Source organism: Zingiber officinale, chromosome 1B (genome assembly GCF_018446385.1).
Source record: "Zingiber officinale cultivar Zhangliang chromosome 1B, Zo_v1.1, whole genome shotgun sequence".
NCBI lineage: Eukaryota > Viridiplantae > Streptophyta > Magnoliopsida > Zingiberales > Zingiberaceae > Zingiber > Zingiber officinale.
The window spans coordinates 157,708,456-157,831,203 of NC_055986.1; the positions used below are offsets into that span (position 1 = coordinate 157,708,456).

Here is a 122,748-nt window from a genome sequence, read left to right on the forward strand (position 1 = left end):
ACAAGACCGATGGAAGCTCCAGAAGGCAAGACGTGAAGGATGGGGAGGCATCCGAGGGACGCAAGGCTGATGGAGGAGGCTAGAAGGCTAGGTCTAGGTTGGTCGGGCGAGGACAAGTGCTGAGTGAATGTACTCGGGGTTAAATCCTAGGATTAGGGATTTACTATAGCGTTACTGTAGCATTACTGTAGTAGTATTGTAGCAGTCGACTGGTGTTTTCATTAGTCGACTGGTGCGGTCGACTGGGCAGTCGATTGAGAGCTAATAGAATGTTTTTGTTCGTTCGGTTAGTATGGAGCAATCGACTGATGGAAGTATCAGTCAACTGTTATCGAGCCGTTGGATTGTAACGGTCTAATGTCTGTAGAGGTCAGTCGACTGATGATTTTGGTAGTTGACTAGCAGGCGAGGTTTTCCAACTCGTGGCCCATATAACCAAGCATTTGAAACTTGGTTAAGGTTGACAAAATAGAGGTGGTTAACCCCTATTAGTAGTCTTCTAAAGCCTCCAAGCTCTTCTTGTGATCTAAGAGTGTTTGGATCAAGGTTGTGATGAGGTTTCTCCACCGGGAAGGAGGTTTGAGCTAGCCGGAGGTTTTCGGAGAGTTATCTACCAACGGATTAGGATTGTCCACCTTACGGACAACCGTGGAGTAGGAGTCCTAATCTCCGAACCACGTAAACGCCTTGTGTTTTGGTTTGTTTTGGTTTATCGTCTTTCCTTATTGTTTATAGGGTTTATCTTTCTTCTTGTTAGTTTATATTTTTATTTTCCGCTGCGTACTAACAAGTGTATGAAGTGACGATTTGGGTGAGACGTTATTCACCCCCCCCTCTAGCGGACGTCAAGGTCCCAACAAGTGGTATCAGAGTTAGGTGAGCTCTTGTTGGACTAATCGCCAAGAGAGCGGCTAGAGGAAGAAGATGGAGTCGGAGGAACCTCTCGGATGGAACATCCAAATCCCACCTCCATACGAGCGCGAGGACTTCGACTATTGAAGGAAGTGCATGGAGATGTGGTTCCAAATGAATTAGAACTAATGGATTGCGTTGGAGGAATCGTTTAAAGCTCCAACGGACAAGAAGGGAAAGTATCTCCGACCTCGATATTGGACCGAGGAGCAAAGGGAGCAATCAGAGACAAATAAGGAGGTAGCTAGAATTTTAATTAATTTATTACCTCCTAATGCGATATTGAATGTAGGTGAATACGAGAACGCAAGTGACCTTTGGAAAAAGGTAATTGCACTTCATGAGAGTCCTATATAAATCCAAGAAGAAAAGGAGCCCAAGGAGAATGACTCATTGGTCCAAGAAGAGAAGAACCAATCGGATGTTGACACGGGTTCAACATCCGAGGAGGAGAAGGAAGATGAGGATGTATCATCCACATCATCAAGGGAGGAAGAAGTGGAACCGCCCACATCTTCAAGTGAAGAGGAAGAAGAGCAATCCAAGGAAGAGGAGATCTTGGAAGCTCAACCCTCTACCTCAACTACCAAGAAGAGCACAAAGGACCACATCAAATGCTTTTGAGTGTGGTCAGATGGGGCACTACAAGAGTAGGTGTCCAATGCTCCAAAAGGTAAGGGAGGTAAAGTCTAAACTCAACAAGGTTGTTTTAACTAATGTGAGTTGTAGGAAGGAGAAGAAGCACATTAAGTGTTTCACGTGTGGTGAGTGGGGACACTACCACACAAAGTGCCCAAGGAAATGAGAGCTCAAGAAATTGGCGCACTTGAAGAAGTGGGAGAAGAAGAGAGCTTCAATGGTAAGGGAGGTAAACCCTAACATGAATTTGAGTTCAAATTTAAATTCTTCCATGCATTCTAGAAATAATTTTTATTATTTACCCAAGCATAATCATAGATTTAGATATAATGATAGGAATAGGGTTAATGTAGGAGATAACCCTAGGAGACCTATTCATGCTAAATCTAGTAAGAGTAGATCTAATAAGACCCAAACCACTTTGCCAAAGGGAAGGAAAGTAGGCAAAAACATAAGCATTAATCCCAAGAAAGGGAGACATATGCCTAGGAAGGTGGGTAGGTCTAGGGATATCCAAGGTGGATATGTTGACTCTAGGATTAGAACCCTAGAGTTGGAAAATCAAGCTTTGAAGGCAAAACTTGAGGAAATAGAGAAAATCCTAGAGAGGTTCATTATTGAACCTAAAGGACTTTACATGTATTTGGGAGGTTAAAGACCCAAAAATGTCAAATTAGGTCCCTCCAAGACCAAAAGGAGGTCAAGTGTTAAGGTAGTACATGACATTGGTAAGGGAGGTGTGACCGAGGATAAGGGAGAGTCATCCAAGATCAATAAGAAGGAATATGCTAGGGTGACATATAATTATGTCAAGGATGAGGTGTCCAAGGTGAAGGACAAGAAGAAACTAACCAAAGACAAGGTGTCTAAGATTAAGAATGTGAGTTTTATATATTTCCCCCCCAAAAAAAAAGAATGTGAGTTTTATAGGTCAAGTGTCACCCGAAGTGCACTGAGTGGCCTATCCATAGTAAATGCGTCACCTAGGGAGGTGGATAAGATTAAGAACTCAAGGGGGAGCTCAAAAATTATTTGGGACATATGATAAATGATCTCAAGTTAACCAATATGTGCCAAAGGGATTAGAGATGAATTTAAGTCTCTATTGTAGTTGGTTGGCACAATTGAGTTAAGTTTCATGCATAAAAATATGACATGGGGGTCATATTGCATGAAAATTAGTTTTTGATGTATATATGTCATATAAACCCATGCTAGGGAAGTATTGTGGTTTAGTATAGGCAGATTCATCAAGAGGAAGGCAAAACTAGGACTTTAGGTCAAGGGTTCAATTGAACAATTTAGATAGTTTTAAATTTTGTGTCATTCTTGGGATCTGTGATAAATATATTTTTATATATATTTTTCCCAAGTAGATAAGGTTAAAATAGACTTCTCCATAAAATTTAGAAATATTTGGAGGTTTGTAGAATTTCTGGTGTATTTCTGAAATTGGTCAGAAAAGGTTGATTTTTTCAAAAATAGAGTACCGGTCGACTGGTACAGTTACCAGTCGACTGGTAACAGTATTTTTGAGCACAGAATGTCTTTGTAAACTTATTTTGATAATGGAAGTTGACTGAGACTTATAGCAGTCAACTGATACGGTCTGAAAATATTTTTCAACATTAGAAAATAACCATAAGAGTGGTGAACATGTATGTAATCTTATGGGGGATTAATATATGATGTTTATGGTCATTATAGGTCAAAAGGTCTAATAATTGAGATATTGTTGGAACTCTTTTTGATGTATGGAGAAAGGAGAGAAATTTAGGTTTAAGTTGGAAACCTACACACCTTTGCAAGAAATCCTAACTCAAGGGGGAGCTTACGTGAAGGGGGAGCGATTGTTCATTTATTAGCAAAGGGCGAGAAGTTTATCTTTGCAAGAAATCCTAGCTCAAGTGTGACTTGGCAATGGATGAAGTCCAGGAAGCGCGACCTCTTGGCAAAAGAAGACCCGACAATAATGACAAGGCCGATGGAAGCTCCAGAAGACAAGACGTGAAGGATGGGGAGGCATCCGAGGGACGCAAGGATGATGGAGGAGGTTAGAAGGCTAGGTCTAGGTTGGTCAAGCAAGGACGAGTGCTGAGTGAATGTACTCGGGGTTAAATCCTAGGATTAAGGGTTACTGTAGTGTTACAGTAGCAGTACTGTAGTGGTACTGTAGCAGTACTGTAGTGGTACTGTAGCAGTACTGTAGCAGTCGACTGGTGTTTTCATCAATCGACTGGTGCGGTCGACCGGACAATCAACTAGGAGCGAACAGAATTCTTCTGTTCGTTCGATTAGTATGGAGTAGTCGATTGATGGAAGTATCAGTCGACTGGTATTGAGCCGTTGGGTTGTAATGGTCGAATCTCCACAGAGGACAGTCGATTGGCAGGCGGGGTTTTCCAACTCATGATCTATATAACTAAGCATTGGAAGTTTGGTTAAGGTTGACAAAATAGAGGTGGTTAACCTCTATTAGTAGTCTTCCAAAGCCTCCAAGCTCTTCTTGTGATCTAAGAGTGTTTAGATCAAGGTTATGGTGAGGTTTCTCCACCGAGAAGGAGGTTTAAGCTAGCCGGAGGTTTCCAGGGAGTCATCTACCGACGGATTGGGATCGTCCACCTTACGGATAGCCGTGGAGGAGAAGCCCTAATCTCTGAACCACATAAACGCCTTGTGTTACGATTTATTTTGATTTATTATCTTTCCTTATTATTTATAGGGTTTAGCTTTCTTTTTGTTAGTTTGTATTTTTATTTTCTGCTGCATACTAATAAGTGTACGAAGTGACGATTTGGGTGAGACGCTATTCACACTCACCCCCTCTAGCGGACGTCAAGGTCCCAACATTAGTAACCTCCCAGATTGCAAATCAAGTAAACGTAGAGTCTTCTCTTACTTTACATTTATACATTTATTTTTATTTATTTAACATGTATTTATCCTTGCTAAGTTCAATAGTAAGAGAAAGTGTTAAATCTTTATTGCAGGGTTATTCATCTCCTCTAGCCGGTCTTATCGAGACTAACACTTTTAACATAGGAGTGTTGTCAGGAGCACAATTTTGCATTTTATACCGAATGAGCATCTTTTCTACATAGCCTTTTTATGATAGTCCAAGTGTGCACCTTAAATTATCATGAATAATCTGTATACCTAAGATAAAGGATGTATTACCAAAATTCTTTATTTCAAATTCACCTAATAGAAAATGATTTGGTTTCTAACAATAGACTCTTCTCATTAATTGTCAGCAAAATATCATCCATATACAAAATAAGTATAATAAATTTGCTCCCACTAAACTTGATATATAAACATTAATCAATTGGATTCTCTTCAAAACCATATGAAGAAACCACATGATTAAAATTCTAGTATTATTGATGAGATGTCTATTTTAAATCATAAATTGACTTCCTTAGTTTACATATTAGGTGTTTTGAATCTTCCGACTTAAAGTTTTTCGAATGCACCATGCATATAGTTTTCTTAACCTTTCCATTGAGAAATATAGTTTTAACGCTCATTTAGTGTAGCTCTAGATCATAATAAGTTACAAGTGTCATGATTACCCTAAGGGAGTCTTTCATTAAAGCCAGCAAGAAAGACTCCATATAATCAATGTCCTCCTTCTAAGTGAATCCCTTGGGACTAGGCGAGCCTTATACTTTTCAACATTGTCATGTGAATCTCTTTTGATTTTACATATCTATTTACAACCAACAAGACTCACACCTTGAAGCAATTCAACAAGTTGTCAAATGTCATTGTTCACCATATATTTCATCTCTTCCCTCATGGCTTCAATCTATTTTTCTGGATGAGGATATTGTTTGATTTCTTAGAAGAATGTGGGATCATCTTCAAACTTAATGTCAAATTCATACTTTTGGATATACACATAATCATATGACATAGTAGATCTTCTTTTCCTTATAGATCTCCTTAGTGACACTTGATCTTAAGGAGGTTGGAAGTCATGCTCATCCAAAGGAGGGAATACATCTATTTGAGATAATGTACCTACCAATTGTATTCGAGGTGAAATAGAAATATCATGGTCAACTACCCCTTCCGAGGTTGAAGCTTCAGTTGTATGTGGAATACTCACTATTCCAACATCAATAATTACCATATTAAGATTACCAATATTCTCCTCAAGTGATATTTCTCTAACTTTGTCACTCCCACCATCCTTAATAGATTTAACATTACTTGTCTTGAAAAAGATTTTACTTAAGGTGTTGACAAGCTTGAAGCATCTTGAGTTTTCAGAGTATCCTACAAAATGATAGCTAACAATTCTTGATTACAATTTCCTTTTATTAGGCCTATAAGACCTAGCATCAGCTAAACAACCTCATATATGTAAATGTCTAATACTGGACATCCTATCTATCCATAACTTGTATGAGATTTTAGTTATCGCCTTACTAGGAACTCTGCTCAGTAAGTAAATCGTAATCTTAAGTGTCTCACCCTACAAAGACTCTAATAGAGAAGAAAATGCAATCATACTCCTCACTATATCCTTTAGGGTATGATTTCATCGCTCCTTTATATCATTCTGTTAGGGGTCCCAAACATAATGTATTGCGCAATAATTTTGCTCTCTGTAAGGTATTCTACATGGCCTAAGATGTTGTTCACTTAATCCATCATATCTATCATATTATTCATCATCACGATCTGATTTGATGGTATTAATTTTTTTACCAAGTTGATTTTTAACTTCAACTTTGAAGATTTTGAACATATCCAAGGATTGCGACTTCTTGTAAATTAAGTACAAGTATCTATATTGAGAATAGTCATCTATAAAGTCAATAAAATATGTTTAACTATTCTAAAATTCTTTAGGAAATAGAACACATATATCTGTATGTATTAGCTCTAAGATCTCATTACTCTGTCTTGAACAATTATTACATTTGTTAGTTGTTTTTCCCTCGATACACTCAATATAGATTTCAAAATTTGACATATCGTGGGAATTGAGAATTCTTAGTGATATTAATCTTTCTAAGCGTTATTTAAAGATATACCCTAAATGCTTACACCACAACATGGATGAATTTTCACTCATCAAACCATGTTTCACACCTATACTATGTGTTACAACATTATCCATATGGATTTCCGCGCCTGATTTGTATAGTTTGCCGATCAAAGAACTAGTACCCCACAAAATATAATTTTGATGGATTTTTCATATCCAAATGAACAAGTATATCTAGATTTGTCAAAACATAAAATAAAAATTAAGTTTTGTCTAAATGACGACATTATAAATGGATTTTGCAAATTCAAAAGTATATTGTTTCCTAAATAAACTCTAAAGACACTTATTGTCTCTACTTTCGCCTTCTTACTAGTTTCCAAATAGATGAATCTTTCAGTATCAATTGACATTCGATTCTGAGGCAACTTTGTTTAGTTAACTCATGTGAGTAATTGCACCTTTATCTATCCACTAAGTATTATTATGTACAGTAGCTAGATTGACTTTTGAACTGATAAAATTGAGAAGTATATCTTTCTTAACAAGCCAATTGGCGTAACTGGGGCAATCCTTTTTCAAATGACCTTTCTTTTTACAAAGTAACAAGTTAAGTCGGGATCTTGTTATTTTTGGACCTCATACCCTGAAGCCTCGGTCAATACAAGTTGTTTACCTTTATTCCTATCGTTTTTATTCTTCTTATTCGAATACTGAGATAAGGATACAAAGTGAGCACTCTGAGATGTGTCATGTCTCAATCTCTGTTCTTTCTGCACACACTGAGTTATGAGCTCGTTTAGTATCCACTTTTCCTTTTGAGTGTTGTAAATTATCTTAAAGGGAGTGAATTGTGTAGGCAGAGAGATTGGATGAGATTCACAAGTACACTTTCAGACATTTTTAACTTTAGTGTCCTAAGCCTTGTAACATAGTTCTACATCTCCATGATTTACTCTCTTATGCTACCCTTCTCATTCTACCCATAGACACCAACTTCGTAAGAAGTGTGGTAGTCTTAACTTTTTCATTTGAGGTGAATTGGTCCGCTAATTCCTTAATGAAGGTCTTAACATCCTTATTCTTAGTTATCAAACCCCTAATAGATTCCAAAATAGACATTTTCATGATTATAAGACTTATGCATTTCAATCACTCCCACTTGTCAAATATTACTTTTTGATCCATAGTGGAATCTGTAAATACCCTAAGGTTTTGATGTGATCAACCAAATCAGGTTAGATTCTGCGTATTTGATGTCTTGCATCTAAGTGTGCAATGACTTAGAATTGTAAAAAGTTGAGCGGAAGACACAGTGGACAAAAATGATGGCACAGGAATCTAGTCGACAGACTCGGTGCATTCGAGGGATGAGAAACTATGAAAGAGTACACCGATGGAGCGAGAAGGACGTGTTGGTGCAGCAGGGCTAACAAGAAAGGGGTGAATTGCCTGTAAAATAAAAGTTAACCTTTCTCAATCTCTCAACTTAGATTAGTAACACAATTATAACAAAAGAAATTGAACAACTAAAAATAGAAGAGGCCAAGAAATTAACTTGGTTACGACCTAGATGCTTGTTAATCCAACGTAGTGAAGATTACTAGTAGATCTCCTTCATTTCAAATGGAGAAATTTCTTACAGACGTTGACAACTCAAAAAATAGACTAGAAAATATTACAAGAGTTATAGTTACAGTTGTTTTTTATTTCCTAGCTCCATGAGACTTTTTATAGCTCTTGGAAAATCGTATCCGATAGTGGAAGGTGCCTTCAAGAAGGTTCAAGGTGCCATCAATCGGTTAAGTTTTATCCATGTGAATATAAAATTTTATCTTCGCTAACAGCTGTCGGAAGGCACCTTCAAGGGCTGGAAAGTGCCTTCATACTGTTCATCGAAGGCGCCTTCCAAGCCTTTGAAGGCGCCTTCAGTACTGTTCACAAAAGGCGCCTTCAAAGCCTTTGAGGTGCCTTCAGCACTGTTCATCCAGAAATGGTTAACTTCCCTTGTTAACCATTTTTTGCTCCGTTCGCTTGGGTGATGCTCCGGCCATCCGGAATTAAGCTTGCACGAATCCAACTCCGGCCTTCTCCTCGAGCATACTTCCTCCCCGACTTCTCGTCCCTCAGACATCGTGCACGTCCTTCTCGTCCACCGATGCACTCTTCCACAGCATCTCGTTCTTCGGATGCACCGAGCTCATTGACTCCCTTCCCATACCATCCTTCTCACTAGCTGCATCTTCCGCTCGACTTCTTGTGTTCCTAAGCTTCTGCACACTTAGACATAAGGATTAAACACAACAGAACCTAATTGAACTTGGTTGACCACATCAAAACTACCCCGGGATACTTGCAATCTCCCCCTTTTAAATGTGCATCAATCCAAGTTCAAGTAAGATAAAAATTACAATAAAATAAAAGTGATAACAAATTGTTTGTAAAATAAATAAGTAAAAATTCTAAATCCTACCTCCTCCTGAACTTGTACATATTTCTCCCCCTTTGATCACATCAAAAAAAATTGGGACAAATAAAATAAACTTTTTCGAAAATTCAAAATATTTCTCTAGGGGTACTTAATAAAAATTATCAGTAAGCTAAAATGGTTTAGAAATAATTAGTAGAAATATTTTCATAAAAAATATTTTTCAACTCTTGAAAATTCTTCTAATTTTTTTTAAAAAAATTAAATTTTCATAAAATAATTTGTAATACTTCCAGTAAAATTCAAAAAATGTCAAAGAATTTTATAATGATAGTGAATCATCATGTTCTATTATAGAAAAAATAAAAAAAAATTAAAAATAAGTGTTGGTGCAATATCCCTGGGTCAAGGTTGACCAAGTTGACTAGGCTTGAGTTGGCTCAAGCTTGAGTTTTGATGTTTGGATTTCAATGTTTGACAATACATGGAGATTGTAGATGCAATTGTCCATTTAGGGAGATTGCTGGTGCAATTCCTCTCTTGTCAAGGTTGACTAATTAGTAAGTGAAGAAGAGTCAAGTAGGTCAAAGGGTTGATCGGATACTTGATGGGAAAGTCCTAACTGGAGGCTAGGCAGATGGGAAAATCCTGGTGAGTGAAACCAGGTGAAAACCCTAGTGAGTGCAGCTAGGTGAAAGTCCTAGTGAGTGAAATCAGGCAGACGAAAGTCCTAGTGAGTGAAGCTAGACAGATGTAAAAACCGGGTGAGTGAAGCCAGGCATGTGGAAATCCAAGTGGGTCAAGGTTGACCGGACACCTGGGGTTTGGAAGTCCAAGTAGGTTAAAGGATTGACCGGATGCTTGGCAAGAGGAAATCCAGATGGGTCAAGGGTGACCGGACATCTGGTGGAAGGAAGTCCAAGTGGGTCAAGGAGGACCGGACACTTGGCACGAGATGGTAAGTCCAAGTGGGTCGAGGCTGACCGGACACTTAGCGCGAGGAGAAAAAGTTCAGATGGGTCAAAAGTTGACCGAACACTTAGCGGTCGTAAGTCCAATAGGGAGTTGGCATGGAACTAGGAAGTTCGGACGTAGTAAACTTCCAAAGACCATAACTTTTGACTTAGATATCGGAATGAGGTGATCTCGGATGCGAAACGAAACTCATTTCAAGCTCTACACAATTTTTTGCTTGCCAATCGATTGGGGGGTTCAATCGATCATCCAATCGATTGGTTGGCGTGATTTTGTGCAGAAATTGTCTGGATCGATTAGGTAATCGATCAAAAATCAATTGGTCAATCGATTTCTGAGTGAACAGTAAGCTTCTGAATCGATCAGTTGATCGATTGAAACCTCCAATCGATCAGGCGATCGATTGGAGCACTGGAAATCGTGCGATAAGCCTTGAATCGATCGGGCAATCGATTCAGGCGATTTCCAGAGAGCACAGAGGCGCTCTAAATTGATCAACCGATAGATTCAAAGTCTCCCCAATCGATTGAGAGAAATTTAATTAATTGGGATTCGACCGTTGTGCAGGTTATAGCCGTTGGCGAGAGATTCCCTCGGCACTTCTTCGATTTTCTTCTCCACACGACTTCAGCGAGCTCCGTAGCGATTTCTCCACTCTCACAGACAGATCTTGAAGGCTTTTGGAGACAAGTGTAGATACACTTCCAAAGTTCAAGAGGCAACAACAAGCAACAAGTAAGCAAGAAGAAGGAGTTTTTATTTGCATCTTTTGTGTTTTCTTCTTGAGTGAGTTGTATTTGTTGTGTGGGTTTGTACAAGGGTTCTCCGCCTTCGGTAGTCACTGTAAAGGAGTATTTTTATTAGTGGAGAGTGCTCGTGTGTGTGGATCCTTGGATTAGTCACCTCTTCTTGAAGTGGATACCATATAAATCCTTATGTTAGCGTTGTATTTTTGTTTCTTGTTCTTTCCGCTGCATATCATCACCAAGAAGCAAGCAAGCAATGATGAGCGCGACGAGCTATTACCCCCCCCCCCCCCCCCCCCCCCCCCCTCTAGCACATTTTGACCCTAACAATAAGTTTGTGAAATATTTTTAATTTTTAAAATATCGTTAAAAAACTAAATGGAAGATAATTTTGAGAATATTTCATTTTGTATAGATAAAATTTTGAGCAAAAAATTTTACCATAAAGGTAATAAAAATGATTGATTTTATTGACAAGAATAAATCATGTAAATTAAATTTCTAGCATGCATTACTCTATCTAATAAGATAAAGATAATTTATGCATGCAAATAATTTTTTTTAATTATCTAAACAATATTTAGGAACTCAAAATAAGTTGTGTCCTATTGGGTTAACCAAATATTTGGAAGGTACATAATTTTTAAAAATTTTCCTAATTTGTCCCTGGTGATTTCTAATGTACCAGTTGATTTTACCATAATTCATAAATCTTGGTTTTTGGGAGGTACATAATTTTTAAAAAATTTCCTAATTTGTCCCTGGGATTTCTAATGTACTAGTTGATTTTACCATAATTTATAAATCTTGGTTTTTGATAGTAATTAGAACATGTATGGTTATTTTTCAACTTTTCAATTTCTATTCTCAATTTTTCATTTTCTATTTTTAAATTATCATATATTTCTAAGGGGTATGAATTGGCTAAGGTCATTTTTATCTTAGCATTTTCTTTTCCTAATTTGCACATATTTTTAGAAAGTATTTTGATAAATTCGTAAGATTGCTTGGGAGATAGTGCGCGTACCTCACTTACTTTATGTTCTGATACTCTCCCTTCATCACAGCTTTCCTTTGATGATCCTCCCCCTTCATCAATACTCATCTCTGAGTTGCTTTCATCTTTTCTTTGATGATTTTCCATTAGGGCTATGTCGTTGATCTCCTCGATCTCGGATTCCTCTAATGACGAAGTGTCCATCGAAGGGTCGGATTCTTCTTTTCTTGACGCTTCGTGGTATTTCAAAAACTTTTCCCAAAGTTCTTTTGCACATGTATAGTCACCCATTCTTTCGAGTTCCTACACAGGTAGAACATTAAGTAGATGAAATTCAGCTTTACCATTAGCCATGAATTCATTTCTTTGTTGTTTGCTCCATCGATATTCCTCGAGTTCTTTTCCATTTGTTGTTTTGGGTACTTCGAAACCATTTTTGATACTTAACATGATGTCGAAATTCGTCTTGAAGAAGACCTCGATTTTACATTTCCAAAACTTGAACTCCCCTCAAATGTTGGCAGATAGATGCTTGGTCTAGCCATTGTCTCATTGCTTCAGTTGGCGGTTAGTCCTTCTGAGGCGTTCTGGCTCTGATACCAATTGTTGGTGCAGTATGGTCGGCAAAAGGAAGGTGAATTGCTTATAAAATAAAAATTAACCTTTCCCAGTCTCTCAACTCGGATTAATAGCACAATTATAACAAAAGAAATTAAACAACTTAAAATAGAAGAGACCAAGAAATTAACTTGGTTACAACCTAGATGGTTGTTAATCCAAGGCAGTGAAGGGCATTAGTAGATCTCCTTCATTTCAGGCGAAGAAGCCTCTTACAGATATTGACAGCTCAGAAAATAGACTAGGAAAGATTACAAGAGTTGTAGTTACAGTTGTGTTTTATTTCCTATCTCCAGGGACATTTTTATAGCTCATCGAAAATCTTATTCGAGGGTAGAAGGTGCCTTCAAGAGGGTTCAAGGCACCTTCAATCTGTTAAGTTTTATCTGTGCGAAGATAAACTTTATCTTCGTTAATGGCTATCGGAAGGCACCTTCAAGGGCTGGAAGGTGTCTTCATACTATTCATCAAATACGCCTTCAGTACTGTTCATAGAAGGCACCTTCAAAGCCTTTGAGGGCGCCTTCAGCACTGTTCATCCGGAAATGGTTAACTTCCCTTGTTAACCATTTTTTTCTCTATTCACTTGGGTGATGCTCCAGCCATCTGGAATTGTGTTCACCCGAACCCAACTCCAACCTTCTCCTCGAGCAGACTTCCTCCCCGGCTTCTCGTCCCTCGGACGTCATGCACATCCTTCTCGTCCACTAGCCCATCAACTCCCTTCCCATTCTCTCATTCTCACTAGTTGCGTCTTCCGCTCGACTTCTTGTGTTCCAAAGCTCCTGCACACTTAGATATAAGGATTAAATACAAAAGGACCTAACTGAACTTGGTTGACCACATCAAAACTACCCCGGGGTACTTATAGGACACGCGCAGCACTTCCGAGGGATGACAAACCGGAGTGGAAGACTACTCAAGGAGAAGACCGGAGTTAGGTTCGAGTGAGCTCAACTCTGGAAGGTCGGAGTATCACCCAAGTGATCGGAGAAGAAGCTAGCGATTGGAGAAGGCATCAAACAATCAGCACCTGGTTGACTAGTCTAGGCACCTGGAGCATCTAGTATGGGCGCTCAGATGATCCGCGTACGGACCATCTAGTCCGAGCGCCCGGACTACCAAGGTGCCGAACAGGTGCCTCATCACAGTGGATCACTTTTCAGATCCACATCAACAACGGTCCTGGCGCCCTGACATGAAAAAAATTCTATCTTCCAGCCGTTGTGTGGAGAGAGATTTTACCTCACTAGAGGTGCCCGGATCACCATCCAAATGCCCATAGCCCGCCACGTTAGTAACGGATAAACTTACCCTTTGCACTATAAATAGAGCTCTGGTTCACTTAATTTAGATAGAACACTTTCTGTACTTCAAATTTCTTACTCTATCTTTTATAGTTGTACTTTTAACGCTTGTATGAGGCTTCTCTGCCTTCGAGAATTTGCTCGTAGAAGGAGATAATAGTGAGCTTAAATTGTCTTGGAGTAGTAATCTTCTGATCGCAAATCAAATAAACCGTGTTGTCTCTTACCTTCCTTTTATTTCGTTTTAATTTATTTAAGTGTTTGTCTAATTCCTATCAAAAGAATGAGAAGGGCATTTTTATAATTTTAGATAATTCACCCCCTCTTGTCAGCCACACAGGATCAACAAGTGGTATGAGAATAATGACGCTTCAGAAGAACTAACCGTCGATCGAAGCATACAAGAAATGGTTAGACCAAGCATCTACCCGCCTAAGCTCGAGAGGGGAGTTCGCGACATGGAAAAAGAAAATAAAGGTATTTTTAAAAATATTTTTTGATTTAGTATTAATAATAAAATATAGTTTTGTAGCACATAAAGATCAGCAAGGAGCTGATAAAAAAGAATACCTATGAACAAAAAAGGAGCAAGTCAACTTCGTATCAAACAGCAGAGCAGAATTCCATATGCTAAGCATTCTACAATCACAAGAAGTCAACTAGATTGAAACCTACGAGTCAGCCAAAGATCTCTAGGAGAAATTCCTAGAGTTGCACGAAAGGACCTCGGAGGCCAAACACGCAAAGCGAGATCTGCTCCGGAACCAACTTAGCAATCTCAAAATGAAAGAAGGTGAAACAGTCACACATCTACACTCAAGGATCAAGGAGCTAATCATCAGACTCACGAATCTCAGAGAAATGACAATAAACTGAGATTTATTAAGGTACACTTTAAATGTATTTCCGAGAACATTCGAGTGGACATCAATAGTTGACTCTTTTTACATCTCTAAGGACCTCGAGGTGAGTATATTAAAAAATCTATTTTCTATTTTTGAACTTTATAAATCGAGATATGCATGCTTAAAAAATAAAGAAGAAAATACACCTCAAAATCTAGCATTGAAAGCCAATCAGAAAGGTGAACTAGATTCAAACACATATCACTCGACGAAGATGAAGCTGCATTTATAGTAAGAAAGTTTAGTAAATCCTTAAGTTTAACAAGTTGCAGGCTAAGAAAATTTTTTGAAGCAAACAAAAGGTGTGGTGCTATAATTGTTAACAAAAAGGGCACATCAAGGACAACTGCCCAAAATTGAAGGAGAAAGACAAGAACAAAAGACTAACCCGAACAAAACACAAGAATTTGAAAGCGGAGTGGGACGAATCTGTTGGGATATGCTTGATGCGATGAGTGCTAAAACACATTTCGTAAACATACGCAGTGGAAAATAAAATAATAATAATTTCTAAATTATTACATCACACGCACCACACATATACAAGGATACAATATGCCAAACATGATCGCATAATTAAATTTTTACGGAAAGTAAATTTAGGCTAGGTGTACCTTGCGGATGATCCACGCCAAGCTCCTCAACACAACTCCTTGAGTACAAGCCTCTCCTTCGGAAGTTACTAGCCAAGAGCAAAGAAGAGAGATCAAGAGGAAGAGAAGCACATAAGGAAGAGATTTTTTTTCCTTGTGGTGGTCATAGCAACAAGGGGAAGGGCTTCCCCTTGTTGGCGGCGGCAAAGAGAGAGGGGAGAGGGAGAGGAGAAGAGAATTGGGTTAAGGTTTTCCAAAAATCTTACAAGCCAATTAATGATCTCATGTGTATAATCTTCTCTCAACCATATCAATATATAACCCCCATTAATGAGTTGGATTAGAAAGTCCAAATCCAACCCATTATCCCTTAACCAAAAATTAGTCCATTAACCCCTTGGTTTGGTTCACAACTAAAAAAATTTGGTTCATGACTAATTCATGATTAAACTAAATATGATCCAACTCTTCCATAAAAAGTGTGACCCATCCATGCTTCTATTGTGATAAATATTTCCATATTTGTCTTATATGGTCCAACCAAATATTTATCTCTTGATCTAAGAATCCTATTCTTTAACTTGTTTTACGTCTTTTAGAGACTCGTTAGTACGTGTGACCCAATAGGTTCTCGGTTTATCTTGGTCATCCATAATTAAGTACTTAATTATAGAACAATCATGAGTGACACCTAGTAGTACATCATAATCCCCAATTAGCCGAAAAATTATAGTTGATCTTATAATTCATTCTAAACTCTTCAGCAGCTACAGTGAGTCATGTGCCTCATTCCTTTCACTCGTCTTATACTCACTTAGTTCAGGATATGGTCTATATGTCTTATCCCCACTAGGTTGACTACGTCTCACCTAGGCCAAGTAATACTTCCTCATTCTACAGATTCAAATTACTCATACATATGTACAAGAGTCTCGCACTCTTAACATGTGATGCTTTGACAAAAAACTTTGAGTAATAATTCTAATGAGTGGTCATAGGGTATACGTCTCCTTGCAATGATAGGTGAATCCTCTGTGGGCTATCCAAACACCTCCGGGCACTTCAACTTATACTCAATCATCTCGGGTCTACAACTTAATGAGATGCTTACTTAAGATGTCAAAGTATAAATCTCCATGACCAAGATGACTTGTATACCTCAAGTCGAAGGAAACTTGTACTATGCTACAATAAGAACTTCTCAGACATATCTATATATCAGTAGAGAACCATATGAAGTCTTACAACGAGTCACTCCAATGAACTAGTTTCTATAACCAGTATCCACGTTTAACTCTCGACATCCCAATGTCTCCAGCGAGTGAGAAAATAGCTACTTGTCGGAACCAAGGAGTATAACTCGTGCTAGTCTTACAAAATTGATGATGTCTGAATGCATCAATTCGACGACTAGGAAAATTTTAATATATTCATAATTACACATGTAGAGATAATCACTAGTTGTGATCCAATCACAAATTCTCTCATGCTATGAATTATATTACGGAGATTCAGTAAATGAGTTTAAGACAATCAAACATATAATATGCACTCAAATAGTGAATCTATACTTATCAAATAAATAGGAAAAAAAACATAAGGCGATTACCTTAGGACATCCCTTAAATTCTAACAAAATCGTCATCATCAGAGTCAGAAATTGAAGCCTACGTCGGACTTGTACTTATGGCAAACCACCAAAAAGGAAATGACGAAGCAAGCTCATCCAAGATGAGTATCGAGAGCATCGACGAAGCAGGAACTACTTCAAAAGAAAGCAACGATGAATGGGGAGCATCGAACAATAAAACTGACATGGTAAGTAAGGTATGTACTATACCACCTGATCAGTTGTATAATTTGTCAAACTACTCTCTAGAAGTTCTTGTAAAATAGAAACAAAAAATCCACAACTAGAAAAGGAGAAATTAGAATTAAAAATTATTTTAGCAAAATCATGTCCGCTAGAAAAATTGGATAAATTCAAAAATGAAATAAAAAGTTAAAAGAACAAATAGAATTATTTAAAAAGAATGATGCAGACTTAAACGCAAGTTCTTTTCAAAATTTAAAATTTAGAAATCATTGTAGGCTTAATTGATATTTTAAATATCATAAGGGTTAAATTATAAAATATCATAAAAATTTATTTCTAGAAAATATCTTATTAATCCAATAGATAGGAACCTATATTGGTTCCAAAATCATGTCTAGTTTAAATTCCTTTTTTTAATTTGATATTCTAGATTGGAATTGTTTTATTCAGAAAAATATTTTTTGCAAACTTATGTTAGTATTTTTTGTTCAAAATTTTTACAGTCATAAGACAGCAAATCCTTTGTTGGAATAAATAATTTTAAAATTTTCTGACCACTAATTAATTTTCTATGAATTTTTTTATAAAAATGTTAATTTTTAATTAAAATTTTTCAAAAAGTTAATCTTCAAAAATTTAATTTTTTTTACTGATAAACTTTCTGTTTTACATATCTATAAAAAGTTAAAAGAATTTTTAAGCTCAAAATCTATTTTTTAATTATTTTCCTTTGAAAATATATCTTTTTGTATAAATAATTAATTTTCACTAATATTAATGTCATTGTTGTTTGAAAACTTTATCTCGATATTGGATAAGTATGTTAAATAGTGACAAAAATTTTAGAATTTTTTAAATATTAAAAATAATTTTAAAATCATTTCTTCAAAAATTAGTTTTTAAATCATAAAAATTTAGATTTTCAAAAACTAATTTCCACAATTTTTTAAAATTTATCCACTATTAATGTAACCTTTATAAAATTTTTCCAATTTTTCAATGATTATCCCTATTTTTAATATAATCAAAATGGAAGAAATAAAATTAAGTCTAGGCGAGGAATAATTTTTTCCAATTTATTGAATTGCATTGCATATTTATTAATTGCATTTGCATACTTATTGATTTTACTATTTTGGTTTAACCCTGACTTAACTTAGATTGATCCACATCAAAAATAAAGAAATTGTAAGTATCCCAGAGTTTTGATGTGATTAACGAAGTCAAGTTAGACTCTGTGCATTTAATGTCTTACGTATGAGTGTGCAGAGATTTAGGAGTGCAAAAAGTCGAGCAGAAGACTCAATGGACGAGAATGATGGCACAGGAATTGAGTCAATGGCTCAGTGAATCTGAGAGACGAGAAGCTACGGAAGAGTACACTGGTGAAGCGAGAAGGACGCGTGTGACACTTCCAAGGGACGAAAAACTGGAGCGGAAGACTGCTTGAGGAGAAGATCAGAATTGGGCTCGGGTGAACTCAACTCTGGAAGGTCAAAGCATCACCCAAGCGACCGGAGAAAAAGTCAGCGACTAGAGAAGTCGCCAAATAGTCAGCACCTAGCTGATTGGTCTGGGTGTCCAGACCATCCGAGCGGCCAGACCGTCTAGGTGCCGAGACCACCAAGGCACCGAACAGGTGCCTCATCACAGTGGATCACTTTTTGGATCCACATCAGCAACGGTCCAGGCGCCCAAACATGAAAAAATTCTATCTTCCAGCCGTTGCAAAGTCGTTGCATGGAGATAGAGTTTGCCTCACTGGAGGTGCCAAGAGCTCGCCACGTCAGTAACAAACTTGACCAGAGTACTACAAATAGAGCTCTGTTTCACTTAGTTTACATACAACACTTTTTGTACTTCGAATTTCTTACTCTATCTTTCATAGTTGTACTTTCAACACGTGTACGAGACTTCTCCGCCTCCGAGAATTCGCTCATAGAAGGAGATAGTAGTGAGCTTGAATTTTCTTGGAGTAGCAATCTTCTGATTACAAACCAAGTAAACCTGGTTGTCTTGTACCTTCCTTTTATTTTGTTTTAATTTATTTAAGTGTTTATCTAATTCCAATTGAAAGAACGAGAAGGACATTTTTATAATTTTAGGCAATTCACCCCCTCTTGTCGGCTGCATGGAACCAACAGAATCACTAGTCAAAGGTACAAGACGATCATGTCTAAATATAAAGTCTAGATCCATACAACTTAATAAATCCTTAATATGGTCTTTTCAATCCAAAGTTTGTGCTAGTAAGCACAGAAATGTTATTCAAATTGACAGATATTGCGAGTGTTACATAAACAAAATCAAAGAACACAACTCAATTTAACTACACAAAGCATGTATCTTTTAGTTGTATAGTAACATAAATGCAACAATCAAACATGTAATTTTATGGGCATCCAATGAAATACCTAGTGCAATATTACATTAAGTTTTAAAATTAAAATACAATTTGCTAGCAGTACTATCTAAATAACTCATAATTACCTTCATCTGCCACACAACCTACTTCCTTTGGGTTGAAACACCATGCACATGATTCCCTTATGTATGAGTTTCCTTAGCTAGTCTATATTTTCTAGCATCAGTTACAACACTTCTAATCAGCCACACTTCTATACGCATGACATAGAAGCGAAACTTGATTTGTGAGTTTTCTTAAACATACATCCGGCATAAAGAATGACTTTTCTTTAGTCCAACCATCTTTAGTATAAATATGCATCCATCTACACAAATACCTCAAGTCTCCCTTTTGATGATAATATTGGTTCTACACAAATACCTCAAGCCTCTCTAATACAAGAAAAAAAAACTATTGAAAACACAGTTAATCAGCTATCAATCGATTGATATTAGTTATCAATCAACTAATATTGTTCACGGTCGATTCCCACATTCATCAAGTCTTGGATACATCAGCTAATTGCTAATGAACAATAGTCAACTGGTCAACAATAGTCAAACTCATCACTTGAGTCAGAAAGCTTCTAAGCTCGAGCTCACCCACACTAGTTGACTGAACCTTATGATAGTTTGACTAATGGAATTAATCAAACTGCACAATCAAACTAGAAACGTTCTTTGGATGAATTGATGAACACCATTCGATTAAACCATATGGAAGTTCAATTGACTCCAGTCAAGTTAGATGTGTTCTATAAGCAATCTTATGAATGGTAGTTGACTGGTCCTTATGATAGTTAATTGATAACATCGATCGAACTATTCAGTCAAGCTGAAACCATTTTGTATGTAACCTCATGAGCATGAGTTGACTGATAGGGTCGATCGAATTGTCCAGTTGGACTAAAAGCATTCTGTGAGCGAATTCCAGCCTTGTAGTCAACTAGGAGTCCTTACTAGTCGACTGTTAGTCACAAGATTCATTTTCTTTACTTGAACAAACATCATTTTACTCGCGAGTGGAGGTGGAAAAATCATATTCAACCATTGTTCTTCGTGTTCTTCATGAAATAAGATGAAAAACTTGAAATGTAGGTGAAAACCTAGCCTATCCAATGCTATATTTGATGAATATACATCAATTCGCTCATCCAAATAGAATCGAATGTAAAATCAATATATATATGATATGTTAATCCTAAATTCTGATACCAATTGAAAGCAATAGTGATACATCAACACGAAACCATATAATGCATCGTAGAATCTAGTTATCATCATCTCTAAGGCAACATTAGAAAACCGAACGCAATGACAAGCGAAGGATGACCTAAATCCATCGCATGAGCTATTATTCCTTGTCACCGGATGAATTCTTGTGAGCACAACGCATGACCTTCTACAGGAATCGAGCAACAACTAGAGTTCCTTGTCTCAATGGGAAAGAGAAGAGAGGAAGAAGAAGCTTAATGATTTCAGCAAGATGTAAGATGCTTAAATTGAAATCAGTCTTCTCCTTTTATATCCAAGGCTCATCCTGCAATTGTCGTCTACTGAAAGATCTCATAACCAATTAACAACTCATTAATGTTAGCAAATCAGATTATTGGATCTATATAGTCAATCCACATCTAATAATCTAAACTCTCCTTCATGCTTAAAGCATTAAAACACCTAATTGAGATTTATTTTTTACTAGCAAAATAAGTGTGTATGTTGAAATTTCATATTAGCTCATCAAATGGAGGACTTAATCCTTCACTCCACCATCAAGTATTCCCTCCCTTGTCCCTCCTTGCTCATTTGAGTTCACAATGTGTTGTCATTATCGTACCTCCAATTAATCTCAAACAAGGCTATGTGGAGGATGAGTAAATTGGAAACCACATAGAATTGGGAGATTGCACATGGAATTTTGAGTGTCGGCTTACATCATGTGATGGACATGGAAAAATGAGATGTTGTCAATGAGATTGCACCTTCCATTAATGATAAACCCAATTAGTTCTGGGGTGATCGGTTTGGTCTTAATGAATTTTTTCACTGACCATCAGGGTAAATCGAAAAGTACTCACAATGAACAGCCCAGAAGTATAGCATCTTTTGATTGCATTCCCCATTTGCACCTTCCATTAATGACTCTATTTGAAATTGTCCATGTAACATCACTCATTCAGTCATAAGTATCAATCCACTATTCCATGATCAATCAATTTCTTAATAAATTTATGAATATAACCATTTTATGCATTTGCTCCGGGACCTAAGTTAACTATCTAATTAACTCAACTATCAATATAATTAATCATATTTTACATGAAGAAGAGTGTCACTCAATCTAACTTGGATTGTGTTGTTTTAATAGAGTCAATTCTCAATGGATATAAAATACTTAGGTGTCGTTTGGTTCTCTCCTAGGAATCGGAATGGGAATGAGTATCATAGTATTATAGAATGGGAATGGGTATGCATTTGGGTATCATTCTTAAAAATAATATTTTGTTAGTTGAATATTTTCAATCAAAATGAATCTAAATTTCCTTTTTTACCCTTAGAGGAAAATAAGAGAAAAAAATTAGATAGAAGAAAAAGTTGAATGTGAGAGAAACATATGATGAGAGAGAAAGTGTGATGAGAAAAAATGAAGAGAGGGAAAGTGTGATGAGAGAAAATGAGAGAGAACGTGATAGGAGAGATTGAAAAGAGAAAAAGTATGATGAGAGAGAAAGTGTGTTGAGAGAGAAAGAGTGATGGGAAAGAAATGAAGAGAGAGAGAGAGAAAGTGTGATGAGAGAAAATGAGAGATTGAGGAGAGAAAGTATAATGAGAAAATGTGATGAGAGAGAAAGTGTGATGAGAAAAAATAAAGAGAGAGGAAAGTGTGATGAGAGAAAATGAGGAGAGAGAGTATGATGAGAGAAAATATAGAGAGTATGTGGAACCGCCACATCAGCGGCCCCCCTAGAGCCGGTCCCACGGATATGGAGGGAGGTAAATGCAGGTACACAGGTGGAAAGTGCATGACGGAGATATTAACCCCAGGCAGTGACACCCCGGGGATCGACCCCTGGACCTTTCGAAAAAAAAAAATATATATATATATATATAGAGAGAGAGAGAGAGAGAGAGTATGATAAGAGAGATTGAGGAGAGAGAAAGTATGATTAAAAAATGAGGAGAGAATGAAGAGAGAGAAAAAGATGAGAGAGAATATAGAGAGAATGATAACGAATGTGTGATGAGAGAGAATGAGGAGAGAGAAATTATATAGAGAGAAAAATGTGATGATGGAATGAGGAGAGAGAAAATATGATGAGAGAGAAGGTATGATGAAAAAAATAAGGAGAGAACGAAGAGAAAGAAAATGATGAAAGAGTGTATGTGATGAGAGAGAATACAGAGAGAAAATGGTAGAGAATGTGTTATGAGAGAGAATGAAGAGAGAGAAAGTATATTGAGAGAGAAAATGTGATGATAGAATGAGGAGAGAGAAAGTATGATGAGAGTGAAATGAAAGAAAAATTGAACAAATATACTAAGAGTATTTTCATCCAAAACTTAATTCTCATTCTCATTCCATCAAAACCCAAGGGAGAGGGTGGATTTCATCCATACCCAAATTTTTTAGTTTCATTCCAAAATCTTAATTCCATTCCCATCAACCAAACACAAGATTTGGGAATCAATCCATTCCCTCATTTCCAAACCTCTAAACCAAACGTCACCTTAGATGTCTAACCTCTCTTGTGCAAAGGACCATTATACTAAGATAAAATATTTTCTATAATTTACTTGTCTATATCTAATTAGGGGGCTAATGATATACTGAATCGCTATCACCTTTTGCTCCAAACTAACTTGGATTGTCTACACAATTCAAAAAGTTTGATAGGTGTTCGTGTGGATCAATAGTTTGAAGCCATAGAATTAAGCAGTCATGCAAGCAGAACAAAATGAGAGGAGATGGTCTATCATCATCTTAAGCCAATATTGGTTATATATGTCTTGATGTTATGTCATTCAACTTGGTTGTGTACCAATGAACACAAGAGTAGAACTAGGTGAGAAGTCTCTAGACTCTACAACCTCGATAATAATAATAACCCCTTGCTTAAGGCAAAAAGGCCCCTTACAAGATTCATGGATATAATCCAATGTAAGGATTTTACAATGAAACATACAAATGAATAATTTAACAATTCAGGAATGATCATGATATACGACAATGAAGATATATCAACACAAAGCATACACATCATAGCCACACAATCACCACAAAATCATCATAAAAATCCAAAACCTTTGGACAGTGAAATCATAGCAAGACTCCACGATAACTAAACTAAAACAGGAGAACAGTAGGAATTTTAGAGTTTCCCCCAAAGCTATGGACGTCCAAGCTCAATGAATATTCATTCCCAAAAGGTGGGATTTCGGAAAATACTGATCACCAACCAACATTCAAATCTGCACTCCCCTCTCGTATCTCACAGCCTTCTCCTTGAAAGGAGGACGGACCTGCAGACCCCTTAATTGACTAGATTTTCAGTGGCGCACTGTAAGGCACAAAGAAGACAGAGCAAGCACGAAGGAGAGAAGAAAACTAAAGATACATGCACCTCAGCCAGGGTGGAAGAGGATTAAGCAAAAGCGGATGGAGAATTGGAGATAGCATCTATCTATTATAATTTAATCAAAGAATGCCCTGATCTGTACGTTTATAAGCATGGGAATAGGAATAGGAATAGGAATAGGCATCAACTCTCAACCTGTACTCTCTTGTGCGGCAGTTAATGAGGCCCAGAGCATGTGGTAGAGGGCAGTGCTAGCTGATGCAAGAAATGCCATGTCGAGCCATGGGCAAGGATGATGCAGAGACATTTTGTTGGCCCATATCTAGCCTTTCTTCCTCACAGAGTAAGAGCACCATGTGGCGTTTTGGGAGAATGCGGAATCCCACCCAACAAGCGTGAACAGTGATCAGTGGAGAAGTACACTGCAGCGCACATCAGCAAGTGTTCAATAATATAACTGGAAGCAGGCGAATCATGGAGTAGTTGGGAGAAAGCATCCTCTATAGGAATAGAAAACCACTAAGCAGAGCAGAGAGAAGAGCGCTAGCACCATCCTCCCACAAAATTAAAGGAATATTACAAGATCAGCTAGAACTGCAATAACAGATAGGCAAACGCGAGGACGATGACCCTGTGGTGTTTCTCCTCGTTCAGCCGCAGGTAGCAATGCAACAGTTCCTCGAGGCGAGGCCAATCGCGGAGTCCGTGCGCCGCCACCATCTCCTCCATCGACGTGCGGAAGTCACGATAGGGGTCCCGCGAGGCGATGGCGATGGTCATGCAGCCGTCGCAAAAGGAGCAGCCCCGCGAGTAGTCGCCGTTGGCAGCTTTCAGCTTGGCCTCCTCCATTATGGAGTTCGTGGTGAGCGGGGAGAAGAAGAAGCGTTTGGAACTTACCTTTCCTAGCGAGAAGCTTTCGATGTCGTCGACGGCTCTGATGGTCCTCGAGGAGGAGGAGGAAGAGGAGGAGGAGGAGGAGGGCATGGTCAGATAACTTTGGTCGACGAGGGAAGGGTTGGATGAGGTAGTGGGAGAGTCGTTGCCGTGGAGGTGGAAGAAGGTAGGAGCTGTGGGCTTATCGTCGGTGATGGCTCCATGGAGGAACTTGAGCGAAGACTTCAACCTTTCCATGAGCTGGAGTCACCCCAGGATGCACAGAAGAGGGCACAGGCAGGTGGGTCTGGGGGCAGGTGGAAACAGTGCAAATATATTCAATCATGGAAACAGTGTAAATGTATTTGACAAATCAAGTTTAAATGGTTAGAATAATGGGGTAAAATGAGAATAAAATTTTATTTCATAGGAATCTCATTCTTTTGATAGATTCAAGTCTTCTATGAGAATATCATAGCAAGAAAAAAAAATGATGAACCATAAAATTTTTTATTTAAAAAAATTTCTATAAATATGTTATTGTAACAGTTCAATGATATTAAAAATTAAAATTTATCATCCCAGTAATTTTATTTAGTCGGTCTTACAGATAAATTGAAAAATTATAATTGACTAATACAAGGAAATTCTTTTTCTTAATTTTATTAAAATTTAAACCCTAATTCTATTATAATAATAATAATAATAATAATAATTCTGTCTCGGGTTAATCAAGACAATCATATCCCGAGATAATCAGAAATAGGAACAAAAGAAGAAGCACACGAGGTGCATTTTATTTTTGCCTACTAAACAATTCGTTTTTTTTTTCTTTTGTTGGAAGGGTTTAATAGGTTCAATCCTATGCTTCCGGGACTAATAGGACGAGGCAGAGCAAATGGCAAATGCTGCTCTGACAGATGACAGCAGATGCAGATCTTTCTCTCAGGCCTATTCACTCATACCCTCCCTTCCCATATCACTCTGGATCTCCTCATTAATACAAAATTGTTACTGAATCATGATAAGGGTCAACACATGTTAAGGATGCCATGAGCGATGACTTGCCACTGCCATATACCATGTCGCACACTGTTTGCCTGCAGGGATTGATTGTGTGCAGGATCATGATTAAAGATTGTCTTGATTACAGAAGCACACCAGCTGCCCTGAACCAACAAAGATCTTTTGGCACGCATTGCCCTTGGATAGCTGCAAAACCATCTGTGCTTGTTTGATTTAATGACAAGCGAGATAGATATGTACGAACTTTTTTTTCCCCATAAAAGTTACAACAACAGATACAATTTCAAAAAAAAATCAAAATCAAAATCTTTTGACTCTAGATTTTCTATATGTTCAAATTGGGACAGACAGGATCCTTGTGTTGGGAGACACAAGCCATTGGCCATCAGTGGTAACAGCCAAAGAGGAAGTATATTAATGGCATATTGGTAGATCTTGAAAAAGGTAAAAGTTTAAAAGATTGAAAATTGCCATCGCATATGAATCACAAAGAATTCAAACAATTCTATATATAAGATGCTGACAAAATTGTAAAATAATAATAAACCGAGGAAGCCGAATAAAGTTGTAAATCTGGACCTGAATCGAGGTTCGAAGTCATGATCTTCAAGTTGACAATCAACTATGATACGATGTATGATAGAGGGATCGGATAATTGACATGGTCGGAAGATAAGCTCATGTAATGGTCAGAAGTCAAGTCCACGTGGAGGTCAGAAGTCCAGCTTACGTGGCGGTCAAAGGTCCAGCCTACGGGGTGGTCAAAAGTCAAGATTACATGACGATCAAGGTCGAGCCTATGTGGTATTCAGGGTTTATGCCTACATGGCAAGTAGGAACTCAGAAGGTAGGACATACAGTTCAGGATAGACAGACTAAGGCTTACAGGTCAGGACTTACAGGATAAGACATGCAGAACAGTATATACAAACCAGGACATATAGTTCAGGATAGGCGGACTAAGGCTTACAGGTCAGGACCTACAAGATAAGACATGCAGAACAGGATATACAGACCAGGATATACAGTATAGGATAGGCGGACTAAGGCTTACAGGTCATGACCTACATGATAAGACATATAGAACAGGATATACAGACCAGAACATACAGTTCAGGATAGGCGGACTAAGGCTTATAGGTCAGGACCTACAGGATAAGACATGCAGAATAGGATATACAGACCAGGACGTACAGTTCAGGATAGACGGACTAGGGCTTACAGGTCGGGACTTACAAGATAAAATACGGAGCAGGGTCGTGCATACAGGACGAGACTTAAGGAACGGCAAGCAAGAGTCTCGATTGGCAGGGCGGTAAGCCTAGGTCTGTATTTACTGGGATTTACCGAATGACAAATGCAGGGCTGGACATACAGATCTGGATTTACGGGACGACAAACACAGGCCAGGGAATGCAGGTCTGTGCCCACAGGTCAAGGTGTCTAAGAACGGGGACATAGTCCAGGGTTAACGATCCTAGGTGGGCATGCACTATACGACAATCAAACCAGAGAATCGTAACAACCTGTCATAGAGTAATCACCACATGTCAGGGAATACGCTAACGGTTTAGGGCTCACTATCCACCGATCTCTCTTCCGGCCCATAGGAAGATGTCACATGTTATTCACCGCCAGGCAAATCCTGACACCCGACATTCCCTGACACTTGTCAGACTCCAGAAGTACTCACTGCCATATAAAAAGGGAGGCTTTTCCCTTACGCAGGTACGCTCACTCATCCTTTCATATTCGTCCTTTACTTTTCGTCATTTCATTTCATTGTACTTTTGGGGGGAAAAAGTACCTGACTTGAGCATCTGAGGGTCTGCTCCGGGGACTTTTTCCCTGGTTCTTGGCCTCTAATGTGAGGGTGGCTTGTCTGAGTGTGTGCAGAGCCCTCACCTCATCGTCTCAGTCATCACCCCCGTCATTCACCCGTGGAAACCTTTTTGGTAGGTACCAGGTCAACAAGGCATCTCCACGACTTTCCGTCAATACCGAGGACAGCACAGTCAACCTCTATCCGACTCAGCTTCTTGCTGGGATCAAACTAAATATATAAAAAAAAAGTGATTGGAGTTTGATCTTCCACCGGAATTAGGACGAGGACTCTCGTATTTCATTTCTAGATAGAATGGAAAGGAGAATGAAGATAAGGATCACAATCCGTTTTAGAATTCGAATCCGTTATCATTCAAATCTGTTATCAGTCCATTAATACTAATAATAATAACATTAATTAATTTTTACAAATATAATATTTATATTCTATAAACTAGATTCATATTTAACACCTCCATTAATTAAACACTATAAAAAATTATTGTTTCGGGACGAATTTTGGGATGAATTTATAAAATATTTTCGTTGCAAAAATTTTTAGGACGAAATCTGCGACAAAAAAATTTTCGTCCTAAAATTCTCGTTGCCAACTTGGCGACAAATTTGGGGATAAAATTAGCGACGAATAATAATTTTGTCGCCAAATTCGTCGCCAAGTTTGTAACAAAAATAATATTCGTCGCAAATTGCTACAAAATTGGAGACAAATTTAGCGATGAAATTGACATCGAATTAAAATTTTGTCGCCAAATTTATTGCAAACTCTACAACAAAAATAATATTCGTCGCAAAATTGTCATTGACAATTTGCAACGGAAACAACCCCTGCGACGAATAATATTTTTATTGCAGAATTTACAACGAATTTGATGATAAAAAAATATTTAAAAATTTGTGGTCTGCAACAAATTAATTTTCATTTCAAATTTGCAGTAAATTTGGCGACAAAAATAATGACAAAAAAAATTATGATATGCAATAAATTAATTTTCATCCCAAATTTTGTTCCAAAATCTGAAACGAATTCACCAATTCGTCCCAAATTCTGGGACGAATATGTGAATTTGTCCCAAAATTGGAACGAATTTTGAGACGAAAAATAATTTGTCGCAAAATTATCGATACACAGTAAATTATGATAATTTAGCGATAATTTTTTTTTATCACCAAATTCATCCCTAAATCCCAAAAATTCCACCAGAATCAATTTGTTTCTAGAATTTTCAATCCAATACATATAAACTTGTGTACAACAAAATTAAATATCATATCATAAATATTCAACACATCCTAATTAAATTAACACATCCTATTTAGCATATATACACATCTATTAATATTTGAAATCAATTTTACAATAATACAACTTCAAAGTTCTCAAAAAGTTATACAAAAACTTTCTTCTTCAAGAGGAGAGCAGATCTCCTGGTCCGCAAATTGCGGACCAGGGGATGGTCCACTACATGTGGACCTTTGATTTGAATGAACCCCACTTATTTAAAGATGAGGTCCAGATCAGTGTACCATCCCCTGGTCCGCAATTTGCGAACCAGGAGATCCCTGCTGCTTCAAGAGTCCAAGAACTTATACAAGTCCAATGGTTCAAAAAGTAATACAAATCTAACACCTCCTAAAAGTTATACAAGTTTTTTCAAAATAAACAATACATACATGAACTCATATTCTTTTTCTACAAACTCTCTTCTCTATCAAATCTTCTTTTCCTGCATAAAAACATACAAACAAAACAGATCATTTCTAACAAGAAAAATAATTAGTTAAATTATAAAGTTAGAGTGATATTAGAGGTTGACAATTAGCTTGAATATTAATATGTATGTCTTGCTACTTACAAATAATGTAACACGATGAATTTGAATGCATTTGTCACTAATTTATTATTTTTTCTGCCCTTATGGTTCATATGCAAAAATGAAACATTAATTGTTTTAATTGATAACTACTGTATTAAGAATTAAAGGAATCATTTTTTTTCTCAGGTAATGTTTTTAGTAGGCTTTGAACCCAGGAGTGTTTTCAAATAATAATTCTGCTCTGCAATCCTTGCCAAGCACCACTATGCTTGTAAGTCCTACAATTCAACACCTTCCTTTGCACCTTCCTCTCCACTAGCTACAAGTATCCTAAATATGTTATAACATATTTCACCACATTCAATTGTAACTACAAGTATTCTCAATATGATACAACATATTTTACCACATCAAATTATAACTACAAGTATCCTAAATATGATACAACCTATTTCACTACATCAAATTGTAACTATAAGTATCCTAAATTGAATACAACCTATTTCACTACATCAAACTGTAGCTACAAAAATCCTATTAGGTTTCAATCTGATATGGAGAGAATGGGGTACCTTCTTAAAATTCTTATCGCATGAAAAGGTCTCAAATGATGAAAACACAAAATAGTCAAGATCAATTAGTTGATACTAGACTTGCATTTAGTGCTCATGGTTACTTTGCTGCTAGTAAAACTCTAATCATAATTCAGCATTCTAGCTAATAATGTAGTAGTTGCAAATTTCAACAAGTTTGTAAAAAGAATGATACCCTTATTTAACTCTTCCATTAACTCTTTAAAAGCAACTAATAGAAAAAATAAATAAATAAAATTACAAGTACAACATGTTCAACTAAGGGTGTGTTATTTAATACTTACTTTTTCTCCGACATAGATTTTTGGCTCACTGACCCTGCTAAAAATAAAACAACAATATTAATTAAAATAAAAAATTGAAAGGTCCACAATCCATGGATTAATGGTTAAAACACTAATTATAAGATAAATAACATTTATACGTAAATAAAATCCTGATGAACCATCACCACCAACATCATGGTCGCCATTGCTATTATCACCGTCATCAGGAGAAATCTGACTTAGAGCGGTAGCTGAAGATGTCGCATGATCAAGTTTTGTTGTCGGTGCAACTCTCTCATTTCTTGATCCCTTTGTGTCCTTTCTTCATCTCTTTGCAATAATATTCCCTTCAGATTGCTAACCTCTTCAATCAAGGTATCTACTTGGGCCCTTAGTGCTAGTGTGGAAGAAGATGTACCAGCTATTCTTTGGGTTCTGCTCAAGGAACTCATCCCTAATATCCTTCCTTCTTTTGGTCCTCCACTGGCCTCCAGCCATAAACTAAAATTATTACCAATAGAGGAACCAGACCCCTGAATATCAGCACCAGCTTGTGACTATGTCTGGGCTAGCTCGAGCTCATCATATTTTTCCTATTTTTTAAAATGCATATGATATTGATTAGATATAATAGAAACACATATAATATTAAGAGAGATGAGATACTTAACTAATAAAATCTAAATTATACATTAAGATCAAATAAATAAAAATCCCAACCTTTACTAATTTTGCTCTAGCCCCATTCCAAGTCTTATCTTTTTTTGTAAAAGTTCGGGTGAAAATATCTATGAAAGTAGACACCTTCCCCATATCCCTAGTCTAAAAAAAATAATTACAAATAATGAAATAATTTGATATAGATAAAAAACTATTGAGAAAGTTAAAAATTATCAATCGTCGTCTATGCTTATCTATATTAATGGAACTTCCTGCATATATCGCAGCGAAGTCACTAGAATTGTAAGATTGAATCATTCAATTCAGGTTACTCCTTTGCTTACACTCCTCCGTTGCCCAAAAGTTGGTGATTCTCTCTCAATTTTCATCGGTGATGAAATTTGGCTCCCCAATTCTTGGCATGATTCAATACATGCCTAATGTGATCGTCACATTTTTTAAAAAAATATTCTTTTGATTTCCATTTCATCAGTGGGGTGCAAATTATTTAACCGTTGAAATGGAAAAAAATAATTAATTATATATTCACTTTAAATTTGAATATAAACTCAAGCAGATATACCTTGAACTCGCTCCATCATAGTTCTTTTGTGGCCGGTGGAGTGCTTGAATATGTCATTGATTCTCCTCCCAATGATTATTCATGATTCTATTGATTTCGTGAATAACTTGTATAGGATTTTCAAACCTGTATTAAATTACCAACAAGAAATGTTAAATAATTAAGATAGATCAAAAAATAAAATAATTTATAGTATTTACAAATCTCTGATGGGGACTACAAAAGCTTTATCATTTCTAAACTCAACAAATGAGTTTCTTGCTGAGTTAAGAAAATCTGTGGGGACTGCATTAATGGTATCAGCAGGGTGAATGCAAAGGCGCTAGAGAAGATGCATGAGATGGTCCTGTCTGATCAGGGGGTGACGTAGGTACACTGACAAGTGATGAATCTATATGATCTTGTGATCTTCATCTACGTCCACCTTGTCAAAACATATACTAAAAATTCTAATATAGGATAAAGTAAATTTGATGTTTTAATGCATAAAAAAGAACATTAAAAAACTTACCATATTTACGTAAAGCTCAGAGAATAAGGGAGGAAAAAATGAAATGACACCTTTAATGACCTGTAGGAACAAATACAGTATATTAACAAATAAAGCATATAAAATTTAAAATGAGACAGTATATAAAAAACTCATACTTTTGGTAAATTTACATAATAAAGGTAAATGTTCTTATAAAAAAATCAGTACCACATATGGAAAAATATGGAAATTCTTTTAAATAAAGCTAACGAACCTTACCCGTCATCAAAAATCAAAGTCCTCATTGTCATCCTCATCCTCCTTGTCCTCCTCCTCCTACTTCCCCTCATCATCATCATCATCAATTTCACTTGTATCCATATTTATCACTACACCGTTGAGATCTTGTAAAGTTGGAATAATATATTCCTCAATCTGAAAGGTGTTCGTAACTTCCTCTTGTTGAAATGCAATGTTTTCCCAACGTGCCTCAATTTTTTTTCATGCTTTGGTTTTACAAATAGTCCACCAATCAATCTTATCACGTTTCAAACTAGGATATGAAGAATAGAATAGTTGAATTGCATGAAATAAGTTTCTATATGTCCGTACTCTTCTCCTGATCATAAAAATGTCTCATCCATAATTTTAACCTAATATATTAAGTGTGGTGATTTTTAATCCAAATTTGACCTAATTCATGTTAAAAAATCACCATATAAAATATATTAAGTCAAAATTATAGATGGGGATATTTTTATGATTAGAAGAAAAGTATGAACACATAGAAACTTATTTCATAAAATTCTGATATTTTTAGGTTCATATTTAGGCTTCCATTTTTTTTATTTTTCATTTTTCAAATTCTAGAACGAATCCTGGATTCGTCCCAGAATTCAAAACATTAAAAAACAAAAAAAAAAATGAATCATAAGTCCTAAATATCGACCTAGAGATGTCAAAATTTCATGAAACAAGTATTCATACGTTCATACTTTTCTCCTGATCATAAAAATGTCTTCATCCATAATTTTGACCTAATAAATAAATTGAGTCTTGTGATTTTTTAACACGAATTTGACCTAATTCATGTTAAAAAATCACCACATGAAATGTATTGGTCAAAATTACAAATGAGGATATTTTTATAATCAGGAGAAAAGTACAAATATATAGAAATTTATTTTATTAAATTTCAACATCTCTAAGTCCATATTTAGGGCTTCCGAATCTTTTTTTTTTTGTTATTTTTTTATTTTTTTAATTCTAGGATGAATCCTGGATTCGTCCCAGATTTGAGGACAAATCCTGGATTTGTCTCAGATTTGGCTTCATTAAAATATTAAGTTTCTACGATTAATTTTAAATTTGTCGCAAAATATACAACGAAATATTAGTTTATCGCAGAATTTGCAACGAATCTCATTTTCATTGCAACAGTGCCAACGAATATTTTATTTATCGTAGAATTTGGAATGAAAAATAAATTTTGTTGTCAAACTGAAACGAAATTTGAGATGAAGTTTTATTTGTTGCTAATTCTGGGACAAAATTATTTAGTTGCAAAGTTCATTGCTACTTTAGGATGAATTTTTGCTTTGTTGCTAAATTTGTTGTCAATTTGGACGAAAATTATTTGTCCCTAAATTTCTTCTCTAATTCATTGGTTTTTTTTTGTAGTGAAATTATTTTATTAGATTTGTGTGAGTAAATGGGAGAGGGGTGGATATGTCATTATCTCTCGTTCTCCCTTGGCTCCGTCCCTTTTGATAAAGTCATATATTATAAAATAATATCTAAATGAATAAATAAAATTCAACATTAGAGTTCCTGCACTATGATACAGTGGTTAGACTTTTCAAGTGGTTTGATACGGATATATGGCAAGGGGGTAATTAAGTGGAGATGGGAGGGCATTTTGGTCTTTTCGTTGGTTAGGGCTTTAAGGGGAGAAAGGAGGCATTGTGGCAAGGTGTTTTTTCTGCCCTCTTCATGGCTTTGCTCGAGCGTCGCCAACAGAACCATCTTCTTCCTCCTCCCCACACTCCTCACCGGCCTCCGCCTTCGCCTCCATTCCTCTCCTCCTCCTCACAATGCCGCCACCGGACAAACCCCGCGCTGCCCCTCTCCCTTTTCCTCTCTCCTTCTCCTCTACTGCTCGACACACAGTGAAGGCAGGGAGCCTTCTTCTCCCTCTCTCGCTGCTACCTTCGGACCACGGCCGCCGGCGACAGCCGCTTCCTTCCTTCCCCACAGCCACTGTGACACCCTCTCCTTGACGTCACCTCACACACAAGAGGCTTCTTCGTTAGTTCTTCTCTCGACGGCTACCATAGCCGCGAAGGACGCACGCCGCCACTACCATTCGGCGCCGCCTCGCCCGAGGTTCTTGCCGCCGCCGCCACACGGTCTCCCCCTCTCCTCTCGCCGACATTCGCATCCACGCGCTATAGCCCATCTATTGGCAGCTTCCACGCGTCGTCGGCCCTCCACCGGCGGGTCCCTTAGCACCGAGCCAGCCACTATTATCGCTGTCATTGATTTGGTTGTATTTCGTTCCCGTTGTGGTCCGGCCTTCGTGTCGTTGCCTGGTTCCAGTTTTTTGTGTTGTTGTATGTCAGCGCACGACCTATTGTTATATCGGGCCTGCGTGCCACTAGTATTTCCCGACCGGCGCACCGCTAGTACCACTCGGTTTGTGTGCTGATATTCTATCTCGGTCTGCGTGTTAATCTCGCTTCCCGGTCTGTGCTGATTTCGTGTCCCGTCCTGCGTGCCGCTAGTACCCCTGGCTTGCGTGCCGTTAGTACCTCTCGGCATGTGTGTCGCTGTCTTATCACTGGCTGCATGTTGTCTTCTAATGACGTGCTGCGTTCGGCTCCTCACCGTCAGATCTAGCCTGATCAGAGTCAGCTACTTTTCCGAGTCGCGACAACTCGAGCAGCGTCCCATCCGAGGGCGCCTCCTGGGCCAGGGTACGTTTTCCGTCCATATTCTCTCTGCATTTCATTATTTTATGGCTTAATCTGGTACTTATATATTCGTTGGATCTGCCTCGAGCATTGGAGTACAGGGGGCCGGGTCAATCTGGTCACTGGCTGCAAGTAGCGTTGACTAGAGTACTTCTGAAGACTTGGTCAACACAGAAGCCATCTTAGCACACCCCTCCTCTGGGACATCGCGACTCGGTCAACATTCTTGCCACCTCACCCGGCAGTCCATCCGACTCAGCTTCCGGATGGGATCAAATTTGGCGCCGTCTGTGAGAATCTTCTCCACCTGTTCTGGGGCATGAAGATGGACGACGTCGGGAGGTTCTCTGCAATCATCACAGTTCCGGAGGATCCCAACGAACATATTACCTTTTACCCTCACTCCACCGGTATTCGGGAGTCGAGGGATCGAGTGGAGCTTTAGTTGGCCGATAGGTTAGTTTTTCCATTATGTTTTTTCCCTGACTCCACGGGTATTCAAGAGTCAAGGGACCGAGACAAACCTTTAGCCGATTGGCACGACTCCCCGATCAGGTACGTTACCAACTTTGCTCCCTTTTTACGGTTATAGGAGTTGCTATAGCTCCCTGATAAGAGAGTAAGATCCTAGAACTTGATCAAAGACTAGGGCCTTCGATTTTTGATCGGACACTAGGGGCCCAGCTCCCCACTCATACATTAGGGGCACAGCTCCCCGCTCTTACACTAGGGGCACAGCTTCCCGATCATTGACTCGCAGTATGACTTCCCGATCAGGATCTAGGGGCCTCACTCTTTGATTACAGGTTAGGGGTCTTACTCTCCAATCAGGGACCAGGGGCCCAGCTCCCCGATCAGGTGTACTACAGGCTCTACACCTTTCACCATGAGGGTCTGCATCCTCTTACTACTACAAGCTCTACACCCTTCACCATGAGGGTCTGCATCCTCTTACTACTACAGACTCTGCACCCTTCACCATGGGGTTCTGCATTCTTTTACTGCTATAGGCACTTCACTCTATTATTACTATATGCTCTGTGTTCTCCACCTATTTTGCGTGTCTTTTACGTCTACAGGCTCTGCTCCCTTCAACCGCGGTGCTCTGCTTCTATTGGTATAGACTCTGCTCCCTTATATGGCTATGGGTTTCACTCCATTTGACGGTCGAAGCTCAGATTATTCTTCTCCCTGACTCCGCGGACATTTGGGAGTCAAGGGATCGACACTATTTCTCTTACTAACTGTATGAGCATTTGGGATTCGAGCCAGCCGATTGACATCACTTCGCCATCAGGTATGATAAAGGTTCTATCCTCTCATATTGCTATGGGTTTTAAGGCTTATCCTCCCCCGGTCGAGGTCGAGTTATCGCCACGGGTCTCGGATCAGAGTATCACCACCAATCTCGGATCGGAGTATTGCTAATAATCTCTCGGTCGAGCTTCTAGACCAACTCTCGGTCGAGCTTCCAGACTAATTCCTGGTTAGGTCTCCAGATCAATTCTTGGTCTGACCTTCAGATTATTTCCTGGTCCGACCTTCAGATTGTTTCCTGGTCAGGCCTCCAGATTGTTTCCTGGTCAGGCCTCCAAATTACTTCTTGGTCAGACCTCCAGATCAACTCCTGGTCAAATCTCCAGAACATTTCCTGGTCAGGCCTCCAGAGCATTTCCTGGTCAGGCCTCCAGAACATTTCCTGGTCAGGCCTCTAGAGCATTTCTTGGGCAGGCCTCCAGAACACCTCTCGGTCGGTATTCTTGACTCTCGCCCCAGCGCACGCCCAACGACCAGCAGGTCGGGTTCTAGACTCTCGCCTCAGTGCGAGTTATAAGTGATTATGCTCTCACGCCCAATGACCGACAGGTCGGGTCCCAGACTCTCGTCCCAGTGCGAGTTATAAGTGAGCATGCTCTCACGCATCCAGACTTTCACCTCAGTGTAAGTTATAAGTGAGCATGCTCTCACGCCTCCAGACTCTCGCCTCAGTGCGAGTTATAAGTGAGCATGCTCTCACGCCCAACGACCAGCAGGTCGGGTTCCAGACTCTCACCTAAGTGCGAGTTATAAGTAAGCATGCTCTCACGCCCAACGACCGGCAGGTCGGGTCCCAGACTCTCGCCCCAGTGCGAGTTATAAGTGAGCATGCTCTCACGCCTCCAGACTCTCTCCCCAGTGCGAGTTATAAGTGAGCATGCTCTCACACCTCCAGACTCTTGCCTCAGTGCGAGTTATAAGTGGCATGCTCTCACGCCCAACGACTGACAAGTCGAGTTCCAGACTCTCGCCTCAATGCGAGTTAAAAGTGAGCATGCTCTCACGCCCAACGACCGGCAGGTCGGGTCCCAAACTCTCGCCCCAGTGCGAGTTATAAGTGAGCATGCTCTCACGCCTCCAGACTCTCGCCTCGGTGTGAGTTATAAGTGAGCATGCTCTCACGCCTCTAGACTCTCGCCTCAGTGCGAGTTATAAGTGAGCATGCTCTCACGCCCAACGACCGGCAGGTCAGGTTCCAGACTCTCGCCTCAGTGCGAGTTATAAGTGAGCATATTCTCACGCCCAACGACCGACAGGTCGGGTCTCAGACTCTCGCCCTAGTGCGAGTTATAAGTGAGCATGCTCTCATGCCTCCAGACTCTCGCCTCAGTACGAGTTATAAGTGAGCATGCTCTCACGCCCAACAACCGGTAGGTCGAGTTCCAGACTCTTGCCTTAGTGCGAGTTATAAGTGAGCATGCTCTCACACCCAACGACCGGCAGGTCGGGTCCCAGACTCTCACCCCAGCGTGAGTTATAAGTGAGCATGCTCTCACGCCCAACGACCTTCCAGGTCGGTGCTCATCGCTCACCCGCAGCTCTACCTGGCACTTAACCCACTCACTCCTCACTCGCCGCTCTGACCGGCACTCATCACACTTGCTTTACTTGTCGCTCTTCCCGACACTCTCAGTTCGCGTTTTCGCTCACCGCTGTTGCTCGGTCTGCACTCATCTCACTCCCTGTATTGTTGGAGACTTGAGTCTCACTCGCTGCTCGATTCACGAGCCCTCCACCTACTCTGCTCAAGGGTTTTGTTCCCGTTTACCTTCAATCTCATTGGCTCCATGCTTGCATCGTTCACGAGGTCCGCTTTTGCTCTGCTCATGAGTTTTGCAACCATTCGTCATCAACCTCTTGGTTCAGCTCGACCATTGTCTCTTTACCTGGTTGACATTTTTTAGTCACCCGGTCGTGGTTATTGTCGCTTGGTCGGTATTTTCCTAGTCGCACGCTCAACATCGCTCGTCCGTTCTCATTCTGCTCGATCGACATTATCTTTGTTTCCTGGTCGGTACTTTCTCGGTCGTGCTCATGACATTGCTCGTTCATCATTTTCTCGATTACCCGGTTGCGATTTACGGTCGCTCGGTCAGCACTCGCTCGGTCGCACTCACGACTTTGCGCGTCCATCATTCTCTCTATTTGCCCGGCCGCGATTTATCTTCGCTCGGTCAGCACTTTCTTGGTCGCGCTCACGGCTTCGCTAGTTCATCCCTCTCTCTATTTGCCCGGTCGGGATTTATCGTCGCTCGGTCGATATTTTTTCGGGCACTCTCACGGCTTGGCTCGTCCATCACTCTCTCTATTGCCTGGTCGGGATCTACTGTCGCTCGAACAACATTTTCTCGATCGCGTGTTTGATATCGCTCACCCATCGTCGTTCGACTCGCTCAGCATTTTTTGATAGCTAGGTCAGCATTATTCGATCGTCCGATCATCCTATCGCCCGGGTGCCCTTCAAATGTTCGATCGAATTTTGGGTTGGTTGTCGTTCTATTCAAGATTCATAGCCTGGTCGACAGTTATGGTTTGCGGCTCACTTGTCGTTCTGCCCCTACCTTCGTCCGCGTCTCTTTCATCGTTCTGTCACACACTCATTGCTCGTGTCTCACTAGTCACTGGGCCCTGCATTCATCGCCAGGTCGATACCTATTTTTTACTTCTCGCTCAGCAATCGCCTGATCGCTCTGCTCAGCATCGCCCGATCACCCACTCGATATCGCCCGATTTCTCACCCAGCATTGCCACAGCTACTCGTTCGACGTTGTGTGACAGGCTCCGCGATATGACTCTGCATTCAGTAGTGATTCTGTGTTTTATTTGGATGGGTCTAGTCAGTCAAACTTGCGCCTCCTTCGACTAGACTTGAGGGGGAGGCTTGTGATACGGATATATGGCAAGGGGGTAATTAAGTGGAGATGGAAGGGCATTTTGGTCTTTTTGTTGGTTAGGGCTTTAAGGGGAGAAAGGAGGCACTTTGGCAAGGTGTTTTTTCTGCCCTCTTTGTGGCTTTGCTCGAGCGCCGCCAACAGGACCATCTTCTTCCTCCTCCCCACACTCCTCGCCGGCGCCGACGCCGGACACCAGTCGCCGGCCTCCGCCTCCATTCCTCTCCTCCTCCTCACGCTGCTACCACCGGACAAACCCAGCTCCGCCCCTCTCCCTTTTCCTCTCTCCTTCTCCTCTACCGCTCGACGCACAGTGAAGGCAGGGAGCCTTCTTCTCCCTCTCTCGCTGCTACCTTCGGACCACGGCCGCCGACGACAGTCGCTTCCTTCCTTCCCCATAGCCACTGTGACGCCCTCTCCTTGACGCCACCTCACACACAAGAGGCTTCTTCGTTAGTTCTTCTCTCGACGGCTACCACAGCCGCGAAGGATGCACGCTGCCACTTCCATTCGGCGCCGCCTCGCCCGAGGTTCTTGCCGCCGCCGCCACACGGTCTCCCCCTCTCCTCTCGCCGACATTCGCATCCACGCGCTGTAGCCCATCTATCGGCAGCTTCCACGCGCCGTCGGCCCTCCACCAGCGGGTCCCCTAGCACCGAGCCAGCCACTATTATCGCTGTCATTGATTTGGTTGTATTCCGTTCCCGTTGTGGTCCGGCCTTCGTGTCGTTGCCTGGTTCCAGTTTTATGTGTTGTTGTATGTCAGCGCGCGACCTATTGTTATATCGAGCCTGCGTGCCACTAGTATTTCCCGACCGACGTGCCGCTAGTACCACTCGGTCGGTGTGCCGATATTCTATCTCGGCCTACGTGTCGATCTCGCTTCCCGATCTGTGCTGATTTCGTGTCCCGGCCTGCGTGCCGCTAGTACCCCCTGGCCTGCGTGCTGTTAGTACCTCTCGGCATGCATGTCGGTGTCTTATCACGGGCTGCATGTCGTCTTCTAATGTCGTGCTGCGTTCGGCTAGCTCCTCACCGTCAGATCTAGCCTGATCAGAGTCAGCTACTTTTCCGGGTCGCGACAACTCGAGCCGCGTCCCATCCGAGGGCGCCCCCCTGGGCGAGGGTACGTTTTCCGTCCATATTCTCTCTACATTTCATTATTTTATGGCTTAGTTTGGTACTTATATATTCGTTGGATCTGCCTCGAGTATCGGGGTACCGGGGGTCGGGTCAACCCGGTCACTGGCTGCAGGTAGCGTTGACTAGAGGACTTCTGAAGACTTGGTCAACACAAAAGTCATCTCAGCACACCCCTCCTCCGAGGCATCGCGACTCGGTCAACATTCTCGCCACCTCATCCGGCGGTCATCCAACTTAACTTCCGGACGGGATCATGATTAATTAGAATAACGTCTCAAGAGTAATAATTCTTTATTCCTAAACTCTAAAGATGAAATATTAAATTGCATAATCGTAAACTAAAAAAATAAAAATAAAATAAAAAATTTTTTGTAGACGAAGTCTGCATAATAACGTCTTGAGAGTATTAATTGGTTATTGATACGATGAATAAAATAGGACCTCTTAAATTAGGGTTGAAGTGAAGAAGACTAGCTGAATTTCAAACATGCGAGATATGCAGCTTAAGGTCCGAGGCATATTAAGGGCAAATATATATATACCTGAGGATCAGGTAAAATCAAGGTTGAACAATTTTCTGCCAATGCCATCATAAAATACGCTGCTAAGGAAACGAGGCGCAGCAAAGGGCCATCTTGTGCGCTTCCTCAATGGGCATGTCCTTCGGCACGGCGCGTACAGTTCCCGAGGTTTGATTTACCGTTTAGCTCGGCTGGCAGTACTGGCCGCATGCATGCTCTCGCTTCCGCCACACTTGGCCGTAGCCTGAGGGCCTGCAAGGCCTGAACGCCTGACTGACGCCTTTGCGCGCACAGTACCGAACAGCATAGCAGCACAACACAGGGCAAGAGCAGTAGTCCAAAATCTGCTGCTGCTTTGGCTCCTGCTGCGCTTGCGGCCAAGCGATCCAACCTGGAGCTGCAGAGGCAGCCAGCAGGCATGAAACGCTCATTTGGGACTTGGGAGTGAGCAGTCGATCCCATGGCCGTGACTAACTAGCTTTGGAACAATGATGAGGCCAGAGACTGACTACTGCACGTGAATTTTCTGATCCCTGGCTCAGTTGCGATGGTACGGCAGCCCTACCTAGCTAATATTGATCAACGCTGCGCTAGCTAGCTATGTATACGCCTCGTGTACGCTACTGTTCACTTTGCTTCCTTGGATTTCCCTATCTAGCTACGTACGAGAGCTCCATGGTAGAGCTAGCCGGGAATTTTCAAATCTCACTAGTGTTTAAATTATTACTGTTTAAATTATTATATATCAAACACTAGCTTATAGTTTGTATTTGCTTAAATGTGATGATCAAAGATATATGTCGTTGCAACCTTGAATGGTAGAGATTTTATTTTTTAAAATATTTTTTTAAAAAAAAAATTGTTAGTAAAATATAATAATTTACTAAAGAAAAGACTTATTGTAATAAAATATATAAAACTATTAATTAATAGACTTAATTATAATATTTTACTCGTTGATATTTACTTTAATGTTAAAGTATCAGTAAAATACTATATATTAATTGAAAATTAAATAACAAAATGTGAACATTATGATATCATTCTATATATCAATTAAGCCAATCAATATGCTTGTAATTTTTTGAAAGTTTCTTGTTTTTAAGTAGTTTTATCTGAGAACAGATCTTCTGGTCTCTTTTTTATGGATCAAGAGATAGACTACTCATAATTATGATTGGATCATGACTGTAATCCGACTGTAATTGATTGGGATCCCTTCCTCAGTTCATCTTCCCCTCCAAATTATAGTTTTGTTCGGAGAAAACGATTGAAGACCGTCGGGAGGCCACTCCCCGCTCGGTGTCTAGTAACCTGACTACTTGTCCACCATCGGTGACCTCCGGCCGTCCTCTCCGAACTAAACTATAATTTTGAGGAGATGATGTATCCAAAAAGAAATCATAATCGATTACGATTAGATTGTGATCATAATCTGATCACAATTATGAATAATCTCTCTCCTGATATATATAAAAAAAACCAAGAAATCTGCTCTCGTTTTATCCTATTGAAATCAATATTTAAAAAGGACGAGTAAATTTCACAAAGTGGATTATATTGGTATTTGATTTTTGATTTATTGATTGGATTTTAAGAAAAAAGAAAAAGGCCACAATTTGATTGCCTAACCTTCTATTTTGGCCTTATCCCACTTGAAATTAAATGTTTTAAAATGGGCTTCTTAGCTTTCGATTTTGTAATTTAGCCACTTTTTCTATATAAAAAATATATGTATCCAAACACAACCGTATGTAATTGGTAATTACTAAAATGCTCACGTATAATAATGTTTTATTAAAAATATCTTGCTTTGCTATAGGGCCAGAATTTTGCCATTACATGCCACTAAGACTATGTTTGATTGGGTGTAATGTAATCTAGCTTATAATGTAATCAAATTTATAATGTAATGTAATGTAATCTTGATTACATTACTACGTTTGGAAATGTAATGTATGTAATATTTGATTACAAGGATGATTACATTCTTTTGTTTGGTATCTATAATTTTTTATCAGGAATGTAATTTGTATTATTATAAAATGACAAAACTGTCCTACGACCTCTACTGACGGTCGCCAATGGCGAGGCGGTGCTGTTCCTCGGGCCGCCCGGTGTGGGCAAGACGCACTTGGCGGTGGCGATCGGGCGCGCGGCGATCGTGGCCGGCTATGGCGTGCTGTTCACCCCGGCCACGACGCTCGTGGCGCAGCTGGCCAAGGCGCATGCTGAGGGCCGGCGGCCGGCGGTCGACGGCGGGGGTCGGCGGTGGACTAAGGGTGTATTCGGTATTTAAATTTTGGTGGGACGGTGACCTCGTAATGTAATCGGATTACATAGCATTTGCTTTGTAATCCATATTACAAAATTTTACTACATTTTATAATTCAGATTACATTACATTACAAGTTTAAAAGTGAAACAAACAAAATAATCTGCCTTGTAATGTAATCAGGATTACATTACAAGGCAGATTACGCCCTACCAAACGCAGCCTAAGAGTCATCTATATTTTTTTATTTACAATTAATTTTGAAATTAAAAATATCAATATATGTTTAAAAGCTCACAATAATCAAAATCTTTGATTTTGAAGGCACAACAAAATGATTATCAAATCAGCTCGCACGTTAAAAATATTGATAAAAATAAATGCAAATTGATCACAAATTGCCTTGCAGTTTCATTCTTTTTATCGAAATAGAGTATTGTTATTAGTTCTATTTAGAGTTCCTATATGACAATGATAGTCAAATTTGTAATAGTTTAAACCTTTGCTAGGTCATTTTAGGCACAAATGGATTCGCTAAACAATTTACATTTTAAAAATAATTGATTTAGGCATTGTGAGCTTTGACACTTCAAGTAAAACATACCAAAGTTTTTCTTACATGCTATTTTATCATTTTTAAAATACAAACTTGCAAATTAGTCAACACATCCCAAAGTTAAAACCTTTAATTATTATAAATTTTTAGATTCCCTAAGTGGAATATCAATATTTTTATGCTTTAAAAAAAATCTAATCATAAACTATTTTATAAAATAAGTTGCACAAGAATATTTTAGAAGGAGAAAATCTTTTGGGTATATATATAGCAAAGGAGTACCATGCTAAATTGCCAAAACTATAACTTCTTAGCAGCCCCAATATTAATTTCTTCACATAGAAGGATTAGTAGCTGATTTTTTCGTCGTCATAGCTTGTCAAAAATTCGAGTTAGCAGATGCTTTGAAACCTAAAACATTGAGCAAAGCTAGGATCTATGTCAATCAATCATCTAAATCAATGAAGCAACTTGTAGCTATATATGCCATGTTATTTTTCTATTAAGATATTAGCATTAAATGTGATAAGAGCTGACTAGAAAAAGCAACATCAATTGTGAGGAAAATACCCTACCTTCTAGGTTAGAGCATACCAAATGTTCCACATTCACTTTATAAATGTTTGATCAATGTTAGTCCTGTCTGCTTAACAAGACAGAAAAAACTCCTCTATTTCCTGCAACAAAGCAAATCCATAAACATTGTCTACAAAATCCAACATATTTTATCACCAAGAATTACAAATCCATTAAACCAATCAACATTGCACCTTAAAGAGTAATATACAAAACAATTAACAAACCCTACCTAAAGTTGGTGCAAAGCATTTCCTACCACATTAGCATTCTAAACCTATGGTCACTAGTTGAGTAGTGCATACATCTTCTCGATGTTGTTAAACCAGCATCATGCACAAGCTTCTCTTCCTTCACTTGAATTTACAATGTTAATCTCAGCCGACTCTTTAGAAGATCTTAATTGAAATACAGGATGGCCGCAAAGCTTTCTTACTCTCCTAAAACTCATTCTATCTTCTAAAATTTGTACGTCTCCTTCCAGGAACTGGCCGTCTTCTTTAGCATCTAAATCACAAGAAGCTGGTGATGTTTTCTTAGAAATAAACTCATGCTCGTTGATTTCACAATTATTCTTAAATATACAGAAGCTATCGTTCTCTCTATCCAGAGTGTGTTCAGAAGTTAACTGGGATTTTTCTATAACACCTTCATCACAGGCATAGTACTCCGGAGTTTCCTCACCAGTGCACAGAGAATAGCTTTTTGAAGGATTGGAGCCTTCGTAGGATTTTGCTTCGTCATTGTCATTAGGAGACTCAGAGCAGGAATCAAGTTCCCTGACAACAAAAGCAGCCGCTTCTCTTTCTCGCAGTGCCTTTGTGATCAATGTTTTAAGGAAGTTCATAACTTGGACAGCATGTATTAATGCAGTCAAGGGATCAGCCATCTGAAAGAAGACGAGATTGATCAACAACGAAGGATTCCATGAGATCTAACAATGTATCATATTGCTAACCTGAGTCATGTTGGGAGCAAAAACCATTGCAATGTTTCGAGTATTCATCTTATTGTAATGCTCATGCTCAACAACATCTGCCATCAAATTAATTGCCCAATCGAGTAATGCTGCTTCAGTTGCTGGTAGCATCCTTACAAGTTCAGAGCATTCCTCTTCAGTGTTGCAATGCATCACCTGATCTGGTGTCAAAGAGTCAAGTACTCCCTTTGGTAATTCCCTGAACCATGCCTATAGCAGCAAGCAGCAAATTTAATGTTTGTGATAACCTATGAAGCTTAAGTATTTTGCTGAAGGAAAAGAAATTAAACAGTCAAATAATTTTTACAAATAGTAAATCCAAGAAACAATGAAGAAAAACAGCCTCCCAAGCAAGAAGAAAGAAAACATCAGAGGGTGTTCAGGCCACAAGCCCTTTCTCATAAACACAAATTCAATAAAGATGTAGAGTCGTCAGTGAATTGATTGCTCAAGGATTGACAGATTGAATAAGAAATTAGCAAGCCCATGATACAGGGCTAACTCCGTCTAGAAGTCCAATCATACAAAGCAGTTTGATGACATTATGCAACTTAGGTATTTCTACAAGAAAAATAACTTAAGGAAAAAAAATAAAGATCCTTACCAACTGAAGATGCATCAAAATAACTGACTCTGGAATCAGATAGACACAGGTTGGAAGATATGAGTACCTTTATTAGTCCTGCAAGACAATGCAAGTCAACTCCATCTGGTACAGTTCCTCTGTTCAGTTGGTCTCTGACAAACACTTCTTGGCTATTATCTGCATTAATCCTGAATATTCCTTCCACCTTTAAGCAGAATAAAAACAAATGTCATATATGCTAATGCTTTATCACTATTGTAAAAAACTCCACATGAATGAACAAACCTTTAGACCTTCTTGTAAATACAAATGCCTTTGCATTGCAAGCAGAATTGTAGGCACACTATTTCCTCTTCTATCGTAAGAACAGTGCATAGATTCAGCAGAAACTCCAAATACATTTGCACTAAAACAGAATTTGTGTGAGGTCACCAATGGATCATGAATATTGCAATTTACTACTAATGCAAAAAAAAAATAGAGAGAATTGCATAATTTTGTATGGAAACCCAATTGTAGTTGTTCTATGGGGAAAAAATGACACAATTACCAACTATACTACTGCTCCAAAGCAGAAAGTGTGTGTAATGTAGAACTGAAATGTGATCTGATCTTAATAATTCAAATAACAAAATAGATACCATATCATAGACTTCCGTTATATAACAGAATGGTCAATATGGTTTTTCAAGAAATAAGCAACATTATTTCAACTCAACTACTATTCAGACATCTCCTAATATATCGGTAATCCTGAAAATGATAACTCAAACAAACAGAGTTAATGACCATATATCAAAAAATGAGCAACATTATAAGCTTGTTTCAAGCCACCAAATTATAGTGTGATTCCACAAATAAGTCAACAACCATTTTCCCCCTTGTTTTAGGGAACCTTGAATACTTTATGAAAGGATTGAATGGAAAATATTAAGAAATTCAATTATGCCAGACAAATATGTCCAGTAATGCCAATGTAAATTCAATAAATACAGAATCAAACATTTGCTTGAAGACTCAATTGTTACCTCAATAATAAATGAAAAAAAAAAATCAAACCACACAAATCAAGCATCCAAAGGAAAACAAAAACAAATGCAAGGTCACGCTTGTAGCTATTTCCTATACCTCAGAATCATTTAATTTATGGGGTAAAAAGAAAAATATTACATATTATTACTAACGTGATCAAATCTTAAACAAGAAAATTAGACCAGTTCTAAAGAAAAATCCATTGAGTTATTCATCAATTAAAATTCCTTATTACTGATCTAATCAGCCAACATGTAAACTACACTTTGGAGATGAACAGAGATGTCAGGAGCAAATCTCGGGAAATATTTAATTAATTTGAAATTTATATCTATGTACTCACTTTTCAGAACCTTTTAGGCAATAAATTATAGTTAGGATATTTTGTTATGAACTTATGAATGATTAAATCATTTATTTGATGTATTGATAATTAAATTTTTTATATTTCTCCTTTATTTAGAATTAATTTCAACTAATTTGGAAATTGCTAAGATTTACTTAGTATAAATTTGCAAATTGAAAAATTAATAATTATCAATTATGGTGATTTCAATAATTAATTTCGCCATGGTTTACTTGATATAGGTTATAGTTTACAATGCATTTACAACTTATTTTCTTCTAATATTTCAATGTTGACTTCATGAGAAAACTAATTTAACAAACCAAAAGGAGGGCATCATCATCATAAAGATCCAAACAATTTCCTTCCCATCTCCCCTTTGCATGTATATTTTCTTTGATTATTGTTGCATTTTTTACTATCATGCCTTCAAAGGTCTAGATAAATCATCTCAATGTATGTGTGTTAATCCGTTGCCAATGTTAAATTATGTCAATTCTTTGTAATTAAATGAACAATTATCCCAATCTTATATTCAAATGAATTGAGTGATTACATAGTTCTAACAGAGATCCTAAGATTGGTACAGATAACCTTAATTACAATCAATCTTTTACTACGAACTGCCGGCAAAGATCTTACATCAAATTTACACTCACGCCTACACTATTCAAAAAGTTTCATTGTTAAATATGGATTTTTTATCATATTTAAATTTTTTGCATCTTAAATTATTTTTTAAAATTTTTAGATGACAAAATAAGTTGAACTGAACCTTTTGAGCATTGAGTTGAAGTTGGGTTGGATGTGGATGGAACCTATTGGGTAGGCATGGTAATTAGGGTCATATGAGTTCAAATCGGGATTAATTTGGATTTTTTTTTTGTCAATTCAGGGTCAAATCAAACCAAATTTATATGATGACAGTCAGTTTAGTTGTATTAGAGATTGAGATAACTTAGTGGAATTTTTAAGGAATTTGGAGGTATATAATCACTTTCCACTCTCTCCTCCCATGTGTCCTCACCAGAGCATTCACATCAGCTTCACTATAAATATCTCTAAAATTTGAGATAAACTATCTACTTTATTAAATTTAAACAATCATTTCTCCCTACACACTACATCAACTACCCTAAAATTTCCATTATCTTTATTTTTTTTATTATTTTCTTCTCTCTCTTCCACTTTTTTTTATTTTTTCTCTCTCCCTATGTAATATCTACTTTTCATTATCCAATCCATTCCCTTTATTTTTTTCTCTCTCTCATATTAAATGATATTTTAATGTTTAGGGAATGGATTTCATTCCCTAAATTTAGAAAAGTACTATTTATGAAATCTATATTTAGGGAATGGATAAGGTAGCTCATGCAAAGGTTTTTTTTATGTAAAATATAAAATTTAAGATAAATTTTGTGTTTAGGGAAGCTGATGTAGATGCTCTAAGACCCTATTCGCCCAACACCCTATCTGCTACCCTCTCCTTCCTAATCTCTCCTCTCCCTCTTCATGGACCATGGCTGCCACACCTTCCTCGTCGTCAATGCCAGTAGCTAATCACCTCTTCTCCTTTGATAGCTTCTCTCCCTCTCACTCTTTCTCATTTCCCTCCTCTCACTTTGCATGTGTGCCATGTGTAGGTTCCACCATTTGTCTCCAAAGCATCCACCACAAAAAATGCAGGAGGTCATTGCCACTCTCCCAAGTTAAAATTGAGTTTGATTTAGTTTAGTTATATGCTTGGATTCACTTAATCTAGAGTTTTAGAAGTTATTTATATTCAATTAATAATTCAGAAGTGATCTCGTTTACTATAGATACTTGATACTTTGGACTTGGGTCTAGGGTTTTAGAATTATTTATATACAAGATTAACAATTTAGAATTGGTCTGGTTTACTTGTATACTTGGGACTTGGTCTAGGATTTTTAGAGATATTCACATTCAAGGTTAATAATTTAGAATTAGTCTGGTTTACTTGTATATTTGGGACTTGGTCTAGAGTTTTAGAAATTATTTATATACAAGGTTAACAATTTAGAAATGGTCTACATACTTGTATATTTTGGGACTTGATTTAGGGTTCTAGAGACGATTTATATACAAAAGAGTTTACCTTCCTTATTATTTTTCTTAGTTGCCAACCTTTGCTAAGATTTAACCCTAGCCAACATTATCTCCTTCCTCGTGTGATCACTGAAATTCCTAGTGAGTTCTTCTCTCCTATATATCTAAGGCAGAATTTGTCTCCATTTCTCTATTAGATAATTTTAACTTAGAAAGTATTGTCTAGATTATTAAGATTATCATTGAGAATTGAAGCACGTCTACACTTGTATATTGACTTATCAGCATATGATAGATGCATTAAAGGGGTGGTCAATGTCGTTTCAGAAGCTCTTCTTTAAAGTGCATAAATATATCCTTTAATTTCTTTACATATTTCTTTGTGAATAGGTAGATTTATAAAATAGATTATGTAGTATGCTTGTATAACTGTTTTTGAAAAAGAGATTAAAATAATTTTAAAAATAGAGAAATGAGTTTTAAAATAATTAAACCATTAGGGGGATAAATATTTAATATTCTTTTGTGTTCACACAGGTTTCACATAGGGATTAACATGGAAAGGGTTGTTTTTAACTTAAAATAAATATTGTAATTTAATCTTCAGTTGATAGTTGTCATTTGATCTACCTAATCTTTATGTTTTTTGTAACTTAGATATTAATACTCATATCTTTATGTTATGTAGCTTATACTCAGAGACCACATATTAATATGAAAAAACTTAAGTGTAACTCATTTTAAAAGTTGAATTAGTTAGTCATTCAAACTAACTCATTTTAAATGTCAACTAACCAATAAAATAAAATAGTCATAGTGAAAAGAATTAAAGTATAATATTAAAGACTTTAGACACATGAAGGAAATTCTAAAAGTGAACTCTGACTCTAACCTGTATGGCTGTATCTGATACAAGACCCCATAAGAGAATGTGAGGGATCACACACGGTCAATATTCATTTGTGCAAGAGTGCTATATTGTTGTATACCACCAGTAACACATACATCATACGACATTATTATACTATGAAGATACTGATTTCAATTATTTCCTTTTTAGTGAAATTGAAAAAATACTAAAAAGTGGGGAAAAATGTGAGCTTAGCTTTATACTAGAGTACTTGATCGCCAATAGGAGGATATGGTAGCAGGGTCACGCATGGTCAATATTTATTTCCGTGAGGATATTATATTGCTATATGTCATCGGTGTGAGATTTTAGACTATATGTCAAAAGACATTATTACACTGTGGAGATATTGATTCCAATTATTTACTTTTTAGTGGATTTAAAAATTATAGATATATTATTAATGATGGATTCATTAGTAGAAATATTATAAAAATGATAGACAAAAAAATCTTAAATTGTGATTCACTCGATTTTTTATCTTTTAATCAAGATTAAATTCATACACCTCTTTCCTATATACCCACTTAGTATTTTTGTGCTCACATCCTGAATTTGTTTAGCCTCTAGGTTATATTTTTTGAGATTTGTGCATAGTATCAGAGGAGTGTCTTCAAAAAGTATGCATTTAGTTAATTTAGTTATCTATTTGTGTACATTCTTGATCTGCCGTTCAAGCACAACAAGTGAAGCTAGCTTCATTAGGCCGGTAAACAAGCCAAGCCAAGCCAAATTTTATGGTGTTCAAGCTTGTTTGACAAGGTAACCAAGTCGAGCCAAGTTGAGACTAAAATGAATCAAGTTGTTGAAATAATTGTTCAAACTTGGCTTGGTTTCTTTTTTATGAGTTTGAGCTTGATTCGTTTAGATGTTATCGAGTTCTCAATTTAAGCTTGTTTGATTGTTTGAAACATTTACATTTTAAGCTTGTTTGGTTGGTTATTGAGCATGATAATACAAACTTGTTTGTTCATTTTGAAACTTTCTTTGTTTATTTAACATGTCAATAAGAGTTTTATTAATGAACACGATTCACAAATATTGTTCATGAATGTTGTTCACAAACGTTGTTCACGAACGCTATTCACGAACATTGTTCATGAACATTAACGAGTTGAATACATATATGTTCAAGCTTGTTTGTTTAGTTTAACAAGTTGTTCAAGCTTGTTCATTTAATTGATCGTGTGTATTGAACAAACATAAACACGTTCTTACCAAACCAAACATCAAACTTGTTCACAAGTTCATTTATGGCCCTAAACTTCATAGCATGCCTAGTGTTGAAACAGATAGGGATAGAAAGAATAAAGAGAAAAGTAAAAAGAAGACAATTGCTTCTTTAATCATTGTTGTAGGCTAACAAGTCTATTTGTACAGATTGTTAAAGTACTATATGGAAATACTATGATAAATAAGGTAATAACAAATATGAAAATAAGAATAAATATAGTTGAGATTGTAGTCCAAATATGGTAAGTCATCAGTAATCTGAAATCAAGCTCTGATTCTTATATGGACTGTCATCTTTATCCTCATTACCAACTTTATCCTTGTTACCTAGCTTATGCGGTGTGTGGCATAGAACTTGGGACCCTTTCTTGCTTGTCCATCAGAAATTTACTAGCCAAAATTTATGTTGCTAGTTTAGGAGCAGCTTTAGCATGGGATTTGATTGGAATTTCCATCATATAAATTAAAATCAAGCCTCTTCAAGTTTTATTAGAGGTTAGGATCGTTATCTTCGTTGTGTGGGCCTTTCTACATCAAATAGAGATGTTATTGTGGTAGCTTAGGGAGTGAACCCCTTTAAGGATTTGTGCTTTCCTAATGTTTGTAGTCTATTAGTGTTCCTCCTCTTGTTTTTAACTATTTGTTTTGGTTATTATATCCATTGGCTCATATGGTATTTCCTTTGTGCATATATTATGAGTATTTTCCTATGTTTATTTCTTTCTTAAACTAATGTCACATGTATGCATATATTTCCTATTTTATTAATTGCTTAACTCTCATGGTACATAATTAACATTATTAATACTTATTTATTATTATCTTTATTATTGATTAAATAGAATGTCACATAATATGCTTAGTTTGCTAAGCAAACAGATAAAATGGATACTTAAATAGGACCTAGGCTAGTTCAATGGCTAGCAACCACAAGCATCATACTCAATCGATCATTAGCGAATGCTACCTGTTGGGAATAGTAGTCATACCCATGTTGAACATTTAAAGTGTACCTTTCCATTGCTTCAAAATGAAAGGGATAGCCCATAGGTCCACTATAATCAATCTTGATTAAAATTATAAAGCTAACTAAACAAATATAACGTGACACATCATACAAACATATCACTTATTGCATAATTTGCTATATTAGCCTCTTTAGTAACTATCTTTTTGCTAGCCTTTTTCTTATCATATCTTGGCCATTTTGATCCTTCTGTCTTTGCATCCAGATTTACCTAAAAATTGATTAGAAAATTGAAATCTATTTTTCAAATAGATATTTATAAATATTTAATTTTCTAAAACCAATTTCGGATGAATGAGAAATTAATTATTAAAGTGAGATCAAATAAAAGCCTATTATGGAAAAAATGGAGGTGAAGGGAAATGAATAGTTGCACATTGGAAAGGTAAGCATATTGAACCTTCTTCCTTAAATAGTGTTTTGTGTTGTTAGTGTTTAATTGGTTCAACTCTACCCAAGCGTGGATCTAATGGCAACGGGGGTTCATAGCATTGAACGAGCCCACGCCCACACATGACGCATTGGGTGCACTTTGCACTTCACACTTCTGCATAGTCGCAAGGAACTTGAGGAGCCTTTCTTTATATATAATTGAAATCAAGGTGACTCGGTGTGATTTAGTTACATGGCGCGGTCCACACATTATGATCTTCAATGGGACACGATCTGGATCGTAGAATTCAAAATAAACGGATTAGGTTCGCCCATATGAGAAGACATGAATGCACATTGTGATCCTTTAGATGGGACGCGATCTAGGTCATGGATTCAAAATGGACGAAATATATATAAGACTTAGTCGTGAAAAAACTCCTCCAACTCTTACAAAGTAAAAAAGGCCCCTTAGGCCCCTTAGTAAATAGAATTATTCAATTCAAAGTATAAGCATTCATACTCATCCTCTTTTGCATTCTGAGAGTTTGAAAAACATCTTTGTTCAAAGTTCTCATGATTTATAGTGCTACTAGACGGTAGTCATATTCCATGAGCACATTGTGCAAGCAAATTTGTCTTAAAGAAGATAGAGTTTCACTCTAGCCTCGAGTTTGTCTACATTATCTTGTATTGTCATTTAGCCTGCACTTAGATTACACATCATCAGGTCCAACAAGGAAGACTTCTATGTCATGAAGATTTATCACATGGATCTTTAGACGCCTTGTTTTATTTTTTGCATATCATGTTTATTAGGGACCAAATTGTAAATACATATTTATAATATTTGTGTTGATTAATAACATATATAACTAGAGGGAGGCTACCTATGTAAATAACCTAATTTTTTTAACAACATGATATCAAAATCATCTTGGTTCTCTCCACATAATCTTAACTAATTTTCTAAAGAACAAGAAACAACAACCCATTATAGCCAAGTCAAATTGACCAATAAGCTAAGCTAGACTCTATTCAAGTTTGTTCATTTGTCTTCCTAAGCTTATTCATACTTATAAAAATCCTTGTTAAACTCAAGCCAAGCTCAAGCCTCTTATCAAGCTCAATTGGAGATATTATTGTCATAAATTTATTCATGAATTTTCACAAGTTTGTCCAATAACATTTATAAACCAAACTCACTATTGTCCAAATTTATTTGTTTAATTTTGTTTTTGCAAAGTATGGATCTTTAGACTCTTGCATCGTTGGATCAATGGCTCACCCGAGGTGGCCAACTCCGAGGGCACCGCGATCAGCACCATTGATAGTCGCTCAGGATGGAGTTCGGCTGTAGCGACCACGCCATCACTAGCAGTCGTCTAGCTGCCTCCCGCCTTACTGGCTGCCACATGGCTTCCTTCGGCTTCGCTAGTCGGATCGTCGGATTGGTTGACCAATAGTAAGCCACGACTTTTTAGCTCGACAACGCCTTGGGTGTTAATTGTCGCGTCCGTGAGCCTGCTTTTGCCGCTCATCCGTGCCCTCAACATGATTTGAGCTGCAAGAAAAGAGGAGAAATCAATTAGATTCAAAGATGGGAAGAAGAAAGAGCATACTTAGGGTGAGGGGCAGCCGCGTTCGGATCAGACTCAATCCGAACACATATAAGACACTCTCCAATAGCAGCAGGTGCATGTGGTATTTTTGGTCGGCAGACTGGAGGTTGTTTGGAGGTAGTCCGATCGACCTGGATATCTTCCGAGCAATGGAGCCTTCATCACTTCCATCGGCCAGTCGGTCGGAAAGTCGGGCCGAGCGAGAAAACGAACAAAAAAATAATGTTCCTTCCAATACTTATTGGAGGACGACATTTTATCAAAAAATGCAGCACTCACTCAAGCTTGGAACAGAAAGGCCAGCTCGAACAACTTAGGATAATAAAAGTAGTGTAACACCCGAGTTACTAAAGGGATGTTATGCAGACAGAATAGCACGACCACCCTACACAGCAACCTAAAGGAGTTAGGCACTAATTAATGTAGGGAAATGTGGAAATATTTACACACGGCGGAGAAGAAAGGATGAACGGGAAAGTGGAGGCCGATGGTCCTTCAAGAAGGGCAAAAAAGTCGTTGGGAAGCAAATGGGGCCGGTCATAGGCTAAGGGGATGGCGACTAGATAATCGAGGGGGGACAATAGTGTAGGTCCCTTGACGGCCGGCTAGAGTGGGTGAATAGCCTGCACAAAAATAAAAGAACTTTTCTCGTCTTTTCAAGCTAAATTAAGAAACACTTGTATAAAAAGAATCTTAATTAAAGAAAGAAAGTAAAGACAGAAGCACACAAGTAATTACTTGGTTTGCAATAAGACGATTGCTAATCCAAGGCAGTTAAAGTTCACTACTAATTTCTTTCAGGCGGAGAATCCTCTTACAGCATTAAACGCACTCAATTACAAAGCTAAACTCAAGGTCGAACGTTACAAGTGCTCTTCTATGTATTTTTCAGTGTTGTTTAACTTCTGGGAACAGGGTTGTATTTATAGTTCTAATCGGGGTTCTTGTAAGGGTCTAGGCGCCTCGGCATGGATAAAATTTTATCCACAACACACCGGATCGCGACAGCGCCCGTTTCAATAACATTTCTATTCCGGGCACCCGGAGGGGTTCCACTCGGACTGTGAGGCGCTCTAGAGGCGCCCAGTTGATCCGGGCGCTTGGACCAAGTCAACTAGCAGGTTGACTTTTCGATCCGATTCTCGCTCAAGTTCTGCTCGTTTGGGTTATTTTGACCATCCGGAATAGGGCTCACCCGAACTCATCTTCCGACCTTCTCGAACAATCCTTCCACTCCGACTTCTCGTCCCTCGGAACTGCCGTGCGCTTCCTTTTCGTCTGCTAGCGTACTCCGCTCGCTTGGGTGATTTCGGCTATCCGAAATAGGGCTCACCGGAATCCATTTTCCGATCTTCTCGAACAATCTTCCGCTCCGGCTTCTCGTCCCTCGGAAACACCGCGCGCCTCCTTCACCTCCGGCAGCGTACTCTTCCGCAGCACCTCATCCCTCGGACGCACCGAGTCCATCGACCCTCTCCCGTGTCGTCCTTCTCGTTAGCTGCGTCTTTCGCTCGACCTCCTGTGCTCCTAAGTTCCTACACACTTAGACACAGAACATCAAAATATAACAGGACATGACTTGACTAATCACATCAAAACTACCACGAGGTACTTACGATATCCCCTTTTCTAATGTGAGTAAACCCAAGTAAGGGTAAACCAAAAGACAGCTTAAATTGAAAATATGTTTTGCAAAAAAAAATTATAAAAATTAACCCTCCTCCTAGACTTAACTTTCACTTCTCCCCCTTTGATCACATTAAAAGTGGGGTACTTTAAAAAGATTGGTAAATCAGTCTAAAATACAAGTCTAAGGGAAAAAGAATGATTATTTTCCAGAAAAATCAAGAAATTTAAGATTCAAAAATCTAAATTTTTCTAATTTATATACTATCTTTTTAGACTTGAAAACATTCTGAAAATTTTTATAACAATTGTACAGTCATATATAAAGCAGATATAAATTTTTTAAAAAAAATTATATTATTTTAAGTAGAAATAAATTCTTGTCTACATAAAGACATATTTTTTAAAAAAAATGCTTAAAAATAGTTGTTAACTTTGAAAATCGTGAATTATTTTTTGAGAATGTATTATAGGAAGTAACTTTGCAAAAAAAAAAAAAAAAATTCACAAATTGAATTTTTGAGAATTTTTTAATATTACAAATAGTTGTTTGAATAAATAATTCATATAAAACTTAATAACGGTCAGAAAATTTCAAAATTATTTTCTTAGATTGATAACATAATGACTTTTTACAGAAAAATAAATTTTGCAAAAATTAGCTCTAAGACCAACCAACAACAATAGCCAAACATTTCCCACTAGGTAGGGTCAGCTGTATGAATCCTTATACGCCATTGAGCTCTATCTTCTACTATATCATCATCTATATTTAAGTAAATTTTATCTTATTTTATTATTGCTAACCATGTCTTTTTTGTTCTTCCTCTTCCTCGTTTAATATGCATGTTTATCATAGTTTCACATCGCCTAACTGGAGCATTTATTGGTCGTCTAAGTACATGTCTGTACCATATTAAACGTGTCTCTCGGAGTTTTTCCTCAATAGATGCAACTCTGACTTTTTCTCTAATGCTCTCATTTCTTATTTTGTCTATCCTCGTATGTTCACACATCCACCTTAACACCCTCATCTTTGCAACTCTCATCTTCTGCTCATGTGCTCGAGTCATAACCCAACATTCAGCTTCATATAACATAGTAAGTCTAACTGCGGTTTTATAACACTTATCTTTAAGTTTAAGAGGTACTTTACGGTCACATAAAATACTCGACGCTCCCCTTCATTTCAACCATCCTGCTTGTATTCTATGTAAGACATCTCTCTCAATCCCTCCATCGTTTTGCAAAAACGATCCTACATCTCCTATCTTAACAATTGTCTCATTACTTCTAATATTCCTAAAATTAAATTTCATAAATTCTGTCTTTAATCTACTAAGTTTAAAACCTTTCTCTTCTAGTGTTTCCCACTAGTTTAGCATTTACTCCTTCACGTGTATAAAAATAATATCATCTACAAATAACATGCACCACGATACTATGTCTTGAATGTGCGCAGTGAGTTCGTTCATAATTAGTGTAAAAAGATAGGGACTTAGAGCCGATCCTTGATGTAATCTTATTTTTATTGGAAATGATTTAGTTACTCCGCCTGAAGTTTTTACTCTGACTGTTACATCCTCGTACATATCCTTATTAGCTCTGAGAAATAATTCTAAATCAAAAAGGACAATTTTAGAAACAAAAATTATAGAAAAATAATACAATGGTAAAGAAAAATCAAAAATATTTTTTAAATAGAGAATATGATAATCTTTCACAGAAAAATAAAGTTTGAAAAAATAATTCTGCGAAATATGTTTAAATTGAAAAATATAATTTTTGTTAAACAATTCATAAAAGATAATTTAACGGTCAGAAAAATTTAAACTTTTTTCTACAGATAAGTGATGAAATTCTCTTCTTCGAAAAAAATAAATTCTAATTAATTTCTGGCAGAAATTTTGCCAAACAATTTATTTGTAAATATTAGACAATTTTAAGAAATTCTAATTAAAAAATAGGGTATGCATAACAATTTAATTTAAACGTGTTTTTGGAATAAAAAATTGATTCCTTCTTATCAGATTAATCAAAAATTTTCTCAGAATATATTTTTGTGATATTCTTCTAATTTGGCTATTTTGAAATCTAAAATGTAAATTAAGTCCTCAATCATATTTAAAATTTCTATTATTAGCCTGTAGAAAATTTGAACATGAATCATCTTTTTCTAGCATTTCAATTTTATCTTTTAATTTTGTATTTTCATCTATTAGTTTTTCAAATTCTTCTTTTTGGCATGCAAGTTCTTTCTTTGACTTTACATACTTTGTTCTCTTTTTATATAATGATTTACTTAGCATTTGCACAATTTTAAATAATTGCTCTGGAGGAAGCTTACTTGACTTACCATATATTCGTCGGTAGATGCTCATCTTTCATTGCTGCTTTCTTCTGTAGTGTCTCTCCCTTTATTAATGCTATCGATGCTCATTTCCGAGGTGCTTTCGTCGTCTTCGGGTAGGTACTTGGCAATTAGCGTTGTTCCGGTAATTTCCTCGGATCCGGATACTTTTGAAGACTAGTTCATACCAGAATCAGATTCTTCTTTTGTTGATTGTTCGTAGAGCTCCAAGAACTTTTCCCAAACTTCTCTTGCACATTGGTAGTTGCCGATTTTGTTTAGTTCTTGAGCAGAAAGAACACTCAGTAGGTGGAACTCGGCCTTACCATTTGCTATGAATTTGTCACGCTGCTTCTGAGTCCAAAGATGCTCCTCGAGTTCTTGTCCATCTTTACTTTTGAGGACATCAAAATCAAATTTCCTAGAAAGCATCATATCAAAATCAGTTTGAAAAAATACCTCTATTTTTCATTTTCAGAATGAGAACTCCCCCTCAAACGTTGGCGGGTAAATGCAAGCTCCGGCTATTTCTTGTGCTTCGGTCGACGGTTAGTCCTTCTGAAGCGGTTGGGCTCTGATACCACTTGTTGGTCCCTTGGTGGCCAGCTAGAAGGGGTGAATAACTTTCTCGTCTTTTCAAGCTAAATTAAGAAACACTTCCATGAAAAGAACCTTAATTAAAGAAAGAAACTAAAGACAAAGGCACACAAATAATTACTTGGTTTGCAATCAGAAAATTGCTAATCCAAGGCAATTAAAGCTCACTATTAATCTCCTTCAGGCGAAGAAACCTCTTAAGCATTGAACATACTCAATTACAAAGCTAAACTCAAGGTCGAATGTTTACAAGTGCTCTTCTCTATGTTTTTCGATGTTGTTTAGCTTTTGGGAACAGAATTGTATTTATAACCCTAATCGAGGCACCTGGAAGGATTCCAGGAGCCTGGACGTGGATAAAATATCCACAACGCACTGGATCACGACAGCGTGCGTATCAATAACATTTCTATTCTGGGCGCGAGTGCCCAGACTGTGAGGCGCTCTAGAGACGCCCAGTTGATCTAGGCGCCCGGACCAGGTCAACCAACAGGTTGTCTTTTCGATCCGGGTTCTCGCTCCGGTTCCTCTTGCTTGGGTGATTTCGGTCATCCAGAATATAGCTCACCCGAACCATCTTCCGACCTTCTCGAGCAATCCTTCCGCTCCAGCTTCTCGTCCCTCGAAACTACGGCGTGCTTCCTTCTTGTCCACCAGTGTACTCCGCTCGCTTGAGTGATTTTGGCCATCCAAAATACGACTCACCTGAACCCATTTTGCGGCTTTCTCGAGCAATCTTCCGCTCTAACTTCTAGTCCCTCGGAAACGTCGCGCGCCTCCTTCATGTATGCCAGCGTACTCTTCCGCAGCACCTCGTCCCTCAGACGCACCGAGCCCATCGACTCTCTCCCGTGCCGCCCTTCTCGCTAGCTGCATCTTTCGCTCAATCTCCTGTGCTCCTAAGTTCCTGCACACTTAAACAGGGCATCAAAACATAAGGATCTGGCTTGACTTGGTTGATCACATCAAAACTACCACAGGTACTTACAGATAGATAAGTTTCATTTGATCGATTTCATCATCGTTGAACTTGTACCCAGTCGAAGTATACCACAACCCGGGGATGGACTCGAGAGGCTGAGGAGACACGGCCATAGAAAATAGAGAGGAAAGAAGATCAAGGACACGACTAGAGAAGGAAAGAGGAAGCTTAGAAATATTGCCAGCAATGACGAGGAAGAAGGGAATCGGCAAAACGCGTACGCAAAGGAGAGAAGAGAGGCGATAAAGTAGCAAAACGATGATGAATAAGGGCTTATAAACCCCAGCGAACGATCGCTCTAAGCCATTCAATCGAGGGTTACAGAAAACGAAGCCAAGATCTGGCCATGGAATTCGAAACGGCGCTTGTCACATCAACCGTGGATATCCGTCTGTCACATCAAGCGTGCGACAACAGAGATTTGAACACATGGCGACAGCTGACAGGGAAGCATTAATGAGGCTTAATTAAAAGGCATGGGCAGCGTGCTCAGTAATAATTACCAGAGATTTGCACGATCTTTAAGAAATTTAGATAACGTCAAGGCACTCGTCCGAGAAGCGCTCGGAGAAAAGAGAAAATTATCGCATGTATAATCACTCGTCATTCCGACCGATCACAGATAAGCAATTATGACAGTGATGAACAGCTGAGTCTTCGAAACGATGGGTCGATCAACAGTGACAGACCCAGTCTGCGCTTGGGCTCAAGCTGATAAATCAGGTAGAACGACGACTATAAGATATGAGCCGACCGGTAGCCAGGACTCAAAAATTTCCAATTGGTGGAAGGTCACCAAAGACACTTCTTGTCCAATCAATCGGACTTAGAACCTCCTTCAACTATACTTGAGGAGAAGGCTTGTGATACAATGATAAAAGGGGCCCACTAAGCGTGAGTCAAAGGACGGAGATAGCAACCGACGCCAGAGAACCAATGGGCTCACCAAAAGGGGATCGAGTGAAAGTCGACGCTAACTGCCGATCGGGCTTAAAGTATCCGATCAGCCAAGAGACTCAGTGGAGTAGATCGCTCGTCCGACCAAGGTCATTACAGAAAGAACATCAGATGTTCATTACTGCCCAAGGGAACACTAAGGCAACCGGAACACTTGTCCGGTCGAGCAAGAAACAGTCTACTGAACCAAGGTACTATGAAGAAGAGCAACTGAGATCAACCGGGCGGGGAGTCCCGGCCGAGCGGCTACCCCGCTCGGCCAAACAATGGGACCCCTCCCATATCTCGTAATATCCATCTGGGAGGTAATGCCGCTAACAACAGAGCATGGTCACCAGGCAAATCGTACGACGGAAGCTTCTACTGTCATGTAGGGATTTACATGTCCTATTAAGGTATGGTATCAGAGACACTTTTCTGACATGTCTTTTCATAGAACGGTTAGAAAAACGTGCTCACGCCTTGAGGAGCGTGCACGTCACTATATAAAGGGGGGTTCATGCACCGGTGGAGGTATGTGATATGCGTTATTTGTGCTCGTGCTCTCACTGTTCTTTCTACAATTCTAGTAACTGACTTGAGTATCGGAGGGTTAATGTCGGTTATGTTGGAACCCCAAGGTTGTTTTGGTGTGATCAACAAGTTAAGTTAGGGAAAGCTAGAGCACAGCAATGAAATAAAGACGCGCGAGCGGACGAGAAGGAAGCGTGCGGTGGTTCCGAGGGACGAGAAGCCGGAGCGGAAGACTGCTCGAGGAGCAAGAGACGCAGCTAGCGAGAAGGTCGACACGAGATGCGGCCGAGGGACGAAGACTGCGGATGAGTACGCTAGCGGACGAGAAGGAAGCACGCGGCGATTCCGAGAGATGAGAAGTCGGAGCAGAAGCCTGCTCGAGAAGACCGAAAGTTGAGTTCGAGTGAGCCCTATTCCGGATGGCAGAGATCACCCAAGCGAGTGGAAGACTCGGTCTGAGCCGGAGCAGAAGACCCGGGCTGGAAAAAATCAACGGGGTTGACTTTTCCAGCCAGGGCGCCCGTAACAGTCCGGGTTGCTCGGAGTTGACCTTTTGACCAGATCGTGTCAATCGCGATCTGAACGTTGGGGGATAAAGTTTTATCCCCCCAAGGCGCCCCGCGACCAAGGCTATAAATACAGCCTTGGTCCAGAAGCTAATCAACAACTCAAGCAATTCATTCTTTCTACACTTATACGCTTTCTCTGTAGTTAAGCTTCTGTTTTCTGCGCTTCATCGTTGTAAGAGGCTTCTCCGCCTGAAGGAGATACTAGTGCTACTTCTTCCTTGGATTAACAACCTCCCCGGTTGTAACCAAGTAAATCTCTGTGTGCCTCTTCTTTTCTTTTAATTTACTGCTTATTTATTTTATATGCAAGTGTTAGTTTAAGATAAGTAGAGAAGGGTTTGCGTTTTATTATTTGCAGGCTATTCAACCCCCTTTTAGCCGGTCGCCGCGATCCAACAAGTGGTATCAGAGCCAAGGCGCTTCAGGAGGACTAACCGCCAATCGAAGCAGAGATAATGGTCGGACCAAGCATCTACCCGCCGAAGTTCGAAGGGGAATTCGCTAGCTCGAAAAAGCGAATGCAGGTATTCTTTAAAACCGATTTCGATTTAATGTTAATTATGGAATTCGATTTTACAGTACCGGAAGGTAAGGAGAAACACCACTGGACGAAAAATGAGCAGGTCGACTACGTGGCAAACGACAAAGCTGAGTATCATCTACTAACCATTCTTCCGCCACAAGAAGTCAACCGGATCGGCAACTACGACTCCGCGAAGAAACTTTGGGAGAAATTCCTTGAGCTGCACGAAGGAACGTCCGAAGCAAAACTCGCAAAACGGGATCTACTCCGCATCCAGCTCACCAGCCTGCGACTTGGGGAAGACGAGACAGTTGCGCATCTGCACTCAAGGATAAAGGAAATCATCACCGGACTTTCGAATCTCGGAGAGACGGTAAGTAACCGAGATTCGTTAAGGTACGCGCTAAATTCCTTTCTTAGAAATTCAAAATGGGCGTCACTAGTAGATGCCTTTTATATTTCAAAAGACTTAGAAAAAATTTCATTAGAAGAATTTTTTTCTACATTTGAAGTGCACGAATCAAGAGATGCAAGTACGAAGGAGCCCAAAAATAACATTGCCTTCAAAGCATCAAGAGACGAACCTGAATCGGAATCTTCTCTCGACGACAAGGAAATGGTAATGATGGTAAGACGATTTAAGAATCTTTTTAAATCTAGGGAATCTAACCATCCGCAGGGGAAAAAGAAAAGGACCATCCGCTGCTACCACTGCGACGAAGAAGGACACGTCAAGGACAACTACCCCAAGCTAAAGAACAAGGATAAGGATAAAGATAAGAAGTCTGTCCAAAAGCGCAAGGCCCTAAAGGCGACGTGGGACGATACGTCGTCCGAATCGGAAGTCGAGACGTTCTCTGGGCTTGCATTAATGGCGAGTCATCAAGACGACGACTGCGATTCAAGCTCTTCCGAAATGAGCATCGAGAGCATCGATGAAGGGGGAGCTACGTTGGAAGAAAGCAGCACTTCAGGGGGAGACACGGACAACAAGATCGACAAGGTAAGTAAGGTACGATCTCTTCCTCCCGATAAACTCTTTAAATTCATTAAATTATTAACAAAAGATTGCTGCAAATTAGAAAAAGAAAATAAAAATTTAAAAGTAATATTAGCTAAATCTTGCCCTCTAAAAGATTTAGACAAATCAAAATTAGAAAATGAAAAGTTGAAATCAGAAAATAATAATTTGAAAATGCAAATAGATAGTCTAAAAAATCATGCATGTTTAAATAAAACATATTTTAGAAAATACAAAAATTTAAATTGGTATTTTCGATATCATAAGGGACAGATTAAAAATATTTCAAAGAAAAATGTCCCTAAGAAATTCCTAGTTAATCCAATAGGCCGAAACCTATATTGAGTTCCTAAGTCTTGTTTAACTTGAATTTTTAAATGGATCTAGAGCTTTCAGCGAGAAAATTGGACATCAAAATTTATTTATGAGGCTTTGTCTAAGGAAGTGGTTGTTGCTCCAATAACCAAGAAGGTCTAGTGCCTCGCCACGACCTGGAAGCCAAAATATTGAAATAAAAATGTTTAATTAACTTTCTAATAAAAATATTAAGGTGGAAACTTAATAATACTTTAAAAAGTTTTTAAAAACATTTTTTAAATTTTCAAAATTTCTTTTCTTAGAATTTTTTTTGCGTAAAACTTTTACATCAAAGTTAAAAGTTGTTCTGAAATTTATGCTTAAAATCTTTACTTAAAAAATTTCAAAATTTTTTTTTACAAAATTCTTTAAGTCAGAATTTTTTTTCTCTTATTTAAAGCTTTACTTAGAAATTTTTTTTTATTTTTCCTTAGAAAATTTTTACCAAAAATTTTTTTTTAGAAATTGTTTAACTTAGAATAATTTTTTGCTGAAAATTATTGCAAATTCTCTAACTTAGAATTTTCTAAAGAAAGTTAGAAATTTTTTTTAACCCTTAGATTTTCTTCGGAACCCCATTTTTTTATGTGATCAAAGGGGGAGAAGGAAAAGTATAAGTCTAGGGGGAGGTAGACAATTTTCTATCTTTTTGCACTTAATTGCAAATTTAGTTAATTTATTTTTATGTCTATTTTTACCCTATCTTAACTTGGGTTGCTCACATCAAAAAGGGGGAGATTGTTGGAACCCTAAGGTTATTTTGGTGTGATCAACAAGTTAAGTTAGGTCCTGTGTATTTTTAACCTTGTGTCTAAGTGTGCAGAAACTTAGGAGCACAGGTAGTCGAGCGGAAGACGCAGCTAGCGAGAAGGACGGCACGCGGTGCGTCCGAGGGACGAGGCGCTGCGGAAGAGTACACCGACGGACGAGAAGGAAGCGTGCGGTGGATCCGAGGGACGAGAAGCCGGAGCGGAAGACTGCTCGAGGAGCAAGAGACGCAGCTAGCGAGAAGGTCGGCACGGGGTGCGGCCGAGGGACGAAGACTGCGGATGAGTACGCTGGCGGACGAGAAGGAAGCACGCGGCGATTCCGAGGGACGGGAAGCGGGAGCGGAAGACCCGGGCTAGAAAAAATCAACGGGGTTGACTTTTCCCGCCGGGGTGCCCGGAGTTGACTTTTCCGCTATGCTCCAATTCTAACACATTACAAAAAGTGCAATCCAATGAAACCAATGCATCATTTATCAATTCTAATGCAAGCAAACTAATTTCTTACGTCGTTATAAAACTCAATATTTGTAGCAAGTGGGTTTTTAAATATTTTGGTGTGTACATAAACAAATAATAAATAAATATGTTTATTTGTCTATTCATATATGTGCTCAATGTTGATGAATAGCAACAAGTTGTGTCGTGGACAAAAGGCACCAACAGAATTATCGTAGCAACAAATGGATCTAGTCTCCAAAAAACCAAAGAAAAATTTGGGTAGTGGGACGTTGACCAAAATGAGTATTTGCAGTTCACAAAAAACATAAATAAAATCTAAATGGTTTTGGTTCAGCTTGAGATCTAAAATCCACCATAAATCTCCTCTCCTGGGATTTCTGTTCACGTTTATAATCTCATAACTCAAATTCATCGGTTCTAACATATTATTAGCTTGTGTTCAATTATCAGCACACCAACAATGAATTCACCCAAATAGTGCAAAAAAATTTTAAAAAAAATATTAGAGCTTCACTACATTGAAAAAGTGGCATTCCTTTACACCACATTTACATGTAGTGCTAAGAATAATCAAACCACATTGCAATCCTTTACACCACATTTTGGGTTAAGTGCTAAAAGAATTTTAAAAATATTTATTTGTGATATATTTTGACACTCGCCTAAATTTTCAATCAAAACTTCTAACACAGACAAATTATTTAGTGGAATGTTAAATTTTCATGCCTGGAGAATGGTTATAAGCATTAAATCGTATTTTTGTGCGAACTTTTGGTCAAAAATATGGTTTTGTATTTCTTTCTCATGTTATAATGGATCTTAATTTAGTATTTTTTTTAAATATCTATTATGATCATTTGTAGTTTCTTGTTTACTATACTAAACATTATTTTTATTTTAATACTAAAACTGATAAACTTTGGGGTGAAAGTATTTTAGGACGAGTATGCGAGAATAATTTATAAAAAAAAAAAACTCAAAATTTACCGTGAAACAATAAAAAAATAGAAATAGAAATTTTGAAAAATGCAGGGATACCTGGCGCTAGGAACCCTACGGGGAAGATCGGGCTCCAGCTCCACGGGAAGCCCAAGGAAGCCGTCAAATCGGTCGAAGGTAACATGCGCGAGGTGCCGCACTTCAGTGGGCCATCCAATCTCCATGGAGTTGGCGGAGGCACCGGAGCACACCCGGTCCTCCGCCGCGCCGACTCTGCAAATCACCAGCGACTTCCTCAGCGCCGCCAGCAAGGCCGCTATTACCGAGAACGTGCTCTGGTGCTGGTGTCGTTCCTCCCTCCGCTCCCCTTCTTCCTCTACCGCGAACGGTTCCGGCACAATCAAGGGAGAGTAGATGGGGGAAACCACCTCTTCCTCTTCTTCTTCTTCTTCCTCCTCCTCCTCCTCCTCCTCGCCTTCCTCTTCCTCAGACGAGTGCCGCTCAGACGGGGGCGAGGAGAAACGAATCTGGAAGCGGACCATGGCTGCGGCGGAGCCAATAGGGAGATCCAGCAGCAGTAAGTCCAACGATGGAGTTGGGATGGCAATAGAATGCGGCGATGGCGATGGCGTGGGTGGAGGTAGTGATGAGGAAGTGGGCAAGCTTTTTGTGGGTTGACGGAGACATGTCTTAATAGCCAAATTGATTCGTTGAGATTATTTTTTTTATTTTGCTTTCGCCGAGGAGGAGGAGGAGGAGGAGGAGGAGTATTCCCATCAGCCATCGTTTTCTTTGTCCAATATTCAAGCACGGAATGGATGGTGATACAGAGACTGGACCCACCTTTTTCAATAAGCGGATGATCTACATGACAAGTCATGGTAATGCGCCGTGACTGACTGTCCTTGGGGCAGCATTCGCCACGCGAGATGCGCATGTGCGTCACATGCGCGTTACTTCAACATTCAACATAATTAATAAACAACACATTCGTCAAGAGTTTTTGTTAATGGCGCTCGCCGCGGATGCGACGAGCGAGTTGGACGTCCTTGGGCATAATTGTGACGCGCTTGGCGTGGATGGCGCAGAGGTTGGTGTCCTCGAAGAGGCCGACGAGGTAGGCCTCGGCCGCCTCCTGCAGCGCCAGCACGGCGTGGCTCTGGAACCGCAGGTCCGTTTTGTAGTTCTGCGCGATCTCCCGCACCAGACGCTGGAACGGCAGCTTCTGGATCAGCAGATCCGTGTTCTTTTGGTACTTACGGATCTCACGCAGCGCCACGGTCCCCGGCCGGAACCGGTGCGGTCGCTTAACCCTCCCTGCCAGTGGCTGAGACATCCTCGCTACCTACAAACAGAGTAGTACTGTTGTGTATGATCATAACGTGCGTGCGCATTGGTTAATCAGTGTGAACCACAGTGAGTGAGTGAGTGAGTGACCTTGGTGGCGAGTTGCTTGCGGGGAGCCTTGCCGCCGGTGGACTTGCGTGCGGTCTGCTTTGTGCGAGCCATTGAATTGGGAACTAGTGCTGTTGGTTTCAGAGTCGATCGATAATAATGGAAGGTAGGCGTCGAGAGGACATATATATAGAGAGAGTTCGATCACATGGCCGGTGGGACTGAGGTGGCGGTTACGAACGAACGAACGTGGAGAAAGGCGGTTGTTGGTTACGAGCGAGAGATCGGAGGGTTTAAACTTGCAATCCTTCCGCTCTCCGCTGATGAGCGGAGGAAGACTGATTTCAACTTCGATGCTTCATGCGCGCGAGTGGTTATACGTTCAGTTATTCTCATGGCCGTCAGCATGGAGACGCCGTTTTCTTCCCGGCCTGTTGATTAGGATGCTTGTTCACTTACACCTGTCGGTCTCTTGTAATCCAGTTTTGGAGGAGCTTCCGTACGATCAGGTCGGCGAACTCCAAGATAACTAGACCAGAATGGATGCACATTGCATCCACAACGTAGAGACCCATCCTCACTCTTCCCAAAATACGCCAATGGATAAATCCACTTTCTTAAAATCCAACTGTGGAACTCATCTAAACTAAACTGACCTAAAAATATTCAGATGTTCATTCGATTTTCACTTGCTTCAGGGACATGATGAGTTCTATCCAAACACATTACTGATAATCTAGAATAGTTAAACCAAACCAGTCGTATATAACCTAAGTCTTCTCTTGCAGGCAGTAATAGGTACTAACAGACCTTAACATCTTCAAAGTGAAAGATCAGGAACTTCTATATATCAAATAGCAGCTGATGCGATGAGGAAGAGAGCCAATAAAGATAGGTTAAAGTAGAAAAAATCGACTGATGTGAAAGTTAAAATTAAAAAAAAAAGGAGTCAAAGTCAACCAAGTGGGTTAGTTATGGCCAAGTGATCGAGATGTCCGAGGGAACAAGATCAAATAGATAACTTGAGGTTAAGAGACAAACAGACAGTACATCCTCCAATCGTCATCCTTGTCGAACTGGAAGTGTATCCGTCCGAATAAGAAGCAGCCCTCTAACAACAAGAAAGCTAAGAGAAGGGAGAGTGCTCAGTACGGCATAGTTGAGCGGGTGTCTCCTGACCGAGCGGCCACCGCTCGGCCTACAGCGGGATCCACTCGTATATCTCCTTGTACTTTTTTGAAAGTTTATACCACTGACAACAGAGTATGTTCTGTAAATAAATCATACGATAAAAACTTTCAAACTGTTGCATCAGAGATATACATGCTCTCTTAAGGAAATACGTCAGGGATATTTTTTGACTTAATTTTTCATATAACACTTAGAAAAATGTACGTACATTTTAAGATGCGTGTATAGACACTACAATGACACTATAAAAAGAATTTCCATCTACAGGAAAAGATATGCGTAATACCATTATTCTACACGTTTGTTTGCCACAGTACTCTTGTTATTATTTACATCGTCATAAACTAATTTGAACATCAGAGAGTAAATGCCAGGAATTTCTTCCTGACTTGACACTAACACTTCTATGTTATAGAAGCATACGAAGTTTTCATCACGTTAAACTTCCAATCACATCCTCAATTTACCATTTTTTTTTTTTTAGTCAAAGTTATCTCCATGCTTGAAAGTCAACTGACTGGTACAGAAATTCAACAAAAGATTATGTTTAATATGGAACTTGCATAGCTGGCAAGGCCTTGGGTCACTCATACGCAATAAGATTCCCAGGATAGATTTTTTTTCGTTAAAGAAAAATTTACTTCAAATACAAAAATCTTAAAATTTTGAATTCATATATCAATATCATTTTTAAAAATAATTTATCATGCTTTCAAAAACAAGTTTCGAAGGATGGAATATTAATATTTTTATATCAAAGAATTATGTTAATAAAAAATTAACTGTAAACAAAGTAATAAAGTAATTTTATGTCCATTCAAGATGTATTTTAGGAAATGTATTTTTGATTTTACCATTCCCATTTAGAAAGAATGTATGTTTGATTTTTTTTTTGATAAAAATTTAAATTAAATTTAGTTACTTATGATAATAAAGTTAAAAAATACGCGGTTTTAACGCGCAAACAAGGCCCTTGGCTCTTCCCCCCTCATGCCTCTCGGTGTCGTCACTCCCGCGAGGACTTGACTTCGACGACGACTTCGTTATACGTAGAAAGGGGGACTCGGTAGCGAAACGATTGCGCCAGGGATTAACGACGCTACGGCCCGGATCGCTCTTCCTTCCAGGCAGGCGATCGAACTGGACGGAGAGAGGTCGGCCATGTTTTCTTCTCTTCTTTTGCTTTTTTTTTTTTTTTTTTTTTTAGGTTGAGCTTTGTGATTAGGTTTGTTATTCCATACTTTTGATTCGTTCCGGCATAGAATCGGATAAGGTCATTTGTAGTCTTTGAAACTTAATTCCCCGATCGTCCTCCTTCTCCCTTTCCGAAAATTCAACCGCACCGCATCAGTGGGACGATTTAAATTTAGGGGAAAAGATCCGGTATATAACCTCAAGTTGCGATGTCCGGTCCTTGGACTCGTCTTTTGCACTATTTTCCTGTTTTAGGTTATTGTTTTTCCCCCTCCAGTATTACGGAGTAAGGGGTAGTTGGGAATTGTCAACCTCTGCGACTTGAACTATGTTCTTCAGCTTGTCAAGTCAAGCTCAAGCATTTCAATTTAGTATTTGTTTCTTAGTATCCCACTACTTAGCTATAGCATGTACAAATATCAGGCCAGAGCTTTATTGGTCACTTCAGCTAACTTTTCTCCCAGGATACATTGTTTATGTACGGGATGTGCTAGCGTGTTCTGAGTGTACATTACGCACACAGGCTAGTTGGACATAAGAAATACCTTTTTTTTGCTGTTGTTTCTTTCTTCTATCTTATAGGCCATTGGATATACTTGAGATGAGGGATGTCATTATTCGTCTAACTTAAGAGAGTGTTTATATATTTACCATACTTAATATTCTAAGAAGGAATTGTATTTGGGATCTAGGTTGTAAATATCCATCTGAAATTGATTTTACTACTGATTGGATTGTTAATGTCATGATAATTTTAGTTTATTGGGCTGAATGTTGACTTTTACTGATGTGTTAAGAAAAGGGTACAATTTTAAGAGTGGATGCCTGGAAAGACAGTAGCTTTTAGAGTTCACCTTGGAGAGCTTAATCCAAAAAAGAAAAGGCTGCTAAGTTTAGAAAGAAAAGACTTCCTAGTTTGACCGTGACATTGGTGTGATTAAATTTTGCACTCATTTAAACTAAGACACTAAAATTCAACTCATATATATTTGTGAAACATGATGATCAACAAGCAAAGAACACCAGCTTGAATTACTCTTTACTCTTTCACAATAATAGTAAAATTGGCATTTTTATCAGTTAAAAAGAGTGTTCTAGTGAAAAGAATCATTGGTTTAAGCCAAAACTGATTACTTAAACACTTTCCAATTTTCTATGGTCTGGGAGGAGTTACCCCTCCCCAATCAGAACAAGTTTTTAGTTTAAACTTAGTGGTCACGCTACATGAAGTTGTACATTTCATTTTGCTAATGCATTGTTCTTCTAAAGAAAGCGGCTAAAACTTTTCATGGTTCTTGTTCCACTTATTTTCTGCTGCTGTTCCCACTTTCCAGAATAAAATGATGATTTAAATAGTAAGATAGTTTGATAGTTGAAATAGTAAATATAAACTGCAGTCTTTACATTGTTCATATGAAGTATTTGCCTTCCATTTTGTTGTTATTATCCTGTCTACCTTTACATTTTGTGTTATTACTTGATCTCTAGTGTGATAATATTTGTATATTCTCATGCAGTTGAGTCATTTTGGATGGAAAAATTAAGTGTTTGTTTGCCACCTGGGTTTGGTTTTCACCCGACAGATGCTGAACTTATATCTCACTATTTGAAGTTGAAAATACTAGGGCACAACTTCGATGAGCTTATACCAGAGGTGGACATATATAAGCATGAGCCATGGGATCTACCTGGTAATTTTGCACCTGTAATTTTGTTATTCATCACATACTAATGTTTTTTGCAATGTACATGATAATGATATGAATTCTTTCTGACAATAACACATAACTCCTGGATCTGCAGGATTTTGAATTAAAATTTTATTTAATTTATAAACATGTATTAAGACTGCAAAATCCATTTCACGTCAACATTAATAATTCACACAAGATCATAATGGATTCTTAAAAACTATTCACCTGTTTGGCATTATTTTATGGCATTATTCTTAGCCACAGATCAAGATCTTGGACTATTTCAATGAACAATTAATATGTATCAGTCCCAGCCTAGTTAGTACATGAAACTTCATCTCCAAGATTGTATGAACTAAAACTTTGTTTAATTTATAAACATGCCATAGGACTGCAAGATCTATTTTACATCAAAAAAATTAGAAATTAGAAATTAGAAATTAGAAATTAGAAATTAGAAATTCAACAACATAATAATGAATACTTACAAATTGTTTGACTGTTTGGCATTATCAAACACATTATCCCTTTCACTTCTCCTTTTGCTTTCTCATTCCTCTTCTCATCTATCCACCCAAATTAGACTCCTAAGTTGTTCACTTAATATGATCAAATAACATTCCAATAATGAAGTCTACTTGATTTAGCTCCGAGTGTAGGCTTGCCAATTGGAATGGTTCTTTGGTTAAAGGAATCTCAATGTGGAGGATGAAGATGGATCAACAGCCCACTTCATATGTATTAGAAATAAGTCAGATGAAAAGGGAGTAGTTCATTCAGTTCAGATGAGGTGGTCGAGAACTTTAGATGACATTTCCTTCATCAAAGTAGTTAAGATGAAAAGAAGAGGTGGGAATTCTTGATAAAGGGAAAAAGTGGACAGCTCTTGGTGATGGGAAGAAGTGGATAATTTCTAGTGAAGGGAAGATGTGATTAATTCATAGTAAAGGGTAGAGGTGGATAATTCCTGATAAAGTGAAAGAGGTGAATAATTCCTAGTAAAAAAGAAGAGGTGGAAAATCTGTAGCAAATGGAAGAGGTGTATAATTTTTGGTCAAGTTGAAGAAGTGTATAATTCTTGATAAAGGGAAGAGGAGTGAATTAGGTTTAGACTGGTTCTAAGCATTAATTCTCTGAATGGGAGTTGATGTTGGAGAAAATGGTGACTTGGGAGCATTATGATCAAACAACCGTGTGACAATTACTTCTCATCTTGGGATTCACCTATTTAGTCTCTCTGAAAGCTTGAAGCTATAGCTGATTGTCCCCTCTCAACTTTGTACTTGGCCCCCTTTTATAGGCCCCAAAGTGAGCACTCAACTATTGAGAGTGCATTTTGCCCTTCATGCTGTGGCATCTTATTGGCCCTTTGAGTTTAACCTTTGATACATGTCAGCTCCTATCGACTACTCCTTAAAATGCCAATAACTGACTACTCAGGATACTTGTCATCATTTCAATAGGTGTTTAATAAGTGGTTAATTGTGTCCACATTAGTTATTCCCCTATTATATTTAGTTTTATTAAGCGATATTTTTTCATCATCCTCTTGCGTCATCCCCTAGTTAACTCTCTTCTTGCTACTTTATTGTTGTGTAAATAGTGGCATGGTATCTAGAAATCCTCATTTAATTTTCACCGATTCCTTCCTCAATTCTATCCATGTAATTGTTTTATGACTGTTTTAATGAGTCAAACTTGTGAACTTTTCCTTGTTTATGGTTAAGTTAACATTTAAGGAACAAACATTTTTATAATTCACATTTTCCCTTTAATTTATAGTAGGTTGGTGGACCTATGGCCTTTTACTCAGATGTATCCTTTATGACACTAGAAGTCATTTACTCATCTTCATTCAACACAGTTGAGTTTACCCACATCAATCCTCTTTTATCTTATTTTTGGAGAAAGTTGTCTTTTTCATCCCAGATTGACGCAAGCGCAAGTTGACGTGCAGAACTAGGCTCGCATGGCGAAATCACAAAGACCAGATCTCATCTTCCTTCCCCTTGTCTTCTCTCCTTCATCTTTCCATCTTAGGTCTTCCTCCTCCTGATTTTTCTCTTTCTACTTATTATCTTTCATTCTTTCCTAACCTTGCAACTAGTGTACCGAATCAGTGCAAGTTACTTGTTCAATTGGTGGCTGAAATATCAAATTTTGTTGCTACTTAGCATGGCTATAGACAACTTTAGAGATAACTAAATCACATAGTGTCGTGTTTAATGAATATTATCTCCTTTTTTGTTTCTTATGTTATATTTTAATTTCCCTGCAGCAAAATGTCGTCTTCGCACCAGGGATAGCAAGTGGCATTTTTTTGCATTAATTGACAGAAAGTACCCTAACAGTTCTCGTACAAACAGGGCGACAGAAGAAGGTTATTGGAAATCCACAGGCAAAGACCGTGACGTGAAGTCCCAAAACCGAGTATTAGGCACCAAAAAAACGTTGGTCTTTCATGAAGGTCGGCCTCCATGTGGAAGACGCACTGATTGGATTATGCATGAATATCATATAGGCAAAAAAGAATATAAGGCTGCTCTCAACTCAAAGGTAAGTCTTTTGCTTTGAATGACGGACTCCATTTGAGTAAAACAATGTTTTCTATCTGAAATCTTCTAATTTAGGCATGTTTCAAGCCTAGCTAGTTTAGACTTGAATAATATGCTAGCATAATCTTATGCAGATTCTTCATAGGAGTGAAAAAAAGAACATAAGCATAAGCATAAGCAAATTTTCTTGTACAAGTTCTTTTCCTGTACATATTCTATCATATACCTTGTGCAATTCCTAATCTGTAGAAAGATTAAATTAAAACCACATGACTATGATGAAAAGCTAGGTTTAGTATAGTTGCTCAAATATTGATTTTATGGCATCATGGATTATCATATTGGTTTGGAGGCCTAGATCAATATGTTGCTACCATTAATTTGGGTATAGGGTCTCAGCATTGTAGAACTGTTACATATAGTTTTACAATTCAACCATTTCATTACACTGGGTTGCGATATCTAACATTAAAGTATCTATATTGTAGCCACAATTAGACTACTTAGCCTTTTTATTTCAAATGATTATGAAGTATGAGTTAGTCTTCCTACCTTGACAAGAGCATCATATGAGGGAAGATCTTGACAATCTGCATCCGAAATGAGGAGACTACTTGTACCTGTTGTCTGTTTACAACTTATCATGAAAAATTACCCTATTAAAAAAGTAGACTAATGCATATATTGGTATTGTTAATACTCACCTTCACACGTGGGTAGGTGAACTGGATTAGATTGGCCCAAGCCCAACATGTGGACTAACTCAACCTTATACCAACAGGATTTAACCTCAGGAATTCCTACTCTAGTTCGCTGATCATTTATACCAAAAGCTTAACTTTTGATATTCATCCTCATCATCACCCAACATAGAGTATTTTAGATTCAACTACATTAATCTTATTCTACCATTGAATTCTGTGTGAGTGTATATTACTAACAAGACTCAAATCAATTAAATCACAATTTGTGGCATTAAATAAAGGTTTCTTTTGTCTTCCTTTACCCTCTTACACTTTCAATTCCGATCTATTCAAACTCATCTAATTAGAATATTTCAGTTGCCTTTGAACACTTCCATACCAGCAGAACTTTATTTTCCTTATTTTATCATTTATTGAAGTTACACCTGATTGCTATTAGATAATTAACTATAGATACTAGTCTAGTATCTCCTATGATGTATTTTTGGATTGGTTAATATTTAATCTTTTTACAGGATATTTTTGTTCTTTGTCGTGTTACTAAGAGGAATGGTTGGGAATCTGAAGAAGGTAAAGTCGCCCAAAATGCTGAACCTGTGGTTTTCAAGGAATCGTCTAGTCACTCAACTGACATAGATGATATTGACGCATGGGTTGCAGAGCTCTTTGATCCCAACTTCAGTGGTCCTAGTGAACTAGAGCATGAGGCTGAGGTATAGCTCAATCTCTTACAATTAGATATGTGTTTTACTGGGAATTAGCCTGGTGGTCTGTGAACCCTTCATCTTGAAAACATTCTTGGTTTCAAGTTTTTTGTCCTAGCAGTTCTTAGGTTCAGAAACGTAGTCTCACCATGGTCTCAAGAGTATTTAAGAATTTTGTCACTTATTAGTACAAGTCTACATAGGCATCAAATATTGATTTACAAGAATAAGAAATAAATAAAATAAGTTTGCAATTGTCCATTTTGAGTAGTCAGATGAGTTCATGTCAGTTCAATACTGTGTTGCCAACTCTACTTGGAACTGATATTTAATTTCCAGATTCAGTTTTTTTTTTTTCCTTAATGGTACTACTCTGTCAAAAAAGGTCACTATGAATTTCTCTTTCATCTCCTCGCATTTGCATATGTTGCAAAATTCTTTGCTGAATTGTTGGAGTTTCACCATTTTGCTAAGCCACTTCAATTAAATGACTCAATTCTGTCAGGCATCTGAAGTCGAAATGCACATACCCAAGTTATATAAATATATAGTCATGGTTGTATACTTATCTTGAGATTTTTGCAGGGAGATCTTACTTCTGTTCCAACAAAACAGGAGCCACTGGATACTTATCTTGACCCAAATTCTGAAGAAAACGTTGATTTCCTATTAGTAGATGACATCTTTGATATCCTCAGATCTGGCTGCTCTGATAACATAAACCTTGCTGACTCTAAAATTGGAACTGAGAATACTGTTAAACAGGACTCATCACTGGGTGGCGCTACTGCTTCTAACTCATGTGAGAGCCCCAGAATTCAGATTAGACCACGTAATGAAATGATTAGACAACGTAATGAAGACCACTCAGCTGGTGTTCCCTCTGATAGGATTAGGCTTCAGGTTAGCAAGATGCAATCAACGAACACTCAATCAGTCAATCTCACTGTCAAGTATAGCAACAAAGATTATCATCGTGATTTGAGCAGAAGCTATAATAAAGGTTTCGCTGGGCTAAACTGGTTTATCTTCGGTGCTTGCCTTGCTGGATCGATTGCTCTTATAATGTATTTTCTGTTCCCTGACGCTCGGTGGTTCCTCACTAGCTCCTCAAAGCCTCACTTATAGTTACAGCAAAGTTTGGATTAACTATTTTGAGGGGTGATAGAGATATCTTCAGAATTTGTCCTAAAAGGACTAGTGTGCATTTTCTGTTATTGTTTCATGTATAGGATTATAACTTTATCATAGGTGGTCTATCTTATGGCGACTCAGCATGGATCCAGATGTAAATTAGTCATCTTTAAAAAATAATTTTACAGTTTTTTATTTAAGAAATCTCGCGAAGAGTATTTTTGCAGTAGCCATGAGGCAACGTTATATTTCCACCTGTGAGTTGTTCGGCATGTAAATCATCAAGACTTGAAATTTTTTTGATCTAAATGATTTCAACAAACGCAAACATCAGAATTTTTTTAAAATAAATAAATAAATTGACAATTTTTATTTATGAATTTATTTTACCAAACAACTATCGGGAAAATAATCTTTTATTTATTATAAAGAGTTGGCATAATTTTAATAAAAAAATGTCATTTATCAGCTCATTTGGTGATACAACTTGATTAGAGCAGTCAAACAGATCGACATATAGTTGGACAAGTTCACGATAGGTCAATCATTTGGATAGGTAGGGTAGACCGTACCGATCCGTCATCTTGACAGAAAATCCCCAATTGAACCCAACTTAAGACAAGTTGTGGACTCGGTGGGCCAACCCACGAGCCCACCAAAAAATAAAAATATATATTAAAAATTAAAAAAAAAAATTTAGGTTACAAATTAAGCGGATCAGATCCACGGGTCTATTGAATTTTCCACTTTAGTTTTAAGTTTAAGAGAAAGATTTATTTTTTCTCAACCCGCGAGCCAATCCAAATTTATACTAGGCCGACTGATGCGAGTCATTAACCTAGAGGGTCGGTCTATCTCAACCTGCCTTTAAAGGAATTGATATAGTTTACACTCAATATGCTTCAATTATTTGACGGGGCAGGATAATTTGATTAGTCTAATCGAAATCAATGGCTCTAAACTTGATGGCTAGAAATATTAAAATTTTCTTTATCTTGAATAAATGTAAGCTTTTTTGGAAGCTTTGTAATAAAGAATTGCCTACTAACCGAAAAGGTAACCAAGGGCGATAATGTAACGATAAGACATGTTTTTTTAAAAAAAAATCGATATCTAAAGAGCGAGTTCCAATTTCAATAATATGAATTTTTCTTAATAAATAATTGACCTAAGAATACTAAGCTTATAGATCATACTTACTTCTTAATTTAGATTGATAGTCGATAAAAAATTTTCATAAAATCAGATCAATCATTCTAAAATTAATCAGAATAAATTAAATTTATAGTGTCAATTAAATAAATAAAAAAATAGCACAACCTCTCTACAAGGAAATAATCAAATCTGTAAATCCACCTAATAGTATTATTCGAATAGTAGGAACATTTATTTTTTAGTTAATACCAACTATCCAAATTACTTCGATTAATTTTGAAGTGACCAGTCCAACTCTACATAAGTTTTCAGCCACCAAGATAAATTAAGAACATGCATTAACGAAGTAACGAAAATGCGCAGGTTATGGAAACAAACAAGCTAAAAATCTTCTTGTGGATCATTGCTTAAAAAAAAACAACCCAAAGTATACCAAGAATTGTCAAATCGAGTGGGGAGGAAAAACTTAAGCCCTGGGATATAGTGCAATGACAATACGCTCAAATGGTTTTGGGGCTTACTGGCTTACCTTAAACTCTAAACTCTAATAATAATAATAATAATAATACATCCTCAAATAATTTCATAAACACCCATGGTTCAAATCCGAATTAAAACATAATATAGGATATTTTTTCTGATGGGATGTTAATCGAGAAGGTCATTCGTGCTTCGAAATTTGCCTGATGGTCGGTTTTAGACCGAAAGTCCAAATACATGGATTATGAAAAATAATAATAATAAACAAAATACTGTCAAATGAAGTGGGGAGGATAACCCTTCCAAGTCTATGTTTCAAAATGTATAAGGAAAATTGGATGATCGAAATTCAACGCACCAGTGCCGGTGCGAAGAACAAAAATCTTTTATTCAAGTCAAGAATCGTCATAATTATATGGCGACTCTCATACATTATTCATGCAGCAATTTATAGGGGCAAATGGCGACTCTCATACATTATTCATGCAGCAATTTATAGGGGCAATCCAAACAAATGGTAGTCTCGCTCTTTGGCTTTCTATAAAATATGCTAGTCAACATTGCATTGGTTCGATAAAGTATCGCAAGGGCCCCCAGGGCGTAGCACAGACGATGGGCGCATGGTATCTCTGTCGTAATGATCAGGGGTCGATTTTCAGGAACTGACGACCTGGGATTTACCCCGCCATGCGCCTATGACCTGTGTACCTGTATGAACCTCCCTCCATATCCGTGGGACCAGCACTAGGGGGGCCGCTAAGGTAGCGGATCTACCTTTTTTTGATAAAGTATCGCAAGGGAATTACTTCTGCAATTGCTTTACAATTATATAAGATGGCTCTTGCAGTAGCTTTAAGATCCCAACAAAAGACAGCCATCATATAGGATTTAAAAAACCCAAAATACTTGCAATATCATACAATAAGAACATGATTATAATGCATGCAAATTCAATAAGATTCTATAAGGTTCATTGAAGTTATTGTTAGATTCTTGCAAGATGTTAAGATTACTAAACTTCTCTATCCTTGAATTTGGTACCCTCTCCTCACTTGATGACGCAGCTCTTAATCTCCCAATCTCATCGAGAGTAATAATTCTTTTGAACTATAGAATAGGGTTTAATTACTGCATCAATCAAGAAGCCAGCAATTAGCCAACGTAAAACTAGTTTCTAGCTTGACAGAAAGCTGTTTTAAGTAGGATACAGGAAATAAGAATGTAGCATGGAGCTGAATATTTTTAGCTATCGATATTGTAGGTTTGGTGCAATCAGTTTATCAACCACACCCTCCACTGATCCCTAGTTCAGTTTATCAATTAGCACATTGATTTGATCTTCGCGATTGCCTGTATCACCTCCTAGCTTGTATAGCTTTTTGTTGGTCCGAAGACCTCTCTCTGGGCACTTGAGCTTAAATGGCCACAAGAAGTGTGTAACCTCCCTGAAATGTGATCCAACTGTAGCTATCTCATGCACGATGTCTTCGATACAAAGAATGCCATACTGACCAAGAGCCTATTCCACAGAAAGGCAAGTTAAACGTCAATAATAAATGGAGATAAGGAAAGTGAAGCAATAAAAGTAAAATGAGCAAGTGAATCAAAAAGTACGAGTAGTATGCCATCTATGAAGAAGTAGCACAAAATGAACAGTTGAAACAAATTGTCTAGCTAATATAGCCCTTCGATTAGCACATCAGGTTGAGAAGCCTGGAAGGGTTTAGGTTGAGCACATGTAATGGTGAATCAAACCTTGCCATTTTCAAAAGGTGACAGTTGATTGTGCCATGTCATTTGAATCAATAAAAAACATATAAAAACACAAAAAATAATTTTATTTTTTAAACAATAACTCTATCAGGTGTAAAGTTAACTAACCCCTATATAGAATTAAGTTATGACATAAAGATTATTAAATTAAAAAAATTATCTTCATAAATGGATCAATCCGTGACTGTCAGGTTTTGTATTATTTGTCATGTTTTGGATCAGACTTGATAAACCATGTCTACCATCATGCCTTGATAAACCATGTCTACCATCATGCCGAATCAAACTTGAAGCAAGTGTTAGAGGCGCGAGGCACACCGAGGTGCAAAGGGCTCCTAGAGCCCGTGGCGCGAGGCGCGCGCCTCTTGAACATGAGGTTGCGCACTCACACTCATATAATATGACAAATATGATAATTATTAATATTCCACACACACAAATATCAAATATGACAAGCAAAACAGCACCATAATAAAATTAATAAAAGTTTCAAACTTTCAAGTTTCAACTTTCTAATCTAAACTAACGAAGTTCATCAAAACAAGTGTAATAAATCAAATTAATCATCAAGCTCAAGATCATCCTCATTGTATTCTTCTTCTTTATCTTCTTCTTCTTCTTCTTCTTCTTCATCTCTCATTCTTAGAGATGAGTGTCTCATAGAAGATGTATTTCCCTTCTCGACTTGTTTAGGCCTAGCATGTGAACTAGAGGCCATAGATGCAATGCTTTTCCTCTAGTACAATATTCAGGCTCTTCAGCTCCACTAGCCCAGCAACGACATCCCATGTCAAGTCATCACCTTTAAAAATCAACTTATCTTTTTCATTATCACTTTCTCCATCCATTCTACCCATCAACCATTCATTACTGTCATCAATATTTGTCAAAGAGATAGAGTCAATCTTATCACGGACATCATACCGAAGTTTTAAAGCACGATTATATTTCACAAATACCAAATCATTTAAGTGCTGCTGAGCTAGCTTATTCCTTTTTTTTGCTGTGAATCTACAAAATATCAAAAATCATAATAAGTATAATAAAATAGCAAAGAATATTTTCTATTTATAAAAGTAACATACTAATAGTATTATATATTTATATTTATTACATACCTGCTCAAATACACTCCAATTGCGCTCACAGCCGGAAGCACTACAAGTGAGGCTAAGCACTTTAATAACAAACTTTTGTAATTCTAGGGTATTTGCTCCGTAGCATTCCCACCATTTTGCTAGAGATAATGCTCTTCTATGTCTAATTGTCACATTCCTCCCAAATAGCCCTTCTGCCTTTCGATATATAGACTGGGTAGTGATTTTATCTAGCTCAGCAGCGCTTGAAACCAATCTCTCCATAATTTCAAACAACCCATTCACCACTTCTCCACAGATATTTGAATCTATTTATGAATAAAAATATTCTAGATTCAAATAATGTCCTGCAGCATGCAGAGGCTGATGAAGTTAACATTCCCATCTCTTATCAATGATCTTAAACACTTCCTTGTATTTCTCTTCTTTCTCTTTAAAGGTCTTCATAATTATTTCTTTTGCCCTATCCTAGCCTCATAAATATAGCTCATTGCAGGTTTTCTTTCGCCATCAACCAGTCTCAGAACATGGACTAAAGGGTCATATATCTTTAAAATATGCACAATACTACTCCAAAATCTACGTATCATGATGATTTTAGCTACTTTCTTCCCCGTCGCTTCTTTTGCCCATTTACTCTCTGTCCAATCCGTTGAAATGAACATTTTTCTTAAATTTTACTTCTATAGGTGCATCTTTTCAAGAGTGAGAAAAGCAGCAGCAAATCTGAAACACCTGCCCAACAAAGCTCTTTTTATCTTGTGAATTGTCTCAACATATTTACCATGCCGGGGTGAATATAAATGTAAGCATTCACGCTCATTGCCTTCTTCAATGTTGCTTTAAAATCAGGCAATTTCCCAATATCTTCTAAGATCAAGTTGACGCAGTGAGCGACACAAGGAACAAATACAAATGTGGCCTTTTTACTTCTAATAATTTTCCTAAAAAAAAGTTACAAAACTAGATAAGCTTAACATATATAAGAAAAAGCATAATGATAGGAAAGAATTAAATAGATTCTTACAAGCAAGCATATTGTTACTTGCACTATCCGTAACAACTTGAACAACATTTGTTTCTCCTACATGCTCCACAAATCGATCAAGCAACTCTCTCCAGTCTTTGCATAATCAAAAGCATCAGCCAATTCGATGAAAACTAAACCTTTAGGAAAATTCACTAAAAATTAATCAATGTCCTCTATCTTTTGTCTATCCACTTATCTGCCATCAAACTACAACCATACTTGGCCCATTCTATTTCACACGACTTAATGTAAACATTTGTCACACTATCAACAACCTTTTTTAGAAAAGGAACCCGCACCTCATGATAACTAGATCTCATGATAACTAGATCCTTTTAGACCTACATCATATTGGCCAACCAAGTCCAACATCTTTTTGAAGCTTGAATAGTCAACGACATTAAAAGGAATTGCCGCATCATACATCCATTCAGTTATGGTCATACAAGCTTTTTCCCTCAATTCTTTCTTGTATGCCTCATTTATCGTAGTTTGCCTCTCTTTACCCTTTCTATTTTCAATATTTTTTTTGCACATTAGAAGCAAAATACGTATCCATTAGACCCATTTGTGTTGGCCTTTTTTTTTTGCATATTCACTGATCTAGAACTTGTACTTGTACTTATAGACGGCACAACTTTAGCTCCAATATCATCCGTATCAATATCATCACCAAGAGGGTCTACATCCTCAAAGTCCAATGTTGCAAGTTTAGAAAGATTACTTTTCTTCATCTTTTTCTCCATGAAATTTTTAATTTCTCCATGTACATGAGGCAGACATCTTTTGCAAGTCGTAGTATTTCAAATCCCCCCCCCCAACAAAATATTTTGCACGATAGATACCCACTTTTGTAACTTTTTGATAAAAGTTACAAATCAAATCATTTTTGTTATCCGGATTAACTCTTTGAAAATAATTCTATCCCGGATCTTTTGATATATATATTGGAATATCACTTCAACCTTTCATGATAATTGAACAAGAAAATAGTCTGAAAAATCAAAAAGAAAATAAAAAAGTACTTTAATGGAAAAGTGCTGTACCAGCAATAGAAAAGTACTGTACCAGGCTACCAGCGATAGAAAAACAGGAAAAAACAAAATGCAAAACAGGACAAAAAATAAAAAAACAGGACAAAAAAATGAAAAACCGGACAGCAGCAAAACCGGACAGCAGTCGGCAGCAAGAACACAACCTGCAAAAATGAAAAAAAAGGGAAAAAAAAAACAAAACAGGACAGCAGCAAGGACACGAACCAACAACTCAACAAGAAGAAAAAAAAGAAAAAGAGGAAGAAAAGAAATACCAGAACAAAGAGAAGAAAAGAAGAAGGTGAAGAAACAAAGAAAATTTGTTCAGTGAAAACAAAGAAGAGAAAAAGAAGAAAAGAAATAAGAGAAGAAGAAGATTACAAAAGAAAAAGAAGAAGAGAACAGAAAAACAAAAAAAAATAAAGGAAAAAACACAAACATGTGCGACAGTGCGACTTAGCAACTTGAGCGACAGCGTGACTCGGCAACTTGGGCGACGGCGCGACAGCAACGACGACGACAAAGGAAATACCTGGGTGACTGTTAGAGTGTATACTAAAAGTCTAGCTTTTGTATAAACATTTATAAGAATCACATTGGTCAAGTGTCTACATTTGTATATACCAAATGTAGATGTTCAATTAATTTATATTGTAGATAACATAGTGTGTAGTGTCACACACAGAAGATCGTGTTATCGGTTCTTTATAAATTATAAACAGTAGCTCACGACCAAGATGGAAAAGAACAAACCATTGGAAGGTCGTAGTGTAATTAGGTATTAGTTTATCTTAACTATATAATTACACTAGTACACTTAGAGTGTATTGAGTAGGACCATTAGAGGTCGTTTCTTTTTATACTGACTTTATAAAGGAACAAAGATCTCAGTTATTATGGAAGTGTGTGCTCTTAATCCTAATATAATAATAAGCACATATATTTAATATTTATTTCTTTGACTTATCAAAGGGTGAGATTTAGCTCGATAAATCAAAATGCTCGATAAGTTGGGAAATAATGTTACTTATAGTGTGACTTATTGATTATAGAAGGAAACTGTGTCTTAGTAATCTAGGTTGATGATGTCCCCAAGAGGAGCTCATAAAGATTGTCATGTTAAACCCTGCAGGTGGATTTAGTCCGACATGACGATAAGGTTGATTGGTACTACTCTTGAACTAAGATATTAATTAAATGAGTTGTCAGTAACTCACTTAATTAGTGGACATTCGACATCTTAAACACAGGGAGACTAACACACTCATAATAAGGAGCCCAAAATGTAATTTGGGATTGGTGCGGTAGTTCAATAATAATTCTTTAGTGGAATGAATTATTATTGATGAAATTAAGTTGTGTGTTCAGGGCGAACACGGGAAGCTTAATTTCATCGGGAGACCAAAATCAATTCCTCCTCTCGGTCCCTATCGTAGCCTCTTGTATATAGAGATTTATACCCACTACATACCCACCTTCTTACCCATCCTAATGGAGCCGGCCAAGCTAGCTTGGAACCCAAGCTAGGGCCGGCCAAGACCAAGTGGATGGGTCGGCCAAAGCTTGGGTCCCAAGCTTAGGTGGCCGGCCACTAGAATATTAAAAAGGTTTTTTATTAAAATTATTTCTTATGTGGATATCATGGTTTTAAAAGAGAGTTTAAAATTTAAATTTTTCCTTTTATAGCTTTCTACAAAAGATTAAGAAAAGATTTGAAATCTTTCCTTATTTATAGATTGAAAGGAGATTTTAATTTTGAGAAAACTTTCCTTTTTAACCATGATCATTTAAAAGAGAGTTTTAAAAATTAAATATTCTCTTTTATTAGTTTCTAGAAAAGATTAAGAAAAGATTTGATATCTTTCCTTATTTGTAGATTGAAAAGAGATTTTAATTTTTAGAGATAACTTTCCTTTTTGGAAATTATCCACATGTTTAAAAGAAAGATTTTAATTTATAAAATTTCCTTTTTATAACCCACCATGAAGGGAAAAATTATTGGAGAATTTTTTTATAAATTTCCGAAAACAAATTAAGAAGTTTTAATTTTTGTTTTAATTAAAACTCTCCTTATTTTGGGGAAATAAGTGGTCGGCCATTGATATTAAGAAAATAAAATTATTTTTAATTAAATAATTTTTTCTTTTTCATGGCAAAGGAATTAAGGAAGTTTTTATTAAAATTTCCTTATTTGCCAAGACCAAGGAATATAAAAGAAGGGGTAAAGGTGCCTTCATGGTGAAGAACTCTATTCTTTTCTTCCTCTCTTTTTCTCCTTGGTGTGGCCGACCCTTAGAGGTTCTCCCTCTCCTCTTCTCTTCTTCTCTAGTGGCCGGTTTTATCCCCTCTTGGAGCTCTTGATGGTGGCCGGTTCAAGCTAGGAGAAGAAGAAGAGAAAGGAGGTTTTGTTTCTTGCATCCCTTGGAGCTTGGTGGTGGTGGCCGGACCTCTACTTCTCATGGAGAATTCTTGGTGGCCGAATCTAGCTTGGAGAAGAAGGAGCTTGGTGGTTCTCGTCTCGGAAGATCGTTGCCCACACAACGTCCGAGATAAGAAGAGGAATACGGTAGAAGATCAAGAGGTTATTTTGCTTACAAAGAAAGGTATAACTAGTAATTGTTTTCCGCATCATACTAGTTTTCTTTGTATAGTTATTTATGGAAATACCAAACACAAGAGGCATATGATTCTAGAGTTTTCGAAATAGTTTTTTCGAGTTTATGTTTTTTTTTTTTCGAATTTGTGATTCGATTGTTTTTTTTTTTTTGTTAACCTAGAGTTATTTAAGGAAATAAATATTAGCTTTCCTTAAAAGGCTTTGCCTAGGCGGTGGTGGTTGTTCCCATATCCAAGAAGATCATGTGCCTCGTCATGCAGTCCTGAAAGCCAATTTTGGAAATTAATATTTATAGAATTAATAACTTAGATAGATTTGAATCAATAGTGTTAAGTTCCGCTTGTGATTCAAATCTAAACCATTAAGAACAGATAAGTTAAATTTGGAATCAATGATGTTAAGTTCCTTCTGCGATTCCTAATTTAACTTCTAAAGAATACAATAGGTTATTTAAGGAAACGTTCGACACTTGTACAAAAATTTTTGTAAAGTGGAACCGGTACGATTTTCTTAGGACTAACCAACAGTGACGGCGCGACTCTTCTTCAAATTCAGGTTTCTTCTTCTTGCATTCTTTTCTCCTTCCCTTCTATCCTTTTCTTTTCCGTGCCCTAATTCCAAACCAAATTGGTTTGAAATCTTTTTTTGGGTTAAAAATCCAGAAATGGTTCACGTTCACGATCACACCTCAATCGCGCCTCAGTTGAGGTGTGAAGGCGCGCCCACTCGCGTACCTGATGAACAACACCTGCCTCGCGTGGGAAAAGGCATTTTTCCCAGTGCCCTGCCGCCTTAGGCGCGCCTTTAACAACACAGCTTGAAGCACAACTTACCATCAAGACAGCATGAAAACCACCTTTCATCCATGACCATATAAAAGATCTCTTTGTTTACAAACAAATTCTAAAATAAAGTCTTACACAAATCATAAAGTACTATTTTTTAATTATAATTTGATAGCTTCTAAGCGAAAATTTGGTAGCGCCTAAACACATTTTAATAACACCCACAATATAATTTAGTAGCATTTACAATAAAATTTTCTAGCATCTGCAGTACACTTTAGTACAACCAAAAAGATAATTCAACAGCACCTACAATATAACTTACTACTTAAGGTACAATTTGGTAACACCTAAAATACAATTTAACTAACCTATAATATAATTTTTATCACATATAATATATTCTGATAGCAGCTAAAATATAGTTTGGTAGCACCTGAAATACAATTTAATATCACCTAAACACAGTTTCATAGCACCTTGAGGTTGCAAACACAAAATAGTGCTTTATGACTCAATCACGAATCTGCTTCAGGAATATGCAGATAAAAAAAAAGCACTCTGTTTCACACGTCAAACCTTGTATGACATCAAGGCATTCTATCAAAAACAACACCAATAAGTCACTAGCTAATCAACCTCTCGTAGGACACCCCAACAAATTTGACTGTATAAATGACAAACAATCAAGAGCTAAACTTCCACTATCATTGAAATTAGAGACCAAGAGAATTAAAATGAGTATGGTCATGGTGGCAATCACTCAGCCTTATCATCTCTCTCTCAAGAGCAACCACATCAAGGGCAAAAGAAGGTGTCGTGTATTGTAGCTGATACAAGAGTCCCAAGGATGTTCACAGGTAAGTGTGGAAATGACAAGAAAAAATGCAAAGCATTAAATGCATAAGTTTATTAAATAAATGGACGAAAGTTGTTCATAAGGTGATACAGGAACTTTATTATTTATCAAATAAAAATAACCAGATTTAGTTATTAAATGTATTAATTTGCCACATGGCTAAATCTTAAACTACATAGCTTATAGGAGCAAAAAATATAGATGACCTGAGTTGATTTGACTTGCCTTTTTGGCTAAATGTCTAAAAACAAAGCAAATCAGATGGAGATTGTAAAAACATACAGACAAGAATTATGCATGTAAACAAAGCGACTGCTATACTTGGCTGATTGTCAACATAAGACTTTTTTTGGGGGGATAAACAGCAGTAGACTATTTAATCGTACAAAATAACTCAAAACCGTCTTCACTTATGATAGAGATTTTTGCAGTTTCAAATACATTTTCCGAGGAGATTCTTTTTAGATCCTCAAGAGTTAGAACAGTCCCTATAAGACCTACTTACTGAGTGTTTCTTTGAAAAGCTTCATTTATTACCACCATTTATTGCATAATTTTCCTTGTTGAGATATCAGCAAAAGAAACATTGAAGATTCACAAGCATAAATGTCAATTGCACTAATCAGGTTGAAAAGTGAACCGAACTGCCACATTCTGAACTATCATAAAATTCCATTTCTGAAAATATCAGTATGCTTGCAACTTTATGCAGTAATATGTCCATGGTGGGAACATGAACAAGATCAGAGTTTATTGCTGTAGTATCAAAAATTTTAGAACACGTCTTACCTGCTCAATGACATTGTTGTCTGTTAGAGGAGCCCTTTCCTTGTCTACTTTTCCATGGCCTTTTTTGTAGATAAGATCCTTAATACTTTTCAGGTTGGGATAACTACAAAGTTGAAATAAACATCTTAGAAGAAAGAAAATATAATAAGTAAAATTTTGCTTTTCTATGGGATTAAGTGAGAATAAAGGAGCACCATTCTTACCCATAAGTAATGAATGGTTCTACCCTCAATAACATTCTCAAATTTGCTTCATTGGCTTTGAGAAAAACACCATTCAATATCTGTACAAGTCGTAACTTGTTCAGGATTTTCCTTGTTTGTGGATGCATATCCTTTGATCTGAATGCAAGATTGAGTTAGAGCAAAAAAAAAGGCATGTTTGTGACCATCCACATTGAACAAGATTAAATAAAGAAGATAAAGTAAAATTAGTCATATAACTAACCCATGGATCCGGATAACAAAAAGCAGCTTAGATTTCATGTCTACATTAGGCAACTTCCGAACTTTTAACCTTTGCTTCATCCGAACAAAGTCCAACTCCTGAAATGAAATTATATTAGATAATAAAAAAGAAAAAAGCATTTTCTATGCAGTATGATTAGATTAACTAACTACAAACTAACTTATAAAAAACAGTGTGAAACTATCACATGCATATGAAATTAACAAGAGCACTCAGAGTGGCAGGTCGAAAAAGGGTATTCAATGCATGCCCTCTCATTAATTCCATGAGTGCTTTATAACAATGTGTAATACCACATGTCTAAACTCCATTGTCCAGAGATGCAATAGTTATTAGAGGCAGAATACCATGGTAAATGGTAGAGAGGATACCAACCAACAAACCAAAATTAAGACGGTAATGACTTGAACAAAACAAATAATCATAAATAGAAATCACCCTCATAGAACATCATGACTACCATTTATAGACATTTCCCTTGATTGATGCCTTCTCTTAAGATTAAATTATTGTTTCTAGAAATTTCCCTCATTGATGTCTTCTTATATAAATTATAACTCAAATCATTTCTTCTCATTCACGTATATTTATTCCTAAACAAATCTTTCTATTTGGCTTATGAACCATTAAAAGGCTTCTAAACAAGCTTTTGTTGTAAAATTATAGATGTTGATTTTGCCAACACATTTAAACGAAAAGGAAAAGATTATACTCACAAGTCACAGGAGTATCAAAGATGGAATGATTAGGTGTGACCAAAATGGAAACAACCACTTAAGACTGGTCTTGTTTAACCAATGCCATTGGGATCATACTACAACCAACAAAGTGGACGATCAAGGATGTTTATTGTTTCAAAAAACAATCAAAATGGCATCCTTTAAGACTACTCTTGTTTAAGCAATGGCATAGGTATCATATCTTCAACCAACAATGCCAACGCATCATTGTGTTTTCAAGAATGATTATTGTTTTAAAAAGCATTTCATGTGCTCACATATGCATTTAATTATACATATGCAGTGAGTAATATTTCACTCGCATAATCATTTGTACCTGAATCTAAAAGTGGCAGCACTTCTGCATATGCAGCTAGGTGCATTTAGAAGGGGGAAGAACATTGACTGTATATATCCTATGTAACCCATATATGCAATTGAAGAAGAAATCTTTCTATTCATTAAAACCAATTTAAACAAAGCCAATTAACTTAAAACCTTAAGGTACCCTATATTCTAGCTTGTAGCATAAACACTTGTTTTGCAAGTGATGAATACAAGTAAATGATTGACTATTTACAAGAAAAAGTAGTTCTTGGCATAATGCAAGAAGCTTAAATACAATTTATTTTCTCAATCATCATGTCATTGTAGTAATCAAGTGTGTTTGTCACAACTATTTGAGAACCTCTATTGGGCACTAAGCAAGGCTATATCATTATTAATAATCAAACTCAAATTAATCTAATATCACTTTCATTAAATTTTTTCTTTAGTCACCCTCTACCATACACCTTCCACTTTAATTGACTCAACTCTTATAACTAAAAATTTATTGGATGCTTTAAGCTATCCATACCATCTCAACTTATTTAATGTTATTGTTTTATTTAGTGGTGTTGTACATATTCCTACTGGACAATTTTTTTTTTATTCTTTCTAGTAACTATACATATCAAACTTAGCATCTTCATCTTTACTTCATTGAACTGCTTTGATAAAATAACAACCCCGCATCCAAATTAATGGATCATATCAAACTATATAAAATTTTTGTTAATCATGTTGTTAAGTAAACATTATTTTCAAGATTTAAAATCTTGACCTATGCCGAGGTTTTGATCCCAGACCGGAACAATACGGTTTCGGTATCGTATTGTGTTGTGCCAATACGATTTCGATATTTCTTTATTTATATATAGTAATTATTAAATAGATATATTATTGTGTATAATTTAAAAATAAGTTATATATTGATTTTATATAAGTTCTCCATTATTAAACAACTTAATATTGTTAGAAAAAATAATTAAATATAGTTTTCTTTAAAGAAAATTGATCTATCAATAACTCAAATTAAAATTGATATATCATAATATGTTACCTTACTAATACTAAAAGGCGTGGCATATAGAAGCATTGGTTCTTGTAATATTTTGCTTAGGTAACCTTTATAGTTCTCCAATGTCCAGATTAAATAATCATAATTATATAAATTAATATAAAATACTATTTTATAAATAATAATTATATAAATTAACTATTTATTTAATTAATTAATCATTTAAATAATATATATTAAAAATAATAAAAAAATTAGAATATCAATTAACATTAAAATAGTAAAAAATACAAAATAATTTAAAAAATATCAGAATATAAATTTGATTTATTAGAATTTTTATAAAAAAAATTAAATTTTTTTAGAATTTCTTTAAAAAAATTTAGAATTTTTAAATAAAATTTAAAACATTAAAAACCATTTCAGAATATTATAATTTTTTATTTTAAATATTTTTTTATATTTTATTGGCATGATTTAATTAGGATTTATGAAAGCCTCTTTCAAATATCACTAAATGGGAATTGTTTGATTTATTTAAATTGTAATATTAATTTTGCACAATAATACCCCCGACACACGCCCACCCGCGAAGCCCGCGACGCCCCATGGCCACCTGTGATGGCGCCGAAGGGCGCCACCAGAAGTGTCCTGCGACGCTTTCGGCTCCGCTAGAAGCGACGCGAGCGCGCCTCCGACAACCTGCAGATTCCCTCGACGGCGCCGAAGGCGTCCAGTGACGCATCCCTGCTACTCGAGACGCGTGCACGTGACATGCGGGTTTCGCTTCTCCGACAGAACGGTAAAAATCGTCCGTGTCGAGTGGCACAGAACGACATTTCAATCACTGATTATTTTTATCGCTTATTTGATTGCATGCTCATTCAAGAATAGAATATAGAAGGAATAGTTAGTCTTTGATTAGAGTAAGAAATATCTAAGAAGGATGATTAGGGAATCACAATCCATGGGAATTGGTATCACGTGTTCATTTTTGCGACTATATAGGAATATTTATTCCATGGAAATTCTTATAGAATAGTTGACCCTATGAACCAAATGCACCATTAGTGATCACGTAAACATTTATATCTTTTAAGGTCTTGTAGAATTAAGTGTTGTGAACAAAGAAAATCTTAGCAGTTTAGATAGCCAAACACTTTCATTATCATTCTTCATTTCCTCTTATGACAAGTGTTATAACCGAATGGAATTTATATTCATTTGCAGTGCATACAAGTTTCCTTCCCAACCCTAACTTAACTGCTTTCTTAATTGCTGAACACAAAACATAAAAGCCGCTAGGGCTGTCGTCACTTTTTAGCTGCTTTTCAGAGGCCAACTGAAAGTAAATTGATGAAAAACTCGATAGTCCATAACTAGGTTTTTTCCTTCAACTACCATAATTTTCTTAGGTTCTCTCTGTCATATTTTCGAGAAGATAAATTTAGAAAGTTCACATCTGTTTTAAAATTGTCAACACTAGACTGAATAAAATTGCATTGACCATCCAAAATGTGAAACTGAAATGTAAATAAGGTAAGATATTGGAACGAACAACTTCACATGCAAATATAACATCATATGTAAAAGGTTAAACAGTTGACCAAGTAGAAATCCATGGAAGACAGAATTTCAGCAGAGTTTTCTAAATGCTTACAATGAACAAGTAATATGCAGACAAACGTCTCCCTTGATAAAGATGTTTTCAAGTAGATGACAAATTGACCAAAGTCAAAGAGATGAGACAAAGGTACAACATCTTAACATACACTATGCCAGTAAATGATATGGATAACTTACTAACCTTGTCTCGGTATTCTTTGACAAATTCCTCAGGCCTCTTAATTGGACCTTTTGATCTCTCTTTCTTACTTCTCTTTTTCTCTGCTAGGAGCTCCCTTCTCTTGATGGCCCAATCCTCACTGGTTTTTCTTTTCTTCAGCACAGTTTCATGAACATAGTTAAGAGGCTGTGGTTCCTCTTCCATGATAGGTTATTCTGCAAGCAATTTCCTCAATGAATTTATTGGAACAAAAATGTTCAATGTATCACAGGAAAACAAGTTGCAAGGAAAAATAAAAAAAGTGAATACGTCAAGCACGTCAAAGTTGACAACGTCCTTAGCAGACAAAAAAAAACATTTGAAAGAGAGAAACAAAACTAAAACTTAATAAAAAAAGAGGAGGCTCAATATAGTTATGTTACAAGCACAAAACAGAAGAATTTTGAAAGAAAAAAAGAAGATATTCTTTTTCCATATGAAAATTCAATTTGACAACAAAACTGAAAAATAAACTAATCAAAGCTTAGGAATTAAACTAAGTCCCAAAAGGGGAACAAAACTTGTGATTCTTTGAAATAATTTTGGCAAGAATAAGGGATTTGAATGCATTTAAGCAGAGCGACAGAGAAAAATCACATAGTATATAATCTTTACATTTTCATTGACAGTCTTCTATTTCTTATCTATTAATGAGAAATATGGAAAGGACATAGGCATAGGATAGACAAATTTTCTTGTAAAGGAGAAACAATATTGGAATACAATACTTGGTTAAAAAAATTTTGAGCTTGTTTCGATTATATAGAATAGAATAAATTTATTTCCAGATGAACCCTTCTGCTTCATCTTGGGATGAGTGTGGGGCACGAACTCAAATAGGTGTTGATTGTTTCCTCAAGATGAATTTGAGAAGCCTAAATAGAGGAATTTCGTTAATTAGGTTCAATTTGTTCAGCTTCAGACTCAAGATAGAGTCTATAAGAAATAAAAATCAATAATTTTTTTATGAAATAGAACTATATTTTGCTCAAAATATGATTATGTATGTATGTATGTATGTATTCAATATTGTAATTTTATCTACATCAGTTATTTTCTCTCGTATTATGTTTTGCAAAATATCTTTTAGAATTTGATAAGAAATCTCTCTTGATCCTCTTCAATCATTATCAGAAGACAACTTGACTTTTCCTGATTATTATCAACCTAGAATTGTGCCCCTATTTAATGTCTCTCTTTCTTCTTATGACAACCTCTGTAAATGTTTACTTTTGTTTTATGCTTTGAAAGGTCTCTACTCATGTTTTCTAGAGGTCAGCTCAACTTCCTATTGCTAGTGTTATTTTTGCCACCTTGGTAAGCATTTACTCTTCTTCTTACTTTTCTCCACCTTTGCTTAACTAATTGATTAGTCAGAATTTTAATCTCATATTCACCGCAACACATTGACAATTTTTTTCTGGTGTTAATTTTGCCACCTTGGTAAGTAAACATTTACTTTCTTACTTTTCTCCACATTTGACTTTCTCATTGATTCCATACATCGTGTGTGGTCTATATAACAGAAACTCAAATGCCCTTTGAGAAACAACAGAGTATCAAGTTCAATCAGAAACGAAAAAGTACAAGTAGTTTGAACAAATGAAAAAGTACTATCTTAGGACAACACAACATAGTTAGATCGAAAGTTCAATCAGAAACATTGCAGCAAGCAAAAAAAACAAAATAAAAAAAAGAACATTTCAGTAATCAAACAGATTTGAAACAAAGGATGAAAAAAAACTCTCAAGCTTAGAACACAGCAAGGCCACCAAAGAGCTGATAACGCAGAGATTCAACCTGATTCAATCCTCGTATATAAGAAGGTAAAATCCGAAGGGTTACTTAGATAGAGTAAAGAAAATGAGTTAGGTACACGATATACCTTGTGGAATGACTGGGAAACAGAAGAGTCGGCAGAAGATGTCAGGTTTTTAGGTTTTAGGGTTTGAAGAGCAAGGGAGTCAGCGTTAAAGAAGAGAAGATATTGAAGTAATGTCGGATCCATTTGACGTAAAATTATAAAAATATTTTAAATTTTATTTTTCTTGAACTTTACATCTCACTCTAATTACAAGTAAATAAAGAACTAAATTAAACTAAACAAGACAGTTTATTTACTTTTTTGAAACAAAATATAATACATTTAATACTCAAAATTTTATCAAATTTTTCATAAATACGGATACGGTTGCATAGACATGTAAAAGGCATATATTTTAATTTAAACAAAATTACATTTTTAATAATAAGAGTTTGTCAAGTATTACAAAATTTAAAAATAGAGTATGCTTTCAATTCACAGAGCACTAAAAGAGTATTATTTTCTTATTACTCATTTTGAATTTTATATATGAGCAAGTTCAAAGTACCAATCATTATAAAATACAAATATTAATTATAGGGCACTAAAACTAAATATTTTTTACTATAACAACTCTAAAGATGACTGGATGTTTAAATTAATAAAAATATAAATAAAATAATAACTATGAATTATGTATCAATTAAATGTGAATACTCATTACATATAATTAATTATGATAACATTGTCCTATGAACTAAACTACAGCTATAACTTACAACTAGAGCTGTCAAACTGTTTGACAATCCATGGTGGGGTGGGCTAACCCGCCATCCCAGCAAACTAAGAAATCCTCAACCCAACTCAACCCAAGGTGGGTTGCGAGTTAGGCATCACAAAAAAAATATAAAAATACAAAAAATCCCTACAATTCATTAATTGAATTTAACCATAATTCATAATCCACGCCAAATAATAGTTAGCAGAACACAAAAAAATCAATCAAACACAAAAAAAAAAAATGACGGCAGCAGAACAACATAAACTTATTTTTGTGTTTGCACTGGATCTCAATCAAAAAATAAGAACTTGGCCCTTCTAATTTCTAAAGTAATGTTTTTTCAAAGAATACATTGAGCACCAAAAGGGAGAACTGGATGATGAATATTATCACAGAATTAATGCTAAAATATTCTATATTCGTGAGATTATCCGATTGAGGGCTTAGTATATCTTAAGTGACATTTGAAAACATACAATCTAGTTTACATGCTTTATATGAATACAAAATCCTGCATAAAAAAAAAAGACTGCACAGTTCACACTTAAAATACCAACGGTTTTAATTTCAGAATCAAATACAAAAAAATACAACAACAGAACTCTAGATCTCAACCAAAAACGTCAATTGGTCAAACTCTGCAAGCAAACGAGGCAAAAAGCCGTGCAACAGTGCAAACCACAAAAATAGAAAAAGGATGGAAAATAAAAAGAAAGGAAGCAAAAAAAATCTCAACTCAAATAGGAGCTTGGAGAATGGAAATCGAAACTGCCGATGCGGGACTGGTGGGATTCGAGCTTGGAGATCGGGGATTTCCGGACTGTCGCCTGCCGGACTGTCGGTCTCTCGGTAGAGTTTCTCAGCAGGCAATTCGGAGGCGGCGACGGCGAGGCGGCCGATGGGGTAGGGGTAGGGGTAGGGATAGGGTTTTACACTTTTACGAGAGAGAGAGAACCGAGAAGGACTGGGCTTTTGTTTCACTTTCATGATCGGTTTGGATTTAGGAGCCATCTCAATCGTTGGATAGGGGACGAAGAGTCTTGAGATCTATCCCTTTAGACAGTTAACTTGGTGTTTGATTCTTTGCTAGTAATAGAAATCGAAATAAAAGTTACTGACTCATTCTATTATAGAATAGGAATGAAGATAAATATATATATCATTTTTAAAAGTAATATTTAATTAATTATATATTTTTTATAAGAATAAATTTTAAAAAAAATTATTCTTAAAGGAAAATAAGAAAAAAAATTAGATGTGAGAGAAAGATGAATATGAGAAAAAAAATATGATGAAAGAGAATGATGAGAGAGAAAGTAGGATGAAAGAGAAAGTGTGATGAAAAAGAATGAAGAGAAAAAAAATGTGATGAGAACAAATGAGAAAAAAGAGTGTGATAGGAGAGAGCATGATGAGATAAGATGAGAGAAAAAATATAATATGAGAGAAAGTAGGATGGGAGAGGATGAAGAGAGAAAAAATATAATGAAAAAAAAATGAGGAGAGAGAGTATGATGAAAGAGATTGAAAAGAGAAAAAGTATAGTAAGAGAGAAAGTACGATGAGAGAGAAAATGTGATGAGAAAAAAGATAGCAGTGAGTGTGATGAGAAAAAAAAGAGCAGTGAGTGTGATGAGAGAGAAAGTATGATGAGAGAGAAAGTGTGTTGAGGAAAAAAACGGAAGGAGTGTGACAAGAGAGATTGAGGAGAGAGAAAGTGTGATGAGAGCGAAAGTGTGATGAGAAAAAAAAAAGAGAAAAGAGAGTATGATGAGAGAGATTGAGGAGAGAAAAAGTATAATGAGAAAAAAAGAATGAAGAGAGTGCGAAAGAAATTGAGAAAAGAGAAAGTATAATGAGAGAAAAAGTGTAATGAGAAAAAAAAAAGAGGAAAGAGAATGTAATAGAATGATAAGAGAGAAAATATGATGAGAGAGAACAATGAGAGAGGAGTGATACAAAGAAAAAATAAATAAATATATTTTAATATTTAATATTAAGGGAGAAAATTTTAGTTTTAGGTCAAGGGTATTTTTGAAATAACAAAATATTTTGATTGATGAAAATAGGGTAATGACTCATTGAAGGAGAGATATATGAAAATGAGTTATTATCCAATTTCAAAAATTCATTTCTTTATTTATATTATTATTTCTATTCCTATAATTCAAATATTAATAATGACATTCAATCATTCTTATTTTCATTCTTCATTCTTATTCTTCTGAATCAAAAGTCCAATTTTTTAATTTTTTTTTTTTTTAGCAGAGTTCTGTTCCTCGATTCTTCTGAACCAAATTAATATTTGCAGTAAGTCTCTGTACTCTCAACTCTCGCGGATTGACCATTGAATCCGTCAGATGATGAATTAATAAAAATATTAATTTAATCCGTTCAAATGATTTACGGATAAATTTAATGGTCTAATTTTTATTTGCAATATAAAATAATTAAATACATCATCCCTACCATGTCGATGCTAATGTAGAATTTACGGTACATTAGACTTCAAAATTTTAAATTAGATGAGTGAAGAGGATGAGTAAGATGGAAATGATTAAAAGATAACGTACGGAAGAGTAGATAGTCGAAGATTGTAAGAAGGATATTTAATTATTATTTAAATATTTATAATTTAATTTTTAATTATGATATATTTATAAAAATTATTTTTTAAAATCGGAACATAACTAAATGATATTAGACTTCTAAATTATCATTATGAGTATTTTTTGATTTATTCTAATAATATATGACATATTTTTTAATTTATTCATACGATCGATAAATAAATTTATATAGAGTTAAATCGATAATCTTAAATTTGATGGTATCTTTCCAAGTAGTCAAAGGGTCTTTTAAGTCGAAGGTAAATGACATTCAAACTTTATTCCATTTTTCTAACCATTAAAAGAAAGTCTAATTTTTTATAGATAAATATTTTTATATCTAAAAACGAGTAGTAGAATATTCATCCTCAATATTCTATCATGTCTAGAGAATAACTGTCCAATGTTCTATACAATTTTCCTATAAGTATCCTTATATTCATCATCTCCAATTCCCTAGTCATCCATTTATAATGAATCATACATGTCTAAGTCAAGCGTCTCTCCCTCGTCAAAATTTTGATTCTTCATTATTGTTACTTGAAGAATCTGAAAATTAATCTCCTATAAGTAGTATATCTTGTTACATGTGAACTCAGCTTTTGATCTTTCTCTACGATAAGACTATGATGGGAGAGGATCTTCTAGGCTACTTTGTGTGGATCAAAAGATGATTCATAATTTAATTATGATTAGATTGTGACTGTAATTTGATACAATCATAATTAGTTGTAATTCTCTTGAATTCATCTTCCCATCCAAATTATAATTTGGATTGGAGCAGGCGACGGAGGCCATCCGGAGGTCGCCACGGTTCACATCATTGCTAATTGGATTATTACTGACGCGACTCCAAAGTTTATCTCCGTCCTGATAGAGGACACCGAGTCCCACCTTGAACCCTCGTCATCTGGACACCCGCAATCGTCCGGACATCCGGAACCTACTAGGCATGCTTTTGCCTACGGTACGGGCATTTTCAGATTTGACTTTTCTGACTTCCGTGCCTCTTTGGATTCCCTTCATGAGAAGCATAGTGTTCAACAACAAATGTTGGAGGGTTGCTTCAAGTCGTCAGATGACCAGTTCCAAGAGGTACGTAATCATTTATAGTTCACGAGGAATTTCCAAGGTCAGGTGGTTGAGTTTGTTCAGAATTATCACACTGACCAGGCGAGAATAAGAAAGTTTATGGAGGCCATGGATGTTGGAACCCCGTGGTTATTTTGAAGTAATCAACCATATTAAGTTAGGTCATGTTGTGTTTGATCCTTGTGTCTAAGTGTCCAGGAGCTTAGCACAAGAAGTCGAGCAAAAAACACAGCTAGCGAAAAGGATGGCACGGGAAGGGAGCCGACGGGCTCGGTGCATCCAAGGGACGAGGTGCTGCGGAAGAGTACATCGGTGGACGAGAAAGACGCGCACGATGTTTCGAGGGACGATAAGCCAGAGCGGAAGTCTGCTCGAGGAGAAGGCCAGAAAATGGGTTCGAGTGAGCCCTATCCCGGATGACTGCGATCACCCAGGTGATCGAAGCAGCAGAAAAGCAAAAAGAAGGCTGGAAATACTATTGGAGGCGCCTTCAAAAGGAGTTGAAGGTGCCTCCGCGCGCCTCCACACATTCACTATGGAAGGCGAGCCCTATAGAAGGCGCCTTCGACTAGGCAAATTCTGTCGTTAGAAGAGGATAAGGTTTTATCCGTACTTGCCTTACTAGAGGTGCCTTCCAGCCTCGGATAAAATTGCTCAAGGGTTATAAAAAGATCCCTGGATCTAGGAAATAATTAACAACTTCTATATTCATTTCCTAAATACTTTTTGAGCTTTCAACGAGTGTAAGAGGCTTCTCCACCTTCAAAGAAGGAGACTTTTAGTGCGTTTACTTGCCTTGGATTAACAACCACCTAAGTTGTAATCAAGTAAATCTGTTGGCCTCTTTTATTTTATTAGTTATTCATTTATGTTTATTATAATTGTGAAATTGTTGTTAATTGAAGTCCAAAGTTCAGGAAAGCTTTTTTATTTCTTAACAAGCAATTCACCCTTATCTTACTGGCCCCGCTGCACCAACAAGTGGTATCAGAGCCCAACTACCTCAAAAAGACTAACCGCCGACTGAAGCACCAAAACGATGAGCACACCGACAATCTACCCACCAAAATTTGAGAGAAAATTTGTGTCATGGAAGAAACGCATGGAGGTATTTTTTTAAAACCGATTTTGGTTTATTGTTAATATTAAAATATGGATTTGTAAGATCGAAAGACAAAGAGGAGTATTAATGGACCGAAAAGGAACAAACAGATTTCATGGCAAATGGGCGAGCCGAATTCCATCTACTAAGCATGCTACCTCCGTAAGAAGTCAATAGAATCAGTGCCTACGAATCAACAAAGGAACTTTGGGAGAAGTTCCTATAACTACACAAAGGTACGTCCGAAGCCAAACTCGCAAAACGAGATATACTCTGGAACCAAATCAGCAATCTCCAAATGGAAGAAGGCAAATCAGTTGCTCAACTACACGGAAGAATCAAGGAGCTAATCACCAGCCTAACAAACCTTGGAGAAACGGTAACCAATTGGGACATACTAAGGTATGTTTTAAATGCGTTCCTGAGAACACCGAAATGGACATCGATAGTAGACTCCGACTATATCTCCAAAGATCTTGAGGTGAGTACCTTAGAAAATCTTTTATCCACTTTCGAATTACATGAATCTTGGTGTGCAAGACAAAGAAAAAGACCGAATCAGAACATTGCCCTAAAGACAAGAACAGACGATCCAAACTCCAAAGAGTCAATTGATGGAGACAAAGCAGCTCTAATGGTAAGAAAATGTAGTAAATACATTAAATCTAATAAATTTAATAAGTCACAGGCAAAGAAGCACTTTCGGAGTAAAAGAAAAATCTGATATTACAAATACCAAGGGGAAGGGCACATCAAAGATGAATGCCCTAAACTAAAGAAGAAGGAGAAAGACAAGGGCAACAAACCAAAGCACAAGAACTTGAAGGTCACATATGATGAATCATCATCCTCTGAGTCTGAAATCAAGGCCTTCTCCGGACTAGCCCTACTGGCGACCACCAAGAAGAAGATGAAAGCAGCTCAAAAATGAGCATCGATGAAGGAAAGAATCATTAGAAGAAAGTTGCGATGAAGGGGGAACATCAGAACATGAGGTAAGTGAAGTACGTGCACTATCTCCCAAGTAGTCATTTAATTTCATTAAGATTCTTTCCAAGGATTTGGTAAAATTAGAAAAAGAGAACATTGATTTAAAAAGACAATTAGATAGTTTAAAACTAGAAAATGATAAATTAAAAATATAAATAAAAAATTTGGAAAAAGGACATGCATGTTTGAAACTAAGTAATTTTCAAAACTCAAAAATTAGAAATTATGGTAGGCTAAAATGGTACATTAGAAAACAAAGACAACTTAGAAAAATCCCTAGGAGGTATGCACCCTCTAAATTTTTAATTAATCTAGTAGATAGGAATCTATATTGGGTTCCAAAATCATGCTTAGTCTGAAATTCTTTTAATTTTTAAAAGAGTTAAAATGTCAAAAAGGAGATTAAATATTAATTTCTTTAAAAGGCTTTGTCTAAGAAAGTGGTTATTACTCTAATATCCAAGAAGATCTAGTGTCTCGCTACAGCCTGGAAGCTGATTATTGAAATAAATGTTTAATTGACTAACTATTAAATAATTTACTGTTATAATCTTTTAACAAGTTAAAAATTAATCAAATTTTTAGAATTGACAAAATGTTCTTAACTCTTTTATTTCTTGTCAAATACAAAGTATGACTTTATGGAAATATTTTTAAGTACCCCAAAAATTAATTTCACTACTTTCTAACTTCTTATGTTATTTTCCTATTCTTTTGATGTGATCAAAGAGGGAGGAATGAGTACAAGTTTAGGGGGAGTTAGAATTTTTATTAAGATTTTTATCAATTATTTATCAATAATTTTAAATTTTTAAATTTTGCTAACTCATACTTAATGTACTTAATGTTTCTATAATGTTATTTTTGTAATTTCTTTACAATACTTATTGCAATTTGTTTGATTTTATCTCTAACTTGAGCTTGGGTTGATATACATAAAAAAGGGGGAGATTGTTGGAACCCCGTGGTTGTTTTGATATGATCAATCAGGTTAAGTTAGGTCCTATTGTGTTTGATCCTTGCGTCTAAGTGTGTAGGAGCTTAGCACAAGAAGTCGAGCGAAAGATGCATCTAGTGAGAAGGATAGCACGGGAAGGGAGCCGATGGACTCGGTGCATCCGAGGGATGAGATGCTGCGGAAGAGTATACCGGTGGACGAGAAGGACGTGCATGATATTCCAAGGGGTTGATAAGGGGTAGTTTCAGTTAGTTCCACTAAGCCAAATGCATCAGGTCAAAGTCATACCTTCCTAGACATGCATAGATAAAGCTTCCCTAACCTACTATCATCTAAAACTTCTCCAGTGTCGTTGATCAAGTTAAACTTTTGTCACTTTTGGACTAATCCTAATTACCCTTCTGGGTAAGTTTATTGATTTTAGATGTGTCAACTAATTGAAGTCTCCCCTTAAATTATTGATATTTTCGGTTTAGGTTTTGGGTCTATGTCGATTACTTTTATAATTATAGTAGACTTGGTGGTAATTTGAGTTAGTTTTGTAGTTTTTTGATTTATTTTCTCTGTTTGAGTTTGAATTGTTTGACTTTATTTTATTCTTTAGTTTGGAAGGTTTACTTTCATTTGGTTTTGTATTAATAAGTTTAGTTGGATTTGATTTTAAATAATAAATTTCATTTTTAGGTACATAAAAAATGATTGAGTCCTACTTGCATGGTTAAGCATGCTTTAGTTAGTTTCTTATTTTGGCTTATAAGTGATATAAAGATTTTGTTAGTTGAGCTAGATTTGTATCCGAGTCTGAACTTATTGTATACAACGCTTTGTGATCCAAGTATCATATCAAGATACTTGGATCTAATTGTAAATTTTTCTAGTAGTTCTTTTAGTTCAAGTATTTCACCTTTCAATCTGGAATTTTCCTTCTCAAGTTTTGCAACTTGAGTCGAGATTTTAGGTTGAATTGGCTTAACTGTTGAGTTTTAATTCAGTTGATCATTAAGTATTTTATTTTTCAAATTTAGTTCAGTTATTCTATTTTCAAATACAGTTAATTTTTTATCTAAACATGCAATGATTTTAAAAAAATTCTTACTAAAGTCAGAATGTACCTCATCGAAACCTTCAGAAATGAGTGTGGACTTGTGGCTTGATTCGGGTTCAGACCTGCTCTTTGATTCATTTTTTGAGTCTGGTTCATAAGCAATCAGTGTGAGGTAGTTGGTGTGCTTTGGTTTGTCACTGTCTAATTCTTCCGCGGATGATTCATCACAAGTTGCTTTGAGGGCCTTTTTCTTTTTAAAATTTGGGCATTCAGTCTTGTAATGCCCATTCTTGTTACATCCAAAGCATGTGACATTCATCTTGTTGTTGCTGGAGTTTGAGGTAGAGTTGATCTTCTGCAGATCCCTTTTGGTAAAATTTTTCTTTCTCCTGGTGAACATTTTTTTATCACCTGAGTCTTAGTCAGACTCAACTTCAGGTTTTAGTTTAGTTTTGGACTTTTCTTTTGATGTTCCTGCAATAAAGGCAACACCTTTCTAGGGTTTGACGTTAATCTATTCATGTAGCTCTAGTTCACAAAATGGTTCATCTAACTTTAATTTCTATAAATTCTTCAAAATCTTATAGGCATCCACGATGGATGCCCACAGTGTATTTATAGGAAATGCATTTAGAGTGTACCTTATAAGATCACGATTCTCTATCTGGTGACCGATTGTGTGAAGTCCATTGAGGATGTCCTTTATCCTCGCATGTAGCTGACCGGCAGTCTCACCTTCCTACATTTTTATTTTAAATAGTTTATTTAAATATAGATCTCTTTTCATTACCTTTGTATCGTTGGTTCCCTCGTGTAATTCTATGAGTTTGACTCATAGCTCTTTGGCGTTTTTATGTGGGCCGACGCGGTTCAACTCCTCCTTTGTTAACGCGCACTGTATTATGTTGAGGGTCTTAAAGTCAATCTGGGCCTTCTTCTTTATTTTCATATTCCAATTTTTTAGTCCATTGGAATTCCGACATTGCCAATTGGCGCCTTGTACCCTTTGGTGACGCTGAACCATTGGTCGAAGTTAGTTTTCAAGTACACCACCATCTGCTTCTTCTAGTATGGGAAATCATCCCCATTGAAAAGTGGGGGATGAATGGTGTTGTACCCTTCGTTTTGGGTCATTTAGAGTTGTAGATAGAAAATTAAAGAAACGTATCAAGACTTGGTCTTGGATTAGCAGAGTTTGAGAAGAAGAATAAGAAATTTTGAAGAACTCAAGTGGTGTTGCACCAACTTTGAGTTAAAAAATGAACGATAAATCGTTATTTGAAAGGGTAAGTTCTACCAATTCAAATTGAATACGAAAAACTAAAATTTGAAAAGAAAATAAAACAATTTCCCTTAGCTTGATTTGTAGTTACACCAATTCAGAGTAGAACCTGCTCTGATACCATTTGTTGGATCGAGTTGCACATGAGAGGGGCATGAATTATATGGTTTTGAAAATCTCATTCTTTTCAGTTTTTCAAATTAAAGTACGAACATAGCGGAATAAGAGAATAGATAAATGAAAAATAATATAAACACAAGCGGTTTACTTGGTTCGGAGCCTTCGATGACTCCTACTTCAAAACCCAAGTCCCGCGGACCTATCGATGCGTAATCCACTAAAAAATCTCTTCCAGTACCTTCAGAAGAGGAGATCGAGTATAAAGAGATCAGAAAAGTGTAATAGTTTACACTTTCCGTTTGCAGAAATTAAGTACAAAAAAATTACTTTGTTACCGACACGTAGGGATTGAAGTGAGAGCGCACGAGTGTCAATGTCGATCTGCTGGCCACGATCAGAAGTCCTCGGAACAGTTGTTGAGCGGAGCAGCTTAACAACAGAGTTACAGCAGGAAGTTAGAGCAGTTGAAACCTCAAACATACGCGTAGTAGCTCGTATAGTAGTTATTGGTTGATGCTTGGTCGAGACTGTCTTATAAAGGGCATGGAAGGCGCCTTCCATAGACATTGAAGGCGCCTTCTGTTGGTTAGTCCTAGGAAGATTGTACTGGTTCCACTGTACAAAATTTTTGTACAAGTGTCAAACCTTTACTAAATAACCTATTGTGTTCTTTAGAAGTTAAATTAGGAATCACAAACGAAACTTAACATTATTGATTCCAAATTTAACTTATCTGTTCTTAATGGTTTAGACTTGGATCGCAAGCAGAACTTAACACTATTGATCCAAATCCACCTACGTTATAAATTTAATTAAATATTAATTTTTAAATTGACTTTCAAGTTAAACATGGCGAGGCACTAGGCCTTCTTGGATATGGGAGCAACCACCACTTCCTAAACAAAGCCTTTTAAGGAAAGCTAATATTTAATTTTCTTATATAACTCTAGGTTTAACCAAAAATAACAATCGAATCACAAATTCGAAAAAAAAAACACAAATTCGAATAACAAATCCGAAAAACTAGAATCTATTGCCTCTTGTGTTTGGAATTCATACAAAGAAAAATAACTAGTATGATGCGGAAGAAAATTACTAGTTATGCCTTCTCTTTGTATGCTAATGACCTCGAGATCTTCTGCCGTATTCCTCGCCTCACCTTGGACGTCGTGTGGGCGACGATCCTCTAAGATGAACACCACCCAAAAGAGCTTCTCCTCCTTCTAGTATTCGGCCACCACCACCAACGAGCAAAAGAGAGCAAAGGGAAAGAGAGGGAGAGAGGGTTGGCCACCAAAAAGATCACCAACAAGAGAATAAGAATTGTTCTCTCATGAGGCCTCCCCTCCCCTTCTTTTATATTACTTGCCCAAGGCAAATAAGGGAAGACTTTTTACAAAAATTAAAATTTTCCTCTTGTTTTTCCTTTTCCCTTTTAATTTTTCCTTTTCTTTCCTCTTGATTGAATCAATCATCAATCATGATTTGATTTAATCTTTGATTGATCGGCCCCTTGCTTGGGCACCAAGCAAGGGTGGCCGACCACATCATCAAGGAGAGAAAAATAATTTTTTTATAAAATTTTTTATAAAAAGAAATCCTCTTATAAAATTTTACAAGCTTTCTTTCCTATTGTGCATGTTAAAAAAAGGAAAGTTTTAAAAAATTAAAACCAAGTTTTAAAATTTAAAACTTCTCTACTAAAATTTCCTTTTTTTAACCATGGTTACAAAATTAAAAAATTTAAAATTTAAAACTTCTCTTCCTTTTTTCTAAAACCATGAGGATGGTTAAAAAAGGAAAGTTTTAAATATTTTAAATCATGTGGCCTAATTCAAATAAGGAAAGTTTTATATTTTAAAAACTCTATTTTAAAACTTGTATTTTCTACAAAGAGAAGATTTTAAAAATTCAAAACACCCCGTATATTTGAATTATTGTGACCGGCCCCTTTGGACAAAGCAAAGGCCGGCCACCTTGAAGGAATTTATGGTCGGCCCTTGGCTTGGTCACCATGCCTTGGGCCGGCCCTTCTTGGACACCAAGATGGGTTTTCATTGGATGTACTTGAGGTTTTAATGAGGCTACGATAGGGACCTAGAGGAGAAATTAGTTTTGGCCTTCTGATGAGCTTGAGTATCCCGTGTTCGCCCCGAACACACAACTCAAGTTCATCAACAATAACTCATTCTACTAGAGAGTTATTGTTGCACTATCGCACCAATCCCAAATTACATTTATGGGCTCCTTATAATCATGAGTGTGTCAGTCTCCCTGTGTTTAAGATAACAAATGTCCACTAATTAAGTAAGTTACTGACAACTCACTTAATTAATATCTAAGTCCAAGAGTAGTACTACTCAATCTCATTGTTATGTCGGACTAAGTCCACCTACAAGGTTTAACATGACAATCCTTATGAGCTCCTCTTGGGGACATTCTCAACCTAGATTACTAGGACACAGTTTCCTTCTATAATCAACAATACACACTATAAGTAATATCATTTCCCAACTTATCGGACCTATTGATTTATCAAGCTAAATCTTACCCTTTGATAAGTTAAATAAATAAATACTAAATATATATGCTTGTTATTATATTAGGATTAAGAACACACACTTCCATAATAACTAAGGTCTAGTTCTTTTATTAAGTCAATATAAAAAGAATTTACCTAAAATTGTCCTACTCAATACACTTAGAGTGTACTAGTGTAATTTATTAGTCAAGATAAACTAATACCTAATTACACTACGACTATTCCAATGGTTTGTGTAGGACCGTTGGGCCGGCTAGGAGGGGGTTGTTGGATATCCTGCAAACATAAAAAGACAAACCCTGCTCGAACTCTTTAAACTAACACTTGCATATATAAAGTAAGCTGATAAATTAAAAGCATAAAGAAAAAGCGAGGCACAAAAGGTTACTTGGTTACAACCGATGTGGTTGTTAATCCAATGAAGATAAAGTCCACTATCAATCTCCTTCAGGCGGAGAAGCCTCGTACAACAATGTAGCGTAGAAAACAGAAGTTAAACTAGAACAAAAGCGCACAAGTGTTTGGAATTACAATACTCAGTTTATTGAAAAGCTTCTGGACCAAGGCTATATTTATAGCCTTGGTCGGGTCGCCTGGAAGGGTTCCGGGCGCCCTGGGGGGGATAAAACTTATCCCCCAATGTTCAGATCGAGTCAAAACTCGATCTGGTCAATTTTACTGCTCAGGGCGCCCCAGAGCCCAAAGTCAATAGTTGTTGACTTTTTCGTCCGGGACTTCTTCTCTGGTTCAGTCCCGCCTCGGTCCGGTTCTTCTCCTCCGGATCCGCTCGCTTGGGTGATCTTTGCCATCCGGAAAAGGGCTCACCCGAACCCAACTTCCGGTCTTCTCGAGCAGCCTTCCGCTCCGGCTTCTCGTCCCTCGGAATCGCTGCGTGTTTCCTTCTCGTCCACCAGCATACTCATCCACAGTCTTCGTCCCTCGATCACACCAATTGCCGACCTTCTCGCTAGCTGCGTCTCTTGCTCCCCAAGCAATCTTCCGCTCCGGCTTTCGTCCCTCGGAACCACCGCACGCTTCCTTCTCGTTCACCGGGGTACTCTTCAGCAGCGCCTCGTCTCTCAGACGCACCGCGTGTCGTCATTCTCGTTAGCTGCGTCTTCCGCTCGAGTACCTGTGCTCCTAAGCTCCTGCACACTTAGACACAAGGTTAAAACAACGCAGGACCTAACTTAACTTGTTGATCACACCAAAACAACCTTGGGGTTCCAACAGTTTGTTCCTTTCCATTTTAGTCGTGAGCAACTGTTTATAATTTATAAAGAACTAATAACATGATCTTCTGTGTGTGAAACCACACACCATGTTATCTACAATATAAATTAATTGAACAACTACACTTAACAAATAAAATGTAGACATTTGACCAATGTGATTCTTTTATTTCAAAAATAAATATTTACAAAAGCTAGGCTTTTAGTATACACTCTAACACCTTCAACGTGGTAAATTTGATCTTGACTTCGCTATGCCTTATCTGCGACGGGGTCCAAAATTTATCCCTTGGAAGGTGCCTTCAAGCCATTGAAGGCGCCTTCCATGAACAGTGCGAAGGCGCCTTCCAATGCTTGAAGGCGCCTTCAGGTACTGTTCATCCGAAGGTTTTTTGCTCCTTTTACCCTGAAAATTGTGTTAGTAAAAAACTAAAACATTTAGCCCTCAAAATAAAGTTAGCATAGTAAAAAATAAAAAGTAGGAATTAGCTCCTGTTCTCCCAGGACCAGGAACTAGTCAAGGTCTCATATTAGAGATCCAAAATGCACCTAACCTGGATCGATGTCTACTGTCCCTCAATTGAGAAGTGTTTTCACTTAGTTACTCTCTGTTGGTGCAATATCCCTGGGTCAAGGTTGACCTGGTTGACTAAGCTTGTGTTGGCTCATGCTTGAGTCTCTATGTTTAAGTTTCGATGTTTGACAATACAGATAATACGTGGAGATTACAGGTGTAATCATCCGATTGGGGAGATTACTAGAGCAATTCCCCTCTGGTTAGAGTTTGACCAGTCTGAGTTTGAAGAAGAGTCAAGTAAGTCAAGATTGACCAAATACTTGACTGGGAAGTCCTAGTGAGTGAAGCTAGGTAGAAAGAAAAATCCTGGTGAGTGAAGTCAGGTGAAAGACCTAGTGAGTAAAGCTAGGCAGTTGGAAACTCCTAGTGAGTGAAGCTAGGTGAAAGTCCTGGTGAGTGAAGCCAGGTAGGTGAAAGTTCCGGTGAATGAAGCGGGGCAGTGGGAAAATCCTGGTCAGTGAAGCCAGGTGAAAATCCTAGTGGTTGAAGCTAGGTGAAAGTCCTGGTGAGTGAAGTCAGGCAGATGGAAAGTTCTAGTGAGTGAAGCTAGACAAATTGAAAGACCTGGTGAGTGAAGCCAGACATGTGGAAAACTAGGTGGGTCAAGGTTGACCGGACACCTGGTGTTTGGAAGTTCAAGTGGGTCAAAGGATTGACCGAATACTTGGCAAGAGGAAATCCAGATGGGTCAAGGATGATCGAACATCTGGTGGAAGGAAGTTCAAGTGGATCATGGAGGACAAGACACTTAGCATGAGATGGTAAGTCCAAGTGGGTCAAGGTTGACCGGACACTTGGCGTGAGGAGAAAATGTCCAGATGGGTTAAAAGTTGATCGAGCACTTAGCAATTGTAAGTCCAATAGGGAGTTGGCATGGAACTAGGAAGTTCGAATGTAGTGAACTTCCGAAGACTAAAACTTTTGACTCGGATATCGGAATGAGGTGATCTCAGATGTGAAATGAAGCTAATTTCAAGCTCTACACAGTTTTCTAGGTTTCAATCGATTGTCCAATCGATTGGGGGGTTCAATCGATTGGTCAATCGATTGGTTGACGTGATTTCACACAGAAAATGTCTGGATCGATTGGGTAATCGATCAAAACTTCCCCAATCGATTGGGAGAGTTTCTGAACGAACAGTAAGCTTCTGGATCGATCAGTTGATCGATTGAAACCTCCAATCGATCGGTCGATCGATTGGAGCGCTGGAAATCGCTCGAGAAGCCTTGAATCGATCGGGTAATTGATTCAGGGCGATTCCAAAGAGCACAGAGGTACTTTGGATCGATCGGCCGATCGATCCAAAGCCTCCCCAATCAATTGGGAGCAATCCAATTGATTGTGATTCGACTGTTGGCGCAGATAAAGCCGTTGGCGAGCGTGTCTTTGACACTTCTTCGATCTCTTCTCCACAGCGATTCCACAGCTTCTCTACAAAGCTCTCATCGCCAGATCTTGAAGGTTCTTGGAGGCATTTCCAAGTCAAGAGGTGGATCTACAGCAAGAAGAAGAAGCTAGGGTTAGAGTTTTCATTGCATATCTTGTAAGATATTTCTTGTATTTGTCTTCCCTTGCTTTCTTCTTGTATTGAGAGTGTTGTAAGACTTCTCTGCCTTTGGTAGTTACCGTAAAGGAGTGATTTCATAGTGGAGGGTGTGTGAGTGTGTGGATCCTTGGATTAGTCATCTCTTCTTGAGGTGGATGCCAAGTAAATCCCTTGTGTTAGCATTGTAGTTGTTGTTTCTTGTATTTTTCGTTGCACATCATCGAAGAAACAAAGCAACGAAGAGCACAAGATCGCGAAGAGCTATTCACCCCCCCCCCTCTAGCTACATTTCGGTCCCAACACTCTCCTCCTATGACTTACCTTACTTACCAATTTGCTATTGGCTAACTAGCCTCTTGACCCATCAGGTCTTCATGCCAGTTGTCCGGTCCGCAGACCCAATTGAACTTCTACTGGTTGTCCGATCCCACAGACCCAACTAGACTTCCTGCTAGATATCTGGTCTGTCCATTGACCTATCTGGACTTCGTACCAGCTATCCGATCCTGCAAACCTAGTTGGATTTCAGCCTGGTGTTCGGTCCTTCTGACTTGTCAATTCCTGCACACTCGGTAACGCAATTAGATCACAAAATACCTAACTTAATTCCCTTGTCATTCATCAAAACCTGAGTTAGATCGTTAGTGCAATATGCACCAACACATATGAATTGTTTAATACTTAGGTTCTCATGGTGATTTCTTAGATTACATTTTAGTTACTGGATGACCTCGGATCATGTCAACTCATTTGGAAAAATCAAAATCCCAACATTTACATTATACTTACATATGTGATTAGTGTTTCATCCAATAAAGCTCCAAAAAAATATCATATGAATAAGGGATAAAAAATAGTTGTTGTGAGTGAAAACTAACAATTTACCACTTTGAGACAGAGTTAGGTTACTGGGAAAATAAATACTATGTTTCTCTTGATTCAGAGTAGTCCTTTGAAACCTTATATAGTTTAAGAAATATGAACCAAGTGTGTGGCAGGTAAGTGCTTATCACTGAAAATATTAGGAACTCAATTGGATAACGACTTGACTATGATAGAGATAGAAACTTGAAAAGCTTGAGTCACTTATTGCACTATGCACAAGAACTTATGCTTAGGTCATACTTAGGTTACTCCACAAGCATGCTCACCAATGAAACTAGTTGATAGAGTTAGGCAAGTGCACTAGGAATTAGGATGCATTATAGGAGCACATAAATTTAGATTGCGGTATTTTGCTTGAGGACAAGCAAAGGTTCAAGTCTAGAGGTGTGATGTGCATAGATTATATACAATTTTATGCATGCTTTGACGCACATTCACATACTTTCACTACAAGAAAATTAGTCTAGTATGACACACATAAATATCCTTATAGTATATTTATGGTGACACTAACGTTTTGGTGACATCTCCTAAAAATGCCTTATAAAATGATGTCATCTTAGACCCTTCTCAATTTCCTGACATTTTATAATATTGTTATACAATATCAATACTAACATCAAAAATGTTATAATTTAAAAATATAATGACACTCTATAATGTTAGAAAATATTTTTTTAAGGACATTTATATATGTCGTGTTATCATCATAATAATGATAAAGCTAAATGTCACCAAAACTTATTTATTATGATATTTATATTTTTATAAAGGACAATAAACAATATCACTAGAGATAATTTATAAGATCATTTTAAATGTCATCTTAACTAATCTATAATGACATTAATAAATGTCATTATACTAATTTATAAATATATTTAAAATGATCATTAATATTTATTTAGAATATATAACATGAATTCAATTTTACATGTCATTAATCCATCCATCATTTAGAATAGAAAAAATTATAAAATATAATTTAAAGTGTAAATAGATAATTTAAATTCATCCAACAAATATCTAAGTCAGAGTTACAAATTCAAACAATGATAAGTTCTTTACATCCAAAATTAATTACACACTATACTCAAAATATTAAGTTTAGAAGTAACAAAGTCTTATTAAATAAAAACTAAACTAGGCAGATCATCTTCAACCATCATATTGATTTATAAAAATTCAAATACCCATCACCTATAAAATACAATGAATATATTTGCATGAGTGAAATAAAAAAAAATATTGTAAACAAAAAGTTAATAGAAATAATAATAAAGATGAAATATCATACCAAACCAGAAGATGTAAAGTATCATTTCATATTCATCTAATAGTAACCTTCACTTATTGTTAACTGTAAATATATTTCATATTTATTTAAAATTATAATAACATGATAAATATAAAAAAATTATTAATATTTTAATGAAAAATTAAAATTATACCAAATGATAAGGTCAAGTTATAATTCTCCTCCAAGTGTATCCTTAAACTTATGTAAAAGATCATAAGGTCCAATCAAACTCTCTTCTGGTTTAAGATAACTTGTATTCTTACTTCACACCAATTTGATCCTAGTCCTTGTCACTCTACTATAGTATTTGGATCCATGTTATAGAACACTCCTTTTTCCATATTTTTCATTGAATCAAATAAATTTTTGATCAAAACAGAGCATCCAATCTACATAAAAGTGTAAAAGAATTAAAAATTTTAAGAGTTTGAAGATGTATGAAACGGATAATAAAATTAAATTAAACTAACCTTACCCATAAAGATGGATGATGAGGAACAAAAATTTATGGATTACTACTTAATAATGTGTGTTAATTGCTATTGCAATTTGAAAGAGGATTCTAATTTGATTGATCAGAAATCTTGGCTTCTAATATTGCAATATGTTGGTCTTGCTTTTTAATTTGCTCATCCTTTTTTTTGTTTTGTCTATTGTTCCATCACTAGTAGATTGCATGTGGCATGACTAGGAACTTCTCTTCATCAATCAGATCGACTAACACCATTACCAAGCATACATATTCGATCAAGTCTATCTAGTCCTACGATTTGAGCAAATATATCATTATGATTAATTGGATCATTAGATTCTTCAGGAAATTGATTTGTTAATTCATTTATTGTGGCCTTTATCAAAACATGACATGTTGATAATTATTAAATATATAATAATAATTAAAATAAATCATTTTTGCTACAACATAGTTGACGAGTATAAAATAACTTACCAATCTTTCTGCTACAACATTATTTAAGAAACTTCCATTGGCATGAGTAAAGCAAGCCTGGAATAATTCAACTTATGATTTTTAATTAATAAATCATAATGAGGCATGACCCTAGTAAAAGAGAGAGAAAAGAAATTAGAGATCATAGAAAAGGTAGTAGGAATATATAAGCAATGAGGAACTATCTCACTCGTATAGGGATGACAATGGTAGAATTTGGGTAGGATTTTATATCCTCCGTACTCATCCCCATTTACTATATCTATACCAATACTCAACCCCATACCCATCGGGTATTTAACTTTCATACTCATCCCCATACACATCGGAGTTTCGAGTATCCATATCCTACCCATCATCCTATTACTCCCTACCATTCTTATTTTTTTAAAAAAAAATTATTTCAATGTACTTGTCAGCTCTTCCTCGTCTCGCGCTCCTTCGATCGGGTGAACATTTCCCATGGAAAAGAAAATGAGATACATGTTGATAATCGGATAAAGAGACAAACTAAATCTTTTTTTCTAAGACGGAAAGCGGACTAAATTTTTTATTTCCCAATAATATATATATATATATATATATATATATATATATATATATATATATATATATATATATATATAGAGAGAGAGAGAGAGAGAGAGAGAGAGAGAGATCAAGTAGGGTATGAGTATGGGTAGAATTTTATCGCATCCGCCTCCATACCCATACCCGAAATATCTATACCCGAATATCCATTTACTATAATTGGGTATAAAAATTTCCTTCATATTCTCCTCTATTCAGGTTGGATTACCTATTGAATTTAGGTGAAATTGTCATCCCTATACTCGTAGTGGGTTTCTTTATCCACAATTATATCCTAGCTTTCTCTTGTAGTACTTGTTTCGTACTTGTGTACTTTTTTGAACAAAGGCAATGTAAGAAATTTCATTCGAATTGCTTCATAAGTGAAAGCAAACTTGCGGATTGAATGATGTAGATAAATGTAGGTAAAGAAGATTACAACTATTATTTAGTAGTTGTTAGAATGAAGAACAATCAAAATTTGATTACATTCTAATTTAGAGGAAAATGTTGAGTTATCAAGTTAGATTTGTTTTAACATTATTGCTTTTGTAGCCGAAAAGATCCACATGACTTAGCAAATGAATGAATTGAAATAAACTACAAACCTTATCCATTTCCAAAATGTTCTTCCCCCAAGTTCTTGACCAGCCTACAAAATGAAACAAATGATTATGTAGATATGGTATTAGATGATATTAGGCATACAAGAAACAACCATACAAAGAAAAAAGATCTCGACTAATAAATTCTACAAAATGATTAATCCACTAGCAGATAGTTGGAATGTGAGGCAAAATCTAACTGCTTTAAAAAAAATTCCCATGTCAATTATATTAGTGCCAAAAGAGTAGTGCTGAAAGGATTTGAGCTGAAAGGACCATCAACAACTATTATTCTAGAGATCTGCCTTTAATGTTATTAAATACACCTCAAATAATTAATCTCTACCAAATTACTCTTACTTTTATCCTTAGATATATATACATCACTCGAGTTAAATATTACATGAGATATGATTAACGACCTTTTAAATATATAATATAATATTTGTTGTTATTATTTTTATCTTCCACTATGGAGGAAAACCCCATAGTGGTTTAACAGTCGCTTAAGAAGCTAATAGTTCATATAAAAGCTTCAAATAAGGACAACGAGTTATCTATCATCTCAAATTTTATTGCTAGGTAGAATCAATTTTCATTAATATTGAATGCTGCATCATTGAACAAGACCCAGAAGAATAATGAAATTATAACTTACGTTCACCAACAGATGCACGCCACGTTTCACCTTGCCGAGCACCTAACCCTATGAAAAATTTCTCCTCCCACTTATCCCCCCATTTGGTATATCTGTCCCTCTGTCCATTTGTCAGTTCTATTAATAATTAAGCATATAGTAAGCAGTTTTGAATACTGACTATTAGAAGCAAGATTACTTTAGCAACAATTGTCATTTAAAAACATGAAATACAAAATCTTAATTTAATTAGTCTGTTCATGTAATTTAAATTTTGAGAATAATTAGATTATAAAAATCAAAATTAATTCTGACCTAGAAGAAAAATCAATAGACTTAAAATATTATAGAAGTACAATAGAAAATCTACTATACTTAACTACAAGTCAACCTGATATTTTATTTGTAGTATGTGTGCTAGGTACCAATCCTGTGCAAAAGAATCACACTTAACTAATGTAAAATAAATACTTAGATATATTAAGAGAACCCTAGGTGTAGGACTTTTGTACCTTAGGACTAGCGCATTTGACTTAGTTGAGTACTCTGACTCAGACTATGTTGGATGCAAACTAGATAGAAAAAGTACAAATGGAAGCTATCAATTTCTAGGTTAGTGCATACTACGCTAGTTAAGTAAAAAATAACACTGTATTACTTATCCACTAGTGAAGCAGAGTATATATAGCAATGAGAGAATGTGCAACTCAATTACTATAGATGATGCACATCTTAAAAGATTATCAATTAGAATATAAAAATATAAAAAGTTCAATTGATAATTTAAGTTCAATAAACTTAACTAAAAATCTAATACATCACTCAAGGACTAAACACATAGAAGTCAAACATCACCTAATAAAGGATAATGTAGCTAAAGGTGATATTGTACCTGACTATATTGAGTTCAAGTCAAACTTAGCTGACATTTTTACAAAACCTTTATCTGAACATGAGTTCAGTACACTTAGAAGATAATTAGGTATGTGCTTAGTAGAATAGATTCTAAGACTTTCAAAATCATGTTGTTTATGATTTTTTTTTACTTTAAAATTCTAAGAAAATTATTTTTCAAACTTCCTAATTTTACTAGTATTTTCAAAAAATTGGACTTAGTCTAGGTATCTAGTCCCTAGAAAGCATGTACCCATAGGTTTCAGCCAGAACATCTCACAAGTACACTAGAAATACCTTGCTTGTGTATAATAAATACTTAGAATGGTGTGAGATACATAGGGTACTACCCGGACCTTAGAATGCTTATATTTATGCATCAATATAAGTCTAGATAATAAATACCAAGTTAAATTGATCAAGTTAAGTTATCCATTTTAGTAAAACTAACTAGAACAGTTACTTAACTTGACTAACCAAGTGAAAGCTACTGGCTCATGGTAAACAGCTAGTAGCTAAAAGTTAGACATTTATTTAAGAAAATTAGATGTTTGTTTTTGAAAATTTTGTTACTTTAAACACTTATGCTTGAACTCTAGGACCCTAAACTTAAAACATTTAATTTTGGAATTAATCAAGGGGGAGTGACAAGAGTTAAGGTATTAAGTTAAATATTTTCTCAAAGTTAAAATTTTTTCAAAATCCCAAATATCCCTTAATTTTTTTTAAAATTTTTGCAAAGACTAAGTGTTTAGTTAAATTTTCTATGAAAATCTTACAAAAGCTAAGTGTTTAGTTAAATTTTCTTTGAAAATCTTGCAAAAGCTAAGTGTTTAGTTAATTTTTGTTAAAATCTTTCAAAAGCTAAGTGTTTAGTTAATTTTTTTTTGAAAATCTTGCAAAAGCTAAGTGTTTAATTAAGTTTTCTAAAATCTTCCAAAAATAAAGTTTTTTTTAAAAATTAAGTATTGAGCTAAGTTTTTCAAGAAATTCTTTTCAAAACTAAGTAAGTATTTTTATTAAACTATGTTTAAAGTTTAACATCATTTTGAAAAGAAAGTGATACTTTCAGGGGTGCTTAAAGTAGTCTTTAAAAATTAAGTTTTTTTTTCTCTGTATTTTTTTTTTGATATATGTCTATGGGAGAGAGAAAGACTAAAGATAAGTTAAACATAATAAATTTTTTTATGAAAGAGGGAGCATAAGAGGGAGTTTTTTTTTCATTTTATGTAAAACTATTTCACTTATGCTCAGGCTTAACTTCTTTACATTTACAGTGATTATTATTATGTTTTACTTAACTTCGAACCAAGTTGCCATAATAAAAAAAATGAGAGATTATTAGTGCAGGGAGCACCAGATGATCGAACCTAAGTTTTGATTATATCAAATGGTCCAAAGTTAAGGTTACTTGTTGTCTAACAAGTGTGAATGAGCTTGCAGGAAAGTTTCAAGTGTTCTTAGGTAAAAGTCCTAGTGGATTCTAGGCAGGTGGAAAGTCTTAACTACAATTAGGCAAGGCGAAATCTTGACAGGTTGAGCACTTTGGGCGAAATCCTAGAGTCGGGGATTTTAAGTGAAAATCCTAGTGGTCACGGACCAGGTGGAAGTCTGGACGAGCAGCGGAGTGGACGTTCAGCATGAAGACCTGAAGTCTCAGACGCTGAGCAAAAGTTCAGATGGTCTGGAGGACCGGTCTGGCAAAAATTAAACTCTCCTGAGAGAAGCTTGTTTGTTTTTCTTTCCGTTGCATTATTTCCGATCGTGTTTTTTGAAACGAATTGGCCACGAGTGCTATTCACCCCCGCCCCCTCCCCCCGCGCAACGATCCTACAGATCTTATATACATGTATTGTATTTGAGCTAAATGCTCATGTTTGATTGAATGTTTGTATAAAATTGTTAATCCCATAGGGGGAATGTCCTGGATTGTATGATTAAGGGGCCCTAATGACAAGAGTAATCCTTTTCCGGACACCTAGGGCATTACCTTGAAAGAAGAAGCAATTCCCACAAGGAAGTAGATAATTTGACGTAATTGTTATCTCTATCTCTATAGTTATTGAGTATAAGTGCGTTCTTGTGATTTATGACCGAGGGGCCCTATTGACAGGGGTGACCTGTTGCTGGACTTCATAGGAATCATTTCCATTTAATAGCATGGGGTATGGATCCAAATAGCATTCCGGCTTGACCACTGCAAGGAAGAGACGGTAATGAATCTAGCTTCCTACAAGTGCATGAGAATTGAAGATGGATAATTGGTGAACTATGATACATTGATAAATATCACAATAAAACGGAACCCCTAGAACATCTCCTAAATCAAGTCTCTCTTTCTTTTTCTCAATCTTATTTCTTTTTACTTAGCACGTGACTCTAAGTCGTCAACTGTTTAGCTATTTCTCGATGAGAAATCATTAGTACTTATATCCAATCCTTATGGATTCGATAATTTTTTATATTACTGATGACGTAATCGTGCACTTACGGGCCGCAACACTTATTTCTGTCGGGGGTTACCAACGAAATCTCAATTCCGTCGGTAAAATTTGTCAGATTGAAACTTTCTCGAAGGAAATCATATTCTGTCAGATATTATCAACGAAAATCATATTCCGTCATATACTACCGATGGAAAAAAAATCCTGTTGAAGATTACCAATGGAAATAAATTCTGTTAGTAATCCCATCATTGTTCTGAAATTTTTTTAGTGAAAAATTCAAAACCCTACTCCTCTCTCTCTTTAACCTGAGTGCCTCTTACTTAGCACTCTGAATGGTATAGTATAAAGTAAAGAAAGGTTGATGACGAAGTCAATTTATAAGCTGCTATAAAATAATTAGGATTTTTTTTTTCAAGAACCGTTCTCGTTTGAAATTGATAAATGGGTATGTCATTGTAGCATTGTAGCATTGTAGCAGAGGTAACCATTTAGGTTTGCATAGTTGAACGGTTGGAAACTTGATTTTCATAATTAATAAATTGAAGATAGACATATGTAAGACTATTTTAAATGTGTAATTTAAAATTAATATCTAAAAGTATTTGGATGACGAAGGATTGATTTATTAGATCGAATAAAAATATTGACTCACATAGCTAATTAAGTTCATGGACGCAAATACACGACCGCTAACTCGAATATGATCAGCTAAAGGAGAAGTTAAAGGAAATTAATTAAGAGTAAGGAGAAGTTAAAGGAAATTAATTTTACTAAAAAATTTATTAATTAACTATTGATTAATTGAATAATTAAATAATCAATAAACGTGTTCAATCGTAAAAAGAAAAATATAATGGATTAATTAATTCAATTAATGACTCACTCGATATACTTCTATTAATTGATTGTCAAGTATTTACAGTTTGATCCCTAAATATGACGAATTTATAATAATTTTTCTTTCAAATGGAGTACATAATTAAAAGATGTTAGATTTTTTTAGTCGTCTGTCGTAAATACTTTTTGATTTATCCTGATAGTCGATGGAAAATTTCACGGGACAAAATTGATCATCTCAGGGCCAGTCAACAATACTAACTATGTTTATTATTTTTTTATTAATTGATTTAATTGCTCATGTCTAGTTGATATGAGAGTAGTAGATTTATTATAATGGTCAAATTATAACCGATCCTTAGAAAAAACTCTATCCACTCCCTATAATCACTTAACAGTCGACTATAAACGAACTCTGTGATTTATTTTTCTTGACATAATATAATCTAAGGACTCATTATGAAGAATGTTTGTTCATACATAATTATTTTTTTTCTATAATTAATTAATGACTCTTACTGATATGCCCTTCAAACCCTAGCTATAACTATTCCTCCTTTTCTATTTTTCCATGTTGGTAATTCAAAATTTAAAATATTTTTATTATTGAATCTTGGAAGATGATTTAATAGACCATAAGTATTTGGGTGACATAATATGTCCACTCTCAAGTCACTTGTTAGTTAGTTATAAGATGATTTTATAATTTATTTTTCTTTATATAATCTATGAACGAACTTGAGAAATATTTAAGATCAACCTAATTAATTTTTACTATAATTGAGTTAGATAATATGATTTTAAGAAAAAAAGGTCTAATATTCACTTTGACCTTAAAAATATCTTAATTGAAGGATAAGCTTTCTATAAAGAGGCACATCAATGGTCGATAAAAATAAGTAATGACGATACCAAAAATGATACATACAAAAAAGACTAATCTATGTTGTGGCATACCAAGCTCTATCGATTTGAATTATAGACTACATCAATGATTTTCAATAAAAATTTAAGGTCAAAATATTTTTTTTTTAAAAAAATATTATTTATAAAAATAAATTTTAAATAAAATAATATTAAAGATATTTAATTTTATTAGTAAAATTTAAAAGAATAGTTTCATACATTACCCGAGATTATTTACACAATTAAAAGCGGAAATACTAAGAGCATCCACATTAATTTTCTTATTACTATATCTAAAATTTAGGATAAATGACTCACTTTATTAAATTTAAACAATCACTTTTCACTATACACTACATCAACTACTCTAAAATTTCTATCATCCTTAATTTTTTATTATTATTTTCTTCTTTTTCTTCTATTTTTTATTATTATATTTATGGAATGAGCGGAAGGAGAGAGATTAAAAAGAAATATTATTTTATTTTTAGGGTAATGGTTTCATTTCCTAAATTTAGAGAATCTCTATTCATCAAATCTAAATTTAGGGAAGGGATAGGGTAGCTGATGCAAAGGTTTTTTAGCTACAAAATTCAAAATTTAAGATAAATTTTTGGATAGGGTAGCTGATGTTGGTGCTCTAACTTTATATTATGTAAAAATTTATTTCTTTAGTAATAAAATTTAAAAAATAAAAATTCTTATATGTTAAACTTTCAAACATAATTATTAAAATATAATATATTTATCTAATGAATATTTTTTATTAAATAAATAAAATAAAATTTTACCAATAAATTATTAAAAATGCTAACTAATTTATTAACAAGTAATAAATTATTATAATACTATTAACATACATTTTAAATTACTATTTTAAAAAATTATCCGTATTGATGAGAGCTCTATGTATCGAACAATTTTTTTTAAATTTTTTTTTATCAATTTTAACTTTGATAAATAATTGATCAAATTTATTTAGTTAAAAATATTTAGGTAGTAAATATAGAAATAATAATTCAATATAAAATATACTTTGACTTTTAGAAGTAATTTTATAAAAAATATTAATTATTAATAATATAGCTAATAAATATTTTTAAATTATTAAGTCAACTTAATTTTGATGAATAAATTAAACTTTTATCAATAAAAAATTAAAATTTACCGATCAAATCTTAAGAAAAAACAAAAAAAATTATTAATCAAATTTAACTTTAATAATAAAAAATTAAAATTATCAATCAAATTTAAGGTTGACAAATAAAAAAATTAAAAATGATCCAATTTAACTTTAATTTGGTCAAATCTATAAAATAAAATTATTAATCAAATATAATTTGGATAATACAAAATTAAAATTATATGATTGGCCCTAGTATAATAAGAGCCCTAAGTATATGATTGGCTCTAGTGACATATGCCTTGAATCGACCCTGATCTTATAGATCATTGAAAGTATCTAGAGCCCCATGTACAATGGTACAGATAGGATGTTCATTTTTAAGTCATTTGATAATTAATTATAAGTCATCTTATTATTTATCTTTTTTTATATAATCTAGGGACACGTACTTTAAGTATAATAATCTTTGACTATGATTAAATTAGATAATATATATATATGATTAAATTATATAATATATATATATATTTAAAAAGGTCTAATCTTGACTTTGACCTTAAAAATAATTTAATTGATGGATAAATTTACTAGAAAAAGGTACATTAACATTCGAGAATATGTTTGGCAACCGATAATATTAAATTGATGATCGATAAAGTACGTGATGATGATACCGAAAAAGATACATCGAGAATATAAAGAGGACTAATTTACTTAGTTTGTCAAGTATTTAAAAATTGAGTTTTAATTTTGATAAATTAATAGATGAATATTTTTCGACCTAAAAATACTAAACTCATAAGCCCTCCATTATTAGCCAACTAAAAAAACTTTTAAAATCAGTCGATGTAAATAAAATACTTGTGGCAACTAAAAAAACTGTAAGTATTTAGGAATGATTCAAAAAGTTACACAACATATTAGATAATCAAAGCTTCGCATACATGTACACTCCTATTAATGATATTATTTATATAAAATTATGATATATTGTCATAGAGAAATTTTAGCCTGCGGTGGTTTATGTACGGTTTTGCTACGGTACTTACTACGTCAGCGAGAAAATAAAAAAACTGCTCTCCTCTTATCGGCCTGGACCGATCAGGCTCCAACCTGATCGGTCTGGGAGTCTCCTGATCGGTCTGTGGACCGATCAGGCCCTAGGCTGATCGGTCCCCAGACCGATCAGGAGTACAAGCCAACTCTCACAAAGAGTTGGTTGA

At 36.4% G+C, this 122,748-nt stretch overlaps 5 protein-coding genes across 6 annotated transcripts; 1 reads left to right on the plus strand and 4 right to left on the minus strand.

The window, feature by feature from the left end:
- Window positions 1–23,976: 23,976 nt before the first annotated feature.
- Window positions 23,977–25,137, minus strand: LOC122013635 (transcription repressor OFP13-like). The gene has a single exon (XM_042569907.1). The coding sequence runs from the start codon at window positions 25,050–25,052 to the stop codon at window positions 24,510–24,512; it is 543 nt and encodes a 180-aa protein (XP_042425841.1). The 5' UTR covers window positions 25,053–25,137; the 3' UTR covers window positions 23,977–24,509.
- Window positions 25,138–44,381: 19,244 nt separating this feature from the next.
- Window positions 44,382–66,900, minus strand: LOC121986070 (rho GTPase-activating protein 5-like). Its single transcript, XM_042539869.1, has 5 exons — window positions 66,244–66,900; window positions 46,155–46,275; window positions 45,955–46,074; window positions 45,263–45,493; window positions 44,382–45,193 (listed from the first exon to the last, which is right to left on the minus strand). Exons 1-5 carry the CDS (start codon window positions 66,684–66,686, stop codon window positions 44,636–44,638), a joined length of 1,473 nt encoding a protein of 490 aa, XP_042395803.1. The 5' UTR covers window positions 66,687–66,900; the 3' UTR covers window positions 44,382–44,635.
- A 250-nt stretch (window positions 66,901–67,150) lies between these two features.
- Window positions 67,151–67,653, minus strand: LOC122013733 (histone H3.3-like). The gene is made up of 2 exons (XM_042569987.1): window positions 67,582–67,653; window positions 67,151–67,489 (listed from the first exon to the last, which is right to left on the minus strand). Exons 1-2 carry the CDS (start codon window positions 67,651–67,653, stop codon window positions 67,151–67,153), a joined length of 411 nt encoding a protein of 136 aa, XP_042425921.1.
- A 2,060-nt stretch (window positions 67,654–69,713) lies between these two features.
- Window positions 69,714–76,944, plus strand: LOC121986077 (NAC domain-containing protein 74-like). Of its 2 annotated transcripts, XM_042539879.1 has the most exons (5): window positions 69,714–69,884; window positions 71,442–71,615; window positions 73,897–74,174; window positions 75,393–75,590; window positions 76,167–76,944. In XM_042539879.1, the coding sequence occupies exons 2-5, from the start codon at window positions 71,456–71,458 to the stop codon at window positions 76,707–76,709; spliced, it is 1,179 nt and encodes a 392-aa protein (XP_042395813.1). In that variant the 5' UTR covers window positions 69,714–69,884; window positions 71,442–71,455; the 3' UTR covers window positions 76,710–76,944. The 2 variants fall into 2 exon arrangements, with proteins under 2 accessions (XP_042395813.1, XP_042395820.1); XM_042539886.1 differs by lacking the exon at window positions 69,714–69,884 and having other exon boundaries at window positions 71,452–71,615; window positions 73,985–74,174.
- Window positions 76,945–79,434: 2,490 nt separating this feature from the next.
- Window positions 79,435–96,243, minus strand: LOC121986091 (60S ribosomal protein L7-2-like). Its single transcript, XM_042539898.1, has 6 exons — window positions 96,009–96,243; window positions 92,671–92,864; window positions 88,782–88,879; window positions 88,538–88,675; window positions 88,335–88,437; window positions 79,435–79,869 (listed from the first exon to the last, which is right to left on the minus strand). Exons 2-6 carry the CDS (start codon window positions 92,851–92,853, stop codon window positions 79,654–79,656), a joined length of 738 nt encoding a protein of 245 aa, XP_042395832.1. The 5' UTR covers window positions 92,854–92,864; window positions 96,009–96,243; the 3' UTR covers window positions 79,435–79,653.
- Window positions 96,244–122,748: the final 26,505 nt, after the last annotated feature.

Bases quoted from the DNA above. Each gene is read 5' to 3' on its own strand.
- LOC122013635 (XM_042569907.1), bottom strand. From the start codon at position 25,052: ATGGAAAGGTTGAAGTCTTCGCTCAAGTTCCTCCATGGAGCCATCACC.
- LOC121986070 (XM_042539869.1), bottom strand. From the start codon at position 66,686: ATGGTCCGCTTCCAGATTCGTTTCTCCTCGCCCCCGTCTGAGCGGCAC. The intron at 45,494-45,954 runs GTACTCATATCT...TTGCTGCTATAG, and splicing joins GTCTTGCAGGACTAATAAAG to GCATGGTTCAGGGAATTACC. The intron at 45,194-45,262 runs GTTAGCAATATG...GTCTTCTTTCAG, and splicing joins TTGCTCCCAACATGACTCAG to ATGGCTGATCCCTTGACTGC.
- LOC122013733 (XM_042569987.1), bottom strand. From the start codon at position 67,653: ATGGCTCGCACAAAGCAGACCGCACGCAAGTCCACCGGCGGCAAGGCT. The intron at 67,490-67,581 runs GTCACTCACTCA...CTCTGTTTGTAG, and splicing joins GCAAGCAACTCGCCACCAAG to GTAGCGAGGATGTCTCAGCC.
- LOC121986077 (XM_042539879.1), top strand. From the start codon at position 71,456: ATGGAAAAATTAAGTGTTTGTTTGCCACCTGGGTTTGGTTTTCACCCG. The intron at 71,616-73,896 runs GTAATTTTGCAC...ATTTCCCTGCAG, and splicing joins TGAGCCATGGGATCTACCTG to CAAAATGTCGTCTTCGCACC. The intron at 75,591-76,166 runs GTATAGCTCAAT...AGATTTTTGCAG, and splicing joins AACTAGAGCATGAGGCTGAG to GGAGATCTTACTTCTGTTCC.
- LOC121986091 (XM_042539898.1), bottom strand. From the start codon at position 92,853: ATGGAAGAGGAACCACAGCCTCTTAACTATGTTCATGAAACTGTGCTG. The intron at 88,438-88,537 runs GTAAGAATGGTG...TCAACTTTGTAG, and splicing joins GAACCATTCATTACTTATGG to TTATCCCAACCTGAAAAGTA. The intron at 79,870-88,334 runs GTAAGACGTGTT...TCTGTGGAATAG, and splicing joins ACAACAATGTCATTGAGCAG to GCTCTTGGTCAGTATGGCAT.